We start from the raw sequence: 144,179 nt of genomic DNA, 5'->3' as shown, positions 1-144,179 counted from the left end.
TTACTCACAAATCACATAGTAACGGTCAACTCTTTCTACTGATTGGTGAGCACCCATTCCATCTGTTTTTGTATACTGGTTTGACATGCTGTGGATAGTCCCTCCCCCAGGACCAGCCTCCCCTCCTATGCTCACAATGCTCAGCTGCACTGTAGTGAGTAGACAGGCTTTTGTCCACATAGTGGTCACTCCCATTCCCAGGACTGGGCACGCCCACTATACTATACCCAGCTGCCTCCCTCCTGAAACTTCCCCATTACTGGGGATGGGCAGAACGATTCACTACACATGGCTCAACTCAGTGAAGTGACACGACTCTTTAGGTAGTGCAGTGCTGTAGCCAGCAGGGGAGCCAGCGACTCAGAGTGAGTCACTGACAGCTCAGCCCACTACACTGCTGATCTGACACAGTGCAGAAGTATAATCAGGTCGGATCAGTAGTGTAGGGGGCGGAGCTGTCTTTCACTCTGACAGAGAGGCCATAGAGGTGGGTGTCTCGACACACCAAACACTGAGTGACTCCAATAATTCACTCATCTGAATGATTGGAGTCAGTGTGTTGAGACACTCATGATGACACTATGTTGCAATATGATGACACTATGTTGTAATAGGGGAGGGTTAGTGTAGTAATAAAGTTATGTACTGTGAAAGGCAGTATAGTGATGATGTGGGGTGATAGTAGTATAGTGATGTAGTATACTGATGCAGTGTAGGGAAGTAGTAAAGTGATGTTGTATGGGGAGTGGTAGTGTGGGGAGGCAGGGTAGTAGTGTAGTGATGTAGTGGGGGAGGTAGTAAGTGTATGATGTAGTGTGATGCTGTGTGGGAAGATTGTATAGTGATGTAGTGTGGTGAGGTAATAAGTGTATGATGTAGTGTGGGAAGATAGTATAGTGATGTAGTGTGGGGAGGTAGTAAGTGTATGATGTAGTGTGGGGACATAGTATAGTGATGTAGTGTGGGGAGGTAGTGTATGATGTAGTGTGATAGTATAGTGATGTAGTGTGGGGAGGCAGTGAGTGTAGTAATGTGATGCAGTGTATGATGCGTGTATGATGTAGTAAGTGTATGATGCAGTGTGGGAAGATAGTATGGTGATGTAGTATGGGGAGTAGTAGTGCAGTTATGTACAGTATGGTGATGATGTAGTGGTGGGAGGCAGTGTAGTGATGTAGTGTGGGAAGGTAAATTATTAAGTGATAGTGTAGTGATGCAGTGTGTGGAGGTAGTGTAGTCATGTAGTACAGTGATTTAGTGTAGTGTAGCGATGATGTAGTGTAAGGAAGTGGTAGTGCAGTTATGTAGCATGGGGAGGTAGTGTAGTCATGTAGTACAGTGATGTAGTGTAAGGCAGATGTAGTGTAGTTATGTAGCATGAAGAGCTAGTGTAGTCATGTGGTATAGTGTAGCGACGTAGTGTAAGGCAGAGGTAGTGTAGTCATGTAGTATAGTATAGTGATGTAGTGTAAGGCAGAGGTAGTGCAGTTATGTAGCATGAGGAGGTAGTGTAGTCATGCAGTATAGTGGTATAGTGTAGCGACATAGTGTAAGGCAGAGGTAGTGCAGTTATGTAGCATGAGGAGGTAGTGTAGTCATGTAGTATAGTGTAGCGATGTAGTGTAAGGCAGGGGTAGTGCAGTTATGTAGCATGACGAGGTAGTGTAGTCATGTAGTATAGTATAGTGATGTAGTGTAAGGCAGAGGTAGTGCAGTTATGTAGCATGAGGAGGTAGTGTAGTCACGTAGTATAGTATAGTGACATAGTGTAAGGCCGAGGTAGTGCAGTTATGTAGCATGAGGAGGTAGTGTAGTCATGCAGTATAGTGGTATAGTGTAGCGACATAGTGTAAGGCAGAGGTAGTGCAGTTATGTAGCATGAGGAGGTAGTGTAGTCATGTAGTATAGTGTAGCGATGTAGTGTAAGGCAGGGGTAGTGCAGTTATGTAGCATGAGGAGGTAGTGTAGTCATGTAGTATAGTGTAGCGATGTAGTGTAAGGCAGGGGTAGTGCAGTTATGTAGCATGAGGAGGTAGTGTAGTCATGTAGTATAGTGTAGCGATGTAGTGTAAGCAGAGGTAGTGCAGTTATGTAGCATGAGGAGGTAGTGTAGTCATGTAGTATAGTGTAGCGATGTAGTGTAAGGCAGGGGTAGTGCAGTTATGTAGCATGAGGAGGTAGTGTAGTCATGTAGTATAGTGTAGCGATGTAGTGTAAGGCAGAGGTAGTGCAGTTATGTAGCATGAGGAGGTAGTGTAGTCATGTAGTATAGTGTAGCGATGTAGTGTAAGGCAGGGGTAGTGCAGTTATGTAGCATGAGGAGGTAGTGTAGTCATGTAGTATAGTGTAGCGATGTAGTGTAAGGCAGGGGTAGTGCAGTTATGTAGCATGAGGAGGTAGTGTAGTCATGTAGTATAGTGTAGCGATGTAGTGTAAGGCAGGGGTAGTGCAGTTATGTAGCATGAGGAGGTAGTATAGTCATGTAGTATAGTGTAGCGATGTAGTGTAAGGCAGAGGTAGAGCAGTTATGTAGAGTCAAGTTGTAGTGTGGTGATGTAATGTGTGGCGGTAAAAACCCCTGGCATATAACCTGGTGCAGCTACTACAGGCAGGGCATTAATGTGTATTCTGTAATAATATCCACGGAAACGTTGGTGAGAGACAGGTCACTACCATAGTGAATGCCATCTGTATAAGCGGTGTCAGGATGCGTCCGCTACTCACCTCTGCGCCGGCGTCCTTGAGCTTAGGTGTTCAGTCGCTGGGAGTGGAGGTGAGTGGTGTCTGAGTATTCTCCCCGGGGTCTGCTAGGGCCTCCATGCATGCATCCAGGTTTCCGGGGGTGCCGGGCATGGGCGCAGCCATGTTGGTCCATATCACCTGACTATTGTCTCCAAATGGTAGTCCTGTGATCACTGAGCTGATCCTCTGATCCAATGACCTGCTACCCAGGAGTATTTAAGTTTGACTCCAGGAACAGGAAACTGCTGTTCAACTTCGCTGTTCCAGTGATTGTTATGCTCTCCAGTGGTTTCCACGAAGTATCCAGTGTGTGTTGTTTCAGCCATCACACTGACCACCAGTGTTACTTGTATTAGCTCCCATGCTAATTCCCAGCATGTTACTTCAACGCTCACAGAACTCCAATATTTCTTGTAAATCCCTCTGTTGTCTTTTAGTGTGCTGCTCAGCTCTGCCTCCTTGTGTTCCTGTGGTGTCAGCTTTCATGCTAATTACTAGTTAGCTCTCAGCTGGATGTCAAGTATTTCCCAGTACATGCCTGTATCCACATTTCTCTGTGTTTCTCTGTGCAAGTCAGCACTTGGATCTCCTGTGCTCAAGTATTTAGTTCATACCCTGATCTCCTGTGTTCAAGCATTCAATTAATTTGCTGATCTCCTGTATTCAAGTATTCAGTTCATACCCTGATCTCTTGTGTTCAAGCATTCAGTTCATTTGCTGATCTCCTGTGTTCAAGTATTCAGTGCATACCCTGATCTCCTGTGTTCAAGCATTCAGTTCATTTGCTGATCTCCTGTGTTCAAGTATTCAGTGCATACCCTGATCTCCTGTGCTCAAGTATTCAGTTCACGCTGATCTCCTGTGTTCAAGTATTCATTTTAATATAGTTCTGGTCTTCCTGCCACTCCCAGGACCTGTCCAGAGGGCCACGACCTGCTCACTTTGTGTAGCGAAACCCATATCCCAACTGGAGGGGTCACTGGTGAAGACCACCAAGTGAGTTAGACTCCGCGCCTCAGGGCAGGTCTAGCCAAACCTGGGTTTGGCCGCAATAGGGAGACCTAGCACCAACACTCACCTGCTTGTTCCCTAGCCACCCTAACCCCTGGCTTTTCCCATATGGTTCGTGATAAGCGGTAAGGCTTGAAGTGGTTTCAGAACCCTCCCCTTTTTCTGTGCAGCACTTACTGCCTCCCTTGCTGCTGAGACTAGATTGCTGGCCCCTAATTTTGGGGTAGCTCCCACGACATGTAGAATTCATTAAATTTAAAAATAAATAACTAAAAAGTTAAATGAAAACAATAAATACTTACCTTTTGCAGAAGATCACCAACATCCAGAGACCTGGTCACGGAGCTCAAGATTGCCTGTTCCTTCATGAGAGCATGTGGAGTGTGAGAAGAACAAGGGGAAGTCTTTTGCATTTTCCCCAGACTAGCTGAAAAGCCGTTCACAGCACAGGTACTAATTCTCCAGGACAGCCACTGTCCTGGCACTGACATAATAATACATTGCCATGGTTTTTCAGTACATCACATTGCAAATTGTGGTGGAATTTTCACTTCAAGACCACAATAAAATCACAATTATTAATAACTATGCCCGAATGTGTGGGGAGGTAGTGCAGTAATGTAGTGTGGAGAGGTAGTGTAGTGTGGGAAGGGAATGCAGTAATGTAGTGGGTAGGTAGTTCAGTGATGTTCTGTGTGAAGGTATTGTAGTTATATTATACAGTAGTATGGGAATGCAGAACAGTGATATAGTGTGCTAGTGTTGTGATGTAGTGCAGTGATGTAATGCAGGAATGTAGTGATGTAGTTCAGTGACAGTGCGGGTTGTAGTGTGGGTAGGTAGCATAATGATGTAGTGTTGGAAAGTAGTTTGTAGAGGTGTAGGGAGGTTGCATAGTGATATAGTGCATGGATGTAATGTAGTGTTATAATGTGGGGAGGTTGTGTAATGATGTAGTATATGGAAGGTAGTGCAGTGATATAGTGTGGAGATGTGTGGTATTGATAGTGTGGAAATGTAGTGCAGTGATATGAAGGAATGTAGTGTGGGGAGGTTGTGTAGTGATATAGCGCAGAGATTTAGTGCAGTGATATAGTGTGGGAAGGTAGCGTAGTGAAGTAGTATATGAAAGGTAGTGCAGTGATATAGTGTGGAGATGTGTGGTATTGATAGTGTGGAAATGTAGTGCAGTGATATGAAGGAATGTAGTGTGGGGAGGTTGTGCAGTGATATAGCGCAGAGATTTAGTGCAGTGATAAAGTGTGGGAAGGTAGCGTAGTGAAGTAGTATATGAAAGGTAGTGCAGTGATAGTGTGGAGATATAGGGCCTGATTCAGACCCACTCGCGAGCGGCTGTCCGCTCGCAAGTGGGTCGAAGTTATGGACTGAGCATGCGCACGACGGAGGGAGCTCCGTCGTGCGCATGCGCCAGACGCGACGAGCGAAGGAAAGTCCTTCGCTCGTTGTGTCCGATCAAAGGGGGCGTGCTGTCAATGTTGATTGACAGCACGCCCCCTTTGGTGGGCGTGCCGGGGGCGTGCCTCCCCGACGGGGGCGTTCCCACGGGAACGCCTCCCGTCAGAAGCCGGCCCACTGACATCACTAGTGATGTCAGTGGGAGTGATTTTGGCTCTGATAGAGCCAAAATCACTCCGGAGCTTGCGGTTGAAAACCTCAACCGCAGGCTCCGGCTCGCAAATTCGATGGTCGCGATGGTCTCGACCATCGCGACCATCACAATGCACGCTCGTATAGCCTGTGGGTGGTGACCCACAGCTATACGAGCGTCCAGGAGGACGCTCCATGAAAATGGAGCCCGGCCCTCATTCAGAGCGTGCGCTCTGCTCAGAGCGTACGGCTCTGAATGAGGGCCATAGTGCAGTAGGTAGTCAGTGATATAATGATGGGAGTTAGTTAGCGCTGATTATATCTCCTGTGGCGACACACAATACGCTCTTCATAAATTTCAGCTCCAGGCCCCCTAAAAGTGAGCTATGTAGTCTAAAGCTTGAGGGAAGAATTAGCCCGGGGCCATTAGCAATGGAATCGGTATGTAATACCGTCGGCCGCATGGCCGACAGTGGAACAGATCCCGGCAGCCCGACAGCGCTGGAAATTCCGATCGTCCCTAGGTAAGTATTAACTAACCTAACCTGCCCCCCTAACCCTCCCTTAGGGGTGCCTAACCTTAACCCCCCTTCCCCGCTGCCTAAACCTAAGTCCACCGGGGGGGTGCCTAACCCTACCCTGGCGATTGTAGTGCAAGGGAGAGTCAGCATTAAGGAGCAAATTATATAGTGCTGAGTTGAGCGTTACTGCATCTGAGGAACACCCCCCCATCCGAGCAGAGGAGTGGGAGATAAAGCACCTCCTAAGCTCCGCCCCAGCCCCTTTTCTTTTTTTTTAGAAAGCAGCTTCTAAATACATGCCTGACCTGTCGTGTATATACTCAGGGCCGCAACTAGGGGGGGGCTGGAGGTGCACGTGCACCGGGTGAGCCGCTGTACCTGGTGCCAGTGACCTCCAGCCCGGCGCTGCAGAGAGGCTCCAAGCCGGACGTCCGCTGGTAATATTTATTACCAGCGGGCGCCCGGCTCCTTCTCTGCAGCGACGCGGTGTAGCCGGAGCCGGAGGCTGGAGTTCTCTCCCGAACTCCAGCTTCCGGCTCTCCCCACGGGCACTATGGGGGAGACGTCATGACATCTCCCCCATAGTTCCAAGGAGCAGCCGGCGGACCGGACGCGACGCTGGATGCAGGAGCGGGGTTCAAGGTAAGTATTTTTTTTTTAATAAGCTGCACTACAGGGGCATTATTATGGGGGCAGGGGCATTACTATGGGGGCATAGGCAATAAGGGGCATTACTAATGGGGCATGAGCACTACAGGGGCATTACTATTGGGGCATGGGCACTAGAGGGGCATTACCACAGGGGCATTACTGTGGGGGCATGAGCACTACAGGGGGCATTACTGTAAGGGCACTACAGGGATATTACTATGGGGGCATGGGCAATACAGGGGCATTACTATGAGAGCATGGGCACTACAGGGGCATTACTATGAAAGCATGGGCACTACAGGGGCATTAATATGGGAGCATGGGCACTACAGGGGCATTACTGTATGGTGGGCACTACAGGGGCATTACTATGGGGGTATTAACATATGGGCATTACTATGGGGGCATTACAATATGGGCACTACTGCAGGGGGAATTACATGGGGGGCACCAAATTACTGTCTTGCCCCTGGTGACAAAAATCCTAGTTTCGGCCCTGATATACTGTACAGCCGACGGCAACACCGATGCTTTTACTATCTCATGTATAAGAAGATTTCATTAGTTGTAGCCGCTGGGCTGGGGGTCCACCCTCCCCCTCTATTCTAAGTACAGGCCTTGTCAGCATGAATAGGGAGCTCTCCCGAGCAGGATATCTAAATGCCCTCCTTACTCCTCAAGCACCGGCGCGGCAGACAGACAGCCGCGTCCAAGCGGCTGTTCTCACAGGATGTATTAAGCTCTGAAAAGTGATAAAGTGGAGTGTGATAAACGACCAGCCAATCAGCTCCCAACTGTCATGTTACAGGCTGTGTTTGAAAAATGACAGTTGGGAGCTGATTGGCTGGTGGTTTATCACTCTCCAGTTTATCACTTTTCAGAGCTTAGTACATCTGGTCCAGAAGCCGGCGCTGGTGCTTCTATACAAGCACCCGCGTGGCAACAGACATACGCGCTTAAGTGGCTGTATCAAAGGAAACCTGCGCCGATGCTTCTCAGATGGAAGCACCGAAGCGGCAGGTGCTGCCGCTCACCAGTTAGCGCTGCGACCCGGGCCCCTGTATATTGGCGATGCTGCGGAGAGATCAGAAAAATGTGGGGCTTGCTGCTGCAACAAAACCAGCAGAAACAGCCATTAGGTCTCCTCTCCTTCAGCCACTTCATGTGGAAGGAGGGAGTATCTAACTGTGACAGCCACGTGGAGCACGCTGTAACTGAGCCCAGTCTTTCTCCACTGCTCCTGCTACTCAGGTATACTCACATTTTGTTGCTGCGGCCGGAATGCTGGGCTCAGGGGGCAGATGAGGAACCCGGACACAAGCAGTTTCCAGCTGTAGGGGTCCTCACAGAGACAGGTGTCTCCAAGTAGGGTCTCCCCCCTCAGGGCACCGGACACAGGCTGCAATAGCCGTGGTGATCCCTTCCTGGCTGCTCCCATGTAGCAGGCAGACTGCCACAGCAAACAGCCTGCCTGTCCTCACAGGAAAATGGATTATAAAATAAAATTGAAATCAAATAAAATACTAATGGACTGGAAAAAGCCCACTGTGCACCAACTTCCTCGGGCACAATTTCTAAACTGGGGCATAGAGGGGGTGGAGCCAGTCACACTTCTAAATAACACAGTCTATACCCCATTGTCTATGCTCCAGTGTCCCCTAGTGGATGAAGGAGAAATATCTATAGATACCACCGAACTCTTCACATGCTTTCAGACCTCACACATGACACTGATTTTCTGCATCACTAACAGCCTAGCATACACCCCCACATGCCCATGACATGCCTATAACACCTCTCAACATACCCCTTACATACCCATCAGTCTTCCTCACAAGCCCCAACATGCCAATAATGCGCCCCACATGTCAAACATACCCGAGATTATAGCTGCCCATCAGATGCTTTCACATTCTGTCAGATCTTCTCACTTTCCACTTACATGTCCATCAGATCTCCCAATACCCCTTACTTGGCCATCTGACCTCCCCATATGCCCCATCTTTGCTTATCAGATCCCCTACATGCCCTTAGACCAGGGGCGGGGAACCTTTTTTATGCAGAGGGCCATTTTGTTATATATCACATTATTCGCGAGCCCAGTGCAGGCCACGCACCCCTGTGTGATGTCACACAGGGGCGGGGCCACAATTGGTGATTACAGCAATGCCTGGAGCATCCTCAGGATGCTCCGGGGAGCTGTAAGGGCAGCGGTGTGACAGTCTGAAGCATCCTAACGATGCTCCAGGCGGCACTGCTGCATAGATTCTGGCTGTAGGGTGCCATTCTAGGCACTCTGCTAGCCAGATGAGGCTAGCAGAAAAAAGCTCAGAGGGCCAGACCAAATGATTCCGTGGGCCTTATACAGCCCCGGGCCTGAGGTTCCCCATCCCTGCCTTAGACCTTCCTGTAAATCCCCAGATGTTCCTTGCATGCCTATTAGTATTCTCACACCTCCCTCACTTACCTTTACAGCTGGAGCCTTCAGGCTCTGCAGCAGAAATGAAGGCGGAAGAGCATACTGCACTCCTTTCTACTACCTCTGCATTGCGCAGAGGAATTCACATTTCACAGACATTAGCTGCTCCTGATCTCTCTATTCTCTGCTTTATACCAAATAAGACAATAAATCGGTAAGGATCAGCAACCTTGTGAGCAATATGTCCCTGCCAGCCCCTATAATACCTGTAGTCAGGACACCCCTTATTTCTGTGGAATCCCTAACTTGGGAAACATTTGTTAATGGAAATCCAATTACTGTACCATTACTACAGGAGAGATGGACATTCAGCAACAATGAACCAAAATTGTCAATGCTTGTGGTCTAACAGCTGATATTTTGTTTAATATTGCCAGCCCAATATATCATCCACATCTATAATTTTGCCCCGATATTGACATTCACCTGATTTCCCAATGGTACCCACTCTGATCGGCTGTCCGTATGTGAATGTCAGAGCACCCCAGAGAGATTATGGTGCTGCCCTCTGTCCTCCTATTCACACTCACAGTCCCCAACCATTCACATCCTGAACTTCCTCAATGAAGGAATCTCTTCATTCTGAGAGTGGAGCCTGCTCAGTGGGATGTCTCCTGGCATCATCTGCTACATTCTCTGAAGGAAAGAATGGGTCTTCTACACACAAGTCCGGAACATAAGAATTACAAATATTGATGCTTCTTCAACAACGACCTGCTGTCATAAAATGAGCTTTGGCTGGTGGGAGGGGTCAGATGTTATAAAACATTTGTTGTCAGTGTGATCACTAGTACTACAAATCTGTGTGTATCTAGCATATAAACATGGGGATTGTGTTCATATTTTCATCAAACATTTAAGATTGCAGCTGGTCTTCAATGGACCCACATATGACTCTTCAGACCCCTGTACATTGATACATAGTACTTGGTAGAACCACCTTCTGCTGTAATAACATCTTTAAATCTGTTGGAGTATGTTTCCATCGGGTTTGTTCACTGTTTGGCAGTGCTTCTTGCAGATTTGCTTCAGATTGTGCAGGTTTGTTGGACGACACTATGGACTGCAATTTTCAAATGATGCCACAAATTCACAATTGGATTGAGATCAGAACTTTGACTTGGTCATTGTAGAACATTGTTCTTTTTGTTGTTCAACTAAGGCCAGTGTTGCTATGGCATTATGCTTGAGATCATTTTCCAGCTGAAAGGTCAACTTTCTCACAAGCTTTACTTTTTTAGGAGACTGAAGCAGGTCGTCTTGCAGTACCTCCCTGTATATTACATCATCAATTTCAGTAATGGCTTATTTCTAGCCACCTCCTATACAAGCCAGTTGTATGCAGTTGAAATAGTGGGCTGGTGCCCCTTCACACCATTCTCAGCCACTGAATTCTGTAGCTCCTTCAAAGTGATAGTTGGCCTCTCTGTGGCTTCCCTCACAAGTCGTCTTCTTGGTCTGGTGCTGAATTTTGAGGAATGGCCTTGTCTAGGTGGTATGATGCAGCTACCACGAAAGTATGAGTCAGCCCATTACTGGTAATCCTAAATTTAGCCAGATTCATCAAATTAAAATGCATGTATTTAGGAAACAAATGTTTACAAAAGGAGAGTACAGTATTTCAGTACCTTTTGGGAAACCTGGGGGTAAATTTACTAAAGTTCGATTAGAGATTCATTTTTATGAATCTCTGAAATCTCCTGAGAACAGCAAAATCCCTTTGCAAAGAATGGGTTTTGCTTTCGATTTTCAACTCTAATTCAATCTTGTTTCAGTTTAAGAAGGGATTTGTTGTTCGATTTTGTATGTTCATGTCCAAATCAAACAGCAAATCCCACTCCAATACAAACTTTTAAGTCCCAAATGAATAGAACTGCTTCATGATTTAGTTTTCAGCATGAGCAGTTCGTTTTGACACAGATGCATGCATGTATCTTACTGTAAAAAGCTTGTAAAGAGTTAATGTTTTTTTTTTTTTTTTAAATGATGTGGGGTTCCCCCGTAAAACAGAACCAGCCCCGTACTTTTCATAGCCAGTCCTGGTTGTGTAAGTACAGGGAAAACATTGTGAAGGGTTCCCCTGTACTTAGCACAACCAGCACCAGGCTCTGAACCAGTACTGGTTCTGGAATTACAGGGGCAAAAAAGTGTAGGGTTCCCCTGTAATTTCCACAACCAGGCCGGCGCTGGACGTCAATGTTTAAAAAAAAAAAAAAAAAACTCTTTACAAGCTATTTACAGTAAGATACACGCATGCATCTCACTGATGTATGCATGTATCTGTGTGAAAGCAAACTGCTCATGCTGAAACCAAATGCATTTGGGGATTTTCAGTTAGTGTTTAAGTTAGTTTTTCATTCGATTTACAAATAGAATGTTAGTAAATGAAGGGATCCTATTGTCCTCTATGTGAAAACATCGATTAATTTCAAATTCCTTTTTCAGTTTGATTTGGGCCTTTAGTAAATCCCTTCATAAAAAAGTCGAACCAAAATCGAAAGCAAAATCTAACAGAAAACAATCGAACCATAGTAAATATACCCCTGGACAGAAAAAACTTGAAAAAGCAACATCCTGTAGCCTTGAACGCTCACCGGCAGGCTTGCATAAGTGATTTTTTTTTGTCATGAAAGTTGAACAGTTTGGCAATAACAGGCATTGCCCTCTCTCAGAGCCCAAATAATGAGTATTGCAGTACTAGAGGGATATAAGCTAGCTACACACTGTCATATTTTTTCGATCAGGACGAGAAACGGCGCGATTTTTCAGCAAATTGCCTGCCCCAATATCTGTACCGACACATAATACAATTTTTCCATAAAAGCTAGCGATTTTTCACCACACCACACTGATTTTGCATATGTCCACCCACAAGGATGATGATATAGTGATAGGAGGATATAGGAAACATGGACAGATTATTGAAAATGCGCACACACTGCTCGAAATTGGGAATTTGAGGCAGAGATTTTCGTTCTCTACCTACAGATCAGATAATCGAAAGAATGTGTTTGTCTATATTTTCTTACCGATCGTTCATATACACTATACAATAAATCAGGCCAATCACACGATTATTCGGCCCAATAATTGTATAGTGTGTAGGTAGCTATACACCCAGGGTAGCCAGCAGGAAGGTGAGGTGGTCAGGGCTCTTAAAAGATTCTGGGATTCTGATAAAGCAGAGATTATGGGGCCTGTTCATCAAACGATAAATGGCCTGGCAACCATGCGGAAATTTGCTAGTTTCCGCATATTTAAGTAACCGGGGCATTCATCATGAGGGGTCCGACAGGACCTCCTTGCTATTCATCAAACTCCGAAAACAAAAAGTTTTCGGAGTTTGCTGCCGAGAACAAGCGCCATTTCCAGATGGCGCTTGTTATCGGAACCACGCTACTCCCTATGGGAAGGCGTTCCGGAGATGAAAACAGGGATCCGAGCGGATCCCTCCACCACCTCCTTATTACCTCCCAGGCGGCTTTGCGCATGCGTGACCCAAAGTCACGCATGCGTAGCCTGGACGATGGGGAGCAGGTAACGCAGAAGTAGCTGCGATACTAACCACGGGGACAACTGCTTTTCGGAGCAGTTGTCCCCGCACCGGAGCAATGATGAATTGCTCCGGTGTCAATTTTCCCCCGCTGCCATGTGGATACTTAAGTATCCCTCGCAGCGAGTTCAAAACTATCTCTTACGAAATTCTAGGTCATCTAGTTTTTCAACCAATGTGTCAATCATTTTTGATAGGGAAAGAATAGTATTTTGGGCAGTGACCAGTCCTCTGCGTCACAGTCTGTACTCAAGATGAGTGACCTGTTTTTTAGTACTATCTAAGCGAGACACTATAGAAGCAATAATTGGCTGCTGCTCAGTAAATTCTTGTTCAAGTACAGGCATTATAATAAATGTTATTTCTGTAGCCGCATCTACAGCCAACAAAGCGAACATAGCCACAGAAGGCAGGGAGGCAGGAGACAGGGAGGGCAAGGCAGGGGAGAGGGGTTAGATCTCATACATTGGGTCTGCTGATTTTTACCCACTGTACCAGTGAGGGAGGTTTTCCAGTTACTTTATCATCCCAATGGAGAAACACCGTGCAAAAAAAAAAAAAAAGAGAAACATAGAAGCACCAAGGCAATAACTGTAAAAAAAAAATAAACATAATATTGAAAATAATAGCAATGATTAGTCGTCAGTTATTTATCCTCTGTGGTTGCAAGGTAAAAGATAATATCAAATACAATACGGCACTGCAGAGAGATAAACCTGGCTCCCGGTTAGGACATCTCACGTATCAGAACACTGCGAGGACGACAGGTTTCCGGAAAAGAGGTCATCACGAGGAGACAAAGTTTGGAGAGGAGAGGCAACAGTCCCCAGGAATAACGAAGATGGCAGCAAGATGTGTACTAGCAATCGAGCCTGGAGGTAAAGTGGACACCAATCCGGAAATTATGGAGCTGGATAGTGTACATGCAACGCAGAAAGTGGTACTTTGGATCCGACATGGAGCGATATAGTGGCTGAACCGACGGATTGCAACGATATCACAGCTATACTATATCGTTGTGTGTGTGGGCATATCATCATCCACTGCGTACTCCCCGTGGGGTCATCCATCACTCCCCCAGATCTTTCTGTAAGAGACCTGGAGCAGCGATGAACGAACCCATGCAGGTCTATTGGGGGGGGCATATTGGGTGGTCGAGCACCGGATCGCTCCGTGTGTGGCGTCCGCGTGTATGTCGGCCGTCAGATCATGAATCGCATTGCGAGGAAAGTCATACAGTGCTTGAAGGTAGATATCATCACATAACAACTGGAGAGTATATCCAAAGGGGGCCCAGGGGGCAAAATGGGCTGATGAAATGGAAGCAGCACTGAGGTGGGTGGAGGAGACATAAATGTTGCCAGGCAAGTCACTGGAGAAGGGACAAAGAGCCTGATTCAGCAAGGAACGCACGGATGCAGACGCACGCACCCTTCTGCTGCAAGAATATGCTAATCAATGCACATGCACGGAGACCTCAGCACAAGATGCAGATGCCCAGCCCCATACTAAGCCACCCATCTCCCTTTACTCACAGCCTGATCAGCACACAAGATAGCGTAAACATCAGAACCATTGGACCCATTAGCAGAATAGCTATTGACCTGACCTGCCGCAGGATTTTGCCGGTTTCTTGTGTACAGCTTACGGTATGGCTGCGTATGCCACTGCACTGCCTTAATTATGCACGCCCCTATAATGCCTGCATTCGCCTGATAATCCCCCATCACCACCCACAAACGGCACTTGCTGTCAATCAATTTCGGGATGGTCTGCATATCATAAACCAATCGTACTGGCTAGTTCACTCACGTACAATGCGATGCATGCGCAGTGCAAAAACATCGGCCGCTGCGTGCGTTCTCTCCTTTACGTTCCTTGATGAATCAGGCCCAAAGTCCAAGGCTGCTATGTGCAGTCGGAGCCCCGCACATGCATATTGTGTGCCGGCAGTCACCATCGGCGGCCAGTCACTTATGTTTTACCATATGCAGCCTAGTGTTGATGAAAACACTCACCATCACACCATCGATGGCCATCCCTATTCCTGTCTCCAACACCCCAAACCCTAGGGCAATCTAGGGTAGCAACATTGAGTTTAGAAAGTGATACTGTAGGATCGGCAAGCGATGTGAAGCATCGAGAGGATAGGACCCCTGGATGGCACTCCAGTGCCGAACAACCATCGCACTAAAGTAAAGCGGGGAGGATGCCGGCAGAACAGCAACAAATTTGGGAGCGGCAGGCAGGAAAGGTCCTTCACAGGACACGCAGGGAAACCACTGGCCAGGCAGAGGGCCTGATTCTGATGTGGACAGATTTAGCATCATTGCTGCGTCTTTGCACACAGGAGTGATGCTAATAAATGCAAAAGTAGCAGGAGGCGTCCGTAGTAGAAAGACGCCCCATGCATACTTCAGTGATCTGCAGCTCTCAGGTTACACAGGAAGGCCCGTGGTTTCACACTGCCAGGGACAGAAAGACTGCATCAGAAGACAGATCCTGGCCTCTCACCTCCATTTTGTAAAATGGACCCGGTCGCCGCTCATCCCCGCGTCCGAACAGCCGCTGCCTGTCCATCATTTTATCTTTAAAAGGATATCAGCGAAACTTGGCACAAAGGTCACATTGATGTCCTGCACTGTTGAACAAAATAGGAATCCTGGAACTTAAAATAATTTTTAACAAGTGCATAATGAATACATTCTAAAAAATAAAGGTTCATTTAACTTCTGTTAACTCTAAATACATTTTAAATATTATTCTACAGCTCTTATACCTTTTCATAGGATCCACTATATACCATTTATAGTCCCTGTCCCATTTAAAATTGCCAAAAATCCTTAGCACCACTACCGAATCCTTAAGATTTTAGAGAAGGTACATTTTTATTTTATTTTTTTAACTCAATTCATTTTGATTGAAATATTAGTATAGATTGAACAAATAAAATTGCATATAAAGCTTACACTTTATAATAAAATTGGGGAGAGGGGGAAACAAACAAAACAGGAGGCAAATAAGGGACCGAAGCAGGGGAACAAAAGAAAACTTACACATGCCTTCCAGCCGTCATCCTAACTTACTGTTACATCTTCTTTCCTCCCCCATCTGTATCACTCCTGTTTGTCTGCCCCTCCATTTTAGAATGTAAGCTCTTTTGAACAGGGCCCTCTACCCTCTTGTGCGTCTCCCTACTGTATTTTCATATATCTCTTACTCCCCACTAGGGCAACTAACACTTGGCTGCTTATGTGGGTGTAAAAGTAATATAGCAATGTTTATTATCCTTGTCCATGTCCTGCTTTGTATTGTAAGTCGCTGGTTACTTATTTGTTTATGTACTTTGTAAGGCGCTGCGAAACACTTGTGGCGCCATATATATATATATATATATATATATATAAATATAATAATAATAATAAAAAAAAAACACACATTACAGGGAGAATAGATGTGTCCAAAATACCAATGCAAAAAAATCTGCTAGTTAACAAAATGCACTAGGTACTCGTTGAAGCAACATGACTAGCTTAGAAGTCAGACCAAAGACTATTTAATCAACGGAGAAGACACTGACATGGAGTACTTGAAACCAAGGGGTATATTTACTAAAATGCGACTTTTCAGAACTGGAGATGTTGCCCATAGCAACCAATCAGCTTCTACTTAACATTTATCTAGCACCTTATAGAAGATAATGGCAAGAATCGGATTGGTTGCTATGAGCAACCTCTCCACTTCTAAAAGCCCGCACTTTAGTACTTATACCCCCAAGAGTTTCCACTTCAAATTTACACTGCGCATTACAAATTATTTTAGACAAAAGAGAAAGGTCAGATCATTTCCAATATTGAGCTAGTGCAGCTCTCGTAGTGGGATGTAGCCACAATCCCGGCAAATGGGATGCCGGTGCCTAGAATACCGGCGCCGGAATCTAGACACTTGTCAGAATCCTGGCGCCATCATCCCGAAGGTAAGTAGTGGGGGGACAGGAAGTGTTACGGTAAGGAGTTAGGGTTAGGCACTGGGGGTGGGAGGGTTAGGGACTAGGTTCAGGGAGCGGGAAAGTGTTAGGAAAAGGTTAAGGATACCTACCGACGGGTGTCGTTATCCTAACCCTGTCGGGATGCTGGCATCTGGATTTTGACCACCAGGATCCCGAGCGCCGGCATCCCGTACCCATCCCCTTGTAGCTATAAGAATATGGCAAATTACATATTTATTGTAGGCTTGGACTGAGGGAGGAATATTATGTATAAGAGCTATTTCAGGGAGATGAGGAAGAGACACTAAAGTAACCTGAGAGATTAAATCAAATACAAGGATTGGATTATCAGGCATGACCATAAAATATATATCTGAGAACCCACCATTCCTCCAGCAACATTTAGAGGACTCTGGCCACATTTTGTGTAACCTATCTGGTGTATGGTATAATCCATGTATAAGCTACATTTAGGGGCCTATTCATCATTACATAATTATCACTAGTGATAATTATGTTTTAAACTCGCTGTGAGTTTAAAAAACGTTTGTAGACATTCATCATGCCTCGTTATCAAAAGTATCACTTCCAAAAAGCTGCTGCTCTTTTTGTGGAGTCAGTGCATACTTTTCTCCCTTATCTTGTCTTAATACATTACAGTGATATTGCCGTAATAAAACAATTATAATTATCTGGTCAAAACTTAAAGAATTTGCCCCATATGTAGTTTATTTCAGAATCCGTAAAATTGTACTGAAGAGCTTCTGAGACTGAAAGGGTCAAATCAACCAAACCTTTATTTGCTTTTTTTTAATTGATACATTTATTTTCACTGTCAGCTGTATGTTAACATATATTATATTTGTAGTGTAGTTAATGGCATATTTAATGGAAGTAGAAAACAAGAGATATGGTAAGAACTTACCTTTGTTATCTCTGTTTCTAAGAAGTCCATAGGGTCCACAGGGTTGACCTTGGGGTATAGCTGGATCTGGATCCACGGGCACCACGCAGTTAAAGCTTTGCTGCTCCCAGGATGCACTTGGGTACGTCCTCCCCTATACTCCGCCCCTGAGCCACAGCACCTAAGCTGGTAAGCAGCCAAGGCCGGAGGAGGAGACTAAACAGAGAGAAGGAAGACTGGAACACACAAGAAACCATACTCACAGAAATGGGAGACGGAAAACCGGTGACCAGCCACACAGCCCATATGAAGCCAGGTGCATCAGGGCGGGCGCCCTGTGGACCCTATGGACTTCGTAGAAACAGAGATAACAAAGGTAAGTTCTTACCATATCTCTTGTTTTCTACTTCAGGGTCCATAGGGGGTCCACAGTGTTGACCTTGGGGATGTCCCAAAGCAGTTCAACTATGGGCGGGTACGCTCCTGTGCTGAAAGGAGTACCCGGCGCCCGAAGGATGCATCCTGAGAGGCGAAGGTGTCAAACGCATAGAACCTCAAAAACGTTTGAATGGAAGACCAAGTGGCCGCCTTACACAGCTGAACAGCGGAGGCGCCACGTCTAGCAGCCCAAGAGGGACCCACAGAACGAGTGGAATGAGCCTTAACAGAGGCTGGCACAGGTAATCCCTCCTGTGCATAAGCCTCACAAATAACTGAACGAAGCCAATGGGCTAACGTCTGCTTGTTGGCAGGCCAACGCCTCTTCTGAAAACCGAAGAGGACAAACAAAGAATCCGACTTCCTAACCGAAGCAGTCCGGTCCACGTAGATTCTAAGTGCCCGGACTACATCTAAGGAAGCCTCACCATCGGAAAGATCAGGTGACTGAAAAGCTGGCACGACAAGCTCCTAATTAATGTGGAACTTGGAAACCACTTTGGGCAAAAACTCAGGATGAGTGCGGAGCACCGCTCTGTCCTGGTGAAAAATCAGAAAAGGGGGGCGACAGGAAAGCGCCCCCAACTCTGACACCCTCCTGGCAGAAGCAATTGCCAGGAGAAAAACGGTCTTGAACGTCAGCCACTTGAGCTCCACCGACTCAAGAGGCTCAAAAGGAGGACCCTGCAAGACCCGTAGCACCACCGCCAAGTGCCAAGGAGCCACAAAGGGAGGCTGGATCCTGAGAACACTCTGGAAAAAGGTGTGAACATCCGGTAGTGTAGCAATCCGTCGCTGAAACCACATGGACAAAGCAGACACATGAACCTTCAGAGAGGCCAGGCGTAAGCCGAGGTCCAAACCTGATTGAAGGAACTCCAAGATTCTGGAAACCCGGAACACCTGAGGATTATAGTTTCTGGATTCACACCACAAAGTAAGTGCGCCACACCCTGTGGTAAATCCGTGCGGAGGCAGGCTTGCGTGCCCTAAGCATGGTACCAATGACCGAACTGGAGAAACCCCTAGACCTCAAGACGGCTGTCTCAAGAGCCACGCCGTCAAAGACAGCCGACCCAGATCCGGGTAAAGGCAGGGCCCTTGAGACAACAGGTCCCGACGCTGAGGAAGAGGGTACGGAGCGTCGATGGAGAGACACCTCAGATCGGAGTACCAAGGACGTCTGGGCCACGCCGGAGCCACCAGCACGAGCGTGCCACCGTCCTGCTTGAATTTCCGCAGAACCCGAGGAAGTAAGGATATCGGAGGAAACAGATACGCCAGGTGAAACGTCCATTTCACCGACAGCGCGTCTACCAGACTGGCGCCTGCGTCTCTTGTCCTTGACCCGTAAACTGGCAACTTGTGATTGTGACGGGAGGCCATCAAGTCCAGCTCCGGCAGCCCCCACCTGTCCACGAGTAGCTGAAACACCTCTGGGTGAAGCGACCATTCCCCGGGATGCACGTCGTGACGGCTGAGGAAGTCCGCCTCCCAATTGAGGACTCCGGGAATGAAGACTGCCGAGATCGCTGGAATGTGACACTCCGCCCAAGCAAGGATGCGAGACACCTCCGACATCGCTGCCCGACTGCGAGTTCCTCCTTGGTGGTTGATGTACGCCACTGTGGTGGCGTTGTCGGACTGCACCTGAACTGCCCTTCCGTGAAGAGCGGGACCGGATGACTGCAGGGCCCGGTATACTGCCCGCAGTTCCAGAATGTTGATGGGAAGAGGAGCTTCTTCCGCAGACCAACGACCCTGAAGTGACAATGAGCCGGTCACTGCCCCCCAACCCCGAAGACTGGCATCCGTCGTGAGCAGGACCCAGTCCGGGATCCAAAAGGGGCACCCCTCGACCAGATGAGCTGTTTGAAGCCACCAAGCCAAAGACTGCCGAACCTCCGGGGACAACACCAGCAACTGAGAGCGGATCCGGTGAGGTAACCCATTCCATTCCGATAGAATCAGCCCCTGCAGGGGCTGGGAATGGAACTGGGCAAATTCCACCATGTCGAATGTTGACACCATGGAGCCCAGAACTCTCATAGCCGAACGGATCGACAGGCGGCAACTGCTCAGGCAACTGTGTATCCTCAGCTGCAGGGAGGAGACCTTCTCCGGGGTCAGGAAGATCCTTTGCTGACGAGAATCCAGCAGGGCTCCCAAATGAACCATCCGCTGAGATGGAATCAGGGAGGACTTTTTCCAATTTATCAGCCACCCGTGCGCTTGCAGGCAAGCGATTGTCAGGTGGAGATGTTGAAGCAGTACCTCCGGGGAGCTCGCCAGCAACAGGAGGTCGTCCAGATACGGCAGCAGCCGTACATTCTGGTTCCGAAGATGTGCGGCCATGACCGCCATAATCTTCGTGAACACCCTCGGTGCCGTGGAGAGACCAAAGGGTAGCGCCCAGAACTGATAATGGTGTTAAAGGATAGCGAACCTCAGATACCGCTGGTGCGAAGGTAGTATCGGAACATGGAGGTAGGTGTCCTGGATATCTAGGGACACCATGTAATCCCCCGGTTCCATCGCCAGAATGATGGAACGGAACGTTTCCATCCTGAACTTGGGAACTCTGATGAATTTGTTCAGAGACTTCAAGTTGAGGATAGGGCGATGAGAACCATTGGGTTTCCGCACCAGAAACAGAGAATAGTACCCCGTCCCTCGTTGTAATTGAGGAACGGGAACAATGACCCCTGCTGTCAGCAAGGACTCTATAGCTTCCTGAATCTGTAAGGACTTGGTCGTATCCTGAGAAGGACTTGTGCAGAAAAACTGGTGGGGAGGTCTGTGCCGAAAAGACAGGGCGTACCACTGGGAGACCACTTCTCGAACCCAGGCATCCGTGGTGGTATTGTGCCAGCACTGGGCAAATAGAAGGTCGGCCTCCCACTCTGGGGTCCCCCAGAGGGAGGCCCGTCCCATCAGGCAGAAGGTTTATCTTCCTGCTTGGAAGAAGGGCGCCTGGCACTCCAGGCCTGTTTCTTGGGCTTAGAAGCGGCCTTGGTCGTCGACTGCCTCGGGAAGGACTGACCTTTGGCCTTGCCCTGAACCCAAAAGGACGAAAAGCAGAGCTCCGAACCTTGGTAGGTGCAGAAGCCGAAGGGAGGAAGGCTGATTTAGATTTAGCCAGAGTGTCCACAATTTTGTCCAAGTCTGGACCAAAAAGCAACTCCCCATTAAAAGGTAAGGCCTCCTGCCCCTTTTTGGAGTCATCGTCAGCTCTATAAGACCTCAGCCACAAGGACCGACGCGCCGACACAGCTGCAGCCGACACCCAAGAGGTCAGCAGGCTTGCATCTAACGATGCATCCCCAATGTAGGAAGCCGCATCCTTCATTTGACCTATCAACGCTCTCTGGATCTCCGGAGCATCTTCCGGAAAGGTATCCTCCAAAGCATTGGCCCAGCTCTCGATGGCCTTAGCCACCCAAGAGATGGCCATGGACGGACGGGCCACCGCCCCCGAGAGAGAGTAGATAGACTTCAAACAAGTCTCCACCTTCCTGTCAGTGGGATCTTTCAGGGAGGAGATTGACGGCAAAGGCAGCGTAGCGCTTTTAATTAAGCGGGTAACGTGGGAATCCACTGCAATGAGCCTCCGGAAACGGATAGTTCGAAGCCAACCGCTTCTGCGGTTGGAACCTCTTTCTGGGCAACTGCCAGGCCCCTGCCATATGATCCGTCAACTGATCGGACAGGGGAAAAATGAAACTACTTTGGCCTTTTTAAAATTTGGGTACTTTGACCTGGGGGCCGGCACATCCTCCTCAATGTGAAGGATGGCCCGCACCGCCCTAACCAATGCCGGCACATTAATGGAAGACTTAGCCTCCACCTCCTGGGCCCCGGCATCCGAGTCAGAGTCTTCATTGATCTCCCCGTCATCCGAAGACACGTCCGTGTCCGTGAACTGAGCCGCCAGTGAAGCCGGAACGGAACGCTTGGACGCCCGAGGGAGCAAATCACTGTGCAACAGTTTGAAAAGCCGACGACGAAGCCGCCAGGCTCTGAACAGAGCTTCAGAGGACGTCCACCCAAGGCGGGGGTACTGCCTGAGGATAGCCCTGAAAAGGTACCATCGACTGCTGCGGCACCGTGGGGGATTGCACGTATACCGGCAAACCCGCATAAGGACCCACAGTCTGAGACCCGGGAGGAGACTGCACCAGACGCGTCACACCCGGGGAACGGGGGATGGTAAGCTGGGGCAACGCCCTAGAAGGGGCCGCAGTCGGGACCGCAAGTCTGTCAGCGATCGACGCCAGCACTTGCGTAAACGCCCACGGAGGATCCTGCGCCACCGGGGGTTTAGAAGGTCCAGGTACCAACTGGCACCGCCCACACAGACCGTCCTAAGACAAATCCGCCCTGTCAACTCCTGCCGAACAGCGTCGGCAGGAAAACAACACAGGAGCCACAGAGTGCTCATTCTCCTCATCAGAGATGACACAAACTTTTTTGTAATAAAAGTGTCTCACCGAAACGAGGTAAGGCGTATAACACCCACGCACTCCCAAGTATGCAACCCGAACAGCCCACAAACTGGTACTGAGGAGCAAACCGCAGTATGTGACGGACCTCACAAATACGTAGATTTATATAAGTGAGGTTACACAGAAAGAACACCCCTCCCCCACGCACCTGCGGGCCGTAGGAGAAGGAAAGGGATAGGTAAAAAGCTGACAGTAAGTAGAGAAAAAGCACAGACAGCAGCACTAGCAAAAGTCACATACCATGCAGAGAAGTTATACTCACTGCACCTTCCGCTACAATCAACCTCCCAGATTCAGTGTCTGGGAGGGCTATAGCGCTGCGAACACTGTCCTGATCAGGGGAGAGGTACGCAGGGGGACTGGTCCACTGGAATCCTGCCTGGGAGCTCTGCGATGCTGCCTGAAGATGGCCGCCGGAGAGCACTGAGGAGGAGTGGCCAGGAGATAACAGCCCAGCGACGCCAGCACGCTTGAGAGAAGGCGCGCTGGGCTGAGGGGAGGAGCACTGAAGCAGGGAAGGCTGCCTCCCCTGCTAGTATGAAAACCCCCAGGGAAGCCGGTTCCCCGCCGGTCTTACACCCTGGAGGTCAGCAGACACGCGGGGTATGCCACATAGTGGGGGAGCCCGCCGCCGCTACTAGCGCCGCCGGTCTGTCCCCAGAGACCGGCGGCATGAAGAATGCATTATCCCCGCGCGCAGCGCTGCACACGGCTTACCTGGCCCCTTGAGTCCGGCAGCAGTCAGTGGGAGCTCCCGGAGCCACGCTAGCACTGACTCCGGGGTCCCGCAGGGATCCCCGGATCAGTACCTGCGTCGCAGCGCCAGCGGGGCTGTTGGAGCGGCAGCGTGGACGTCCAGATGGACAGTCTGATGCTGCCGCTCTGAAGACAGTAAAAATAAAATAAAATCTTTTTAAAAAAAAAAAAAAAAAAAAAAAAAAGCTTAGGGGCTGCGCAGGGTGATCCGACTCCGGCCGGGCACCAACTAAAACTGAGGTGCTGTGGCTCGGGGGCGGGGTATAGAGGACGGACCCAAGTGCATCCTGGGAGCAGCAAAGCTTTAACTGCGTGGTGCCCGTGGATCCAGATCCAGCTATACCCCAAGGTCAACCCTGTGGACCCCCTATGGACCCTGAAGTAGAAAATATGTTTGACACGGTACATGGTTTATTAGTTTCATTAGCGTTATGGGGGTTTTGCTGTGACCTTTTTATGTTTACTAAGGGCAGTCATAAGGAAGACAGAGAAGAGATAATGAGGATATGTATGAATGGGTAGGCACAAGATATGCAGACAATACGGGATGCAGTCAGGAAGCAGACGGTCGAAATGCAGACCACCGGCTTCCCGACTGTGCAATCCCAATGGGGCCAAATGATAGGCGTCGAAATCCCGACACCTATCATTATCCCTACGCCGGGAGCCCGACGCCCAGCATACCGAACGAAGGTGAGACAGGCGCAAACAGCCGCGGGGAGGAAGGTTAGGGGCTCCCGTGTGGGACTTAGGGTTAGGCACCGCCCTGGGAGGGTTAGGCTAGGGGTAGGGGGGGTTAGGCACTTGGTGGGGAGGTTAGGGTTAGGCGCCCCTAAGGGAAGGTTAGGGTGGCGTGGGGTGGGGGACACTAATAGTATAAAAACTTACCTGTCAGGATCTTTTGTTGCCGGTCTTCCAGCATCAGAATTTGAACCACCGGACGTGCGTCCGGCGGTGTTTCATACAGATTCCAGACAATACAGGTGCAGACAATAGCACTTGCTTTCTCTTGCAAGATAGCCATTTCAGTTTGGTAAGCAAGTTCCGAGTATTTTTCTAAAGTCGGGTACACACTAGAAGATATGACGACATATCGTCCACATCGGCCAGTGTGTACCGGCTATGTCGCTGACGATGCAGCGACATCATGCATCCGACCTGTATAAAGGTCCAACGGGTGATATAGTCAGCAGGGGCCATGCTGCTAAATGATGTGCGATTGAATATTGTGTTAAACTTGGACAATGTGGAAATGAAACTCATGAACTGTTGAGGCAAGCATACGGTGGAGGAAGCACTTCAAAGAGGGTAATACGCGAGTGACTGAAAGCACGTTCTGGGAGACCATCCACCGCGGTTACAGATGTCAACAGTCCCGAAGTTACGAAGATGTTGCAAAATGACAGGTGGTTAACTTTTCAAACTTTCTGCTTCACTTGGCATCTCATTTGAAAGGGTTCAGCATATTGAGACAAAAGAACTGAAACTGCACCGCGTGTGTGCCAGGTGGGTACCCAGAAATCTCACAGGAGAGCAGATGTGACAAGTTGAATCATGCAAGAACACAATTCGAAAGTTGGAGAGGATACCCGATATTCTGACATAGATTGTGATGTGTGACGAGTGGATTCGTCGTTATGATCTGGAATCCAAACAGTCCAGTGTATGGAAACACGCAAATTCGCCTCCGCCCAAAAAATTCTGTGCAATTCTTTTGACGCGTAAAGTCATGCTTCTGCAGTTCTTTGATGTGCATGGTATGATCCTACAGCACTTGGTTCCCCATGGACAATTATTGGTGACTACTATGAAAACGTCCTGAAAGCCCATTTGCATGGAGCCATGAATATATACACAGCAGAGGAACGGAAAGCTGGGCTTTTGATTCTTTTATGAATCCCACTCACCAATGAGAGCTGAGAGCGAACAGTGAATCAGCTCCTGTCAGTGTACAGACTGTTTGAAAAATGACAGTTAGGAGCAAATTGGTTAGTACTTTATCACTCTCCACTTTATCACGCGTCTGGGCTGACAAGGTTGAAGTTGGTTGCCACTATGGCAGGGGGACCTAATGCTATGTGTCCCCCAACTATAGCATCAGCCCCCTGAATGGTTCAGCCTGGTGCTGGTTATTGAAAATAGGGGGGGGGAACTCATTTTTCAAACACCAGCCTAGGATCAGAAGTCAGGGGCTGGATTGACAAGGCGAGCATTTATTTTTCTATTTTTAACTCCTTGGGTACCAAATTACAAAAAAGTTGCCTCCATTAATTTTGACTTTAGCTTAAATTGAACATTATTGGCCTAAAGCTGGCCACACACTAGACCAACTTACGTCCAACCAGCCAACTTGTTGATTGGTTGGAATGAAAATCTGGTAACATATGGGAGTAACTGATGATCAGCAATTTGCTCCTAAATGCCAGAATACAGATGAAAATGGTCGTTCAGACAAGTTTGTTAAATGTTTGATCTAAACTATTGTTCAACCAACAGTTTTGGTCCATTTTCCAGCGTTTGGGAGCAAACTGCTGATTGTATTCCTTACCAGATTTTCACTCCAACCAATCAACTAGTTGGCTGGTTGGACAGATAATCTTTAGATGTGTGGCCAGCTTTAGTCTTTAGTTTTCCCTGGATGAATATTGGATAAATGACACATGAAATGCCTTATGTAGCCATTTTTTTATATATATATGTATATATAAACATACACACACAAAATAGGCCCACCCCACCTCCCTACAACCACCACCTCCTGTCACTGTACAAAAATTGTGCCAGCCCCACTTACCTCTTGCACTACCTCCATCTAGCTGAGAACATATACTTTCCACTTAGCGGCAGCTTCTATACTGCAATGCATGCAGCTCTGGCAGTGACAGCATCGGCACAACACCCCGAACAGTCAAGCTTCTGTGCATCACAGGAATCCCAACCACACAGAGCTATGGAAGACTGGTTCAGTTTAGTGTTAGCAAAGCAAGTGGCAGGTAGCACAGATGTGTAGATTTATTGACACTGTGTGTACAGGCAGAAGGCTGGAGACATGGGTCTGATTGTACCGCTGTTGTATGATAACGACAGACGTTGGGTGGATACAAGATCCTGACGGTCAGGATGCAGACGGTCAGAATACAGACAGCGGTATCCCGACAGGTTTCTTTAAGTATTATAAGCCTTACCCTAACCGAATACCGACTAAAGACACTGCCTGACCAGAGAGGTTCCCTGTTACTGGGAAACCACCATATAGGGTAAGGTGTATTTTTATTTAATACACGAACCCCCCCCCCCCCCCAAAAAAAAAAACAACAACACACAGTATAGACCAGTGGTTCCCAATCGTAGTCCTCAAGGCTCCTCAACAGTTCAGGTTTAGAGATATCCATGGTTGAGCAGAGGTGATTAAATCAAATTGACTGAGTTACTAATTAATTCACCTGTGCTCAACCATGGAGATCTCTAAAACCTGAACTGTTGGGGAGCCTTGAGGACTGAGTTTGGGAACCTCTGGTATAGATTATTTACCCAGGGATGGGCTTGTTGGAGGTGCCCTGCGTCAGTGGCTACATGTTATTGTATATTCACATATAACATGATACTTTGTGTTTTTTTTTTTCCCATTTCAATGTTATGCTTGTAAAGGCTTAGCTCTCTATTCAGTATTGTACCTAATTCAAGTTGTATTCTTTTCATTTTGTTGACTATGCAATTTGTGTTTCTGTACTTGTTTATTTACAAACTCCAATAAAACTGTTCTTAAAAAAAAAAGTTTTAGATTCGATATTGTGAAACTGATGGGTTACTGTAGTATAGCAAAACAAAACTGCACAAATATTTGAAGAATAAAATTTATTTAGATTAAGATTTAAATGATATATAAAATGTATACAGTATATTTATTTTTTCCCAGCAACATAAAACAATTTTAACAGCTAATTTGTTCGTGCCTTGATAAGTATTGTATCTATAAGATACACTACAGAGTAAAAATGTATAGAACTTTATATTCGTTCTGTAGTTAAAACCTGCATTTAGTACCTCTAATAGTTTTTAGACAAACGCTCAACATTGGAAATATTATTATGTTACAATTCATTTGCCAAGTTGCATTGCAGTGTCCCATAATTTACAACCACTTAGTAATTCATTAAAACAGGTAACACATACCAATAAAAGATCTTTGTACACAAAGTTTAAATACATTGAAAAATGAATAAGATTTAGTACATTCTCATTTGATATACAGGTTGTACAGTTTGAGGTCTTTGGAAGATGTAACTTCTGAAGCAGACATAATATACAAGAAAGCACTTATCTTTACAAGGCAACTTGAAGGGACAGTTTTCCCCTTTTCCTCTATAATACAATAATGATCTGCCGATCACAGCTTTACTAATCAAATAATATAATTGAAATGTATAAAACATAGCCACTATATACAGTTAAAACAAGTTACCATTTCATTATGTTTCATATAGGCGATAAGAGGTCCTTTGAAAATGTTGTACCCAAAGCAGATTTCACTATGGGTCGCCAAGCCAAGAGGAAAGCATCCTGGATCTCTGCTATTGTTGAAGAACAAGGCATTATGGGGCTGTAGTAGACCAAAACTGGAGACGCAGACAGCAAACATTAAAAAGATAGTCATGACTTCTAGCAGCAAGCACCCATGTGCAATACCCCACTCATTTTTCTAGAGTCAGGGTTTGAGAATGGTCTGGTTTCCAAGTTACAGCATCAAACGAATAGAATTGGAATCTTTGGTGGAATTATCAGGATCGGTTGATGATTCTGTATTTTCATCCTGAGGAAATATCACTTTGTCAGGGGTGTAATCGTTCCTCTTCAAGTCTTTGAAGAATAAAAAGGGGGAGGAAGGAAAAAATAAAAAAAAGAGTAATTTTTCGTGTGTCAAAGTGCAGGTTTGTATATGGAGATTCTCCATACTATTATTTTTTTAGTAAGAGCAGCTTCACATGGTACAGTATTGTATGAACACAGCACATTTCTGAAGCTACTCCTTGGGTCACTATAGGAGCGGATACAGCACTTATTAATACTCCACTTTAATTTAATAATTTTTCACATTGTGCCACTATTACCTTGTTGAAGAGCAGAGATCTAAAAGGTCACTAGTCAGAAGTATTTTAACAGTGGTTTGTTCTCATGCCATCCAAATCGCTGCAAGTGTGGTGGTCTGCCGGCTCCAAACGTTGGTTGGGGGCTAGCAGCAGTCTGTGAGAAGGGATGGCGGGACCTCCCTCCTCCAGCTATGTTATGTACAGATGAAAGCAAGACAAACGCCTTGCAGCTTAACATGTTACATGGGTCTCCTTACAGGCTGGTAAACTAGAATACAAGTTTTCTTCAACGGTTCTCTTCACACCTGACTAATACACAGCCTAGATATGTAAATTGGCTTGGATAGAAGAATGCTGTTTTTCTTTTTTTTTTTTGGGGGGGGGGGTCTTTTTAAAGTTAGTATATTATATAGGTAATCAGCGTAATCCGAACACAGATTGACTACACTCACTTTTTAAACCACAACACACACTGAGGAACAAAAATGTAATGCAAGACAGGTATCTTACCTGGGAGCTTAAGCTTTCTGCAGCATGAATTACAGTGGTGCTTAGCCCGGAAATTTTTAATAGCATCATCTCCCAGGTTCGCTGGTCCAAACACCATATCAGATGATCTACAGAGATATATACACAAGGCTACAATTAGCATTGTATGCTCATAAAGCAGACTGGTATATGAGCCACAGCTTGTAATATTTAAAATATTCCAAGATATGTGATATGTTTGAGAACTGTTGTGAATGAATACATTGTTAAAACCAATTTAACTTACCTTTTTTGCCCAGACTTGATAACTGATGGATCCGTTAAATTTTCTCCAACACCTATAAACAGAAGGAAAAAAAAAATAACTAAATCAATTTACCCACCTGAAAAAAGCAGCTGTATAGTTAATCCAAAATGGTCACCATACACTGCGCATGGGCCGTTTTTTAGTGCAATTTGTGCTAATCACCTCCCACTATCTAGAGAAAAATAGAAGGCACTCCTGAGACCCAATACTACTCCTGAAGAAGTCCTTACCGGATTAAACGCATTGAGGCCACCTAACCCAGGCTCTCTAGACATTGGACACTTATACCTAAGAGGACTGGGTACCTTTTTAAAAGATAAGCATTTTTCATTCCTTTTATTATTTGAATGTTTTCCTACAATTGTCTCCCTTTGTTAATGTCTCCAAAAAAAAAAACCTGTCTTAATATATACTAACGGGGGGATCATTTCTGTATCTATTCCAAAGCCTGTGCGCACTGCATACTCCTCCAAGGAAAACTGGGGAGAAAGGGATATTATGAGATATTTTGGATATACATACTAAACGCTTGATATACAACAATATATGGTACGCAGCTAATTGTAGTCCTGTCTTGCTACTCCTATAAAAACAAACTACACTATATCATCTTTTCTTTCCAGGGCGTGAACGAGCCCCTCCTAAGGTATTCCAGTAGATGACATCTTATACATCCCATCCTGTACGAACTCCATTCCATTGGAAATCAGATAATCTTTAAAGATCTTTTTTTGGTACGCACACTAAGTTCTGAGCACCAATCTTCACTATAACCTACTTACTACACTATCAGGTGCATGTCTCTTTAACCCCATAAATAGAATGAATATATAGAGAGAGATAGAGAATATATATATATATATATCTATATATATATATATATATAGAATATATATATAGAATATATATATATATATATATAGAATATGAGAGAGAGAGAGAGAGAGAGAGAGAGAGAGAGAGAGAGAGAGAGAGAGAGAGAGAGAGAGAGAGAGAGAGAGAGACAGAGACATTATATAATGGAGTTGGGAAATTAAGCTGCTTGCTGAATATGAATTTCCAAAGCTGCATACCACAAATGTTAACGCCTAACTAAAATAGTGTCACATACAGCAAGTCATACTAACGATAGGTGTTAACCCGGAACCAGTTCTAGAATTCCGATCTGAACTAATCTGGTGAAAATGGAGAAACAATGAAGCTTCTGTGTGACAGAAAGGTTTAAGAGATAGCTGTTTAGGAGTATAGCTGTAGATCCCTTAAAGAGAGTAGAATAATTAAATCATTTTTGGATTATATGAATGAAGGACTCATCTGGTGCTGCAACTTCCATTTTATGTTTTAGAAAGCCCAGTTATTGGTAACCTCTCTCTTTAAGGGCTAAACAGATTGGACATCTGTACCTTTCAACCAGTTATCTGTTAAATGGCAGCAGTGTCTTAAGCTGGGCATCCACTATACAATTTTCTGTCAGATACCTGTCCAATCTGGTTGGTTGGAATGAAAACTTGTAAAAGATTTCTGGACTGCACAACCTGACTATATATATGATGGGAGGTGCTACCTGATGAGACTAATTGCAGGCACAGAAACAGACAAATCTCAGGTGCACAACTCCAAATTATTAATAATATATATAAATGCAATAAAATTTTGCAATCAATAGAGGTTTTTAACATAATCATGGCCAAGGTTATGGGCCTACCCACCATATCCAGGTAACCTCTTTCGGGTAGGTCCCTAACATACTAAAGTTCAAATCCAGAGCGCAGGACCCCCCAAAACCGGCCCAGCTAAGCCGCCCCAGGGCACCAGCATAGTAAGAAAAGTGCAGTGTAAAGAGATAGTTAGGAGCAGCTGCATATAAAGAATGAATTATAACACATTTTAACCCTTCACTGTGTGTCTATTATATATGTACTTCACTTTTTTAGTTCCATTCTTTATATGCAGCTGCAGCTGCTCCTAACTATCTCTTTACACTGCACTTTTCTTACTATGCTGGTGCCCTGGGGCGGCTTAGCTGGGCCGGTTTTGGGGGGTCCTGCGCTCTGGATTTGAACTTTAGCATGTTAGGGACCTACCCGAAAGAGGTTACCTGGATATGGTGGGTAGGCCCATAACCTTGGCCATGATTATGTTAAAAACCTCTATTGATTGCAAAATTTTATTGTATTTATATATATTATTAATAATTTGGAGTTGTGCACCTGCAAATTTGTCTGTTTCTGTGCCTGGAATGAAAACCTGGTAATGTATGGGAGCAAATGACAATCGTCCATTTGCTTATAAACACTGGAAAATAGACAAAAATGGTTGTTCAGACAAATTGGTTTAAACACACAAATTTAACCAATTTGAACAATTTTTTTTGTCCTTTGTTCAGTGTTTAAAACCATATGATCGAAGGTCAATTGCTCCCATACATCACCAGGTTTTCATTCCAACCAGCCAGATTGGACAGATATCTGACAGAAAATTGTATAGTGGATGCCCAGCATTACAGTGAGCTTACATTAGTGTTCATGCTAGCGTTCCACATCCTGGCCTTTTTTTTTTCTTTTAAACTGAGAAATTTGCAGTGCCATGCCAAACACCGGAGAGACAAGGTAGCATTGGAGGATTTTTTTTTCCCCTAGCAACACCTTCTGTATTGTTGGCAGACACAGGGGGGCAGAACTTGAATGCCACTTCCTGCATTCCCGCCGTTTGATCTGCGTCCACGTTGGCGTGGCCTTTGCTCTATGGATGCTGCACAGCCTGGACCGCGCCCTAGAGGAGTAGATGTGCTCCAGCATTCTGAACCTGAGCGGCCGTAAACTGAGGGACTTTCCTGGCAGTGGCTAAGATCTGTCGGACGCCACACAAGCAGGTGGGGCCATGGTCAGCAATCTGCTCTGCAGGAAGGTGCTCAGTACCGGGCATGTTATTGTCATACACCACCATCATTCCAGGGAATGCCACTATCATACACTGTCATTACCATTCCGGAGCATGCCACTATATATCATACACCATCATCACCATTCCAGGGGATGTCATTGTGATACACTGACATCACCATCCCAGGGCATGCCACTGTCCCATAGATCTATGAATTCTCTAACACCACATCCCAGGGCATGCAGCTCTATGCATCATACTCCACCCATTATTCCACGGCATGCTACTGGCCCATAAGCTTTATGTATCCTCCATCCCCACCATCCCAGGGCATGCCACTGTTATCCAATCACCATCACCATCCCAGGCAGTGTGGCCAGTCTCATCCGTTTTACCAACTCCCACTGTGCATAAGGTACATTTATTTATTCCTATTACCATCGGAGCAGAATGGGCATATTTTGAATTGGCGGCACTATTTTGTGTGACATTATGAATTTGGGGCACTGCTTTTAAGAAGCATACAGTGCCTTGCAAAAGTATTCACCCCTTGGTTTTTACCTTTTTTGTTACATTAAAACCTGTAAATTTATTTTTTTAATCTGAATTTTATGTGATGGATCTGCACAAAATAGTCTAATTTGGTGAAGTGAAATGAGAAAAATATATATAAAAAAAAAATCTTTATAAATAAAATTCTGAAAATTGGCATGTGCATATGTAATCACCCCCTTTGCTATGAAGCCCCTCAAAAGTTCTGGTGCAACCAATTATTTTCAGAAGTCACAATTAGTGAAATGAAGTCCACCTGTGTGAAATCTAAGTGTCACATGATCTGTCAGTATAAACACACCTTTTCTGAAAGGCCCCAGAGGCTGCAACATCACTACGCTAGAAGCATCACACCATGAAGACCAAGGAGCTCTCCAAACAAGTCAGGGACAAAGTTGTTGAGAAGTACAATTCTGGGTTGGGTTATAAAAAAATATCCAATCTTTGATGATCCCCTGGAGCACCATCAAATCCATCATCATCAAATGGAAAGAACATGGTACCACAACAAACCTGCCAAGAGAGGGCTGCCCACCAAAACTCACAGACCGGGCAAGGAGGGCATTAATCAGAGAGGCAGCACAGAGACCAAAGGTGACCCTGAAGGAGCTGCAGAGTTTCACAGCAGAGATTGGCGTATCTGTGCATGTGACCACAATAAGCCGTACACTTCATAGAGCTGGGTTTTATGGAAGAGTGGCCAGAAAAAAAGCCATTACTTGGTGATAAAAAAAAGCCAACACGATTTGAGTTTGCCAAAAGGCATGTGGGCGACTCCCCAAATGTATGGAGGAAGGTGGTCTGGTCAGATGAGACTATAAAATTTTACTTTTCGGCCACCAAGGAAAACACTGTCTGGCGCAAGCCCAACACATCCCATCACCCCAAGAACACCATCCCCACAGTGAAACATGGTGGTGGCAGCATCATGCTGTGGGGATGTTTTTCAGCAGCAGGGACTGGGAAACTGATTCGAGTCGAGGGAAAGATGGATGGTACTAAATACAGGGATATTCTTGAGCAAAACCTGTTTCAGTCTGCCTGTGATTTGAGACTGGGACGGAGGTTTACCTTCCAGCAGGACAATGACCCGAAGCATACTGCTAAAGCAACACTCCAGTGGTTTAAGGGGAAACATTTAAATGTGTTGGAATGGCCTAGTCAAAGCCCAGATCTCAATCCAATTGAGAATCTGTGGTCAGACTTGAAGATTGCTGTTCACAAGCAGAAACCATCCAACATGAAGGAGCTGGAGCAGTTTTGCCTTGAGGAATGGGCAAAAATCCCAGGGGCAAGATGTGGCAAGCTCAGAGACTTATCCAAAGCAACTTGCAGCTGTAATTGCTGCAACAGGTGGCTCGACAAAGTATTGACTTTAGGGGGGGGGGGGGTGAATAGTTATGCACGCTGAAGTTTTCTGTTATGTTGTCCTAAATGTTGTTTGATTCACAACATAAAAAAAAAACACATCTTCACAGTTGTAGGCATGTTCTGTGAATTAAATGATGCACACCTTCAAACAATCCATTTTGATTCCAGGTTGTGAGGCAACAAAACATGAAAAATGCAAAGGGGGTGAATACTTTTTCAAGGCACTGTACAGTATAAATACATTTCAATAACAGTTTCAGCTTTAGCAACGCATCATGCCCTTCAAAATGTAAAATGTGCCCTCCTCAGTTGTCAACACCCTGCTCAATAAAATCCTAGTGTGATCACTACAACATGTGATTAAACATTTGCAGGACAGGGCTTTTACCTTGTAAATCCAGAACAAGAAGTTCCCCTCTTGTATATTCAAAGGTCCAGTGACTAAAAGCCAACATGGTTTCTTCTAAAATATTGGTTGGGATGCTCTCATCTCCATTGTTGTTGTTGTATTTGCGGAACTCTCCATTCATACATTCTTCAATAGCAAACCACTGCCCAGCCGAATGACAGTATAGAAGAAACACTTCCAAGAACCTGCAACACACAAGTATATACTTCCTGTATAAAGACAGACTTCAAATCAAATCCCACCGTGTTCAAAAATATGTTAATCATAAATGAAACAGATTTTCAAAAGGATTCAGACTCCAGTGGTGATAAGAACAACAATTTTTAATTTGACTGGATTTAAAAACATCTTCATAGAACATTTGCTATACGTTCCAGAAAAGTTAATTTTTTTTTTATGCACAATACACTAACTGCCTGATGCCACTGTCTATACCACTGGCCAACAACGTAACACATTCAGTGGGCCTAGTAATGTAAAAGGAAAAGAGGTCTTGGACCAGTGGCTCTCACCAGCTATGGGTAGGAACTAGGGATGTGCAGGCTCGGATAGGTTCGAGTTTGCACGTTGAGTTCGGATTTTTCTCTCCAAAAAATCGGAACTCAGTAAGAGGCAAAACGTCATCTTACATGGACGAACATCATCATTCCTGGAAAAAAGTCCAGGAATGATGATGTTCGTCCATGTAAGATGACGTTTTGCCTCTGTCTGAGTTCCGTTTTTTTGGAGGGAAAAATCCGAACTCAACGTGCAAACTCGAACCTATCCGAGCCTGCACATCCCTAGTAGGAACTGCAAGGAAGTATTAAATACTTGACCTCAAAATATAATTTGTCAATAACAATAGTTGCCAAAATATAAATGAAAAAGGACATCACATAAATGAAAGACTAAAGGTTTGGACTACAATGTGTGTCCATTATTCCCATTTCACTGGTATATCATGTTTCAGCAGCAGAAATATTCCCTGCGGTGCTCTACGTCATGTCATACACAGTTCTAAGAAAATGATAATTGTTTATGTCATGCCTGGGGGACTGCCCAGCAGAGGAGTCGACAAGTGTGTCCAGTCTATACACACTGTCCTTCCTCCCATCAGCATTCCTCTCTCTCATGAGTAGACTACTATGCATCACAAGTTTAATTCTTACAGTATTACAGATTGGAATATGTTTTGCATTCAATGGCCCCCATGGATGGAAGGGAAAGTAATTACAGCTCACTTGGTTCAACTATGTTAGCCCTAGGTACAAAACATGCAATATATTTAATTTGAAAAATAAATGTATACATTTATCCTGCACATTTTATGAAATACATGTGACGGAGCACAATACTGTGTGAATAGAAAATGCCCCAAACACACTAGATTTTATGGATATTATGTTAACACATTTAGGAGGCTATTCAATTAGGTACGAAAAAAGTCTGTTTCTGCGGAAAAGTTTCGCCGGTGAAGTAATTTAGCCAGGCGAAAACTTTTCCCCGTATTCAATTCCCAAGACTTTTCGCAGGTGCAGAAAGTCAATGCATTGGAATAGGCGAAAAAGATTAGCCTATGAAACCCGTCGAAAAAAAAAGTGCAGAATTGGAGTTTTGTGGTGCAAACTTGAGGGAACCACCCAACCGCCTTGGGACAGTCCCCCAAAAGGTAAATGGTGTCAAAAAAAAGTTTTCAAAAAACCTTAACCACCCAAAAAATTACTTTGAAAAAGGGTGCAAAAAGTACAAAGTTGGGGGACAAACTTAAAAACTAGCGAAATAGGCACCAGGGGGGTCCCCAAGTATGCCCCAGGTATTTTTAAGTTTGCAGGTGTTTGCGGAGGGTGGATTTTTAAAAATTCACTTTGGCAACTTGAAAATATACTTGCACCCATTTTCGTGTACGCCAAATTTGCTGGGACTACTTAGTTTCAGCAAAAAGAACTGCTAAATTCGATTCTTCACCACTTCTGCAAAAAACGCTAATTAGCAGCTATTGAGATAATTTAAGTACCCCAAAAACATTCAGCAGGCCTATTCGGGGGTATCTATAGTGATCCCCGATGTCAGTGCATCTTTTGGGGGGTGTCAGGCTAATTTCCCCAAATCTGACAGGACTTTGACAGTTCCAAATTCGCTGGGTTCCGTTTTCGCTGATTTCGAATTGAATATTTTCCGCATGCAAAACCAGCGATGATGGCGGAAACTCCGGCATGCGAAAAGTACGTGACTTTTCACACCTAATTGAAAATGCCCCTCAGGTGGAAATTGTATTTCAACTGATACAAATACAACATACACATTCAAAATTAAACATTTTCCATTAATATTTACACTTACACACCAATTATCAGCTTCCCATAAACAAGATTCGTAATATACTAAACAGTATAAAGCTGTACCTTGGGGAGTATGGGATGGATTTTGGCTTCATTGCATTGAAAGCAAATGTCATTTTCTGTGCTGCCCTCTGCTGCTGTATTTCCTAAGAGCAAAGACAAATATACACAGTGAGATCTGACACCAGGGAGAAGTCTAATGTAAGTAGACTTTGTTCTGCCTAATAAAGGAATTAACCAAATAATTAAAGAGCACAAAGTCAGCTTTGCAAATGTCCTACTCCAGTGTTTCCCAACTCCAGTCCTCAGTGCATGTTTTACAGATCTCCTCAGCATCACAAGAGAAACAATTAGCTTCACTTGAACAAGTCATCCAGTAATGAATACGAGCAGCCAATAGGTGATCTAGAGAATATGCACTGTTAGCGGTCCACGAGGGCTGGTGTGGGGAGATACTGTACTAAACCAATATAATATATTCTACATAAGCAGCAACAGTTTGCCATAATGGGAGATGACTGTATGCTGGTGCCCATGCCATCCTCGCCCCCTACCCAGTGACCAGGTGATCCAGCACCATAACATTTTCTGACACAGAGTGATGTCACAGGCAGAGAGAAACGTTACCCACCTAACCCACAAGCCCCTCTCCATGGTACTAAAACACACCCAGAGTTAGTGTGGGACAAGTAATATAGCCTAAGGTCCCCCACAAGCACTAATTTAGGAATCTTGTATTATACAATTACATACAAAAAGAAGGTGATGGGTTGTAGACATAGGGGAGGCAAGGAACATGCAGCAGAGCTGTGCTCCATCAGAAAACAAGAGAAGTGAAACAGAAAACCTAGGAGGGAATTTCCAAGTCCTTCTCATTGTGACACAGCATGCTGCATCAGCTTGGACAAGTTAGGAAAAACAAAGCACACACACTGCCACTGTCAACTATAAAAGCTGAACCACACATAGGATAAATAAAAAACAATATGGTGGCTATTGCAAGTTGCTGATTATCAGCAGGTTTGACCCCAAAATAGCAATAATATTCAATGCAAAAGTTGCCACTTAGTAAAGCTAGCCCGTTACGGCTGTTCCATGTGAGCACTGCCCACTTAGCTGCCAGACCAAGCTGCTTCTGTGCCAGCTGTTTCTGCTCTGACATTTATTTTACACAGCAGGTTGTGCCACCGGTTTGGGGCGTGAATGTTGATAAGGGTGGCACAACATCATTCCAAAATCACCCATTTTGCCTCGCACTCTCGCAACATGACCACGCTGGGCTATCATAATTAGGGGTGGGAATCACACGAAGTAACATCATTTGGAACTGAATTGACCACTGGAGTGTATTTAACAAACTAGTCAGTGAAGTCTGAAGAAAACAGATGGCTTTTATTTTATAGCAAAAAAGGTAATCTGCTATAATAGTTATAAAAGGTTGAGTTTTGCATTACACAATTATGTAAGGCTATTCATATTCCTATGAAAATAATTCACTGATTGAGGGGTTAAATATTTTTTTTTTTTTATTTAACAAGACTGAAATATCAATCAAAAAGTTTTGAGACCTATAATGTTTGGTACAGAAATTCATAGTAATGCATAGTATTACATGGCTGGAGATAAAGGTCAGATTGTGCTTAGATATTTAGAATGGTTACCGGAGCAACAACTGCAACCTGCCAAAGGTGTTTGGGTTATATGGGGGATTTAAAGTTCAAGAATAGAACCTTCATCTCGTAACAGTCTGCAAGAGGATAATCGTATATCAAAATAATAATGCCATTACATGTTAAAGTTGCTTTTTTTTCTAGCTAGTTAAATAGTAAGAATTAGGGATGTGCAGGCTCGGATAGGTTCGAGTTTGCACGTGGAGTTCGGATTTTTCCCTCCAAAAAAACGGAACTCAGAACGAGGCAAAACGTCATCTTACATGGACGAACATCATCATTCCTGGTCTTTTGTCCAGGAATGATGATGTTCGTCCATGTAAGATGACGTTTTGCCTCGTTCTGAGTTCCGTTTTTTTGGAGGGAAAAATCCGAACTCCACGTGCAAACTCGAACCTATCCGAGCCTGCACATCCCTAGTAAGAATACATATGTCTAATTATTTCCCAATTTACCAGGTACAGCACAAGAAACCCACACATATCTACAGTAACTAGACAAAACACTTACCTTTAGACAGAGATGAAGAACAGTATCTTCCTTGTAGATCCCCGACCAGGTATTTACCACGTCTGGAAGGAATGACTTGATGATATAGAGGTGCCCAGCCTTCAGGATTTCATTTTCAGACCAGGTACATGCCACTTTCACAGCTCGTCTCAACCCACCACCCATCTCTTCCTTACTCAGAAACTCAATTTTGGCGCACAGTCCCTTCTGTGACCAGGATGACATGCTGTTATTTAGGATGCTGGGGGAGCTCTCTTCCAGCTGATATACAGTGACCAGCTCTCCTGTAACAAACGCACAAAGACCATTCAGAGGCAGTTCATATTCAGATATTATACATGTAAGCTATAACAGGCAGGGCCCTTCTTCCTGACGCATAACCCCTAACACTACCCATACCACAGGTGCACCTGTCTCTTATCTCCTAGTCCCATCAAGTGTCTCTGACACTGTGGCTCACCCTTACCTTGGGCACAGGCTCACCGTCCCTTGGCTATGACTCAGCTCTGCTTACCCATGAAGATAATGAATTACTCGACCTACAGCCCTTGTCCGCATTCTATCTAGTTTATTGCTCTGTGTTGTTCCGAAGATATCTCAAGTTACAATTACTGTAGTTTTGATATTTCAAGTTCCACTATAATAATATTAATAATGCAAATATTACCTTGAACACAAAACACAGCTAAAAACAGATCCCTGACTGGATGGTGATCATTTCAGTCACAGAAGCGAATACTCGCTCACTCTATAGCACAGATCCCCAGGAAGAAAACATTGAATTTTATCTCCCTAAACTCAAACACCATAACTCCCCATGGTCCCAAATCCAAGTACATACCATCTATCTGTGTAATATAAAATTAAATCTTCTACCCCCTTATTGAACACATGTAGTCCACAAAATACTTATCTATATACAATATTTGTATGTATGTTAACAATAAACTAGAGAACTACTAAACAGATTTTGATCGGGTTTTCATTGAAAGGTTTCTCCTCTGAGTAACATAGGCCACACACTCAAACACTCACACTTTCTCCTCATCAGGAAGCCATTACAGAGATAACTTACTGGGCTTCGTCCAGCAGCAGCTCTTTGTGTAATGGAGGGGAGGGGCGGACGGACGGGGGGGGGGGGGGAACTTGTGACTGACAAGCTCCAGAGGACCCTAGTGCAGGAGAGGAAAGGGGGTGGCCACCACACGGCTCTAAGCAGGTAGACTGACTGACAACCAGGTGAGAGTCCCCTTCAACATAATACTTTAATCGGCAATTCAGGCATCATTAAAGAAATTAATGGTCACTCAGCATCATTGAATAGAATTACTAAACACTCGGCAATGATGGGCAGGCACTGCTAGTGTTACTATAAAAAATAAAAATTATTTGGTGCAGTGAGCACAGTGCCACCTGTGGGCCTTCAGTCTGTCCACAAATGGTGGCCAGAACCACTACTGGGTACAGAAACAAGCAACACAACAATACAGCTATAGTCTGGGGTACACCTGGGTTTCATGTTCCTGCAAAACTATACAATATGGAATATAAAAGGTTCAAGCTCTAGGCATGGTCAACAGTATTATTTACTTTTCTTGGGCTACACATTCAAGCCAATACATTTGTGTTTCCTTCTATTTGGAGTTAATAAAAGGTGCAGTAATGGCAGTGAGACACAAGATGGCTATGTAGCAGAACATCTAGTTACACTGCACAGAGTGCTTATATCCAACAGGTGCAGTAATGGCAGTGAGGTACAAGATGGCTATGTAGCAGCACATCTAGCTACACTGCACAGAGTGCTTATATCCAACAGGTGCAGTAATGGCGTCGAGACATAAGATTGCACGGAATGCTTATATCCAGGTGCAGTAATGGCGGTGAGACACAAGATGGCTATGTAGCAGCACATCTAGTTACACTGCAGAGTGCTTATATCCAGGTGCAGTAATGGCGGTGAGACACAAGATGGCTATGTAGCAGCACATCTAGTTACACTGCACAGAGTGCTTATATCCAACAGGTGCAGTAATGGCGGTGAGACACAAGATGGCTATGTAGCAGCACATCTAGTTACACTGCACAGAGTGCTTATATCCAGGTGCAGTAATGGCAGTGAGGTACAAGATGGCTATGTAGCAGCACATCTAGTTACACTGCACAGAGTGCTTATATCCAGGTGCAGTAATGGCAGTGAGGTACAAGATGGCTATGTAGCAGCACATCTAGTTACACTGCACAGAGTGCTTATATCCAACAGGTGCAGTAATGGCAGTGAGGTACAAGATGGCTATGTAGCAGCACATCTAGTTACACTGCACAGAGTGCTTATATCCAACAGGTGCAGAAATGGCGGTGAGACACAAGATGGCTATGTAGCAGCACATCTAGTTACACTGCACAGAGTGCTTATATCCAACAGGTGCAGTAATGGCGGTGAGACACAAGATGGCTATGTAGCAGCACATCTAGTTACACTGCACAGAGTGCTTATATCCAACAGGTGCAGTAATGGCGGTGAGACACAAGATGGCTATGTAGCAGCACATCTAGTTACATTGCACAGAGTGCTTATATCCAGGTGCAGTAATGGCAGTGAGACACAAGATGGCTATGTAGCAGCACATCTAGTTACACTGCACAGAGTGCTTATATCCAGGTGCAGTAATGGCGGTGAGACACAAGATAGCTATGTAGCAGCACATCTAGTTACACTGCACAGAGTGCTTATATCCAACAGGTGCAGTAATGGCGGTGAGACACAAGATGGCTATGTAGCAGCACATCTAGTTACACTGCACAGAGTGCTTATATCCAACAGGTGCAGTAATGGCGTCGAGACATAAGATTGCACGGAATGCTTATATCCAGGTGCAGTAATGGCAGTGAGACACAAGATGGCTATGTAGCAGCACATCTAGTTACACTGCACAGAGTGCTTATATCCAGGTGCAGTAATGGCGGTGAGACACAAGATGGCTATGTAGCAGCACATCTAGTTACACTGCACAGAGTGCTTATATCCAACAGGTGCAGTAATGGCAGTGAGGTACAAGATGGCTATGTAGCAGCACATCTAGTTACATTGCACAGAGTGCTTATATCCAACAGGTGCAGTAATGGCGTCGAGACATAAGATTGCACGGAATGCTTATATCCAGGTGCAGTAATGGCAGTGAGACACAAGATGGCTTTGTAGCAGCATATCTAGTTACACTGCAAGGAGTGCTTATATCCAACAAAATTTCATTACAAGACAAAAAAAAACATTTCTTGTGATGCTTTTAAGATTTTGTTTTTTTGAAAGGCAGATACCAGAATATGATTTAACAGCGAGAAAGATCTGATGAAACTCACCTTTTGGAGGCACCGGTGTGAAAGGAATAGTCTGGGACAATCGCATCAGATTGTTTCTTTCAACAGCTGAACAGAAAGAATTAGTAACAGTTAAAACGGAAACTAAATCAGTATAAAGCTCATGCACACCATCTAAGAACTAACCTGAATAACAATAATTTATGTCCACTATTGGCTTGAAAGGTGATCCAATACCTAATAGCGAAAAATAAATAAATCATTAAGGTCCATATATATTGTGTCACTTGGTATTAAATTGATAGGATTCATTTATCTTATTTGAAGCAATACACACCATTCAAGGCATCCTCCTCTGCCATAGACCTGTAAACAAAAGAGCCATTTAAAGATTAATTAAATAAGTGGGCCCCAAAATTAAAATGTGTATTGAATTCTGTAACATGTATGCCAAGGAAGAAACTTCAGATCCCCGAAAACACTTCAGATCCCTGAATACACTTCAGATCCCTGAATGCTTTATAATTTCTCATACGCACACTTAATCTAGAACAGACTACTGTGAGAGGACATAGTCTAAGAGGAAGGAGCTCATTAGTGAACCAAGAAGAGTATATAAAAACAATTTATATAGGGCTTTTCCTTCCATATTCCAGTGACCCCTTGCCACACAAAGAGAAAAAGAAAAGGTGACCAACTTTAATTCATTTGTTGCAATCCTCATGTTATATAAAATCAATTAGCTGTGTAAACTGAGAAAACTTGCGAAAGTTAAAATTGTGTGTGGAGTTAATCAGTTGCTGGTGCTAAATTGATTCAGCAAGTTTTATGCATAAAAGAGCAGTAGGCAAACTATTTGTATGGCATTCTTCCTAAAGTGTTGTAAATTATACCTCCGCAATCCTGCTCCATGCATGTTTTTGGGGAAACACAAAGTTACAAGAAGTCTGGAAGCATAGAACAATGTAATGTGCTTTTTTAAATAGGAAAATAAAAGCGATATGCTTCATTCATAATGTTTGCTGTAATACCATTGTCAATGCTTCATACAGTCCGGTGCATAAATATTGGGACATTGACAGAATTTTCATATTTTGGCCTCTATTCACCACCACAATGGCTTTGAAATTAAACTAAGAAGATGTGCTTTAACTGCAGACTTTCAGATTTAATTTGAGGGTAATTACATCCAAATCAGGTGAACGGTGTAGGAATTACAACGGTTTCTATATGTGCCTCCCACTTTTTAAGGGGCCAAAAGTAATGGGACAAACTAAACAATCCTAAACCTAACTTTCACTTTTTAATACTTTGTTGCAAATCCTTTGCAGGCAATTACAGCCTGAAGTCTGGAACGCATAGACATCACCAGACGCTGGGTTTCATCCCTGGTGATGCTCTGCCAGGCCTCTACTGCAAATGTCTTCAGTTCCTGCTTGTTCTTGGGGCATTTTCCCTTCAGTTTTGTCTTCATCAAGTGAAATGCATGCTCAATCGGATTCAGGTCAGGGGATTGACTTGGCCATTGCATAACATTCCACTTTTTAGCCTTAAAAAACTCTTAGGTTGCTTTTGCAGTATGCTTCGGGTCATTGTCCATCTGCACTGTGAAGCGCTGTCCAATGAGTTCTGAAGCATTTGACTGAATATGAGCATATAATATTGCCCGAAACACTTCAGAATTCATTCTGCTGCTTTTGTCAGCAGTCACATCATCAATAAATACAAGGGAACCAGTTCCATTGGCAGCCATACATGCCCACGCCATGACACTACCACCACCATGCTTCACTGATGAGGTGGTATGTTTTGGACCATGAGCAGTTCCTTTCCTACTCCATACTCTTCTCTTCCCATCACTCTGGTACAAGTTGATCTTTGTCTCATCTGTCCATAGGATGTTGTTCCAGAACTGTAATGGCTTTTTTAGATGATGTTTGGCAAACTCTAACCTGGTCTTCCTGTTTTTGTGGCTCACCAATGGTTTACATCTTGTGGTGAACCCTCTATATTCACTCTTGTGAAGTCTTCTCTTGATTGTTGACTTTGACACATATACACCTACCTCCTGGAGAGTGTTCTTGATTTGGCCAACTGTTGTGAAGGGGTTATCTTCACCAGGGAAATAATTCTTCTGTCATCCACCACAGTTGTTTTGCGTGGTCTTCCGGGTCTTTTGGTGTTGCTGAGCTCTCAGGTGCGTTCTTTCTTTTTAAGAATGTTCCAAACAGTTGATTTGGCCATACCTAATGCTTTTGCTATCTCTCTGATGGGTTTGAATCTCATACTGAGAGTCGACAGCAACTGATTCCAAATGCAAATGTCACACCTAAAATCAACTCCAGACCTTTTACCTGCTTAATTGATAATGAAATAATGAGGGAATAGCCCACACCTGTCCATTAAATAGCTTTTGAGGTGATAGTCCCATTACTTTTGGCCCCTTAAAAAGTGGGAGGCACATATAGAAACCATTGTAATTCCTACACCGTTCACCTGATTTGGATGTAATTACCCTCAAATTAAATCTGAAAGTCTGCAGTTAAAGCACATCCTGTGTTTCATTTCAAAGCCATTGTGGTGGTGAATAGAGGCCAAAATATGAAAATTCTGTCAATGTCCCAATATTTATGCACCTGACTGTATATACCCTTGTTACTGTCCTATTTCCTAGTAGTGTGCAGTAGATCAGTGTTCTGTGCATATTCAGAAAAATGAAGAGGATTCCACAGTGTAGTATAGGTTGAAGACTTGGAGACAGCAGCTTCTAAATCATAATGCCCTTAGTCTATAATATAGCATACTTGCCAACAATCTAGCTGCCCCTTCTGGGAGGAGGTAGACAGGTTGGAACAGCGGGGTCGTGACAAGTTTTGCGGGGTTGGAGCAGGGGCGTGACTCCGCAATTGCTGCCCCATCCCACAATGCCAAGATTACCGGCAATGTGCAGCAAGACCATGACGAGGCGATTCAGTATGAATCGAGTCATTCGCTCCCGCCGGACTGCCCACTTGTATTCTAGTGGGAGGCTACGGGAAGGTGTGGATGGTGCCGGGTGGAAAGTGGACAGCGACTGTGGGGTGCGGGGAACATGTCTACTCTTCCGGGGGAGCCACATTATTTCGGGAGCCTCCCGTCCATTCTGGGAGAGTAGACATATACGGTCAATAGCACGAGCAAAAGTAATCTTTTCCTCCACATTTGTCACGTTGGGATGCAGTCACCATGTTGACATTCAAAATATCATGTGAAATGTCAACATTCTGCAGAATGCCAACATTAGGACTAGGCTCCGGGGTGAAGGTTAGGATTAGGTTGGGGGAGAGGGTTAGTGTACTTCACAGCCGATACAGATGACAACGCTGGAACTCTGCATCATCTGACATTGCCGGACCCAAAAGACACTGTTGTACTGCCAGAGCTGAACAGAGGTAAGTAACTGCCTCACCGTCAGGACCCACTGTTCTGTCGACAAACTGAGCATGTCGACATAGTGAGAAGATGACATGCTGCAATGCTGAATGTCAACAAACTATACTGAACCCATCATGTGTAGGGCTCCAACAGATATGAAACACATCCCTGTGGCATGACGACTGCTCAGCTCATGGGGGGAAAAAAAAAAAATTCAGATCATGCAACCAAATTGAAGCATGAACTGAATAAAATAAAAGTTGTAAGAAGAGAGTGTACACAGATTCCCAGAGACAAAACCTGAACTGCTGAAGAAAAGTAAAGCAAACAGAATAGAAAGTATGATAATACGTAGGTTTCAAGTAAATTTGTGTAACAAGCCTTACTTTGGTTTGCCTGACGAGGAATGAGCCTGTAGCAAATCCTGTGGGAGACACATGCAGATTATACAGTGAATATATCTCAAATTAGGCACAAAGTCAGCAGATTCAAAGACTATGCGATAACATTTAAGATGCATTGGTATGTGCGATCACATGTAGGTGCATGTGTTCTCACACTATAGATGCAGTACATTACTGTAAAAACAGCACTTGAATGTGCCATATGTAACTGGTACATCTATGCATTGTAGAAAAAAAACAGGATTTTGGTACTTACCGTTAAATCCATTTCTCCGATTCCACAGGGGACACTGGAGCTTCATGACATTGGGGTATAGACGGTGGGTTGAGTTGAGCCTGGCACTTTAAAAATCTACAAGTGTGACTGGCTCCTCCCCCTCTATGCCCCATCAACCCCAGTTTTAAAGAACTGAGCCCGAGAGGAGACGGAGAACAGACTGAAGAACAGAGAAGGAGAACAGGAAAAGAAACATCCAACATACTGACACACTGCAAGAACACAGCAGGCTGCAGTGATAAACAGTCACACAATAAAACAGACAAAACTGCAACAGAACTGAAGCAGAACAAACAACTGAGAACAGGCAAGAAGCACTGGGTGGGCGTCCAGTGTCCCCTGTGGAATCGGAGAAATGGATTTAACGGTAAGTACCAAAATCCTGTTTTCTCCTTCATCCACTAGGGGACACTGGAGCTTCATGACATTGGGGACGTCCCAAAGCTACCCTCCTGGGGGGGAGAGTGCTGAACGCCCTGCAAGACACTACGACCAAAATTTGAAGCAGAAGCCGCAAAAGTGTCAAATCTGTAGAAACGTACAAAAGTATGAACCGAAGACCACGTCGCTGCCCTACAAAGCTGTGAAGCCGAGACACCTCTACGTGCCGCCCAAGAAGTACCCACAGAGCGCGTAGAATGCGCAGAAATGGATACCGGCGGTGGTCGAGCAGAAGCAACATATGCCTGACGAATAGTCAGACGAATCCACCTGGCCAAAGTTTGTTTAGACGCCGGCCAGCCACGCCGATTAGCATCATAAAGGACGAATAGAGCCTCTGATTTACGTAGCCCCTCAGTACGGGACACATAAATGCGAAGTGCCCGAACCACATCCAAGGAGTGAGAATCCCCAGAAGAGTCCGACAACGCTGGCACTACAATCGGCTGATTCAGATGAAAACCCGAGACCACCTTGGGCAAAAAGGAAGGCCGGGTACGAAGTTCCGCCCGATCTTCGTGAAAAATCAAGTAAGGGGAACGGCAGGACAAGGCTCCAAGTTCCGACATACGTCTGGCCGAAGCCAGGGCCAATAAAAGGATCATCTTCCAAGTCAAATACTTCAATTCCACCTCCTGCAAAGGCTCAAAGGTGGATGACTGAAGAAAAGATAAAACAAGATTCAGGTCCCAAGGAGCCGTGGGTGGCACAAAGGGGGGCTGAATTCTAAGAACCCCTTGAAAAAAGGTCTGAACCTCCGGAATCAGAGCTAGGCGACGCTGGAAAAAAATAGAAAGAGCAGAAATCTGCACTTTAAGCGATCCCAAGCGTAACCCCGCATCGAGGCCTTTTTGAAGAAAAAGAAGAAGACGTGGTAAATGAAAAGAGGAAGTGGAGGATCCACGACCTTCACACCAGGAGATATAAGCCCTCCAAATGCGATGATAATGCGCTGATGTTACCGGTTTTCTAGCCCTAAGCATGGTAGGAATGACCGACCTAGGAACTCCATGGCTTCTTAGGATGGCGGTCTCAATAGCCACGCCGTTAAACGAAGCCGCCGTAAATCCGGGTACACACATGGACCCTGTTGTAGAAGGTCCGATCGTAGCGGAAGATGCCAAGGTTCGTCTGCCAGAAGGAATAAAAGATCGGAGTACCAAACCCGACGAGGCCAATCCGGAGCCACTAGGATGACGGTGGACGACTCTCGTTTGATCCGCTTGAGAATCCGAGGGAGGAGCGGAAACGGTGGGAACAGGTACACAAGGCTGTACGGCCAAGGGATCAGTAAAGCATCCGCTCCCACCGCTGCCGGATCCATGGTCCTGGAGCAGTAAAGGGGTAGTTGATGATTTATCCGAGATGCCATCAGGTCTATCTGTGGCTTCCCCCATCTGCAAACCAGTTGATGAAAGACCTCGGGATGAAGGGACCACTCCCCGGGATGAAGATCCTGACGACTGAGGTAGTCCGCTTCCCAGTTGTCGACCCCCGGAATAAACACTGCTGAAATGACCTCTACGTGTCTTTCTGCCCACAGAAGGATGCGACTGGCTTCTCTCATTGCCATCCGACTGCGGGTTCCCCCTTGGCGATTTATGTATGCCACTGCCGTGGCGTTGTCTGATTGTATCCGAACCGGAAGTCCTCGTAACAGAGGAGCAGCCTGTATCAAAGCTCTGTAGACTGCCCGCAGTTCGAGAACATTGATTGGTAAGAGGGACTCCTGCTGCGACCAAAGCCCCTGGAAGTGATTGTCCAGAACCACCGCTCCCCATCCGCGGAGGCTGGCGTCCGTGGTGACCAAGGTCCAATTCCAAATTCCGAAGCGGCGACCCGCTAACAGATGCTCCGTCCGAAGCCACCAGAGCAAGGATATGCGGGTCCGGGGAGACAGACGCACCAGCCGATGCATCTGTAGGTGGGACCCGGACCACTGAGACAGAAGATCCAGTTGCAATATTCTGGAGTGAAATCTGCCGAATTGGATGGCCTCGAAGGAAGCCACCATTTTCCCCAGGAGACGGATGCAAAGATGCACAGATACTTTCCTGGGTCTGAGCACTAGACGAACCAGCTCCTGTATGGCTATGGCCTTGTCCCTTGGCAAGAATATACGAAGCAGAACAGTGTCTAGAATCATTCCTAGGAACTGAAGTCTCTGGGACGGCATCAACTGAGACTTCTGGAAGTTCACAATCCATCCATGTTGAATGAGAATCTGATGTGTAAGGGACACTTGGTGTAAAAGGACTTCTGCCGTCGGAGCCTTGATGAGTAAATCGTCTAGGTACGGAACTATCGTCACCCCCCGAGAGCGCAAGTGAGACACCATGACGGCCATCACTTTGGTGAATACCCTGGGAGCTGACGAGAGACCGAATGGCAGGGCCTGAAACTGGAAATGAGCTTCCCTGATGGCAAATCTGAGGAAAGCCTGGTGAGGAACCCAAATTGGGACATGCAGATAGGCGTCCTTGATATCTATCGACACCAGAAACTCTTCTGCCTCTAGTCCCGCAATGACAGAATGGAGAGATTCCATCTTGAACCTGTGAAATGAAAGATACTGGTTCAATGATTTCAGATTCAGAATGGGTCTGACTGACCCATCTGGTTTCGGAACCACAAAAAGGTTTGAGTAAAACCCTTGTTGCCTTTGTGCAGTGGGAACCGCCACAAGGACCTCGGCCAGCAAAAGTTTCTCGATCGCTTGACGCAAAATTAGTTGCTTCAAGGGATCGACGGGCAAACCTGTTGTAAAATAACGCCGAGGAGGAGTGAAAGCGAACTCGATCTTGTACCCCTGAGATACCAGATTTCGAACCCAAGTGTCTGGAGAAGTCCGTCTCCAAACCTCCGAGAAACGCTGGAGGCGTGCCCCCACCTTCGGATTTCCGAGATGGGATGGGAGCCAGTCATGCCACAGGCTTGTCTGCTGGCTTGGGATCTGGACGGCGGCCAATATTTGCTTGACGTCCTCTAGTACGGCCTCCTCGCCCCGCTGAAGACGAACCTCGCGATCGTCCCTGAAATCTTGCCGATGCTCGAAAGGAACGAAAGGAAGGTCCCCTAAACGAGCGACGCGGAGGAGATGCTGATGAAGGTAGAAAAGTACTCTTACCTCCAGTGGCCAGCGAAATCCATTTGTCCAGCTCTGGACCAAATAAAATATCGCCTGTGAAAGGAAGAGCTTCCACTGCTCTTTTTGACTCCGCATCCGCTTGCCAGGCACGAAGCCAAAGTGCCCGGCGAGCAGAGACCGCCGAAGCAGAAATCCTAGCGCCTACCTGGCCGATATCTCTGGAGGCGTCTCCTAAGTATACAGCAGACTCCTGAATATGTTCTGCCAAGGTAATCAGATCTGCTCGCGGAGTGCTGGATCTAAGACCCTCAGTCAATTGTTCCGCCCACTTTTCCACAGCCTTGTTGACCCAAGATCCTACCAAGGCCGGGCGGAGAAGTGCACCTGCGGCCGTATAAATGGATTTCAAAGTGGTTTCTAATCTCCGCTCTGAGGTTTCCTTCAATGTAGTAGCTCCTGGAACAGGTAACGTGGTCTTCTTTGACAACCGAGAAACCGAAGAATCCACAGGTGGCGGGGTCTCCCACCTCTTCCTATTTTCCGCAGGAAATGGGTAAAGAGAGAAGAAACGCTTAGGAATCTGGAATTTACGGTCCGGATTCTGCCAGGCTGCCGTCATCTGTTCATCCAACTGGAGAGAAACAGGGAATGTGACGGCCATCTTCTGTGACCTGGCAAATAAGGAGTCTTCTAACGATTCTGGAGCTTCCTGGCCAGAAATCTTAAGAACTTCCCTTACCGCTAGAATGAGTGCGTCAATACCTTGCAATGCCTCAGGTTCTTGTGAGCAAGTCTCTACGTCTGATTCGTCCAGCATCTCCCCTTCCTCCTGAGACGAGTGATCCGCTGCCGAATCCTCATCCGACTGGAGAACCGCCGGAAGAGCCCTCTTTTTAGATGAGCGACTTACCGTAGCTTCAGGAGCTTTAGACGCAGAACCCATCACTTGAGCAAGGCTATTCACCGAGCGGACTAAATTCTGAGCCCACGCTGGTTCTGCTAGAACAGAAGGGTGAGATGTGCCAGGTAGATCTCTGGCAGACTCCCGTTCCCTACGGGAAGCGGCTAATTCAGAAGAAAGGTCCGCCATGACCCCGGCCAAACTATTTATGAAGGAGGGAGTGACAGACTGCGTGTTAGCACTGTCTGCTTCACATGTCTCGCACAGGGAAGACCCTTCGGAGCGAGCATGGGTAAACTTCTTCCTGCACTTAGTGCAGGCAAACAGCTTTTGTGATGCAGTTTTTTCTGTCCTGGATGTCATCATGTACTCACAGACAAGCACCACATACAATTCAGGAATGCAGAAGAAGTATAGGGAGAAGCAGAATTACAATAATAATGCTACTCAAGTATGGGAGCAGACAGAGCAATAAGGGAGGAGCAGAATTTCAATAATAATGCTACTCAAATTGCATGCAGAGCAGTATAAGAGGAGCAGAATTTCAAGAAAATGCAACTCAGTAACAGGGGCAGACAGGCATATAAGGGAGGAGCAATCAATAGGACCAGAAAGTAGTTAAAACCACCCTCTGTATTTACAGGCCCCCTGTAGATGCTCTCATCTGCTCCTCTCCCCCTCCGCTCAGTGCCTGCAGTCTGAGGCGCCACTCCCGTTCAGAGCGCGCCAAACTAGCCCAGGCAGTGAAGGAGGAAGAGGAGGAGGGACCCATAAGCTCCTCCCCTAATGGCCGCCGCTTTGTATGCGCGCGGCATACACTTATACAGTGGGACGTTCTGTCCCCGCACTAACAGCGGGGGCAAGCGGCACGACCGCCGCCAGTGATAACCGTGCCGGTGCCTTTTACACAAGCACCGGCACGCAGAGGCAGGACCGCTGTGAGCGCGCCTACCTAACAGCCAGCGCCGGTGTTCTATCACAACACCAGCGTGGCAACTGACAGCGGGGGCTGACAGCCGCGCGCTGTTTTCAGACCCAGCAGTTATTTTCACCTCTCCTGCTAGTCAGGAGAGGTGTGTTACTCACCGGGCTGCTGCGGCCAGAGCGCTGGGCAGTGAGGGGAGAGCGGGGACCCGGACACAAGCCCGTGGTAGCTGTGGCGGGCCCCGCTGAGTCTGATGACTCCTAACTGCCTAAAGCAGCCTCCCCTCCATAGGGTGACCGGACACAGGCTGCAGTAGCCGTGTGGTCCCCTCTCTGGCGGCTCCCACGATGCAGGCAGACTGTCACAGCTAACAGTCTGCCTGTCCTCTTGTGATTTTGATTCTTTCTATATAAAATTAATATAAGGGCTGGAGACAGCCCCTGTGCACCGGCTCTACTCGGGCACATTCTAAAAACTGGGGTTGATGGGGCATAGAGGGGGAGGAGCCAGTCACACTTGTAGATTTTTAAAGTGCCAGGCTCAACTCAACCCACCGTCTATACCCCAATGTCATGAAGCTCCAGTGTCCCCTAGTGGATGAAGGAGAAAGTGGCAGCACCTAATGACCACACAGTCATGTGATGCAGGGAGTAAGGCAATGACAGGTTTAGCAAACCTGGGGCATTCTATGACGCAGGCTGTTATCTCGACTGCTTCCCACTGCTCCCCATGCAGCAAGTGTTTGATTATAAAATTTCAAGGATATTCCTTTATTAGTAATTAACACCCCAAGGCCATCAGGAAGATATCAGAGAATACTCCAGGACATCAGCCTATTTCATTACTGCAGCAAAGGTAAACGTTTGTACAAACCACTAGAAAGGCTTCTTTGGAGTCATCCACATTGGTCTCTTCAGTCAGAGAGGCTCTCCGGCTACTGCTATGCACTAAAAGGAAAAGAAATGGTGTTAATAGGTGGTACCCACAGAAATGTAGGTGGACAGGGTCTGCATTACAGATACTTTAGCAAGGCATTTTATCAGCATGCTGCCTATGAAGCCAGCCATGAATAATCAAAGGCACCCTCTACATGGCACTGACAGACCTGTGTAAAATAATGGCTAAGACCCCCTACATAAGACTTACACTGGTCTGAGCGCAGGGACAGGGAGATTTTAGTCAGCTCCATAAATCCAGCACAGGATCTCACTTGTTTCAGGCTGGCAGTGGGACAGGTGTCAATCTACGGAAAAGTTAAAACAATTTCATCAAGACTTTCAATTAAACAATGAATGATGTGGATTTTAAATCACAAATGACATCAGAAATGTAATGGGCTTACCACATTCGCTGGATTTATTTCTCCCTTATTTTGGCTTTCATGTTTCTTAATTTGTAGCATTACATTGTCTCGGTGACCTGAAAGATACACAAACTCAGAGCATCGCCCTCAGAACTGCAGCAATACATAGATGGAGACTCAATGCTGACTCACCACAACTTCTGAGGCTACTGAAACTCATCTACTTATTGATTTAAAATTAAAAAAATAAGATCAAGACACAAATAAAACGTTCACACATAATTCATACTATATTTAGCTATATATATTTACATTACGACACACACTATAATATACATGTAAAAATAAAAAAAAATGCCTAATGCTCCCTTAGGTTTTTAAAAAAAGGTCATCTCCATTCTGTCCATCTCCTACAGACCTTACAGTTCATTGCTTATTTGTATCCAAAAAGAAACATGAACAGGACCTCAGCACCTCTATGTACTCTATGTACTCTATGTACTCTATGTACTCTATGTACTCTATGTACTCTATGTACTCTATGTACTCTATGTACTCTATGTACTAAACTTGCTTGCACAATTAATTAAAAGCAGTACAGTCTCAGTAATCAGTGAAGTGCTTATGGATGATACAAGGAAAAAGCTTCAAGATGTGGAAAAAAATGCTATTTAGGAGTAAAGGGGCCTATACATTAGGCGACCTGAAAAACTGAACAACTAGCGTTCAGTCCTTCAGGTTGCCTAGGTGCGGTGCCCGCACTGAACGGCGTTCACTGAACGTCATTCAGTGCAGGGGACCAACCTCCTATCTGAGAACATGCCGGAACCTGACGATCGTTGACGGGCATGTTCCACAGATAGTCGGCGTGCACGCTTCGCCGGTCCTTGCCGGCTATCCATTAGACGACTTTCTGAACGTTCCAACCAAAACCTCCTGGTTTTGGTCGCATCATTCAGAAAGTCGTTAAATTGATAGGCACCTTTAGACAACAAACCTAGGAGACAGGGCAGGGGATGCAGCCATATACACTAAACCAAAGTTATCAACTCTGACATGTCTACAAAAAGCAGCACTTGGTAATATATGTCCTACCTGAATATTCTAAAAATGATATGAAACAAATTTGACAGAACAGAGAAGGGGGAGCAGCAGTCTAACAGTATTATACCCCTTTCACACCGCTATCCCGGGTCACACCCAGGATTTTGTACACTGGCCCATCCCAAGGCGACCCGGCTGAGACCATTTTCAGACTGACAGCCAGACCGGCTTATTGCTGGGTCGATGAGGTCACCACCATCACTTTCCGAGCTGGCATTTGGAGATAATCTCATCTCCAAGTGCCAACCATTCCTATCCTTCCTATGTGGTGAACGGGACCCGGGTTACCCGTTCACACTCCACCGTGAGCCGGACTCAACAAGTGTTCAACCCTGCTCGTTACCTGGGTTGAAATGCAGGGTCGCTCGACCTGGGTTATTTCAACCTGGCCCTTTCACACTGAGCAATAACCCGGGGTGCTGTGCGTTCATGTGACATTACCCGGGTTATTGCTGACAGTGTGATAGGGGCATTAAATATGCAGAAGAGAGGGTTTACTAATGGGGATAAAGCACTTTATAAATATACTGGTAATAATAAACCTAGTGTTTGGGGAAGTGTAAGGATTAAGAGGACTGTATGGTTTTCGTGACTAATTAAGAGAACCAAACCATTTTTATGCCCTCAATGCTAAAGTCACTATGTAGCTTCAAAATCAACAGTTATGGCAATGTAATGTAAAAATGAAAATACACTTGGTTAATCAAGAAAACAAACAATCTCTCTCTCTATCTATATCTATCTCTATATATAAGTAGCTAGTTGACCGGCAGATGATATGCCACCGGTCTATATCCCGACATCAAAAGCCCAACAGGGGACTTAAGATAGGTGTCTAAATACCGATGGGGGAGGGGAATGTATGGAGAGGTTAGCTTTCGGAACTTCCGGGGGGACTTATGCACCCCACAGGGAGGGTTAGGCTAGGAGGAAGGGGGGGGGGGGTAGGGTTTGCAGCAGCTAACACATACACGTGTTACACTATACATATATATTTATCCATCCTACACTAACCTGCTCCACAACAGTAAAACAAAAACTACACATACCAACAAAGGCTCCAAATTCTACAGTATTTTCTGCTTCTTTTGAGGATCTTTGATGGAGAGACATTCCCAACCTAGATGTCGCTTCCATTTGAGTTTTCGAGCTTGGCTGTGTTGGCGTGCTTACAAAAAATGTAGCTGTAGGTGACGTGCTACTGGTGGTGTTGTCAGAGTTCTGGGTATCGATGAGAGCCTGGATTCGCTCTGCACTGTTGGGCGATTCTGTAGGACAGTCAGCAGTAGAAACTAAGGCACATCCAGATGGACCAGCCTCTGGAATATTAAGGTTTTCTCTCAGAGGTGGAAAAAAGTCTTCACCCACCTTTTTGCCTATGGCATTTCTTTCATCCCTCAGAGAAATGTTGAAAAGAAAGTTGCTGTTACCCTCAGGACTACCTTGTGGAAATGAAGAGCCAAAGAAGTTGCTAACACTCTGCTTTTTCCTCATGGAGGTGCGGAGGGGGCCATCATCAACCAAGGTTTGCCCCAAATGCTTTGAAATGCTCAGTTCTCGGGTGATTTCATTGTGAACCTTGCTAGCCTCAGATGCTTTTTGTGCAGTCAGGGTTTTCAGGGTGTCCACAGTAAGTGCTGACAGGTCTTGAAGGTGTCCAATCTGTGAATCCAAAGAGTGTAACGAACGTTTTATATAGTTAACACGATCTCCAACCTCTTTAATTTGTATACACATCTGCTCGACCCTAGAAATTCCAAGATAGATTAAAATGTTACATACAGAATTGCAATACTGAATATTCATAAGGCTTGATTACACCTACAATGTAAACATTTGTGCATAACACGAAATGCATGTGAATACTACAAATTTTAAATAAAAATGTAAGTAGCAACGTTAATGAAGTCTATGTAAGCACACAACTATTGGTGTATCATATTAATTGTAGATTGTAACCACATTTGGGTAGAAGCCAAGCACAATGCTCAATTGTAGAATAAGCGTGCATCCAGCAGAGTTTTGATTCCAATCCAATTCCCCTAGGTAACGATGGGAGTACTATACAGGCCCTTCCCTCATCTCTGGTGGTGCACCACCACTATTCTGTCCTCGCCACAGAACAGTGGCACTGAAGTGGATTCTGATGCCATCTCCTAGAGTAAAATTATCTAGGAAACATAAAATTACACTAGAGCCCAGACGTCATCAGTAGCTTCCAATACTCTGAAAAGAATTGGACTTGGATTGAGTATGGAGCAGATTTCCTAAAAGATACTTTGGCTTGGAGATTTAAATGTTAATCTTCCAACTCATACACTGGGGTAAAAGATGTGACAGTGTGTTTGGACAGAGGGGAAAAACAAACACCCTTGCTACAAGTGAGCCAGTGCCAGGCTGATTCACTTTTAAAAAGTTCATCAACCTGGTCTGGTTAAGGGGACAGGGGATGTGATAACACAGTTCCAGCCTTTGTGTAGATACTGTATAAAAATGGCAGCAAATTCCCTAATAAAATGTAATCCATCTATCTGTACGTCATGTGTATATTCATCACTAGATTTTAGTGGTATGTAACCACTCTTTAGAGCGAATATCGAGCAACAAACTCTAGTCTTCATAAAGATCCTACTCTATTCCTACAAGACACCTAGGGGTATATTTACTAAAGTGCAGGTTTTTTAGAAGTGGAAATGTTGCCCATAGCAACCAATCAGATCCTTCTTAACATTTATCTAGCACCTTACAGAAGAGAATAGCTAGAATCTGATTGGCTGCTATGGGCAGCAATTCCACTTTCGAAAAACACGCACTTTAGTAAATATACCCCCTATGATCAAGCTACAGATTTCCCAGTCTAATTTGTCCCTTGGCTGACCTGTCTGCGCTCAATCCTAATCCACAGAAAATTATTTTTTAAAAAAACTTCAAAGTGGTTCTGAAGAAACTTCACACATTACCCGGAAGTAAATTTTAATGATGCAGCTTAAAGTCTGGTAACGGAACAAATTAATTTACTGCAAATGGGGCACTGCAGTAATGCTCAATTGACACCTGCCAAGTAGAACCAGGAGGATTGGTCAGTATCAACAGGATACTTGATGGTAAAGCACTAGATAATGTCGGGCGGTCCGTACACACTGCACGATCTGGTGTATGACCGCCCAGTATATAACTCCCCTGCCACATCCAGAAGCATGGTGTCGGCCACCGGATCTTGAGATCTACCAGGAGACTGCAATAGTGCGTACACACTGGACGATTCGTTGTCCCGATTTGCCACAAAACGACAAATCGTCCAATATATCGTCTAATGTGGACCCAGCTAAAGAGGAAGCCCAACAAATTTTAAAACTTCACAACACCAACAGACAGGGAGCGGCAAAATAAGCTCATTCTGTCACAGGGAGCTAGTCATATTAATGAACAAATATGGTAAAGGAACTTTGAAAATGTCCAAATATATATATAAAAAAAAAAAAAAAGTTTCCAAGTAAACAAAAACAGAACAAAAAAAAAAAACGTGTACAAACACTTTGAAAATTTAAAAATTCAGTGTTACCGCTCAGTTGTAACACGTATTCTCTCTTCACTTCCCAAATGAAATTTATCATCCTTTTCATTAAAATAGATCTCAACACATTGTTCTTCAAAATCATGTAGTTTCTTTTGGTCTTCCTCTGTTAGGAATAATTCTAAAATAAAAAAATAAAAAAGTGCATGTGAATAGCACAGATAATTCTGCATTTCAATTTGGTTTAGTACAGAGCTCTTCATGGCCAAATAGAAAATGTTCCTGAGATTTTAAACTACATCCAAAAGGATATTTTCCATTTTTATAAGTTGCTTACATGTAATGATGCCGACATTTTCAATGCCAAGACATGAGCACACACATAAATGTGCAAACTTCTTTTGAACATTTTTAGTTAGTTCATGCAATATTTTTTGTTTGCAAACATCCTGCAGAACCACATTAATATGTAAACAAGTAGCAACCAGTTCACAACAAGGGATTGCCTCACCCACCAATCTGACAAAACAGATAAACATCAGCAACACATATCCAACGAAGGACAGTTTCAGAATCACTGAACTTTAGCAACATGACCCCTCCTCTCCTTTAGCTAAAAGATCTATTCTCAAGTACTATCCCATTTCTATCTACCCCTAGTCCTCAAGCTTTTTGAGCAGGTGGACAGCCTCACCTCCTTCCTCTCCATCCACTGCCTCCTCTTAGACCCTCCTTCCTCGCCATCCACTACCTCCTCTTAGACCCTCCTTCCTCGCCATCCACTCCCTCCTCTTAGACCCTCCTTCCTCTCCATCCACCCCCTCTTAGACCCTCCTTCCTCTCCATCCACTGCTTTTTAGACCAACTCCAAATTTGGCCTTGGGTTCTTCATTCTACAAAAACATTTCTGGCAAGATCGCTGATTATCTCATCACAGTCCAATCGAAAGACCAATTCTCCATTCTTGTGCTTCTTAACTTCGCAATGATATTGGGCAATACTGACCACCCCATGCTCCTCCAAGTCATTCCCTTCATTGAGCTCTTTGACTCTGCTATCTCCTGGTTCATCTCCTAGTTATACAACCACTCCTTCTACTGACCTAAATCCACCTCGATCTACTTCCTGTCAGGGCACCATAGTCCCTATAAGAATTTGACTACAGCCATGGCCAAAAGTTTTGAGAATGAAACAAGTATTGGTTTTCACAAAGTTTGCTGCTTCAATGTTTTTAGAACTTTTTGTCAGATGTTACTATGGTATACTGAAGTAAAATTGCAAGCATTTCATAAGTGTCAAAGGCTTTTATTGACAATTACATTAAGTTTATGCAGAGAGTCAATATTTGCAGTATTGACCCTTCTTTTTCAAGACCTCTGCAATTCACCCTGGCATACTGTCAATCAACTTCTGGGCCACATACTGACTGATGGCCGCCCATTCTTGCCTAATCAATGGTTGGCGTTTGTCAGAATTTGTGGGTTTTTGTTTGTCTACCCGCCTCTTGCGGATTGACCACAAGTTCTCAATGGGATTAAGGTCTGGGGAGTTTTTGGTCATGGACTCAAAATTTCGATGTTTTGTTCCCTGAGCCACTTAGTTATCACTTTTGCTTTATGGCAAGGTGCTCCATCATGCTGCAAAAGGCATTTGTTAGTCACCAAACTGTTCTTGGATGGTTGGGAGAAATTGCTCTTGGAGGATGTTTTGGTACCATTCTTTATTCATGGCTGTGTTCTTAGGCAAAATTGTGAGTGATCCCACTCCCTTGGCTGAGAAGCAACCCCACACATGAACGGTCTCTGGATGCTTTACACAGTCATGAATAAAAAATGGTACCAAAACATCCTCCAAGAGCAATTTCTCCCAACCATCCAAGAACAGTTTGGTGACGAACAAGGTCTTTTCCAGCATGATGGGGCACATTGTCATAAGGCAAAAGTGATAACTAAGTGGCTCGGGGAACAAAACATCTAAATTTTGGGTCCATGGCCAGGAAACACCCCAGACCTTAATCCCATTGAGAACTTGTGGTCAATTCTCAAGAGGCGAATGGACAAACAAACCCCCCCCCCCCCCCGCCCACAAATTCTGACAAACTCCAAACATTGATTAGGCAAGAATGGGCGGCCATCAGTCAGTATGTGGCCCAGAAGTTGATTGACAGCAAGCCAGGGCGAAATGCAGAGGTCTTGAAAAAGAAGGGTCAATACTGCAAATATTGACTCTCTGCATAAACTTAATGTAATTGTGAATAAAAGCCTTTGACATTTATGAATGCTTGCAATTTTACTTCAGTATACCAAAGTAACATCTGATAAAAAGGTCTAAAAACACTGAAGCAGCAAACTTTGTGAAAACCAATACTTGTGTCATTCTCAAAACTTTTGGCCATGGCTGTACTTAATCATAATGTAGAGATATTTGACAACAAGTATAAGTAATCAGACTATAATGAATTTTGCCTGTTTTACACTTATTAATTACTGGTTTAGACAATTTGTCTACGGTAGTTTATTTTTGTACAGTGATATCTGAAACAGGACCTGTGGCAGATATTAAAGTACAGGTTTAATAATCCTACTTAGGAAAATAACACTTACTTGGTCCATGTGAAAATTTGTCTTTCTTTCGTCGTCTACATACGAAACAGAACAGGGAAGACAAGTGACTGAAAATGATCAGAGGTGGCGGCAAAAATGGCTTCTCGTGATAAGCCATGATGAAGTGATAGCGTTGGTACTTCCACACAATGTTTGAAATGGCCTTTACTTGGAAATACACATTGCTAAAATGAAAAGGAAAAAACAAACATTTAAATAATGTCAAATGTATTACTAGCATAGAAGTGGCTAGCTGTGACTGGCTCTATGGCCAGGCTTGCAGCTGGGGGAGAGAGGATATAGATATGGTGTATCATGGGATCTCAGAGATGTGACCAGCTATGGGAAGCAGCAACACAGCTGGTGATGTGAGGGAGGGAGTAAGCAGTGATCACTGGCAGGAGGCGGCTAAGGTGATGGAAGGCTCAAGGGAGTATCTATTTGAATAAAGGTAGTACAAGACAGTGGCACCATGTCATGGGTGGGCTTCTTTCATACAGAGTTTATGGCTATCTGCAATAGAGAGAGTTAGGGTAAAACTTGCCTTCGTTAACTCTCTTTCTTCAAAGTCCATAGGGTCCACAGGGAGATATTAAGGTGTAGGTGGGACCTGGAGACCGGACACCAACAGCAAAGCTTTTCAATCCCAGGATGCTCTGGTCCTTCCCTCTATACCCCGTCCACAGCCTGAGGGCATTTCAGTTTTGTTAACAAGCCCAAGGCAGGTGCAGGACAGGAGAGAAGAAAGACTGGTACACTGAGGAATCACACTCTCACGCAGAGAAGGAAACAAGTAACCAAGAGGAGAAGCCCATAGAAGCCAGGTGCGTCAGGGCGGGTGCCCTGTGGACCCTATGGACTTCGAAGAAAGAGTTAACGAAGGTAAGTTTTACCATAACTCTCCTTTTCTTCTTCAGGTTTCATAGGGCTCCACAGGGAGACATTGGGGATGTCCCAAAGCAGTTGTTCAAGGATGGGAATGCTCCTGAACTGATAGGATGCTTCCTTCGGGCGTAGGGTTCTGAGAGGCAAATGTATCAAAGGCATAAAACCTAAGAAAGGTGTGGACAGAAGACCAGGTGGCCACCTTGCATAGCTGTTCAGCTGAAGCGCCACACCGGGCTGCTCACGAGGGAGCCACATAGCAAGTAGAATGAGTAGAGACTGTAGTGCACAGGAAAACCAGTCTGCGTGTAAACCTGTGAGATAGTCATGCAAATCCATCTGGTCAGTCTGTTAGCTGGCCATCTCTTCTTATGGAATCCATCTAGGTCAAAGAGGGAGTCATATTTCCTGATGGAAGTAGTATGGTCCACGTAGATTTTTAGAAGACGGACCACATCCAAAAGGCCTCACCTGCCGGGAGGTATGGTGAATTAAAGGCCAGAACCACAATTTCCTCATTCAGATGGAAGCAAGAAACCACCTTGGGAAGGAAGACTGGGCGTGTTCGAAGAACAGCCCTGACCTTATGAAATATTAAAAGGGGGCAGCGACAGGAAAGCGCCCCATAATCCGATACCCAACAGGCAGACGCTATAGCCAGAAGAACCAGTCTTCGCAGTGAGCCATTTGACATCCACTGATTCCAGGGATTCGAATTGAGGTTCCTGAAGTGCTTTGAGCACCACTGACAAATCCCATGGAGCCATAGGAGGGACAAAGGGAGGTTGTATACGTAGAACACCTTGCATGAAGATGTGAACATCCAGTATAGGAGCAATTCTGCGCTGAAACCAGATAGACAAAGCAGAGACCTCACTTTGAGAGATGCTAGGCGGAGGCCTAGGTCTAGTCTAGCCTGAAGAAAGGCAAGAATACGAGAAACTTTAAAGACTTGAGGGTCAAAGTTTCTTGGAGCACACCTTTGGAAATATGTATGCCATATTCTGTGGTAAATCCTACCTGAGGCCAGGTCTGGACCACAGAGCTGGAGAAACCTTTAGCCATTAGGAGGGATGTCTCAAGAGCCGCGCCGTTAAAAACAAGACAGGTTAGGTCCAGATATAGACATGAACAGGTCTATTCATAGAGGAAGTTGAAGAGGAACATCTATGGAGCACCAATGACGTCTGGGCCAAGCCAGAGCTATTAACAGGACTGTGCCCCCTCCTGTCTGAACTTCCGACTTGAGGAAGCAGGGATATTGGAGGCAAGAAATATGCCAACTGGAAGTTCCATTTTACCAACAACGCGCCTATGAAGGCCACGTCAGGGTCCTTTGTTCTGGCTCTATAAACTGGAAGTTTGTGGTCGTGTCTTGAGGCCGTGAGATCCACTTCTGGAAGACCCCATTTGTCCACCAGAAGCTGAAAAACTTCTGGATGTAGAGACCATTCTCCTGCGTGCACGTCGTGACGCTGAGGAAATCTGCTTGAGAATCCCTGGGATGAACACTGTGGAGATGGCTGGGAGATTGTGTTTGGCCCATGTGAGAATGCGGGACACTTCTGTCATTGCTGACTTCGAGTGCCCCCTTGGTGATTGAGGTAGGCCACAGCTGTGGCGTTGTTAGACTGTACTTGTACTGGCCGGTTTTCAGAATGTTCTGAGCCAGAGTGAGAGCTATGTAGATGGCTCAAAGTTCTAGGATATTGATTGGTAGCACTGCCTCGAGTGGGGACCATCGGCCCTGGAAGGAGTGCTGGCTGGTTACTGCGCCCCACCCTCGAAGGCTTGAGTCCATGGTGAGGAGAGCCCAGTCCGGGATCCAAAAAGGGACAACCCTTGTTCAAATGGGGAGTTTGTAGCCACCAGGCTAAAGACAGGCGAACCCCTGGGGGGGAGGGGGGGGGGGGGGAGGCTGAGCATCTGGGATCTGAGCAGATGGGGTAGCCTGTTCCACCTGGAAAGGATCAGGTGTTGTAGTGGCCTGGAGTGAAACTGGGCGATTTCCACCATGTTGAAGGTGGACACCATCGGTCCCAAGGCCTGCATTGCAGAGTGAATTGACACGCTGCGATTGTGGAGCAGTCTGCGTAGCCTGTGCTGCAGTGCTGAAATCTTGTCCGATGACAGGAATATTCTCTGAACTCGAGAGTCCAGGACGGCTCCCAAATGTACCATCCTTTGAGAGGGTGTCAGGGAAGACTTTTTCCAGTTGATCAGGCAACCGTGCATTTGTAGAAAGGCAATAGTTACCTGCAGATGGCGGTGAAGAGTCTTTGGGGAGCTGGCCAACAGCAAGAGATTGTCCAGGTATGAGAGCAATCTGATCCCTTGACGACGAAGAGAGGCCACCATAACAGCCATGATCTTGGTAAAGACCCGAGGGGCCGTTGAAAGGCCAAACAGCAGAGCCTGAAATTGGCAATGTTGCTGCAGTGTAGCAAACCGGAGATATTGTTGATGAGAAGGCGCTATAGGTACATGAAGGTAAGCGTCCAGAATGTCTAGGGATACCATACATTCTCCAGGCTCCATAGCTAGGATAATAGAATGGAGGGTTTCCATACGAAACCTGGGCACCCTGATAAACTTGTTCAGCGACTTTAGGTTAGGCCGCTGAGACCCATTGGGTTTCTGAACTAAGAAAAGGGTAGCATAATAGCCCTTGCCCCGTTGTGAGGAGGGGACCCGAATTATTACTCCTGAATTCAGTAAGGATTGAATGGCTTTTTGGAGCAGCAGGGCCCTGGTTGAGTCCGATGGATGTCCTGTGCAAAAGAACTGTTGGGGGGGGGGGGGGGGGTCGCCTCAGGAAGGAGAGGGCGTATCCATGGGAGACCACTTCTCTTACTCAGGCATCTGCGGTGGTTTGATGTCAGGCTGCAGACTTGTCCTCAGACATGGCAGGTGGACGTCTAGTAGCTTAGGCTTGTTTGGCCCTAGACTTGGAGGCCTTGGCTGAGGTTTGTTGCCATGGAAAGGACTGTCTCTTGGCTTTGCCTTGAGGGTGAAAGGACCGATATGATGACAGCCGCGGCTTTGTATTATATGCAGAGGACAGGAACGCAGTCTTGTTAGCCGCCCTAGTCACAATTTTATCTAATTCTGGAACAAATAGGCTGTCCCCTGCATAAGGCAGAGACTCTAGAGCCTGTTTTGATTCTGAATCTGCTTTCTAGGAACGTAGCAAAAGGATACGTCGGGCCACTACCGAAGTAGCAGATATCCTGGAGGCCATGAAAGCTGTATCCATAGCTGCTTCACCTTAGTAGGAGGCTGCATCTCTAATGTGAGATATGTAGGACAGCTGTTCCCTTGCAGCATCAGGGGGAAAAAAAAAGTCTCTTCTAGGGCCTCTGCCCAACTCTCAATGGCTTTTTCCACCTAGGCCGCAGCCCTAGCAGGACGAATAATAGCTCCTGCAAGAGAGTATATAGATTTATGACAATTTTCTATAAGTCTATCTGTAGTCTCCTTCAAAGAGGTTGCATGATGAATGGGTACGGTGGCATTTTTAACCAGATGTGTTACATGAGAAACCACTGTTGGGGGAACATCTCATTTAGTACAATCAGTAGCTGGAAGCGGGTAAAAGGAACTGAACAGTTTTGGAATTTGAAACCTTTTACCGGGCATATTCCAAGCTTCACTCATGTGATCTGATAGCTGGTCAGAGTGAGGAAACTCTGGTAAAACCACCTTTTGTCGCTTAAACAGTACATGTTTTTTATTAGGAGCGAGTTCTCACAAGAGCAGGTATATTTAGTTCAGAGGGTGGCTCCTCTTCTCCTGAGACAGAGTCAGAGTGAGAGATCTGAGTATTCTGTCTCCCCAGATGATAGCTCAGAATTAGACAACCGTGTGGATTGGGAAGATATAGTACATTTAGTAGGCCTGGTAGGTAAAGGTTGACCTTTTTGCAGCATTTGCTGAAAAACCGTAGAGGTATTAGCCAAGCTCTGTACTGAGGTAGACAGTACTTCTATCCATGGGGATGCAAAGGATTTGCAAGTACCTGCTGTTGCCATCTCATAGGGAAAGCCAAAAACGGAGACCGCTACTTGGTCCGCAAGTTTTGCCAGCATTTGTGAGGAAGCCCAGGGTGGGTCCTGAGGGTACAGCGGGGCTGATGGACCTGGGGCTGGCTAACAATACATCCTGAATGAGGTCCTCTGTGGCTAAGCCTGCAGAAGAGGACTTACAAGACACCAGAGTAGGAGGAGCAGTATAAAGCTGCTTGTTATTCTTTCCTCTGCCAGCCATAGCCACAAGAATAATACACAGTATGATACAGTGCAATGAACATCTTGCAGTATGTGTAATATGGCACAATGTAGTGTGCACCCACACTATATATGGCACAGTGTAGTGTGCAACCACTGTATATAGTATGTGATAGTCCTCACAGTTATATAGCAGATGAGAGATACAAGGAACCCCCAAATACCTTAGTATGTCAGGGTACAGTAGAAAAATAAGGGAGAGGTATAACTGACAGTATAGAAAGTAGAGATTAGCGCTAGCACAAGTCACATACAAACGCAGAAAAAAACATTACATGTCTGCAACGGGTACTAAAATCGACAACACAAACCATAGTGGCTGGTAGGATATAGCGCCGTATAACCTGGTCCTTGGGGGAGGGGTGATGGGGCGGCAGCACAGACGTCCAGAGTACAGTCTGGAGCTGCTCGCCCGTTTGTAAAAAAATAAATAAGTAAATAAAAGCATAAACTTAAAGCTTGGGCTGCTTAATACAGCCCAATGTTAGACTGTTGGTCCAGCTCCTGCCGGGCACAAACGAAACTGAAGTGCCCTCAGGCTGTGGGTGGGGTATAGGGGAAAGGACCAGAGCATCCTGGGATTGAAAGGCTTTGATGTTGGTGTCCGGTCCTCCAGGTCCCACCTACACCCCAATGTCTCCCTGTGGAACCCTATGGACCATGAAGATGACATTTTCATTCAAATCCAGCATTTTATTTGACTTACTTAAAGAATGCAATGAGGAGATTCACCATAATGATGTATTGCACAAAGAGGTAGACCGCTTGAAGAAACGGAGTCAGCCATGTTCCAATACCACACAGTTCCCTCACCTCAGAGTTATTGGCACACACTTTAAAAGACAGAAATTCGATTTTGTAAAAGAAGAGACGTAAATATTAACACATTTATAAATAACAGAACTTGGACAGAAGTGAATAAATCATTTAGAAAAAACACATTAGCTTTCTGTACCAAATATCGGCCTTCGCTTTAGGTATGTTGGTACTTTTTTGTATCTGTACAAATAGCACAAACAGTGTTACGCAGCACTGTACAGATTTGATTAATTACACTATAGGTAATGTAAGAAGTGCAAAATGCAAAATGCACGAAAGCGGCACTGTACCTGCCAGAGGTGCATTTACAAACAAAATAAAAATTAGATAATGGAGATCATATCTTGCCCTATACATCTAATGGACCAGTTTTGCACTTTATGCTGGGTACTCGCTGGCCGATATATTGGCCGTTCAATTGAAAAACAACATGGGAAACCATCACTGAGTTAAAATAGGATTTTGGTACTTACCGATAAATCCCTTTCTTCGATTCCACAGGTGACACTGGAGCATAGACAATGAGGTATAGACTGTGGGTAGAGTAGAGCCTGGTACTTTAAATAATTTAGAAGTGTGACTGGCTTCTCCCCCTCTATGCCCCATCAGCCCCAGTTAATAAATTGAGCCCGAGAGGAGACAGAGGGACAACAGGAAGGACAAGGAGAAATCCAACGGAAAAAAAAAAAACGACTTAAGGAGAACAGAGTGACCCACTGCAGGAAACACATGCAGTCACACAAAAATATAATGCAGAGGATCCGCAGTTCAACTAGAAAATTAACCAAAACAAATAGGCAGGGGTGGGCATCCAGTGTCCTCTGTGGAATCGGAGAAAGGGATTTAACAGTAAGTACCAAAATTTTCTCCTTCATCCACAGGGGACACTGGAACATAGACAATGGGGACGTCCCAAAGCGAGCCTCCCCGGTGGAAAGCACTGAGAAACTTGCCAACTTAGCGGCCAACCTGAACAGGGATCACCGCACACTGACGGTAGGATAACAAATATTGTAAAAACAAGAGCCGAGGAGCAAACGGCGCAAAACACAGGAATCAGAACTCCGCTTAGGACAGCCGCAGATAATTACACAAACTCCAAGCCTAAGCCGAAGGGACTACTAAACACTCGGCCAGGAATATTCTTGCGGTCCATATAAGTAGGGGGTTCCAACCAGCGGAAGGGTTAGATCATAGGAAGTCCCCAACTAGATTAGATTCCACAGGGCAGAAGCGGAGGCTTCACCAAGAGAGATCAGAGACTGCAACATCTGGGCTCTGATGATAGGATAACGCATTCTGGAAGCAGATAGATAAAACAGCAACCTGAACCCTTCAAGCGAGCCCAGGCAAAACCAGTGTCCACCTCACCTGGAAGAAACAACCAAACCCCCTGGATCAACCAAACAACAGACAACTTCCAAGAGTGATTGAAGCGTGCAGTTGGTACCAGCTTCCTGGCAAGAAACCTAGTAGGAAAAACAACAGGGATAACCTAACGCCTGAAAATCATGGAAGCAACAGCCACGCTGAAAGTGCAAGAATCCTAAGGATCTCTTCAGAAGAAGAGGTAGCCTACAGGCAAGCGACACTGCCATTTCCAATATAGGGAAGCACCCAACTGAGAGAAACTAGAACACTAGGAGGGCTTTCGTGAAGGTGCCTTAGATAGGACGGAAGTCCGTTTCTAGAAGGCAGTGGACTGACAGGAACACACTAGCTAGGATACCCGAAGATAAGGGGATTAACGGTACCTGCTCATGAGGAAACCCGCATCGTGGTAAACAGCAGCACCGAACTTTAAAACATAACGAGGCCTCCTGTGTGGCCGTCCCGACTGTAGCAGAAATCAACAGATTATAGCATCGCTATCCTCTAGTCCAGCCTAAGAGATGAATCAGGAAAAGCCCCCAAAACAAGCATCAGCTCGTTCCCTTAGGGAGATATATATATATCCTACAACAGTTTGTATGAACATACTATGTGCATAAGAAGAGAGACAAATCTTTACAATACCTCCTGAACCATCTCCCGCCCGTGAGACGTATGGTAAGCCTCGTTACACTAACACTTTATTGTCAAGTGCTCATTAGCTAAGGAGGCAGAGTCACAGGAAGCCTAGCGTAAAACATTATCCAAGACCCTGCAGCGTCCATGTTATACATAGAAATAGTACATATATGACACTGGATCTCTAAACCAGTGACTTCTGACATTAAAATAGTGGTTACAAAAGAAAATATAATTGAACAGCAGGAACCTGCCTCGCCAATATTATGTAAGCCAAGCCTCAGCCTGCCAAACTTCTTGGAGGGTGGCCCCCCGGGCCTGCAGAGTAGCAATTGTAACTGCAGTCTATGAAGAAAAAACTATGGTGATGTCACACTGACAATATTATTTTGTATTAAATTTTCATCCTTATCAGAGATTTATTTATTAATCCCTATTTATTCACTATGATGCTCCTCTATATTTTCAAAACCCCCAGAGGGTATTTTATTACATGTATACATATGAGTGGAGGTGCCACCAGATCATCTTATTTAAATGTCACAATATATAATTTCCAAAGGAAAGAGTTAAGATACAGGGTCCAGTGCACATTCATAGGTTTATCATTATGATGTTGTAATCTCTGAAAAAATTAATAAAATATAACCTTTATTGGTCTCTTTAAAATATGGTGTACAGTAGTTCTAGAGAAACGTTAAAACAGATTTTATAGAAAAAATAGATGTGAAAGAAATATCAGAAATAAAGTGGTTTAAAGCAATTCCTGTGGCTGCCGGTCAGAGGGATTAATAATATAGAAACAATTGGTCCGGTTGCTTGCAGTGCATATGTTAATATATGGGTGCCTCCGATATCTGAGTTACCCTCTCTTTAATATGTTTGTAATGAATGGAACAGAGTCTCTGTGATGGATAATCCCGTCTTTCAAGTTGCTACACTTTCAATATTTATCCAAAACAACTGCGTGTATCATATGTTAATGGTTATTATGTTGTCTGCAAGATGTGATTCCGTTCAAAACCAGTAGTTATTATAGCCTGTAAGCATTCATAATACATATACACATATTATATATATATATATATATATATATATATATATATATTTATTTTCTCTTAAACAGACATGTTCGGGTGCTGTACTGGTTTCCTGCCATTGTGGTGGTGAATTGAGGCCAAAATATGAAAATTCTGTCAATGTCCCAATATTTATGCACCTGACTGTATATAAAATTTGCGGGGTGCAGTGTAGGCCACGCCCCCTCAGTATGACGTCACTCCGGGCCAGAGCCACAATCATCAGTGATTACAGCAATGCCCGGAGCATCCTGAGGATGCTCTGGGGAGCTGAAAGGGAAGCGGTGTGACCGTCTGAAGCATCTTAAGGACACTCCAGGCAGAACTGCTGCAAAGATTCTGGCTGCAGGGTGCCATTCTAAGCACCCTGCTAGCCAGATGAGACTAGCAGAAAAAAGCTCAGAGGGCCAGACCAAATGATTCTGCGGGCCTGAGGTTCCCCCATCCCTGATATATGGTAATCGTCATGATCCACAACTTGCTGCTATAATGCTGTGTTTAACTTGCAACTAGGAATACAAATTTACAAGCCTTCTATTCTGACCGTGTGTATGCACCATAACATAAGCATCATGAGAGTAACTGGCTTTTCTAGTTGCTGTGTGAAGAATTACTGGGTTCCTTACCATCTATTTCATATGCATACACTTCACCAAATATCATCCAGTACGGCTGGAAAACAATGTTCCTAGCAAGAGTCCAACTTGGTGATACAGATGGATAGAGAATGGCTTGTCGGGGAACACCGAAACTCAGAAGTACAACAGCCATAATAACAACGATGTAAAACATATTTGCAACCTTTAGATAAAAAAAATAAATAGGTACACAATGTTACTAAACAATACTATTACTTATAAAAAAATAAATTAAATAAACCAATGTAAAAAATGTGTCAATGATGTAACAACTTACCATTTTGCCAATCATCATTACATATGGTCCTGCCTGTTGATTGACAGCCAAAAAATCCAATAATCGGACATACCAAAAAATTATATTGAGACAGTATGTTAATCTTCCAGCAACGAAAACATAATCCCCATAGTCCAGACTACTGTCATCATCACCTTCCTGTGAGGTGTAGTTATACGCTCCAAGTCTTAGACCACATCCAATGAAGAAAGTAATTATGCCAATTGTGTCAGTGATATTAAAATAATCACCAAACCAGACCTTTACTTTCTGGTTAATTTTCCCAGCTTCTGACATGAAGATCTGTAATAAAAAAATACTGCTCATTTGATAATTTGCCTAATATGACTAGAAAATATCTGTTTATGCTGTTAAGAAGTCCAAGCAAGAAATGTTAGCAAGTCGAGGAAAGGATGAAAAAAAACCCTATATGGGAGTAAAGCTAGGTTACACACTTTCCAGGGTTTTTTCTGATTGGCCGACAAACGGGGCGATTTTTCTGCAAATCTAAAGCCTCAATATCTATGCAATATCTATTTTTTTATTAGAAAACATTTATTTTCCATCACACCACACTGATTTTGTGTATGTCCAACCACAAGGAGGAAGACTTGGTTATGGGAAAACGCAGCAAATATGGGCAGAGTATCGAGAATGTGCACACACTGCTCAATATCGGGGGGATTGAGGCCGAGATTTTCTGTCTTGGCTAGCCAATCGGATGAATGCGTTTGTGGACGTTTAACCATTAACATCGATGAAATGCTTATGCCTACACACTATACGATAAAATCAAGCTGTCCCCTGATTATTGGCAAATCGGCCAAATAATTGCATAGTGTACCAAGCTTTGGGATTTAACGCATCGCCTATTACCATCATATAGCATGCAGCTGTTACACCTCTCTAGTCAAGTATCAGATTCTTACAATCACACTATATAAATATCCTGATACATATACAATTTATGGGATTACCTAGAACTTTAAAGAGTACATGTGGTTGCGAGCTGCCCAGTTATTGCCAGATATACACAGGGTCTCGTGCAGAGAGGTTCATGCACAAGAGTTTGATTTTCACTCTGTAGTCACAATCAAATAACAAGCAGGCATAATATTTGAAATTATTAGCAGAATTATTTAATGAAACATTACATAGAGCCACTGTTTTAAGTTCCTTCCAGTCAAACGCAGATCAAAGAATGCCGCATAATGCAAACATTTAAAAAAATAAAATGAAATAAATGAGACAACGAACCTCTCTAATTTTCTCAATTGCAGAGGTAAATATGTATGCAATGACAATCCATTCCTGAGCAGAAGGCAATGGCTCCATCTTCACCAGAACCACAAAGGTGAAAAGCATGAGAAATGCCAAATAGAACAGCTGAAAGACACAGAACATCCAGTATAGCAGAAATATTCTATCTGCATCTCTAAATGGTGAAAAAGTAATAGGAAACTAAACACAAGCGGCTTTAAGGACATGAGTCAGTAGACAAATCATGTTGGACAGAGATGTGTGCTAAATGTCAACTACAAGTTCATTACATTTGTTTTGTAAAAACAACAGCATTGACCATGCCAAACAGGTCTGTAGAGATAAATGCTGTACTGTAAACTCTTTAACAGCTGTATGCCTACAATACAGTATATATAAGCTATATTACTGCGATAAGCTAATCAATTTAAGTAACTTGATTATTTCCCAAAATGCAAATGTTATGCAGAACAATCTAGAGTTCATCAAAATCCTTCCCATTTACTAGGTTAACACAAACAGAAGATTAAAAAGATATGAAAACAAAAAAACTCAAAAATAACGCACTACTTCCTGAGGGTACAAAACTTGGAAATTCAAACTAGTAAAAATACCATAAAAAGATTAAAAAAATGAGGCAAAGATAGCAGATCAAGCAGACTTCTACCAACTGAGGAAACCAAGCTAAAACTAGTTCTGTATGTGCATTTCCTGTGGCATGGTCGTGGAGGAGGAGCTAACCTTCTATTTGCATATAATCCAATCTCCTTGATGTACTCATTAATATGGAAGCAAATTTGTCTAATTTCCAAATCTTAATGAGTAAAATAAGGGTTTGAGACAATATTGTATGTAATGTTTAAATACCTATTTGCTTGATACGGAATGTTTTTTCTGCAGGAAACAAATACTGTGCTATACATGGGGTTCACAAAATTGTTTGCCTTGAAAATACACCAATACTTACTGTGTTAAACCAAAATTTCACAATTGGGGCATGGTAGAACGCATACAGCTTCTGAGTAATCGGCAGCTTCCGAGTTTTTGTCTGAGTCTCAATTTCACTCTTCACTTCCGTGCTATCAAAAACCTGAACTTCTTTAAATACATTCTGAAAACAAAAAAGTTAAATAAATTTGAGGCTTCATCACCACTGTATTAGAACATCATACCCCAAATTGCTCTCCCTCTGTGATGTAAAGTACAGCATTATAGGCAAGTCTGGATAGTCTTATACTAAGGCGCGTGCAATTTCTTGTTGACCGGACACACTCCAGTATTAAACATGGTTATCTAAAGCTTGTCTTATTCCAAGACGATATGATCACCACATGTGATCATATCGCATAAAACATGGTCTGCCGCCATACCATTGCAATGTTTTCCGGTAGATTCTGAAAGTTGGTCTCACTATCATCCATGGTCATTTGATGGGCATCCTGAGACTGGGGTAAGTGGGCCATCTCTGCCTTCGTTTTATATTCAAGCATTAGTATAGCAGGAGGGATCAAAATGCTTAGAATCACCTGAAAATACAAAAGGTTTATTAAGACCTACAAAATAAGTAACATGTAAAAATCAAGACTGCAGCAATTACCTTAATTGTTGTCAAAAATAAAATAATATCTTAAGCTGCACACACACACAACGATTTTGTTACCAACGATTTTCTGTCAGATTTTTTTAAAGTGTAATGAACGATTTTTTTGAACTACAAACGATTTTTGCATATTCCCTTAATGAAAATCGTTCAGTTGGTCAGTCTGACTGAACTACAAAGGCGAACGCGCATGAACGATAATCGTTCGTTTTAACTCAGAAAGTGAACAATTTTTTTCAATGATTGAACGATAAACGATATCGTTAAAAAAATCGTTGCGTGTATGCACCTTTAGTGTTAGGGAGCAAGAGGAGTGGGTAGGGGAAGGGTTTCAATACTTTAGGTATAGATTTAGGTTCAATACTCTTATCAGTACCTAAAACTATCGGAAGTTTAACCGCCAGGATGCCCCGGTCAGTATTCTAACCATCAGCATCCTGACAGTCGATATCACATACCCAACCCACATAAACCACATTGCAAGCCATATACTTGATACTGCATTGCTTCATCAACACCCCGATTGATGTGCCGGTTCAAAACTACACTCTGAAATAGGCATTATTGTGTGCATTTTCCAGATCAAAATTTGAAGGAAAGACACCATGGCTACACTCAATGGTGGATTTTCAATTATTATAGATGTGCTGCTACGTACATCACTGATAATTACAGTCTAACAATATTGCCTCTATAGCATGTAAAGAAATATGCATGTTGGTGGTTACTAGGTGCTGGAGCAAAGGTTGCAAAGCATCTAACAAAACTATGTGTACTGGGATAAAGCAGTACTCTACTGCCCCTTATATTACTGGATACACACTGGTGCAAGTACTGCAAAACTAGAAAGGAAACAGAAAAGCAAACAAGATGTTAACATCTATTATGCACTGACCTACAGAGAATATTTAATCAGTTTAAAAAAAAACACTCTGAAAATCTGCTCTGTTTTACCCATTTGCCAAGTTCATACGTGTCAGTCAGTATATTATATTCATAATGGCATGTAAAGCCAATCCATTACCACGCGCTGTGTTGAGACTGCAGCAGCAGTAATGTTCACTCAGACCAACAAGTAGGTAATCAATAGCTACAGATGTGTCCACATACATCTATCCTCCATGCGCTACAAGTCGCGTTACACAACGTGAGGCTCTTTTCATGTGACTTTTTACCTTCAAATGAGTCTTATTCACACAGCAAATAGAATGCACAAGCAGCTTATGTTGATTAAAGTGATATGCAGCATGCTTATGCTCTATGTGCGACAGCGGGTGTATCTGCATGCGAAATGCTACATTACAGTATCAGCAACTGTGACACTAAAGTAGCGTGTCGCATGCAGATACACGTGTAGTTGCACACAATACATAGGTATGCTGTATATCATTTTAATCAACAAAAGCTGCTTGTGCATTCTATTCACATTTGAAGGTAAAAAGTCACACAAAAACCACTCAGTGCTACAGAGTCATGCCATGGCATGACTAGAAGGGTAGTTTAATGCGCAAGGAGTCTAGATGTATGTGGACACATCTGTAGGTACAAGTTTCCATACATTGTTCTATAACCATCTGTTGAAGTTCAGCCAATCGACATTAGAATATAGAGTCTAAAAAAGTGTGGGTGTGTCACAAGGACACTGCCCTTCTCCCGATCGACCACACCCCTTTTCAGGAACGGACAAGTTCATGCCCACGGTCTAGTGGGAACACTAGTCAGTTATATCCTGTCATCTAGTGAGCACCATCCTAGTTGGCCAAATAACCAAAAAGGATAGTTTTAGTTTAAAACGTTCAAAAAGGAACTGCTCAAAATGTAATTTCCGAGCACAGGGCTACAATCTACAAGCATGAAAAGAACTACGATCAGGATTTAGTAATGTAAGCTCTCAAAGAAATAAGACAGATAGATCTACACTACTCAAATAGGAGAACGCAGTAGCTTACAACAGGGGAGAAGAGATCTACTTTATCACGCAACACATGAAACAAGCCAAACAAGTCTGACACATCAACAAGTAACACTGGCTAATACTGCTGGAAAATTAAATGATGGCAGAACATCTCCTGAAATAACCCAAAGTAGTTTACTGCAAAGCCCCAAATTTGAAAGACAAATTAGTAGATAATCACAATAAACCAATGAGAACCATTCAAACCACAATCAATACCAATATAGAGACACAGAGGGTTCTACCACTGCAGCTCCTGCAACTTTTGCACGGGTCTCAAAATAATTTAGTGCTTCAATAAAGGAATACATATCAACAAATATGGGTGTCACCTACAAGATAAAAAGCAGACTGACATGCAACTGCAATGGAGTCATACCTCCTAGAATGTCCATGCCCCAAATAATATGTAGGAAGAATAAAACCTCTATAAACAAGAATTAATGACCACCTAAGAAACATGGCAAAAAAGCACTGAAGAACACAAAACACTTCAAAGAATGTAATCAAAGTAACCCACACTACTCAAATATATAGTCATACAGGGGGTTGTACCAAATTGGAGCGGATATTTCATAAACAATCAACAAAGAGCAGCTAAAATGGATGCTGTCACTACAAACACTCGCCCAATGTGATTTAAATATAGATAATTAGATTAAATCCATTATATGTAAGAAGTGACTGCAGAAATGCACTTACATTGCAGCCTTCCAAACACGATATCTACACAAACACGTCTATCTTCCTTATTCAAAGCATTCGTCAGATTATTAACAGAATTTGACATCGCAACCACACCATAGTAATTTGCCACCTTTACCAAATTAAGTATGTTGGTAACATACTTATATGAACATATATTCCTTGGCATGCATAACCAGTTTTACAAATAGGGATAACATCATCATAGATTTCGGTCAGACTTTTGAAAAGCAGCAGGCTAATCTAGTGTTCACTCTAGGCCCGGTGGCAGGCAGGACGCCTGACCTAGAGCAAGGCCACTTCTGCGCACGACGGTAACCGCTACTCTGCCGGTTTCCCCACCCGTGGGACACTGCGGCCTGCGGGTGGAGGACATGACCCACAGATGTTTCAGCGGGGCGCCGCGCTGGAGGGCAGGATGCTTTCTGCCCTTCAGAAATAGGGCAGGGTGCGGCGTCCCGCTGAAGCAGCCTAGCGGTAACACTAGTCAATCTATTCTCATGTTAGAAGTTGTATGTGTACATTTCAAAAACATTTTGTAGGGAATGTAATGTTGAATAGCGCCAGGAATGAGTGCCCGAGTTATTAAATTGTTCGCATCGTGCCTGGAACTTGAGTCAGGCAATGCATTTTACTGTGTCTAATGCCAGGGGTTTAGTCTCGGTTAAAGGCATTCCCTGATTTAAGTGCTGTCAGCCCACGTGGTAAGCTCGCAACTAACATTGCGGCACTAGTTTAGTGGACATCCGCTCGCACCTTAGGAGGGTGCAAACAGAAATCCTCTAGGCACTCATTCCTGGCGCCATTCAAATTCAATTGAATTCCCCCCCTTTATATCACCATGATTTGTACTGCATTTGACATATAGCCGAAAATAAACAAAAAACAGGATTTTGGTACTTACCGATAAATCCCTTTCTCCGATTCCACAGGGGACACTGGAGTTCAAGACAGTGGGGTATAGAGGGTATAGACGGTGGTAGAGCAGAGCCTGGCACTTTAAATAATTCTGAAGTGTGACTGGCTCCTCCCCCTCTATGCCCCATCAGCCCCAGTTTTAAGAACTGAGCCCGAGAGGAGACGGTAAGGAGAAGACCACAGAACGGAACAATACCGACTGAAGGAGAACAGAGGAACCCACTGCAGGGAACACATGCAGTCACACAACTAGATAAGGACCCAACAAAACGGCAGGAACGCAGCGCTGGGCGGGCGGGCGTCCAGTGTCCCCTGTGGAATCGGAGAAAGGGATTTATCGGTAAGTACCAAAATCCTGTTTTCTCCTTCATCCACTAGGGGACACTGGAGTTCAAGACAGTGGGGACGTCCCAAAGCCAACCTCCCGGGTGGGAAGCGCGGAGAACTTGCCGACCTTTCGGCCAACCGAAACAGAGACAGCCCAAGACTGGAGGCATGTCGTAGAGCCAGGAGACAATCAGAGCTCCTTGCTGAACAGTCACAGACATTCCACAACTTACAGCGTAAATTCAATGGAATACGGCTAGAGAGTAGCCGCAGATGAGAAGCATCAGAACACCGTAAGCTCAGCCAAAAACAGACCAAGCAAGACCGCTGGGAGCAGAAAAACCCCAACTAGAATCCATAGAATGGCCGTAACATGAGAACAAAACTCGAGAAAACCGTACCAGCGACAACTACAGGAAGCTGCAACAGTCTCAGACAGCAGAATCCCAGCACTGCGGGACATCAATCATATAGATAAAAGTATAATGATACCAATATACAGAGACGGAGCTGAACCCGTCCACAGACTCCTAACCAAGCAAACAAGGAGGCAAGAGTCACGACCTAACAGTCGCCCTGAACCATTCTCGAGGTCCAACTACTAAAGGGTTGGTAACCAGTGTAAGGTTTAGACCATAGAAGTTGTCAACGAGTGGCGATCCCACTGGGCATGAGGCGGATACGAGAGGATTGAGACTACACTTCCTTCCAGTGGGTCAGACGGCAGTACCACCCCTCCTGTCAAACAGCAGACAACTTCCTACATGATGGTAGAGTGTAATCAGTACCAACTACTGGCCTGAACATAGTATGAAAACACCCAGGATACCCTTAGCAGAAAAAGAGCACGGATGCCACCTCCACCCAGGGAGAGTTACCAATATAGGGAAGTATCCCATCCGCAAGGCTAAAGCACTAGGACAACTATGAAGGTACCATTCAGGTACCTGTCAGTGTGCTGAATTTATCAACAGATACTGAACAGGAAACAAACCAGGCCCCCTGTATGGAACATAGAGACTGTCACACTTTATAGTAAAAATGTGCATTAGCCCATAGATGCGCTTCAGTCCATAAACCCAACAGATTCCAGTAGAATAGGGTCACAAATCTCAATGTTACAACTATGCACCTACATACCAGGAAAGCTCTAAAGTGTACAGCCAACTGATTTAAAAGAACTGAAGGCTGCTAGGACAGCAGCTAGGGTGCGTAAGATAGAATAACAGCTATGTCAGGATGCATGAAAAGGAAGCATCTTCCGAGGCATTAGTGGGGTAAGCCCGCTTACCTGTGAGCGACCAGAAACCCTCTGGACGCTATGTAGAATGTCACTGACCTTATTCATCTCACAGCAACCCACCACGACAGGTACAGAGAGTAGCCTCAGTGGGCAAAGATCAATGCTCTACAGCACGGACTTCAGTCTGGAGATGCTGCAGAAGAAAATACTGTAGAAACTAGCAAATTGTTAGTGGAGACAAGAAGGCCGTACAACAGGACGCTATACCTGAGCCTGTTCCATTAGGGATATGTATCCATATAGAGATTACACATACCCCAAAAACGGTCTGCTAGTGTATCCTTACATTAACACTTATAATGGTGAAGTGTGTATTACGCCCACAATCTGATACAACTCAGGCCAGACCCTGCCTATATCGGCGGGTGGCCCTAGGCCTCATGTAAATTAACTAATAAGCCATGAGGATGGAATAGATCCTGGATTCTCTATGTACTGATAGGAAATGTACCCAAGGGACCATCAGATACCCATTTTATTGAGATATGCGACAAGACAATAATATAAAGTACCAGAATCGATACTGGGAAAGGTACCTGTACATAGACATAGAATGCGTTAATTATCCCAAGTAAGAAGAGATATATATATGTAGTGATAACGCCAGACAGGGCCAAAAACAGATTTCTCCAATTATTAGGAAAATTCATACAAGGAACGGGAATATATCAGTATATATACACATACACACACATAAACATAGCTGCATGAAAAGGCAAACTCTTTGAAAGGAAGAGTTAGTACCGACATAGTAAGTCAGTTGTCAAACTCCTGCACCAGGAGATCAGCACGCTACATACATATACACACATATATATATCCCGCAATAGGAGATCAGCATGCTATATCTATATATACACACACTGCATTCCTAGTGTCTTACAAGTTGGTTACTAAGTGCGCCCTAGAGTGTAGTTGTAATTAATAGGTCCCCCGAAGTGGACGCCGTAGATATAGACTGATGGAAACAGGACTATAACCCGAGGCGGGTGTAAGTACATATACATGTGTGGACATACAGGAAGGCCCCAGGACATGTATAGAGTCCATACTAGAAGCGATGCCGTAGGAGCCTGTGACTATCCTATGTAAGCTGCAGAACATGACTCTAGTCTATAGAGCCACCATATAATATGTATAACAGACAGCTTCTGGTAAACCCTGGCAGCTTTCCAGACGTGGAATAATATGTACCTTAATGATTGTGGAAGTATAGGCATACCTACACATATCCATAATTATATACATATACACACACACCACCCAATCCCTAGGGAGAGATGGTGTTAAGCGGAGTTATAGAACAAACTACCGGATCAGGAGAGTCCAGCCTCTCGTCGCAGCATCCTCTTTAAATATGCTAGGTATCAGACATAAAACTGAGAAGAACATATCCTACCCCTGCTTTAATGGTAAGGATAAGAAGCAAAACACATATACATATATATATATATATATATATATATATACATATATATATATATATATATATATATATATATATACACACATACACACATATATATATTACACACACAAATCCCCACATGCCTACGCGTACCTACATACAAGATTAGTAGGTGACGATATAATTTGAAAAATATAACATGGGCAATAGTTAGAGCCATGGAAGGAACTGAGCCCCAGGTCTTAACGCCGGGTTTAGTTTAAAATACAAGTATATACATACATGTGGCTTACCTCCACGCAGGGAGACTGCTCATGTGCCGTGCGTGGCTGTCATTCTGCTACGGCGTTGGGGCAGGAAATGTTAGCAACGTACTATCCCAGACTGATTGCCATCCTGGGACCCTTCCGTTACCGGTGTACTCGCCTTATCAGGTGTGCCCTTCTGGCTCCAGATGATGGAAATCAAAAGATGACCTCAGTGATGCGAGACAGCAATGCCAACCACCACAACGGCCATATGTTACTACTTCGTGTTGTGTGTGCTGCCGAAGGGAATAAATAAGATATAAATCCATATAGATGCACAGATGCATACCTTCTAAGGTAAGCACCGAAGGCTGTTGAGATTTAACATATGTGCAGCCACATATGTGCCCTTCTTATGCATGAGAAGAGTACGGCTCATTGTTAAGGCGAGCCAATGTGAGGCATAAGCCTGAGGATGGGACGCACCCTTTTTGTAACCTTGAGTTAAAGATATGCAATAACCGTAATTTCTGGCAGCAGCCAGAACAGTGGCCCGACTATGCATACTATACACATTTAGGCAGAGTGATCTCTGGCAGCTATAGATGGAAGAAACACACTGCATTATTCTGTTACACATCAAGCATATTTGCCCCAGATGTTCAATGTAATAAGCCTGCCGCACCTGGTATACCCAGGCGGTCTCCCATCCAAGTACTACCCAGGCCTGGCGCTGCTTAGCGTCCAAGATCAGACGAGATCGGGCGTGTGGCCGTAGGCGCTGATAGATATGTGGTGGGCAAAGTGGCGTGGACACAACCTCTATATTAGCCTGTGACATGTTCCTCCCTGTGCTTCATTTTTTTTTTTTTTTTTAAATATAATATTAAACCAGTACACTACCCAGTTCCGTAGGGGAACTACCGACGTGCAATATAACAGAGATGAGGCAGAGCCAGAATCTATATAAAGACTGCAGGTTAAATTACAAACTCCACAGTTGTGCCGTTAAACCTAATAAGACCAGGTGCTGTAGGTTTAAGTAAAGAAAAAAAACGTAAGAGGCCATATGCAAGCACAGGGAGAACATACAAACTCCAAACAGTTAGGGACGTACTGGGAATAAAACCCACAACCCTGTTAAGGGTTGCACCCCCCACAGAACTCCAGAGTGAGGATGCAGGAGATGCTGGCAATAAGCCCCGGCTCCTTTTAAGGCAGGTGCATATGCTGTTTAAGAATACTCGCTGGAGGTAATGGCGGCATCTGTGCACGCCAGCATGGACTAGACTCCGCCCCTTATCAATAAGCTGGCGGGGTGCAAACAATGGCTGGTATAGCAGGCATAATGCGAGTGGGGGAGCGGGAACGTAATAGCCAGCGCCGGTGCATCTTCATACAAGCACCGGCGCCGCAACCAGCAGCCGAGAGCGCTGTGAATAACAGCCTTGCTCTCCGGCGGCTGTGTGCAGAAGCCAGCGCTTCTACAAGCACCAGCGCGGCAGGGAACAGCCGCGCTGAGCAGCTCCCTCCTAAGCCCCGCCATGCGGCCAATTGTAGCCAGCGCCGGTGCAATCTCCGGCGCCGCAACCAGCAGCCGAGGGCGCTGTGAATAACAGCATCGCTCTCCGGCGGCTGTGCTCCTCCCCCTGCAGAAGCCCAGTGCTTCTTCAAGCACCAGCGCGGCAGGGAACAGCCGCGCTGCTGCGCAATGTAGACTCCCTTATGGGAGTAGCGGGTCGCGGCAGGCTCCCTCCCCGTGGGGATATAGCAGAGGGAGGATTCGGCTCTCGTGAGAGCAGCAAACAGAGCGCTGTCAGGCTCTATAAAGTAAGACAGCGCTCATCGTGCAGGGATCAGGCATGCTGCTAGGCAGCAACATTACAGACTGTCTGAACAGTCTCCCTGTACATGTATCTGCGCTCTATGCGCGGTACCTCCGCCCCTTGTAACAACGCTAGCGGCGTTATAACAGGATTCCAGGAGGGGTTATACTACAGTATATACCACCTGAGCCTGGGAGGGGGCAGAGGGGCCGCAGATTAAACTCCGTTCCCCATAAGGGGAACAGAGCTATACTTACCACTGCTGGCATCAGGGCTGCGGCTAGGCATTCGGAAGCACGGACACAGCCTCTATATTAAGCTGTGGGGTGTCCTCCCTGAGCTACTGCCAGGGTGCCTGGGACTCCGACACACACTCTTTTTAGTGGAGGCGGGTCTCCTGATGCCTCCATGTAGCAGGCTGACAGACGCAGTACTCTGTCAGCCTGTCCTCAATGCTTTGTGAAAGCTAGAAATTAAAATAAAGTTGAAATAAAAGAAAAAATACTAAGTGTGGGCTGGAGCTCAGCCCTATGTGACCGGCTCTCTCGGGCACATTCTAAAAACTGGGGCTGATGGGGCATAGAGGGGGAGGAGCCAGTCACACTTCAGAATTATTTAAAGTGCCAGGCTCTGCTCTACCACCGTCTATACCCTCTATACCCCACTGTCTTGAAATCCAGTGTCCCCTAGTGGATGAAGGAGAAAGGGACAGACTACATTTACACACCCCACTGCATGATTGACAGACGTATGACTCAGTAACAGAAGCCAGACCATAACCTATTAACTGTGAGATTGGTGCCATACCATAACTAATCAACTGAGTTTGGCATAATAAAAAAGGGCGACTCCCAGAGGAAGGCTAGAAATAAGGCTGAAATGCGTTGGGGACTCATTAACGCACACGACATACCAGTAGCTGATAGCTGCCACACTCTGCGCACTCTCCCCCCATACCATACACCAGCACCTGGCAAGTCATGCGGTAACCACGATGCTCCCTGTCCTACGCTGCAGTCGTAACAAATCCTGCATCAGACTACAGCTGGTAAGACTAGCTGGGTAATACCAATAGGCCCACAACAAGTATCATTCCCAGGAAGAGTTCAGAACTAGTCTACTGCACCTTCATCGGACACAGCTTATAGAGGGACCACGAAATTTACATCAGACACCACTATAGTACAATTTTCCTAGACATCACTAGAGAAGATCACTACTCCTCCATCGGGACAATAACAGGAACACTAAACTCCATCCAAAAATCTCCAGCTTCGAAACTAATGTGGGTAAGAAGGTGTTACTAGCAGGACGATGCACTCTGAACACACCTGTCCTCTTCTCATTACATTTATTTTGGATGAACAATTCTAAGACACCTACTACCCAACTATCCCTTGGGTATCTTGTAACCTCATTAATAGTTAGTTTACTCCTTTTATTACCATTATTCTACTACAGTGGTACTTTCAAGCTATTGATATACATCAGATGATGTGTTTATATTCGCATGTACATTCACTTTGAGGTTATAAACCCACTGTACTGTACATACAATATAAAACCAGGTAATTACAGCTTAATTTCTTTATAGTACCGTATATACTCTAGTATAAATCGACCCGAATATAAGCCGAGGTACCTACTTTTACCACAAAAAACTGGGAAAACGTATTGACTCGAGTATAAGCCTAGGGTGGGAAATGGCAGCAGCTGGTAGTGCCCCCAGTAGTAATTCCCCCTGGTAGTGCCCCCAGTGGTAATCCCCCCTTTCAGTGCCTCCAGTGGTAATCCCCCCCCCTGGTAGTGCCCCCAGTGGTAATCCCTCCCTTTTAGTACCCCCAGTAGTAATCCCCCCCTGGTAGTACCCCCAGTGGTAATCCCCCCTTTTAGTGCCCCCTGTAGTAATCCCCCCCTGGTAGTACCCCAAGTGGTAATCCCCCCCCCCTGGTAGTGCCCCCTGTAGTAATCGCCCCCTGGTAGTGCCACCTGTAGTAATCGCCCCCTGGTAGTGCCCCCAGTAGTCGTCCCCCCCCCCCCCCCACAGTCGAGAGAGACGTAATAAGAATAAAAAAATAAATCACTTACCTGAAACCCCCGCTCCTGGTCCCGCCGCTAACAGCTCCTCCGGCCGCTTTGCATGGGAGAGACGTCATTACTCATGACGTCTCTCCCATTACCCACTGCGGGAGCCGGAAGATGGCTCCCGCAGTGGGAGCGGCAGCAGCCGCTGAGAGTCTCCCAGACTCTCAGCAGCTGCTGATTACAGCAAACACACAGCTGCCGGCTCCGGCGGCTGTGTGTTTGTGCTGTGTAGCGCTGACCGAACTCCGTCCGGTCAGCGCTACACTTCGCTCGAGTATAAGCCCTTGGGGGGTACTTTTTTAGTACAAAAAATGTGCTGAAAAACTCGGCTTATACTCGAGTATATACGGTAGTTTTATTTTGTTTAAAAACATTCAAAAATATTTAATACACAAAGTGTCAAAAACTTATTTTTATTATCTCACTCCATGGATTCATCTCTAAGGTTACTTCATCCTTTACTCTCCCTGCATCTCATCCTTCAATACATATTGCTGCCTCATTAATCTACTCACCTCTTACAAACACACATGAGCTTTTAACTTATCTATACACACTGACATTAACATCCACAACCTGTCGTCATAAAAATCTGTCATACAAATCCCACAATTATACATATCTCTCTCCTGCTGCTTCTATTAGCTGGTGAAATATCACCTAATCCAGGCCCGACCCACATGCCACACCCACACAATATATAAAGCCAGCTAACCTCAAACATTGCGTGTCTCCCTTAGCCCTCCAAATCACTAAAATGTGCCTTATGGAATGCACGCTCTGTCTGCAATAAGCTAACATCCATACATGACCATTTTATTTCAGCTAACCTCAACCTTCTGGTAATAACAGAAACATGGCTCACACAATCAGACACTGTCTCCCCTGCTGCACTTTCACATGGTGACCCACACTTCTCACACACCTCCAGGCCTAGTAATTGTAAAGGAGGTGGAGTAGGAATATTACTCACCCAATCTTTCACATTCACGGTTCTCCCACAGGTACCTTCACTCACATTTACATCATTTGAAGTACATTCTATCAGGACTTTCACCCCTTTCTCTCTGCGAGTTGCTGTTATCTATCGCCCACCTGGGCCACCTCAACAATTTCTGGAACATTTTTCTGCCTGGCTCCCTCACTTCCTATCCTCAGACATCTCCACCATCATTATGGGTGATTTCAATCTCCCCATTGATAGTCCACAAACTCCTCATGCCTCCAAACTACTCTCTTTAACCACCTCTCTTGGCCTCTCCCAATGGACTGACTCATCAGGGGGGCCACTGCCTTGATCTTGTATTCACCAGACTATGCTCAGTTTCTGATTTCACTAATGCTCCTTTCCCTCTCTCAGATCACAACCTTATCACCTGCACGCTCTCCTCCATTACATCAACCTCAGTGTCATTGAAAGCAACCAAACCTCCTAAAACCCGCAGAAATAGTAATGCTATTAATTTTCAACAACTACCTACCTCTCTACAACAACGACTCTCACCAATTTCTACATTCACTTCTCCTGAGACTGCTGCATCACACCTAAACCAGATTCTAGAAAAAGCCCTATATGAAGTTTCTCCAGCTACCCATCGCACACCACGTAGACTTAGAAGTCAACCGTGGAATTCTAACTTTACAAGGCATCTACAAAAACTCTCACGTAAAAGTAGAACGTCAGTGGCGAAAGTCTCGTATGCCATGTGACTTCCTCACATATAAGACCATCTACAACGCTTATCGTACTGGTCTGGACACTGCCAAACATATTTGCAATTTCTAATCTCTGCTCAAGACTAACCCCAAGCAACTTTTTAATACATTTAAACTGCTTCTTTCCCCCCCCCTCACCCAAGCCACCTGCTACTATCTGTGCACAAGATTTTGCTTCCTATTTCAAGGACAAGATTGATAAGATCCAAAATGAAATGGTATACTCTTCCTCAGCTAATGACCTGCTCAATTCCCTACCTGAACCCTCTGGCACATTCTCTTCGTTTGACCCCACAAAAAATCCCATACCCTCACAAATCAGTAAAGCTCTGTCTCCAGTGCTCATCCCAACCCTAACTAAAATCTGTAATCTCGCTCTCTCTACTGGCATCTTTCCATCACTGTTCAAACATGCAATGATTACTCCCATTCTGAAAAAACAAAATTCTGACCCGAACACTCTCACAAATTACCGTCCTATCTCCCAGCTCCCATGCCTCTCCAAGCTACTTGAGACTTGTCTACACCCGCCTCACACACTCTTAACTCACACAACTTATTGGACCCGCTTCAGTCTGGCTTTCGTTCCCAACACACCACAGAGACAGCACTGACTAAGGTAGTAAATGATCTGGTCAATGCCAAGGCTAAAGGCCATTACTCACTTCTTATTCTTCTAGATCTCTCTGCTGCTTTTGACACTGTTGACCACTCTCTTCTCATACAAACACTACAATCCCTAGGCCTTAAGGACAAAGCTCTTTCTTGGTTCTCTTCCTACCTATCTGATCGCTTTTTTACTGTTTGTTTTTCTGATTCTGCCTAATCTTTGCTGCCTCTATCAGTTAGAGAACCGCAAGGCTCTCTTAGGTCCTCCTCTCTTGGCAAACTAATTCGCTCTTTTGGATTTCAGTACCATCTGTATGCGAATGATACTCAAATCTACCTATCCTCCCCAGATTTATCACCATCTGTATTGGTCCGTGTCACTGAATGTCTTTCTGCCATTTCATCTTGGATGTCATCTCGCCACCTCAAACTTAATATTTCTAAAACAGAATTTATTATATTTCCACCAGCCAATAACAGTTACCAACCTGATCTCTCAATCTCTGTTGACAACTCGACAATCCACCCTGCCCCAAAAGCTCGCTGCCTAGGTGTCATACTTGATTCTGAACTGTCCTTTGTTTCCCACATTCAATCTGTCTCAAAATCATGTTACATACATCTAAAAAACATATCCAAAATTCAACCATATCTCACACAAAAGATACTGCTAAAACTCTAATCCATGCACTCATTATTTCTCGCATCGACTATTGCAATAGTCTCCTTACTGGCCTTCCCAAAAGCAGGTTATCGCCATTACAATCCATTATGAATGCAGCTGCGTGGCTTATCTTCCTTGCCAAACGTTCATCTGCCGGTTTTGTACCGTATTCATTCTAAAATAGTTTTACTTACACATAAGGCTATTAACCAAACCACACCAACATACATCTCTTCACTCATTTCAAAATATCTCCCAACCCGACCTCTCTGCTCAACACAAGATCTGCGTCTCTCATCCCTACGCATTACTTGCTCCCACTCACGATTACAGGACTTTCTTCGGGTTGCACCCACTCTATGGAATGCCTTACCACGCACAATAAGACTTTCCCCTAGTCTCCAATCCTTCAAGCGTTCCCTGAAAACTCACCTCTTCAGGCAAGCTTATCAGATTTCAGAACCGCCCACATAACCTTCATAGCTTCCGTATCTAATTACATCCCCTTTCACAGTCCACACATAACCTCACACATTGTCTCTCTCTCACATCCTCCTGACATTCCTGTGTGACTGAATCATACAGCCCACCAAGAAACTCTGCAGTCTGGCTAGACCAAAATGCAATATATAGCACCTATCCTTGTGTATCAATGTCTATTTCCTTATAGATTGTAAGCTTGCGAGCAGGGCCTTCCTACCTATATATCTGTCTGTTATTACCCAGTTTTGTTCTATTAATGTTCCAATTGTAAAGCGCAACGGAATATGCTGCTCTATATAAGAATCTGGTAATAATAAATAATACAAATTGTTTTTTTGTGATAAGTAAATGTTACAACCAGTCATTCGTTCTTTCAGTTATACATGGTTGAGCGCTATATTCTGTGTTATACAAGAGCTAACCTCCCTCCAACTCCCTCTGAAGAACCCTGTACTAAGACTATATTATGTGTGTTCATCCCTCTCCTTGCAAAAATAACTAGTACCTTGTAAACATTGTTTATCATACTGTAAATGAGGATTGTGTGGGGCCTTTCAAAATAAAAAGTAGAAAAAAAAAATATTGGCATACTTCAACGATAGATCAAATGGTATAGGAAGTGGCTAACTAAAAACATGCACTTCGTACCTTATACCAGGAATTCTTCCTCATGTTTAATGTTCCCATCCACATGTCAGAGAGCAGCATTTGAGTACAAGTGTGAGCCACAAAATTGCGAAGACGTGAAGATACAGCAAGCTTTAGGCAGGTAGAATTGCTCCAGTTTTTCAGCTCATATGTGAGAAGCTTCATTGCCATCATTTCATCTTGTTTGAAAGATTGATCGAGCAAATCTACTGCCAATTGGCCAAATTCACTAGAGTAACAAACAGGAGATCAGACATACAGTTGGCATGAAATTATAGCATGACATTTCCCAATAATTGTACAGCACCAACAGTCAACTAATCCCGTCATTGCAGTAGCTTGCATTAGTCATTATCGCCAGAGTGAAAAAACATAGAAGTGTAACCAATAACAGACCACAGACTGAAAGAAAAGGAAGGAAAGATATATAGATATTATCTATATGCATTTCCCTTTAATACATTTCTAGCAAAGATGAATTGCCTGTTTTGTCTGAATGTCTTGCAAAACAAATACTGTAGAGGGGCCACTGAAGTCTGCTTCACTAATTAATGGGCTGGTAAGAGATGCTTTACCTTATGTTTGCACAGGCAGTACGCCACAGTGCGTGCACTGTCATTCAGTAAACAGTACAAAGTCTTCAGAATACACAGTCTCCAGGCTTAGGAGAGTCATAAAAATTATAGACTGTAGACAGGATTGTGGATGTTCAAGAGAGGATTTTTTTTTACTCACTGTAAAATCAAATAATTTGAGTCTATCTGGGGTCACTGCAGACTAAGTTTAGAGGGGAAGGCTGAAGCGAAGAGTAGTCACAAAATATTTATCTATTAGAGCTGAAACTCCCCCCATCCCGCCTAAGCCCTCCTATCTAGCTCCAGCTAGCCAGTTATTTAACAAAGACTAAAAGGAGAACATAATAAGCCACAAACACAACCAAAACACCACACAGCCAAGGAGGAAATGCAGCACCAAAAAAAAAATATTTTTTTAAATCCTCTTTCCTCTGTCATCTCATCTGGGGAACAATGCAGACTGGGTCACACACTAGTCTAACCTTACGCATAACTTTACAGACAAAACTAGCATCCTTGGCCACAAAAGTGTGCAAGCGATAAAATTTAGTGATGATGCGAGGACCAAGCAGTAGCTCTGCACTGCTGTTCAATGGAGACACCTGCCACACTGCTGAAGAAGCACTTACAGCACGAGTAGAACACGCCCAACATCCAAGAAGCTGAGAGAACTATCCGAAACAGAGGGACAAAATGCAGGTAAGACAATCGCCTGATTTAGATGGAATAGAGAAACCACCTTAGGTTGTAAAAACAGCAAAGTACAAAGAACTGTCCGAGATCATAGTGTAAAAAGGAGAACTAACCGACAATGCTGCCAATTCCGAAACCCAGCTAGCAAATGCATTGGGCAATAGAAAAGCCACTTTCCAAGAAAGTCATCGCAGAACAAAGACTCTAAAGGCTCAAAAAGGAGTCCGTTGTAGCGTCTCCAAGACCAAAATTAGGTCTCCAGACGTTCCGTGTCAAGTCTATGTGCAGCACCTTTGCATAAACATCGGATGAGAGGCCAGGCAAGGCAGAAACTTGACCCCGTTACTAGGAAAGGCGGAGGCACTGAAACAACCCAGCCTTTAAAAAAGAACGGAAGAGCTGCAAGCAGAACTGAGAGGCCTGGACCCCCCGGCACTCACTTCACCCAAAATATATGTCATACACTGTGTTAAGCTTTTGCAGTGGCCAGCTTATGAGCCTGAAGCATAGCCCCGGTGACAGCCACAGAAAATCATTCAGACATCAAAATGATGGTCTCAAGCTTCACACAGACAAAACCAGCCGAGGCAAATCGGGGTGCAGGAACCGGTCCTTGGGTGAGTGGATCATCCTGCAGCAGCCACCGCGACCAAGAGACAGATCTGTTTACCATGCACTCCATGGCCAATCTGGTGTAACATAACGTGGTGCTTCTACAGCCTGATGCAGCGGATCACATGGGGCAGCATGGAGAAGGGCGAGAACATATAACCAAGAAAGATCGATCACTGGGGGTTAGAGCGACTCACAAAGACCGCCTTAGGATCCCTGGACCACACACCATGACATGGCAGCTTCTTGTTCAATTTGGACACCATGTTGTTGAGATCAGGAAGACCCCAGCGCTCCACAAATTAGGTGGAATGTGTCCTAGTGTAAACACCATTCTCCTGAGTGAACCCTGTACTGACAGAGGAAGTCAGCCTCCCCACCACCCCCGTACTGAAGGTGGCAGAGATGGCCGGAGCAAACTTCTCCGCCCACCACGTGATCGGAGTTGTTGTCGCCATCATGGCCTGTAGATTTTAAGTCCTGCCCTGCGGTTGATATATGCCCTAGCCAAGGCATTGTCCAACAGGACATGAAGAGGACTGCATTGCTTCGCTTGCGACAGGACATTCCAGTCCACCCATACACATTGATGGAAAAAGGCGCCCTCCTCATTGGACCAGACAACCTGAAACTCAAACCTCTGGAACACTGCACCCAAGCCTTAGATGATGGTGTATGTCGTGACCAGTGTCCAATTCCAGATGGAAAACTGACAACCTCTTGACAGGTTGGGGGAGTGGCACCACAAAACCATGGTGCAGCATACTGGGAGAAACGAGGAGAACTGCTGATCCAGACTAGGATCAAATTTCCTCCAACACTGCAGGATATATTGAAAAACTTTGCAATGGAAGCGTGCGAAATGTAATGATTTGAAGGTGGTTAATATCGTCTCCAGCTTTTGCATAGACTACAGGATGGACACTCTGTGCAGGAGCAATAGAGAAAACGCCAAAGATTGCAGTGCTGAAAGAACATGCTGACAGGACGTGACCAACAGATGCCCCAGGAAAACCAACTTCTGAGCGGAGACCAGGTTGGACTTGGGATAAGTTGAGAATCCAACCGTATTTCTCCAAAGTCAACATTACCACCTGTAGATGATTGCCGAGCAGTGATCTTAAAGCTTTTCTCAACAAATTATCCAAGTAATAAATAACTGTGATCCCCTGGCGATGCAACAGGGAAAACATTGGGAATATGACTTTGGTGAAGACCCTGGATGTGTTATACAGTCCAATAAGCACAGCCAGAAATTGGAAGTTGTGCGACCTGATGGTAAACCTATCAGCTCGTCGTCCAGTTTGAAAAAAGGTACGTGTAAATAGGAATCACTGATGTCAAGTGATACAAGGAATTAACTCCTTTCCATGGAAGCATTGATTAGAATGGGACAAAAGGACCCATCGGTTTCTGCACCAGATGGAGATTGGAATAACACCCCAAACCCTGTTGGTGTGCAGGAACTGGTACCAACACATCAGAGGCCAGGAAAGAGTACCGCTAGCAGCAATGCAGCCCATCTGACATGGTTCTGTGGTAGAGTGGTTACAAGAAACCAGCACGGATGTGGACCTACTAGATCTAAATCTCCTCGAGAAAGGATACCCAAACCCAAAGTGTTGCGGGCAACCTGAACCAGATGTCCCGATGCGCCCACCACAGAGGTAATATATGTCTTTGAGCCATGACTCAGCTAACATCTCTGCAAAATGAGCAAAAGGAGGAAACTTATTAACTTGCTTCCTCTTTTTAAAAAAAAAAAGTCAGAAGGCGCCACAGAGGCAGGGCGCTCATCCTCAACTATCTATAAGTCAGGCGGATGGCCTGGATCAGGTTGTTGCCACCCAGACTATCATGAGTGCCACCTTCCCAGCTAGAATGGTTAACCCAGTCCTGGTCTAAAAGCTCCCTCCTTCTTCCCCAGGGGATCCCTCGGAATCCTCTTCACCTAGAAAATGCACACATACAGAGCCTGGTGTTTACGGGAACAGGGGGTGCGGCAATAATACCAATTAATTTTTTAAAATGGAACAGACCTGACATACTTTGGAAAGTATATCCATCGGCAAAAGCTGCAATGGATTGGACCATGACCTTCTCCGCCAGAGAGAACTTGGAAGTGAGCTGACAGTGCCTCGGTCACACAAGCTGCACAAAGAGGATCCTACTCCCTGCTACCTCGGAGGAGATTGGCAGAGCATTTTGAGTAAGCGTAATGCACAAGCAGTGCAACCCCTTGCTTAGATTTGGGATGTCTATCTCCCATTGCAGACTTACTGATTTAGTCTGACACACGAACAAACGAAAGATATATAAAATATCTGAGAGTACTTTTTACTGTAATAACTAAAATACTGGAAATGACAAAACCTAAAGGCCCCCATACACTGTGCGATATGCACCTTGCGGCGCGACGGCTGATCCGATGGCCGACATATCAGACGGTCCCCAGAAACTGAGCGATCCACTGCCCGACTTCACGGCCGTTTTGGTATTTTTAAAAGGCTGTGGGTTTGTGGACCAAGCAACCTGATCACTGTGTGACTGAACCACCCAAATGTGAACATCCTTTCTGTGTTATGTGGGGTGGACACTTGAACAACAAATTGTTAGTTCGGCCTTCCCGCCAACTGATCTAACAATTTGGCAAGGTGATGCACAAACGAACTTGTGCATGCACACTTACCAATCGCGCCACCCGATAAGTCTGGCCAGAATAACTAGCTGTGATGTCAATATCGCCGGTTCCTGTGGCCAGCATATGGGTCGGTTGTCTGATGCACAGCCAATGCAACATATCTGTGAAAAATGACGTTCACATATATATTGTGTGTACAAACGGCCAGATGGACTGAATGATGTATCGTTAGACGACTGCATTAACAATATATCACCTAGAGCAGGGGTCTTCAAACTTGGCCCTCCAGCTGCTGTGGAACTATACATCCCAGCATGCACTGCCACCTTTTTGATATAACAGCATGCTAAAACTATGTGCAGTGCATGCTGGGATGTGTAGTTCCACAGCATCTGGAGGGCCAAGTTTGAAGACCCCTGACCTAGAGTGTGCCCAGATTAAGAAAAAGTTCTAGATCTGATTGTTCATCTAATGAATGTTCAAGGACAAACCTTAACCTGTGATCATTGCTCAAGTAGCCCCTGGACTTTCTATCAGAAAAGACCTCCCCAAGCCTTAGTTATCACTAATGTAGTTCTACATATAGGGGCAGCAACAGTTCTAGGTGAAGGTCAGGTCTATCAGCAATACTTCTTACCAAGATATGCGTTTCTCTACTTGTTGTACACTAATTTATTGCAAATCCAAACTAAAGTGCAAAGAGTAATGTAGTTGTATTTAAAATTAAAATAGTATCAGACATAATTACATGAAGGGCACGAAAATGAGTTATATGCTGGTATGTAAAAACTGAGCAATACCTTGAATGTTCTTTCAGTTCTTCTGATGCATCATCCACAACATCACTCTGCTTTGCCTCATACGCCATGGAGCGGCACAGCTTGCACGCAACGAGAGCCTTTGCCATGGACTCCTCCCCATGCTGCCAGAAGAAGAGAGACATTTTCTGCCTCTTCATTAGCACAGACCAAACCAGTAGCTCATTAAATGGGTAAGTAAAGCGCTTCATTTCGGGATCATCAATGTCTACAAACTCATCTTTGGCCCTCTTCCTCTTCCCTTCATCGATGGAGGCATCTTGCTATTAAAATAAACACAGTATGGGTAAGAAATTTGTACTCATTAAAAAAAAAAAAAATTGCTTGTTATATAACATGACTACATTAAACAGGTGCACCTGAATTTACAGATATACAGTGCATCCGGCAAGTATTCACAGCGCTTCACTTTTTCCACATTGTTATGTTACAGCCTTATTCCAAAATAGAATAAATTAATTTTTGTCCTCAATTCTACACACAAGGGACCTCATTCAGAGTCGGTCGTTGCGGCCGCACGGTCATACGCCGATGTTGGCTAAACTGCGCATGCGTAAAGTTCGCAATGCGCGTGCGCAAACTAGCTGCTACGATCAGAAATTTCTCTCTCTTTGAACACAGCCAGGTCGGTAGTTTGAGTAACAGAATGAGGCGTTTGTGGGTGGTAACAGGGGAAGGTGCTAGAAAACGGGGGAGTGGAGATCCAAACGCAGGCGTGCCTATTTATGCGAACTGCGTTTTATGGGAGTGCATAATTAACAGAGTAGTGTCATCGCACACGTGACATGGGTGGTTTGTACACTGACCTGATCGTAGTGCTTAAGAGAGGGTATGATCAACCTTAAGCTCTACGACCAGTTCCGATGGTTACCGATGGTCTCGATTAATCCTTATATGGCCGGAGATGATGTGTAATGCGTACGAGAAGGGGGCGTATTTTTTGTCTTACGGCCGCATCCTCCCCTTGGTCGGCCAAGCTAACGATCCGATCTTAAGGACGCAACTTGCGAGTGCATCATTTGCATATCCAGCCCCTTTTCCCTTACGACCGTGCGGCCGCAACGACCGACTCTGAATGAGGTCCAATATCCCATAATGACAATGTGTAAAAAGTTTGAGATTTTTGCAAATTTTATTTAAAAAAAAAAAACCCTAAGAAATCACATGTACATAAGTATTCACAGCCTTTGCTCAATACTTTGTTGATGCACCTTTGGCAGCAATTACAGCCTCAAGTCTTTTTGAATATGATGCCACAAGCTTGGCACACCTATCTTTGGGCAGTTTCGCGCATTTCTCCATGCAGCACCTCTCAAGCTCCATCAGGTTGGATGGGAAGTGTCGGTGCGCAGCCATTTTCAAATCTCCCCAGAGCTGTTCAATTGGATTCAAGTCTGGGCTCTGGCTGGGCCACTTAAGGGCATTCACAGAGTGGTTCTGAAGCCACTCCTTTGATATTTTGGCTGTGTGCTTAGGTTCATTGTCCTGCTGAAAGATGAACAGTCGGCCCAGTCTGAGGTCAAGAGCGCTCTGGAGCAGGTTTTCATTCAGGATGTCTCTGTACATTGCTGCATTCATCTTCCCCTCTATCCTGACTACTCTCCCAGTTCCTACCGCTGAAAAAAATCCCCACAGCATGATGCAGCCACAACCATACTTCACTGTAGGGATGGTATTGGCCTGGTGATGAGCGGTGCTGGTTTCCTCCAAACAGAACACCTGGCATTCACGCCAAAGAGTTCAATCTTTGTCTCTCATGGTCTGAGAGTCCTTCAGGTGCATTTTGACAAACTCCAGGCAGGCTGCCATGTGCTTTTTACTAAGGAGTGGCTTCCGTTTGGTGGATTGCTGCAGAGATGGTTGTCTTTCTGGAAGGTTCTCCTCTCTCCACAGAGGAATTCTGTAGCTCTGACAGAGTGACCATCGGGTTCTTGGTCACCTCCCTGAGTAGGGCCCTTCTCCCACGATCGCTCAGTTTAGACGGCCGGCCAACTCTAGGAAGAGTCCTGGTGGTTCTGAACTTCTTCCATTTACGGATGATGGAGGCCACTGTGCTCATTGGGACCTTCAAAGCAGCAGATATTTTTCTGCAACCTTCCCCATATATGTGCCGAGACAATTCCTTGGACTTCATGCTTGGTTTGTGCTTTGACATGCACTGTCTAGTGTGGGACCTTATATAGACAGGTGTATGCCTTTCAAAATCATGTCCAAACAACTGCATTTACCACAGGTAGTCTCCAATTAAGCTGTAGGAACATCTCAAGGAAGATCAGTGGAAACAGGATGCACCCAAGCTCAATTTTGAGCTTCATGGCAAAGGCTGTGAATACTTATGTACATGTGATTTCTTCGTTTTTTGGGGGTTTTTTAATTAAATTTGCAAAAATCTGAAAAAAATTTTTTACACGTTGTCATTATGGAGTATTGTGTGTAGAATTTTGGGGACGAAAATTAATTTATTTATTCCATTTTGGAATAAGGCTTTAACATAACAAAAATGTGGAAAAAGTGGAGCGCTGTGAATACTTTCCGGATGCACGGTCTGTTGCATAATCAGCTTAAAATGGCAGTGCCAAAATATTGACAAGAATCTGCACATGCAAATGAGAAAAGGGAAATGGACCACGACGTGACGTGTACCAATGAGAGAAGAGCGGTGTACCGCAATGTTACATGTGCCAATGAGAGGAGAGGTGGACCCGCAATGTTATATTACATGTTTCAATGAGAGAAGAACGGTTTGTTCTAAAACAGAAGTAGGTTGAACTTTGTGGTGGCAATTACGGTTTATACTATGAACAACCAAAACTGCATATTTTTGCCCATTTTTAACTGACCCTTAATAAATCCATTTAGTTTCCCACGTTAATGCACATTGATTTGACCATAACATTTTTAAATACAATAAAATATTAGTATAGTGGAATATATCACAAGATACAGGGTTCATGTGATGTAATCGCATACCAATGCCAGACAAAATCTAGGAGCTAAGTGGACACACTGCTGATGGTGTCAGACATTTTGGAATACTTCCTACAGATGTGAGTGGGTGCATCCCTTTTTTGGCAACTTTAACTATGATAAGCACTCCTCTCACAAAGGACATTGTCATTACATAACCATAGTAATATCCCCATGAGAATCAATCACAAGCAACAAACACGAACAGAGATTAAACTGAACAACAGGTAAATGAAGACAACAAAGACTGATCACTACAACAAAAGGATGCTAAGAAACCATCCCTTGAAACCAAAGACTGCCATCAAGGACTAATCTTGCCAACAGCTGGAGAGGTGAAGAGGTAGTGAAGACGCCCAATAGATTTCTTGAAATTCCATCTGTAAGCAGTGGTTTTTAAAGGTGTCCCATAGACCCTGATTTTACAAAATCACAATATGTATAAACCAAAATTCAATGCTAACAATTGATTATAGAGGATGGATGTCAAATGCAGCCAGAGGATAGTCATATTAAAGCATGCAGGCAGTCATTATGCATCTTGCACATTTGGCCACAAACATGGAAGTACTCTAAAGGGTATTTTCTGAGGTACACCTAAGATGAGCAACTACCAGCTGTTGTGCTGTATAGTGTCGAACCTATTATGCCAAATGTAAGCAGTGAAGTCTATATTGAAATAAAGGGAGGGAAGACAGTGAAATTGGAGTGTGTCAATAATATCAGACTGACTTCAATAATAGCATAAACAGAAGTTCATACAACCCTTAGTAATATTGGAATGGGGCCAGTGAGGTTTCTGGAGGGAAACAGGTGGGGACACCTGCGCCCTGCCTCTCCTCACAACAGCCAGCCACCTCCTGTTTGCCATCTGCATGCTGCTCTGCATTAGATTTCCTTCCCTCAAAGCAGGATTTCATTTTAGAGTCTCGGCATGACCGTTTGCGTGTGTGGCATTGAGGCTACAAATCCCTTACAGTGCCAGTCACAGCAGGGGGCTCGTTAAGGCATGCCCTGTGAGCAGCATCAGCGGCAAGTAAATGGACCATGGCAGCAGACAGGGTTCAGTCTGGATGAATCAAGCTGCCTGGCACAGTATACATTGGCTACATATGCAGCCCATGTAGTAACGCTTATAGAGATCTGATATAACAACCTAGCAATTCACTTTAACATAGTACAGAACAGAATTAGAACAATGGTTCACTGCGAAGAAAGCAAGAACAGGCACCAAGCAGGACTGGAAAGGTGGAAATATATAGGCCGGGTGCTGCATGGTATTGGAAATTTGCTGATCCCTCTAGGTAACATTGCTCTACCTTCGGTTTATAAGGCTGGGCGGTTTTGATGAAGTGATTGTGCCTCATTTTCTCCTTTTTATCTGTCCTGCTTCCAAATGATTCGTGAGTTTTCCGCATCTGAGGTGTATTGTTTGAGGTGTTTCTCCCAGAACGCTGTAAAAAGTAAAAAAAATAAAATTTAAAGCCATCAAAACATGGCAAAGTCCTGCCTGAGTAAGAAAAGATTACCATTATGAATTGTTTTATACACTTTGTTAAAACATAAAACCGTAAATTTATGGCTGGCTATAACACGATAGAAAGGAGAACGCCTGTTCTCAATACGTCCTGGTTGTGCTGGCAGGTGAGAAGCCCTGCTGCGGAAACAATGCTCTTTCTATTGCTGGCTAGTGGAAGGTACATGAGCAACTATTGCAGACCCTATTTCACACATTTCTCCTTGCCTATAAAGCAGAGGAATCAGCCTTTGGTTTATTAGACTCCAACAGTGCACAGCTGCTCACATGGCCAGTTCCGCAAAACGATGATCACCAGATAAGCAATGGAAACAGTGTTTTCCCAGCAGGGCTGATTGTTTAATATCCATACATCAGGAAGAGCAGGCAAATGGGTCATTTTATATTCCACACTCAGTCATGGTGACAATTTCAACTAGTTGAAAGTAGGGTCACAATCGATTTTTACATAATGGAAACAAAACTGAGAATGGAGGGTGGGGGGGGGGGGGGGACCTCTTCAAAACACTTGGCGAAAGTTATTTTCATGAACTTCGTTCAATGATCTTGTATCCCAAACGTTTACTGTTTAGGTAGCTGTTTATCCTAGTGCATGGAAATAGATGAAGAGATTACAAGATTACGGCAGTAATAGGGTCAGAAACAATTTGTTTGTGACGTTTAAAGAATGGATCTACCCCCCCTAGGTCTTTCCCTTACTGCCAGCTCTAAGAATCCATGAAAATGTATAAAACCCTTACAGTTAGGCCAGCGGTTACATTCCATGTACAACCCTAATTCTCTGCAACAAATGAGGTTTTGCTGCACGTACCCGGTTTCCAGCATGAAGATTGTTGTAAATGATCCGAAACCTCTTTTTTGTATAAGTGCATCTATAGGTTCCTCCCATCAGGTACTCAATGACCAGACCCACATCAATCAATGTGATTTTATACCCAGGTGGAAGATTACCCTAAAATCCAAAAGCATTAAAATATCAGTCATCAGCATTTAAAAATACTAATATCAAAAGCACAACATTCTATGTAAATGGTTGCTACATAGGCGTTTACAAGGAAAGCCATACCCTACTCAAGCACACAAATATTACAATATTACAGCCGTGCATTGTGTACATCAATAGTAACTACTTGGTCCTCAAAGGGTCATTTTTTTTTTTTTATACAATTGAGCCCAATTCATTACAAAACCTCAGTGTTTGAAGCCTCCAGCAGCTTTTCTAGACCAGGTCTCATCCCACAATTTTACAAATGACCAACACAAAAACACACAATTCTATCATGTGCAATACCAATCATTTTGCAAATGTTCATTCTATAAAACAAATTTTAGCAAATTGGGAACAATAGTAAAATCAATATATATTCCATAATACATGAAAACATTTTCCTGCAGTTTAGTGGACAAATGTAAAAGTGCCATGTATTAAAACAAGGAGTAACACAAAGAACAGCAAAACTGAATGAACAGTAGGAAACATAAAACAATGATTGGATTTACCTGCTTCACATCTCGGACAAGATGAAACAGAGTTGGGTTAGTAGGGCCTTGCTTCTTTAATGGAAAAAAAGAAATACACGAGTGAGTAATATGACTTCAGTTAATATATGCCAGGGTTTCATATATTTACTGACGACATAAAGGAGCTCAAATGAAGATGAAAAGGCTTTTTTCAGAACGTTATTTACTTGCTAACAAATGATGTGTGTAAGTATAGTAAAAGGGAACTGATCATTTATATAAAGGAATGAAGACTATGTGGGGATAAAACAGTATCTTATTAGGTAAAACGTTTTATAATATATTATCCATATAATAAAATCATTCCATGGTAAATTGCCCAGATTGCTCTCCAACATCACTTTACAAAACACTGTACTACACAGTACAGAAAGCAGATTTATTCATTTATCAGTCGACTCAGTGTATAGTGATGCCAATTCAATTTTTTTCCTTCTTAAATGGCAAAAAGACACAAATAATGCAGAGTAAACTGAATTCAGGACATGTGTATGATCACTTCCCTTAAAATGTATGTCTCACATGGTTCAGCACAAATAGTGGTTATGAGAAACACGACTTCTACAGGAAGACAATTTATTGTAGCACAATTATAAGTCACCAAGTGCTCCAAAGTTACTCACAGTGTTATAGAGCTCCTCCAGCCTAGGGATGGTCAGAAATTTGTGCATGCTGACTCCATTTTCTATGAGAAGCTTGACAAAGGAAACTCTGTCCATTACAAGTGCATCCAACATGGCTTGTTCCAAAGAACCAACCTAAGGAAAAAACGCTTTCTGTAGGTGACCCCGATGTACGTTCTGCCATTAAAAAGTTAATTTCTAACCAATATAAAAAGTGTAAGGATTGCAAAAAAAATAGTTCTCGTCTTGTTTTGCATTTAAAAACCGATCTAGAAGCCTGTAAAACCCACATTTGACATATGGTTTATTCACAGTATTTTTTGCTAGATCTATGGATGGGCACTGGTGCCCAATATGTTCACTTACTCTAAATGCAAATGAGGTTAGCAAATGTCACTTAAGCTGGGTACACACCTATACAATCTTCAGGCCAAACAACCATATATAGGGTGATGGGGCCGACAAATATATACAGTAGGTGTGTATGCAGTACCATTGTAGGAGCAGATAAACGGCTTAAAATGCTCCTGCAATGGTTCTGGATCGGGAGGTTGCATCTTATGGGCTGTTTAATGTTTGTCAGTCTGACCTCGTGATCCCATAGAAGCCCATACACACTGAGCTATGACTAGCATATACAGGACTACAGGCAGCTGACAGGGGGTCAAGCGGGGGACACAGTACTCTGCTGATCAGCAGCGTGTACCCAATCAGCAGAGTGATCGAATAGGTGTGTACCCAGCTTTAGATGTGAGTGGCATTCTAAGTGGTTACTTGGTTATCGAAAACAATGCATTTTATTTTTAGACCCAGGCTTCTACTACTATTAGAAATACTAATTTCATGCAAAAACCATCAAGGAATACTGTATGATAACTTGAGAAAGTTCCCATCACCACTAAAATTTAAATACAAGAAATTCTGATTGTAGTGAAATGTATACCCCTTTCAAAATCGCACCCGGAATTTTGTACAAGGGTCCATCTCGGGTGCGACCCGGCTGAGACCCCTTTAAGCCTGGTGGCTCGACCCGGCTTATTGCTGGGTCGATGACGTCACCGCCATCACGTGTTGAGCCGATGCTTGGAGATGAGATCTCTAAGCACCAGCTCTTCTTATGCTGTGAACGGGACCCGGGTCGCATCGACCTGGGTTACCCGTTCACACTGCTTTGCGAGTCGGGTTGATCTCATGTTCGACCCTGCTCACTACCAGGGTTGAAATGCCAGGTCTATTTCAACTTGGCCCTTTCGCACTGCACAGTACCCTGGGTTGCTGCGTGTTCACGTGCAATAATCCAGGTTATTGCTGGCAGTGTGCAGGGGTATTATTTTGAGCAATCATAACTAGAGTTTTATCCTACAATACCTAAATATAAATGGTATGCTCATTGGGAATATTCTTCTGCACATCTTGCCATTTCTGGAACACAAAGGGATGTATATGAATATGAAAGCCCCACCCCAGAATCAGGGCCTGATTCTGGGGTGGGGGTAAAGGAAAAAAGAGCAAGTTAACTGTGCACCTGGAAAAACCATGTTGCAATGCAAGGGCTGTAATACACACCCCTTCCAAATCTAAATCTCTCTGCACATTTACATCTGCCCCACAGTGTAACATGGTTTTACCAAGGTGCAAAGTTATTTGCTTTACTCCCAGCTCAGAATAAAGCCCTCAGTGACCCACACACATGCTTTGCCTCTTCTTCACTTTCTACCACCAGCATATACACAATACCTGTGACACCAGCAATATGTATTAATCCATGCCTACCAGCCACTGTTGTCCATAGACAAATACATGATTTTTGGCAATATCCACTCTGTCCCATGCCAGAGTTAAAACCAGTTGGTCCAAAGCAGATGCATTTGTTCCTATACAAGAAAAAAAAAACACATTAATAAGGAAATCCAATATATTCTATTTAAACTCTAATCATCTGCATGTAATAATTGTTGTTAAAAACACAGTGCAGAGTTCGAAAAAGTAAAGTTCTGCACTGGAGTTCTCAGGGACAACAGGCAATTGCGTCCCCAATTTTGGCTTGGAGGTACAATTAGAGATTCTGGAAATAAGCTTGGGTGGGAGATTAAAAGATTTCAGCCAAATTTAGCAGTGCCATGGTAGAAAGGAAGCTGAGCAACACCTAGCTATAGTAGTATTTGGAAAGGGGTTATAATAAGTACCAGGTTGAATCCTCGAGATGTCTAAATAGGAATCAATATTGACAGGTTAAAAGGAATAGGCAGCTGGATAACCCAGACAGCATGTGTGTTGAAAAACGGTTTACGAAGTTAAAGCGAGGGTAACATCTACTATCTTTGAGCTCTTACAAGTGCTTGTAAGAACTATGTCAAAAATAAAATGACTAATAAAAGAACTTGCTCCTGTGAAAATAAGCGATCAGGATGATCCATTCAGGGAGACCTATAAAGAGGTGCAGTAACAGGTACACACACCAGCCAGAAGCAAACTCTTCATTGTGTCAGTAGCAATTATTCTCCTACAACAGTGGGTAACCTATCGGTAGGTAGATGAGTCGGAGTGTCTAGTCTGGAAGCATCAGTAGGGGAAGTCAGTAAAAGTAGACAAGCCTCCCTGAAATTACTGTTTGTTAGAATAGTGACCACCATGGTGAAAATATATTTTACATGACACATTCCCTTAAGTCGTAAGCATAAATGTTTACTTTACCTTTTAACAAAGCAGTTAGTATTGCAACATCAATGTCCTGATGCTCCTCTGAGCCAATATGAAAGACAGTTATCTGTAAAACGAGATGTTCATTTTTTTCACATTTTTAGTCAAGTATTGACTACTGAAAATAGGTAAATTAAATCAGATAAGAATGCAGGTTACATAAGAGTCCAGTAACGCAGGGTACAACTTAAGTAGGCAGATCAAACGCACTAGCAGAGAAGAATCTCAGCATACCATATAATAGTGTGCAAAGTTACCAAAGTGCCCATAACTCATTGAGTAGGATGGGGAAGGAGTAGGATGAAGGGGGGGGCGGGAGGTGGACAGAGTTAGAATAGCTAAAGAAAGCTCCCCACCAGCTTCAGACAAGAACTGGAATGCATGGTTGTCCAACCGCACCAAATTTAATATTTAGCCATAATATTTCTGCTCACGTCAATAAACATTGCATGACCAACCGCTCCCTAGTGCCATCCATTTCTGAAAACAAGGATTGGCAGAGACCATTCAGGCACTGGCTTATTATTTGCCTTATTAATTTGCCAAAGCCAGCAAATTAACCACATATTTTAATGCAGAAATATCCACGATGTGAGCAAGGGACAACCTAAAAAGCCAACTCCACCAACAAAGACCAAAACATGTGAGCCCCAGGACAATAGGATGTAAGTTCATTATAATAGTGCGTGGATATCATACAATGTCATAGGAAAGATATACATGATGGAATCTAAACGGGACTTACCATATTATGAAGTTAACTTAGAAAATAACAAATGTCATGCCATGTATACTAGACATAGATAAAGGTTTTTAGTTATAGATCAACAAAGTGTAGAATTCAGCAAATTATTTTATGTCAAGAGAGACTTCTTGGTACAAGCTGTAGTATGCACTCTACATAATGCAATAATGAATAGGCCCTTTGCAAACTGTTCTTAGGTGAACAAAAAAGTTTATCTATGAAAGTTAGAGAATTAGATCATTCATTTCAAATATGTGTATACATTTTCATGCAGAAAACAAAATATGCCCAAGTTTTAACTACTTAACATTTTCAAGAGGTCTCAGAAATGGTCATTTTTTATGATTGAATTATAGAACAACGTTTTAAAACTTATCCAACACAATTTTATTTTAAAAATATATATTTTATTAGAAACACAGTACAACACGTAAACTGGCTATTTCTTTAAATGAATGAATAAGAACTTTAAAATGATATAGAACGTATATATAACTTAACACTAATATAATAACAAAAACTCATTTTTTTTTTCAGTAGACAGTCTGTAGTTAAGATGAACAGCAGTGCCTCCACTGTATATTAGCACAGAACTTGTAGCTCTGTGAACTGAAGTTCCTCTGAATGACACAGTACGTATCTGATAAGTGTAATACTAGTGGACAAAATAACATTAAAAACACAAGTACTGTACCATTCTAAGGAACTTCAGTTCACAGAGCTACAAGTTCTGTGTGCTAATATCCACTGCAGGCAAATTTTCTGTGCATATAACTGGGGGAGAGATTAAGAATGAAGGGTAGGTGTAGCTGCAGTGTCCTATCCGCTCCTGCAACCAGGGAAGATGATTCACTGGTTACCCAGGCAAGCTCTTCGCAGGGGGAGAGATGGAAAGATAGCAAGGAAAGTACAAACGCAGTGATCCTTTGCCTGCAGCCGTGGGTGTTGATCATCACTATATGTAGACGGGAAGGAGGAGGCTGCAGTGTGCACTACCACCGTGTCTGCGTCTAGCCAGTGATCGATTGCTGCTCAACGCTGCGAGTTTAGGTAGGGCAGGAAAAGGAGCTTGGGGAAGAGCCTGGGCTGCAGGGAAGCATACTGAGTTTGGTAACCCCTTTGGTGTCAAAAGAATCTATTCAGGCAGCCGCGGGTGGACGTTTTTTACCGTCGCATATCAGAGAAACCCCAGCTTGGCGTGGTTGCATCTGATGCGACCACTCCAGGCAAGTGGCTAATGAGCATTTAAGGAACCCTTCTAACAAATCGTGTACTCCATGATCTGCAAGATGCAATTGTGCACACAAACATTCTGTACATATTTATATTTACACATCCCTAGAATGAGAAGGGTCACCCGGATTCTCACTTACAAGTTCCTTGCTTTTCATGCACTCCATCACAGTGTGGAAGAGATGGACGGCCTCAGGCTGGCTGAAGTTGAAAGTCTTTTTTATAGTGGAAATTATTTCTGGCTCTGCCCCTTCTGGTAGATTCCTAAGAGCAAACAGCAAGGTTACACCTTAAATTGTGGTTAAAATGGTTATGACGGAGTCTTTTAGGAAATCCGAATCACTCATACCCTCCTTCTTCTGTTTGCTTGTGCACATATGCCAATATGTCTGCAGCTCTGCCAGTTCCCTCGCATACGACTACTGGGACAGGAGGACTTTCCTGCAGATAATCCAATACTGTAAGGATGACATTTGGACCACCTTCAAATATCAGTGCCACTACTGGGACTCCCTGGCCAATACCTGGAAAATGGGTAAGAACAAATTAGAAAGGCAAAACATCAATAAGCTTTACTTTAATGGACTAGACTGTTTCTCATATACAATGTAAAAAAACAATTCAAATACCCATTAAAAAAAAAAAAAAAAACACAACAAAACTAAAGCGGTTTGTTACAGAAAAGACTACAATAAAAAGGAAAAACGTACGTGCATGAATGCGTTGTAAATTGATAGTTTTCTCTAACTCCCTCCTTAAACTCACTTCGGCTCCGTACTTTCCAACAGTACCATCATCCACCAAGATGAAATGTGAATGCAGATTGTTAAGAACATTGAGTTTACTCAGGGGGTTCAGCAAGGTTTGATATGGAGCAATAACCTACCCAGAAGAAAAGAAAATGTTATATTGTAACTGTTGATTTTATTCCATGCCCAGCAATGATAATGACCACACTTACATCTCTTCCAACCAGGTCATTCCGATTTTCAATAACACCCCATGGTGCAATGCCAATGGTGCAGATCTTTCGGGATGACCGGGAAGCATGTTCTTTGAGGGCATCACCAACATGTTTGGCGACACCTGTTTCCAGAAATAAACAAAGGGGAGAGACTTAAACGTGGACTATGTGCTATAAGGAACTATTGCTTGAGAATCATTATGCAGCAAACTTATGCTCGGCACACCAATGAACCTCCCTCCTGGTATATTCTACTAATCACAAAATTACATAGGAGTTCATTTCTTTGTGTACCAGTTACCACTGCACATACACACATCCCAATGCTTCAGTACAAAGAATCATTGCAAAAGAGAACACAGCAACAATTAAAAACACACACACAACAATAAAAACACACAACAATAAAAACACACAACAATAAAAACACACAACAATAAAAACACACGTTCTGCTTATATGGCTCTTGCTTTGGTAAACGCTGCATTCCAGAGTTTGAAACAGTATCCAGGAAAAGACAGCGAAACTGAAAACATTAAGAGGGGATTTAATACAAGAAGCCTAATAAAAAGGCACGTGTTGGAGTTTTTATGTTCGCCCCATGTTTGCATGGATTTTCTTTGGGCACTCCGGTTTCCACCCACAATCCAAAAACACACTGTTCAGTCAATTGGATTCTGACTAAAAATAACCCTTGTGATTGTGTACACATGTGGTAGGAAATGTATATTGTAAGCTCCACTGGCAAAGAGACTGATGTGCATGACTAAATATTCTCTGTATATCGCTGTAGACTGTGTGTGTGTTGCTAAACCTATAAGATGACTTTACCTGCATTTACTCCTCCGGTGACAATCCAGGCTCCTGTTGTTACAGCGGCTTTGATGAGGCCTTTGCCAATTAATTGTTTGACGCGAGGATGAAGCTCAAACTTCTGCATTCCTCCATGCACAGATATGACAAGTTTGGGCAATTCCATTTGCCATTCTTTCAGCATAAGCTGCAAAATGGTTTCCGGCTTGGTGTCATAGGACAACCTAACATACTGAAACATTAGGAAACATTTAATTACTTCAGTAGGATTGAATACATGTATTTAAATATATTATGCACATTTTAAAGTTACCATATACATTAATAGTGGTCAAAGTGGGCCAGTATATCACACTGGCACTCCTCCCGATTGCCCCTCTAACTCACCACTTGGTTATCAGTTATCACCAACACATTTGTCTGCAATGCAGAGGTTTGTGGGTGGGGCTGTGGGTGGAAACCAGCTTAAAGTGCTAACAGGTGCCTTCCTGCCTCGCACACTGCCCAAGCCCAGCAGTCTCTCACTTGACCCTCCTTTCCTCCCTCCCCATTGGTCTTTCATCTATCCCCTTCTCTTCATCGCTTCTGTTCCTCCTCCCCCCCCCCCCCACCCCCTCCCCCAATCTCATTCATCTCTGTCCTTCTCCTCCAGCCACTCTCTTTCATCTCTATCCCCACACCATCAAGAGTGGGTAGAAGGGGTACGTGGGAACAAGCTGAGGGGCAACTGTCCTGTGCACAAAACAGCACTGGCTTGAAACTGATTTGGGCAGGGGGTGACTCTGTGTCTAGCAGGCTGCTGCCAGTGAAAGCTGCGAGGGGGTGCCTCTCTACGGTGCAATAGTTCAGTTTGATACATGCCTTACAGCTTTATATAAAACAGACTAAAACACGTACACACCCGGATATAGATATAAACACATAATAGATGGGACATTCTGCTATAATGTACCTTTGCTCTGTAGGAATGTGAGCCACCTTGAAAATTTATAACCCCAAATGCATCTGTTGGACTCTCTTCTGTGTGTTTTTCCACGGACCATTGTTCGTGCTCTTCTGGGAAATTTTCACCTAGTTTCACATCGGAGTACTTCATAGCAAGACTGGCGGTGAAGCAGGCATGCTGCCTGACAAGACGGCCGCAGCAGCATCTACAGGGTGAGGGAAAAAAGCTGTATGGTCACACGTCTAATGATGGAGCAGCAGGAGATGGCGCTCTGTAATCACAATGGGGCTGATGCAGAGATAAATGATTTGCGGATGTATCTTGGGCATTTTTGCACTGCATATGCATCAGAACCAAGCGTAGGGAAGCATGTGCGACACACAGTTGTACGCACTTCAGCCACATATCCACTTGCGATTGCGTAGACAGAAAGGGTCTTTATCACGTAGGCGAAGTTGAGAGAGGACATGTCGATAGCAGTGCAGGTTATATAGTGATGAGGCAACTTATACATGCAAAAATATGCATGCAATCAAAGTAATTGTGGCCAACTTGCGTTCAACTATGCTTCAAGCCCACAGTCATAATAAATATAAATATATACATATATATGCGCACAGGCACTCACGCAGCTTTATATTGAAAAACGTATATTTTACACACGCAAATTACGTCGTGTATGGGCACATTAAGTGGCAGATGATGCATCAACACACAGGTGTTCCACAAAAATATATTTTATTTACGAGGAATAGGAGCAGCATAGTACGTTGTAGGAGCTTCCTTAGTACTTTTCTCTAATGAAAAACAGTTTATGGTTAATCAGAAGTCATTCGTCTATGGTTCCATTATTAGAGACAAGAGTACAAACCTCACAAGCTGCTGGCAAATCTGGCATCCTGGAAGGCATCTGTGGAACAAGAAGACTTGGATTTAATATTGCACTGTGTGCAGGTACATGTATCTCTGTACAGATCACTTACAGGATAGTGTCATCGAGCTCTGCTGCATAAGAAATGGCGGACTAGGAGAGCGTATACAGTATTCCCCTCTAAACACAATATACAGATTACATTTATAGTTATATCATGACCAAATCTCCTAAATGTTGCAGGTAGCCTTATCCATTTATAACCCGATTCCACAGATAACCAGTTATTCTATTTTCTAATTGGTGTTCCCTTACTCCAAAATAGCACCCAGAAGAGAAGACGTTTAAAGTTCTTTAAATATACCTGTAAAACTAGGTTTAAAAATAAATCAGGATTATATTTTAAGTGCTGTGGAAAGTTAACACCTTTCACAATTACTCATTTGCAAGTTTCCATTATACCTGCAATTACGCCTCTGGGATAGGCAATACTAGGTACGCAGAAAAGTAATTCTTTTAGGTCTGAAATTTAGATAAAAACTAAAACATCCAATAATACTTTCTAAGCAAGTCTCATGTTCCATCAGGTGCCTCTCAGCACAATCTCACACCACAGACAACCCTGAATGCTACACATAGGATTCACGTCTACTACCACTGTATGGAAGATAGTGGCACCTGCTTCTTCTGCTGAAGCTAATTTGGAAGGTAAGCAACCTCCCCGGACTTCTAGTAACAACAGTTTTTAATGCTTTATTAACACGGCCAATAGGACTTCAGAAGGCTGGAATATTGTTTAAAAATGCATGTAACTATACTATAAGCAACACCAAAACCTCAAATGCAAACATTCATAAATGACCACACAGCACATCATAATAATAAATATTATAAGATTTTACCTGTGTGGGTCCTTTGAACTTGGAATTATATAGATACATTCCCTCTTGGTGAAAGTGTTTTCGATCCAAGATTTCTGGGACTACAAGAAAGCAGGAACAAAGGGAAAAAATTAAAACTAATGAATGTCTTCTATGAATACTAATTGTTAGTTTACACATATAAAGGGGATATCCAACTGATTTAACCAATTTGACTGAATGATCGTTCTTGTCTGTTTTTCCAGCATTTGGGAGCAAAAGGTCTATTTTCATTTGCTCCCATACATTACCAGATTTTCTTTCCAAACAGCCAACTAGTTGGATGGATGGACAGATAATCTTATGGAGCATACACACGGTCAGATTTGTCAGATCTGTCAGATGAAAGATTTGAACGATTTTTGACTGCATTAAAATGAATGGAATCGTCCAAGTCGGACTGCAAACACATCAGATGTTATATCGTTATCTGACCATCGGGAACGCGCATCGTTCATCGTCCATCGTTCAGGCATGTCAGATTTTACTTCAGATATGAACGATTGAACGATTTTTTAAATCATTATCATTCAGATCTGAAGAAAAATCTGACCATGTGTATGCACCATTAATGTGTATGGCCAGCTTTACTGACTTTAAAATGAATGTCTAAAAAGGTACAGATGTGTCCTCATACACTATTACTGCAGTCACATCAAACAGCTCCATGTGGTGAGTCAGGTCCCGTACTACTGCTTGGTCTGAAAATGAGACTTGGTCACAATGTGATACAACTAAGACGCAACCGGAGACTGCATTGATTAATTTGATACGTAACACTTGTATATCTGTGTGTGACGGAGTCTGAATCTACGATGCAGCGTCTGCTGCTTTTATAAATGCCACGTTCCGTTGGTTGCACACAAATATACAAATTAATCAGTGCAATCTCCTGGTGCATCTTAGTTGCATTGCTACTAAGGTGCATTATCGGGCGAAATATGCCCAGCGCAATCGTAGACGCACGGGACCTGGCAGGTCACTCGTGCCCTGCATCTCGCGGCACATGGCATATTGAGGCTAGGTGTATGAGGGCACATCTGTACATTATCACAACTGCATGTTTATAGGATTTGGGTTTTTTGCAACTTAAAGTCTGAGAGTGAACCATATTATTCATTGTATACCAACATTTATATCAAATATAACCTGTAATAACAAAAACAAAATTGAGCTAAATAATCATTTAAAATGCACTGCAAAAACATAGAGTGCTCCACACAGGTATGTTATTTAAATGCCTAATAAGTACCCATCGGGGCTGAGGTATTATTATAGTACATCTATATCATTATAAAACTGATGTAATTTTACTTAAAATTACAATGTTGAAAAATTTAAAAGAAGCGCATAACCCACTTAACCGTACTAAATTGACACCATGGGGATATACTTTGTTTCAGTAAAAAAATTACATGTTACTATGAGCGATTAACTAAATAGCAAAGCACACATAAGAAATGCTGAATACAGAATTAAGAAAATTATATTCTATAACATTCTCAGTTATAGCTGCAAGCATGGAGAAATATCAGACGCTACCCTGCACATTACACACCAAAATGTCTAGTATTAAAAAAATACCATTTATCTTTCCTGAAGTCATCCACATTGAAATGCAGTTTATAAATTATACAGGGATGCACAATTTAACAAGCATAAAACTGAATAATGAATATTGTTTACATTTCTGAAACATTAATCAGAATTACACTGCAAATCGGTATTTGTGCATGATCTAATTGTAAAGTGAACCTAGATTACTAAACTGGAAAAATCCACCTGTTTGCAAGTTGGGCCAAATGACATGGGGGTCAGAAGAGAACAGATCACAAGTCTTCTACTGGCAGCAATTAAAGTAGTATTGCTAGAGAAGAGAATACAACTTTCCACATTACTTATTTTTCTGCAAAAGGTTTTATTTATTAGTGGATATGACATTTTAAGCAGATTCATCAAATCTACAAGCTCAACATTCTTGATTAAAAGCTGCCACAACCAGGTTTCAGTGCAAAAGCCTATCAGGTGTGGTGTAGCAGGTAAATTAGTTGGAAGACTTTGGGGGCGATTCAATTAAGCGCACTGTTGATAGCGCCGGGAAGGAATTCCCAGGGCTATTCAATCCAGTGCACTAAAACCATGAGAGATGCTGAATATGAGATGACGCTGGTACAGAAGAATTATTGGCGATCCGTTAGCGAAGTGGTTCTCAAACTCGGTCCTCAGGACCCCATACAGTTCACGTTTTCCAGGTCACCCAGCAGGAGCACAGGTGTATTTATTATTCACTGACACATTTTAAAAGATCCACAGGTGAAGCTAATTATTTCACTTGTGATTCTGTGAGGAGACATGGAAAACATGCACTGTTTGGGGTCCTGAGGACAGAGTTTGAGAACCTGTGCGTTAGCGGATCAGGGAAAAACCATGTTAAAAAACCGGATCGACGATCATTTTTTGTTCGGGATTGATGAATCTGGGATTTCCATCAAATTGCATTTCTTTGGATTCCCCGGCGTCAGCAGAACGGGGAATTGGGCCACACATTGCAGATGTATAGGACCCATTAGCATCTGGGGTAAGAAACAAATGAATAGTTCTTAAATGTAACTGTTCTGACATTAGAAGAATGGAGTGCACCCTCCAAGTCCTAATGATTAGCAAAGGAAAGACAAAGACAAGGTGACCACCTGAGCACACAACCAAACACAAATGCACTATAATGTGAGTCTTTACAGCAGATGACCCATTCCACAAATGTACTGCTAAACGTCAATAAGCCTATTTGCTGCAACCATTTATGGTATCCCATGGATCACACTTATAAAGGTGACAAAACCTGTGATCAACAAAATGTTGGGCTGCAGCCAAATCTCCCTTTACTGTATCCAATTTACATTAACAGTCATAGGAATTAAAGTATAAACATTGACCAGTATTTGACGAAAGGCTTTTAAAAACCTGAATAATGTAACACCTGCAGAGCGACACCATAACATTCTTACCTGCTCCACATATAGTGTAGCTCTGAGTCTAGTCCCCCTTATCTCCATGAGTGAACACTACTACTGAAGTTTATAAACAGCACTTAGTATTTTGGATGCAAAACATTTCATTTGAGGATTTCGGTTGTGCAAGTTAAGGCAGGAACGCATGGAGTTGCCTACGGATTATGTCAAACTCTTCTGTACACCTTGCTGACAATAGCCTGAACAGGACTTGCTTATCAGCAATAAATTGTACAGAAGAATGTGGCAGGCACTCAGTACTTGGATATCACCGTATACCAATTGGCAAAAATAAACCCACTTTCAAAATGTTTTTCTTATTATGCTAATTAAAATAAATACTACCTAAATTCTTTATTCACCGCATTATTAATTGAGCTCATTTGGAATAAAGGCCCTGAAAGAACAAGGTCTTGCTCACAGTGAAGCCACCACGCAAAGAAATAAATGTATCAGTGTGCTAACAATCAAGCAAAGCAACTTGCATCCAAGTAACTGGAATGCGGGAAATAACTATCAAATCTTTGTAAAATGTGGACCCCAGCTGTGATTAGAGAGAGTAGAGATGAGACCTTCGCCTCTGCAACACGTGCGCCAGTGGCAGCTGCCAATCTGGGAATTGAAAGGAGAGGGCACGTCGCACCATATGTATGTACTGCGATAAAAAACAAGTACACCTAGAACAAAACTAGTCCTACATCCACTGTGGGATTCCCCAAACTCACCGATGATATGGAGAAAATAGAACTTTCAAGTCTTGAAAAAAAGACTTTCTGTGAAATACAGGAATCACATCTCCATTATGCATCCACATTACACAACAATTCTACACAACATGCCCCGGATTTCTGTATTCTCTTTAAGGTCTGGCACATGTCAAGGTGAGGTGGCAGAGAATTGGCCAGCCTGGTGGGAGACATTTTGGGTGCGTAAATAACTTGGCATCTTCAGTTTAGGTGTTCGGCGCAAAGTCACTTGACCACAAGATTGGGTAATTAATCTGAACTCAAACTAGTTCAGTTTGGCATACATCAGGATGATGCTAATCCTTAAGGTGTTTATCTCTAGCCCCCTAGGATGCCTTGTGCTGCACGCACCCCTTTCCTTTTGCAACTTTCGGTTGTTGGGTTATATAGAAGAGTTGAGATTCTATCCCTATAAGCTTGCGTGCAGGGCCCTCTTACCTCTGTGTCCATCTTACTACCCAGTCTGGTTTTATTACTGTGTACCCAATTGTAAAGCACAACGGAATATGTTGGCACTATACTATTCTGTACTTTATCTCCTTCCTGGCATGAATTTATGGTTATTTCACTGAATTTTTGTCTATTTATAATTATATTGTACAGTTCTGTCTTTGCAACACTGCTTATTTGTACCTATATGTTTATTTTAATTATTTGTCTTTGTTGTTTTGTCTTATCTATATAAGCGACAAAGTGTGTTGGTTTGTCCTTTATGCATGGCCAGAGTTTTGTACCTAGCTCCACCAAATTCGGCATGGTGGTGCAGTTTGACAAGCATTAGATTTTTGGCTATGTTTGAGACGTGAGGAGACCTCAGACGAGGTACAAGCACGCTTGGCACCTCAACAAAAGAGACAAGCAGCCACTCGAGAACCAGACAATCACTGTAAAAAAAAGAAGGCTGCAGATGTACTTGAATGTGCATTCTTCAACCCAGGCAATGCCGGGTGTCCAGCTAGATACACGGAGGTAATAAAAACTGCTTGATTTAAAAAAAAAAAGGAAAAAAATACCCTAATTCAGTAGCCACAGAGGAACATTCCAGAGGAGAGGATTCACTGTAGTTGTAACCTGTAGATGTGCAAATGAGGTGGTAACAGATATTGAGTAGGTTTTAGTGGGGAGAGAGTAATACTGAGGATAGCATGAGCACTCTAATGCTGCATTCACACGGGACGATTTTCCTGAACGATAAATCGTTCAAGTTTATGCAATGAATTATCGACCAACGATGCGCGTTCCCGCATGTAAGATAACGAGATCTATGGTTAACCATACATGCAGGCCAACTTGGACGATTTGTAAAGACATGACTTCACTGAAATATCTATCAGATATCTACCCAAAATCGTTTGCCCCGCACTACAGAAAGTTGGATGGAAATCTATCAGCGATATCTTTGGTTGTGCAGGTTGTACCGTGTGTATGCACAATTAGAGGGAAGAAGGAGCAAATGCAAGAACTGGTAAAGTGCGTTGGATAGTGGACGTTGTGGAAGGACAGGCGAATAACTTTGGCAGAGCTGGTCATGTATGGCAGCAGAAAGAACAGCCTTTTGGGACAGGGGTAGGCAGTTACTAGAAAGGTAAAGTAATCAAGACAAGTGACAAAGTGCATGAAAGCCTTGGTAGCATGTGTCAAAAAAGGAGGTATTTTAGAGATCGTGGAAGAGGCATCAATTTGGAGATGGCTCTGATGCGAGCCTACAAGAAAAAAAAAAACAGGACAGTCAGTCAAAGATTGCTCCCAGCACTCCCCCAGGAAGTAAATGTTCCTGAAAGAGAAGGTATTTTCTGGAACATGAGACTGGTGAGACACTGGTCATAAAGGGAAGCAGATAGTCAGCAACAATACTCTGGTAGGTTTTAGTATTTATGCAATGCTCAAATGGGTATGAATGTGTGGCAAGAAAATATTTCCCATAACATTACATCACAATCCTAAATTTATGGCGGGGAAAATCAACTGTTTTGCGTGAAGAGGCTAACTCAAAGAACTGGGCGCTCTACTTTTTGGCGCCTAAAAGCCATACTTTTCTCAGGTTCATGCACACCACCTCTGGAGCTGGGAGCAGAAATAAGGGCACCCATCAGCAAACACAATTTAATTGCTCCCATCACTTTAGATGGGAGCTGTGGGAAGCTCAAGACAATTGAATCCCCCCCCCCCCCCCCCATGTTTAATCCAAATTCTGAGCCTACCATTTGCATGATGCAGCAGAAAGATATGCAAATCAGGTAGAGTTTATATAATCTTCATCTGACCAGTTTGGGTGAGCCTGAACCCACAGTAGCCTCAGGTAGCGGACAGGAATGTATCCCATTGTGGAGCTCAGCTGCTGAATCACTTTCCACTACAAGATTCAATGGGGGCGATTCAATTCTGTGTGATTTAAAGTAGAGTCAGGAAGGAGTTTTAGGAGCTATTTAATTTACAGTGCTGTGCCCTGCACTTAGTTGGGAGATGGCAGTTACAGCACTTTAAGCCGGGTACGATAACCACCATTCTCAGACTTAAGTGCCAGCCACAATGCTGTTAGCACATGCGCTAACTTGGAAAACAGCATTGCGGCCCTAGTTTAGTCAGATTTTTGCCCGCACCTCAGGAGGGTGCCGATCAGAAACCCTCTAGTCAAGAGTTTACAGCACGGTCAATTGAATAGCTCCGGGAAATCCTTCCCAGCGCTATTCAAATCCTGCTGAATTGAATCGCCCCCACCGTGCCTTGTGTTCAGAGAAGCCCTTCAGCATATTACTGTTTGAATGCGTTAATTACTGTCAGCTTCAAACAATCTGGCCAGTCACTGGATGTTATTTGCACAATTACCTGTACCTCTAAAAACTGTAGTGTGTGAAAATCCCAGAAGATCAGTAGTTCCTGAGAGATTCAAAACCCCCATATGACATCTACAATCATTCGCCGTCAGTAGCTTAGATCACATTTCTTACCCCATTATGCATGGTATGAACCACAACAGTGATCGCAAAATATGCGCTATAGCGCATTTTTACATGCTATAAACATTGAAGGACTTTTTAAAACGGACCGGGTCCTGCGGAATGCTATGCGAGTCATTGAGGCCCTGTGTGCGCTGCAAGAGCCAATAAAAATCATCAGCATCTACCCAACCAATCGCCTGCGGGCAGTGTCTCCTTATCCAAATCGCTGCCCAAGCTTGCCGACGCCCCCCACCTCTCGCCGGCCGCTTGTATATTACCATGATCCAGTGAGCAAGCTCTGTGAGGAGACCTCAGCCTGTGTGACCCGCGGCTGCTTCAAATTGTCCCTGCAGTCTGGCAACCCTTCTCGTGGCCTCCCTTAAGTTTCGCTGTAACCACAGGTTATTAATGTTGCAGTAAAGGGCAGTGTATCTAAGTAGGTGCATAATCTGCTCCCCTTTGCACTGCCATTTCTGGATATCCGTGTCACCGCCAGTTGGATGTGCACCCAGCAGCTCCCCCTGAAGGCTGCTCCTCAAAAATGCAGAGCTGCTGTAAATGAGGAGGATAACGCAGGGATATGGACTAATGGTAGTGTATAGCTCCACTTCCGTAGATGTACCTGGAAGTGATGTGAGGGCAGATGTGTGGTTCCATGCCCATAAAGTCCACCAAAAGAAGAAACATGTCCCCTCGTGGGCTCGCTTTGCTCTCCACAGGTTTATAGTCCACCTCTATGTCCGCGTGCTGCGTGCTCCTAACCCCCTCCTTGCGCCTCAGCACGGTCTTAATTGCTGTCTGCACTTACCCCCTTCCTACCCACAGCATTGCCTGCCCTTACCCGATCTACCCCAATTCTCCCTGCCTCTACCTCCAGCTCTACCCCAACTACCGTTGCCTTTAACTTACTCTACCCCAAATACTACCTGCCTCCAGCGCTACCCAAGCTACCACCTGACCCTAGCACTGTTCCAACTGCTGCCTGCCCTCATCCCCCATAATATGTGATGGGACCCAGAAACTGTGGCCTAGGACCGCAATTCTAGTTAAAGTGAAGGGTCCTTGGGACCCACAATTTTTCTTCATTCAGCGTGATCACTGGACCTCTAGACCACAGGTTCTCAAACGTGGTCCTCAGGTTTCCTCACAGAACAACAAGTGAAATAATTATCTCCACCTGTGTATCTTTTAAAATGTGTCAGTGAGTAATGACTACACCTGTGCATCTGCTGGGTGACCTGGAAAACGTGAACTGTGTTCGGTCCTGAGGACAACTGATCTAGACCATGTCTGCCTGCTTTTATTCATTGAGTCGCTGCCAGGATTTTCAGATTTGATTTTTGCATTAATGAGAATGTATTCCAATAAACTATGTATTCTAATAAAATATAGACGTTTGTGCTGTGTGTTTGCACAGTAGCAGTGAAGCATGCATTTAACACTGTACAACAGTGATTTCCAACCTCAGTCCTCAAGGTACGCTAACAGTCCTGGTATTAGTTATATCCATGATTGTGCACAGATGGTTAATCAAAATTACTGAGGTACTAATTAAGTCACTTGTGCTCAAGTATAGCTATCCCTAAAACCTGGACTGTTAGTGTGCCTTGAGGACCGTGGTTGGGAACCCCTGCTGTACAATGTAAGATGATGGTGTGCCTTCCATCCTTCCGTCCTGAAATCGAAGATACAAATCAGTAATTTGATAATGAGCGGATGAGTAGATGTACCACCACAATAGAAAAGATTTACTGCCAAAATATACTTCTATTTACACAACCAGAGAAAAATTATAACATTGCCATTGAGATATACGCACACACTACTAATGTTTTTGTGTAGTTCTAAAGAAGCACAATCTACCTGTATAAAGTTTGATAATTCAATGTCACATTCCAGTAAATAAAATAATCGATATGTGGCAAACAATGTGGTGAGCCTTTGAGGAGCACCAGCCATGTCACATCTCAAATTATTCCACATATCCTATGTATTAAATATATTCTCTTTTATTTATATGGCGCCACAAGGGGTCCGCAACGCCTTTAAAAGTACATAAACTAACAAAAGAAAATAAAAACGACTAAAGTTGGGTACACACTATAGTATATACTGCGTATAAGTGTATCGCAACAATAGATCGTACACAACATATAGTGTGCACACCGGATCCATCGCTGCGGTCTGTGTCCACCACCCACTTCCCAAGTGTAGTGGGCGGTCTGGACAACCGATGACGTGATTCATGCTGAATCGCATTATAGCAGACACACTTTACAACATTGGTAATCTCAGCATTGTATACAAGGGCAGGGCCACAATGACGCAATTGCACTGCCACGCCATGTCCCTTGCTGTTCTGACTAGGCTGCCCCCACTAAGGGCATCTAGAAAGTAGGCAAGTATGGTGCCAAGAGTTCTAACTGCTAAAATAAAAAATGTAAATCTGTTTCCTAAATTTTAAATTGCACAGATCAAGACCTTAAATCTAGGGGGGGTGATTCAATTCAGTGTGCTGTTAATAGCGCCAGGAAGGAGTTCCCGGAGCTATTCAACTCAGCGCGCTGTTAGTCTGACTAATGGATTTCTTCTCGCGCCCTCCTGAGGTGAGACTACAAATCCAACTTAAGCGCCAGCCGCGAAGCTGTTTGCTGGCTTAGCGTGGTGCTAACAGCCTCGCGGCCGACACTTTAGTCTGAGAATGCCAGTTCTTGCAACTAAACACCCAGGTAAAGTCGCGAGAACCGGCATTCTCAGACTTAAGTGGTTATAGTCTGACCAAACAGTGCAGTGAATTGAATAGCTACGGTACCCACTTACTGACAAGCTACTCACCTCGCACTTATTTGAATCGCCCCCATCTATCCTACATTATTAAACATTTAGCCCTTGTGACAAGTATACAATGACCCATGCAAGTTAATACTACTATTAACTAATTAAAAAGCAAGACTAATTCCACCTGCTGTGAAAATGTGTCCCTCCCAATCTGTTCCTGTTTATTTTCCACTTTAAACTCCAGGGTACACGTGACAAGTCACAGGTCTGCCTGTGCCCAGTATCGCACTTGCCCATAGCTCAAAGGCAAAAATTCCAAACCATCAAAGTGTCGTTATCTCACAATCTTCACTGTGGAAACTAAAACAGCTTATCAATCAACAACCAAACAGGAAGAAGTGTGCATTCCAGCCTCTTACTAGTACCAACAGTCACATAATAACAGGTCTTGAATGCCTTATGCTAAATACAACAAAAAATAAGTTGATAAAAAAAACTTCCGCCAACAAGCAGGCTTGTGGTATTTCCATTACTTGTCTGTCAAATGGTGTTTAAGGGGATTTCCACTGAAATTTCTTTAAAAAATAAAATAAAAAAATGATAGCCTTCTTTCAGCCATCTACAGCAGCTGCAATATATTATTAGCAGTACTTGCTGAGCATAAAACAGCAGACAAACCACAGTAAAAGAACCCTACAGATGATGTACCATAGGTGTTCTAATTAGCATTGGGTTTTGGGGCGCAACCTTGTACATAGCAACTCCCATATTTCCCAGGCAGGTCAAATGTGTTAGCAGCTGAAAGGTTGGTGATGACATCTATATGAAGGATGAGTATATTTGGATAAATGTATGTAACGAATAACAGATATAACAGGTCCTTCATCCAGTCTTTGCTTAGGAATTCTGCAGTATTATGCTGTGTACACACAACGAAGGATCGGTCAGCATACATAGTGACCGATTGGTAAGGGTGTATAGCTTACCAATCAGTCGCACGATATGTCTGGCTTGACATAACTGGGCGGGCTTTACATCTGCCTGCTCAGTTGAGCAGCGGTTCCTGCAGCCAGTGTACGGGCAGTCAGAAGGTCATCCGTACACACAGGCATCGGCTGTGCTGCAAGGTTGCACTTAATTTGTCTGTGAACGACGTCATCCACAGACATGTCTGGTGTATACACCCGCCGATGCATTTGAGATATATTGTTTGTTAATCAAAACATATATCGGCAAGTGTGTACCCAGCTTTAGGGGGGTATTGGGTGTTTAAATAAGGAGCATAATGCCAGGGGCAGTGATGAGAAATAACGGCATAACCTTTAAATGCAATTAGTACATTTTAGGCATAGAAAACAAAAAGAAGTTGTTCTCTGTCTGCAATAATACACTGTGTGTTGCCACCCAAGAGAATATTGGCTTTCCCAATAGCAAATTTAAAAAAAAAAAAAAAAATCAAATATATTGAGGGACAATATCAATGTTAAACCACAATGTTTGAGACTATATGACAACACAGCTTTTTCAACACAACGAAACTGGGAGCTTTTACAGATGCCATTCCTCCCGATTACAACCAATGAGAAGTACCTGATGTCCGCTTTGTAATAGGATGGCTTTCTACAGTTATATGCCCAGCTATATCCTTGCCGCTAGTGCGGCAAATTGCGCAACACATAGCGCAAGACTCGCACCTCCATTAGGAATGCATGGTGCGATCACAGACAAGGGGAATTGCGTGTTGTCATGGATTCATTTTCTTATGCTATTACTGTTGTGCTTGTCCTCTACCTTTTAGAGCCAGAAAAGTTGTGCAAAACTTTGAGGTGTGTGTGTGTGTGTGTGTGTGTGTGTGTGTGTGTGTGTGTGTGTGTGTGTGTGTGTGTGTGTGTGTGTGTGTGTGTGTGTGTGTGTGTGTGTGTGTAACCCTAGTACACCCCTCCTGATGATTAAATCGTGAACGTGGAGGGGTTTAAATAGCATAAATTGGTCAATGGAAACATGTTAAATGATATGGAACAGGTATCTGGAGGTGTAAATGATGTGGAGGAATAAATGTTAGACAGGTAAGTGGAGTTGTATTGACAGGAGAAGGGTTTTAGAACTTGCAGATGGGAGCTAAAATCCGTTGTATCCAACTTTTTACAAACTTGTGTAAAAACACTGAAAAATTAATATGCATACTTTTTCTGTATCCCAAAATGGTACTGAAAAACACTTGCTGTCTATCATTGTCCCACCTTAATAAAAAAAGTGCAACAATTAGCCATTTGACACCTTTTAAAAGTCTTCAGTACTTTCCTTATGACCACTAACAGCCTTCTATAAGGAGCTGCTATCTCAGTTGACTCATATTTGGGGTCAAGGATGGTTTCCCACCATTTCATACACTTATCCCAGGTCGGTTTTTGTAGAAAAGTCACGCAACCTCGCAGCAATTCTCACAAATCTGAAACAGTCCCGCATTTCTCGGATGTACGAAAGTTTCATGATACAGATTTGGTTTCTGAAATTTACTCCGCTATTTTAGAAAGGTGGAAACCATGGCGAAACAAGAACTACAAAGTATCTTTGCAGTGTTTATAAGATGGAAAAAAAAAGAAAACACAAAAATCACATTCGGTTTTGGTTCTCTTTCCTGAAATTTCAATTATAAAATTTTGTCCATTTGGTCTAAATTTGTTTTGACGTGTTAGAACGCATGAACAGACTTAAAATATATATATATATATATATATATATATATATATATATATATATATATATATTTTGCCTTCTGAGAAAAATAGAAGTGTAATCTGGGTGAGTACCACATAAAAAATCATTGATATTGATGCTGGAATGTGACGAGTGCAGCAGTGAAAAAAAATGACCTCAGCACAAGGGTGAGAAAACCCTCAGCAGCGAAGGGATGGATGTATTAAGCATGTTGGTGCGCTGGAATGGTTATTGTCCAGCACGTACAGGGATTTGGTTCCAGCACAATGCATACTTGCAGACATTTATTTTAGTGCATTTGATTTATAAGGCTATACAATTATAGAATCTAGCTTGTTTGACTGCGGTATCTTATCGACATTCATACTGTTAACAGGAGAACGTGAATGTGATCATTCACCAGGATGAAGGATTAAATGTCAACATGAGTGTAGAGTGTCGACAAAATGTCCCTGGTGGCCTAGCGGTAACGCAGCTCCAGAGACTTCTGGGTCCGGGGATCATCTCCCGCGGCAGAGTACGACTAACCCTACCTAATCCCCCCTCCCGCAGCCTAACCCTTCCACTGCCAGTCCATGGAGAAGGTCTCAGTTTCAAATGTCGACATTTTGACTACATCCCACTTGTTTGTGACATACTGAGTAAGGCAATGATCTGTTAAGTAAGCATTTAGTTTAAGATTTTGTCTAAGAAACAGAGAAGGCATAAATATCTTGTTTAAAACCACAGCAGGTGGTCAGGATAGAAGAGTCTGGAAGCTGGGTTACCCCCTGCCAACAAGTCACGCAACTGGATAAAAAGGGCCGATGTGGCTCTGAAATGTGTATAAACCATCTTGAACATTATGCTGAGAACATCTGTATGCTGTGATATTACTAATACTTTTTAACTTGGAATAGACTCTTTAAACCAGGGGTGGGCAATAAGCGCCCTAACAGCTGTTGTGGAACTACAAATCCCAGCATGCCTTGCAACAGTTTTAGCAAAATAGCAGAACTGACAGGGCATGCTGGAATGTGTAGTTCTATAACAGCTGTGGGGCCGCTTATTGCCCACCCCTACTTTATTGGAGATAACTTCTGCTTATATCCTGTGAACACAAGAGAAGTGTTAAAAGCTTATCTGTTACCAGACTGTCCTGGGGTTGAGCCCAGGGTCTCCAATCTCAACCCGCTACCAAGTACAGCCCTGCTCCTTAGTTAAGCGACCAGAGAGAAATTAGTTGTCACCAACCAGGTGTTGCAACAGCATGAACAGAAGTAAGCGATGCCAGTGTAGAAGCCAAGTAGAACAAGTGGATCCAGGTGCTGGAACAAGAACCTGGTAGTGGAAGAGAATTAACCACCCACAATGCAGTGAGAGGAGTCAGTAACAGGCGGGCACATGGCGAGAGTAAGTACCTATTTCCCAGGAGTGGTGAAGTAAGTCCACTCAGGGTGCTCAGGAATAGAGTAATCTCTCCACCATCTGTACCAGCCAACAGAGTAACCATCCATATCCTTCTAAGCAAATTATACATCAATTACTACTGATTTATAGCAGACAAGTCAGATATGTCGAGAGACAAATCCAATTTGGATACAGCCATTATGACTTAATAATTTTACTGGATTTCATTTAATTTCTTTGAGAGACAAATTCACAGGAAGAAGTAGTGGCAATCAGGAGACAATGGGAGAGACTAAAAAGGATTGCTGCCAACTGCTACTTCTTGTATACACAGGATAAACATAGGTTCAGTTAATACATGGTGGGAACAAGAAATGGTTGTCAGCTGCATTCACAAGCAGCAAATATAAAAACTATTTTGCTGGCAGAGATCTACATTACAAGATGACTGATGCCAGGAAGAACATACCAGTATAAAGTTCTGGAGACATAAGCTGATATGTTATGTCAGTACTGTACACAAGAAACATTTGTCAAACATCAGTGAAGAGTTTAAAGCCTGTTCAGCAAACGGTCCCAGCTCATCGTGTAGCATGCTGGCAGCTAATGTCTGATATGTGTTTGGCTTATCGATTTCACAAAAGGCTCAAAGTGGATTGCAAGTCTCATGACAGGACACATTGTCTTAAAATAAACCAACTTAACCGCTAACCTCTCTCCAACTCCTAAATACACTTTCTTTGTTTACACAATACCATTACATTTTACTGTATCTTACCTTCTGACTGTATGTGTGCTCATATGTTCTCTTCCTTAACCCCTTCCACCAAGGAAAATTAGTCATCTGCATATCAAAACGTAGCAAAAAAAAAAAGTTCACTTGTCCTATGATATGGGCTACTGGTGGGAGCCAGGATGAAGGGTGCACAACATTTTGGGTGTGCTTTGCTTTTATTTCAAAGTAAATGCTCCCATAGAAGTTAATGTTTGGTTAGAAGTGTGATTACCCGACAAAAACTCCTACACTCACCCTTGTTTCAATTCAGTCCCCTCTTTCAAATGATGGCCTGTTAGTACGTATTGTTGGTGATCACCATACACTATGGAAAACATAACTTTTCCATAGATGTGAGGAGGGCACTAAACATGCCCTATCACCCCCAATAATGGCACAAGCACATGAGAGGGCACGTGTATATGACAGAGCAATGAATAAAGAAAGGTACCAAAACATCCTCCAAGAGCAACTTCTCCCAACCATCCAAGAACAGTTTGGTGATGAACAATGCCTTTTCCAGCATGATGGAGCACCTTGCCATAAGGCAAAAGGTGATACATAATGGCTCGGGGAACAAAACATCGAAATGTTGAGTCCATGGCCAGGAAACTCCCCAGTCCTTAATCCCATTGAGAACTTGTGGTCAATCCTCAAGAGGCGGGTGGACAAACAAAAACTCACAAATTCTGACAAACTCTAAGCATTGATTAGGCGAAAATGGGCGGCCATCAGTCAGTATGTGGCCCAGAAGTTGATTGACAACATGCCAGAGCGAATTGCAGAGGTCTTGAAAAAGAAGGGTCAACACTGCAAATATTGACTCTTTGCATAAACTTAATGTAATTGTCAATAAAAGCCTTTAACACTTATGAAATGCTTGTAATGTTACATCAGTATATCATAGTAACATCTGATAAAAAGGTCTAAAAACACTGAAGCAGCAAACTTTGTGAAAACCAATACTTGTGTCATTCTCAAAACTTTTGGCCATGGCTGTACTATGTCAAATTTTAATTTCATTATAAGTGGCAAATCATTGCTCAACCATACTTATGGTGCCACTAGGTCCATGCCAGATCTCTAAGATTTGACTATAAAGTGCATATACAAGTATAGCCATGGACACACCTGACAACAGTTTTTGGTTAAAATTGAAATGTGATATATGCACCTGCTTTTTATATTGCCTGTATATTTTACATTTAGGCAGACAATTGGATATATTTTCTTGCCTCATCGATTTGTAGGTGTATCAAAAAGGTATTAAAATAAATGTGTCCAAAACAGAATAGCTCATCATGCCATGCCAGCAATCTCCATCAAAACACTTTCCTGTTACAGTCAGTAATACAATAATTCACCCTATTCTGCATGCATGGTGTCAACTAGCTGTGACAAGATCCCACTTTCATTTTCAGATACAGAAATAGAATATAGAAATACAACTTTATTTCCTTTTCCCAGCAAAGAAGAGCCATTCACAAGGAATGTATAATACTTAAAACGTACAGCTTGAAAAAGTCCAGAGAAGTGTTGCCGTGTGCCTATCTGGAGTTTGATCTGACCAATATCGTGGCTGGAATATACATCAACTCTCCATTTGCAAAGACTGGTGATTATATTTGCACTACATACCTGCTCGTCTGCAACAAGCCCCTGTAATTCTGCCAAACAGGTGGGGCTGTATAGGAGCGCTTGTTCAAAATTAAAAGAACAGGGAACCGGACAATTATAACCACTATCTACCCAGGATCCTAAATAGCGCCGCTCCCAGCAGCCGGCAGTCAGTGTCTAATCAGCGGACTGCCGGCCCGGCCAAGAGAAAGGGACGGAGTATAAGGGCTATTTCACATTTGACGTTTTTCACCGGCCAGCAAAAATCCGGGCATTTTTTTGCCGTAGATCAATTTTAATAAAGCATGAAAGCAGATGGGTTTACGATGGGTGTACGTGCCCTCAATATTGTCTGTATTACCGACTCAGAAAACCCCTTTTTCCTTAGGACGGAGGCCTCAAGAGCCATGCTGTCAAAGACAGACGAGGCAGATTGGATACAAGCAGGGACCCTGTATTAACAGATCTTGCCTTAGCGGAAGAGGCCACAGAGTGTCTATGGAGAGACACTGTAGATTGGTGAACAAATGGCGTCTGGGCCACGCCGGAGCTATCAGTATTACCGTACTGCCTTCCTGCTTGACCTTCCTGTTGACCCTGGGAAGAGAAAATGGCGGAAACAGATACGCTAGCCTGTAATGTCACCTTACTGCTAGTGCGTCTACAAACTCGGCCATCGGATCCCTGGTCCTGGATACGTATCTGGGCACTCTGTGGTTTCCCCTTGAGGCCATGAGGTCTATTTCTGGAAGACCCCATCTGTCCACCAGGCTCTGAAATACCTGTGGATGCAGAGCCCACTCTCCGACTCAGGAAGTCCGCTTACCTATTACAATTCCTGGTATGAACACGGACGATATTGTCGGAAGGTGATGCTCCGCCCAAACCTGAATCTTTGATACTTCTGCCATGGTCCCTGATGATGGAGGTAGGCTACCGTGGTGAGATTATCGGATTGTACTCGAACAGGTCTACCCTTTAGTAGCCTGTACCAGAGCTCTGAATACTACCCGTCACTGCCCCCCTGCTGTGAAGACTGGCATCGGTCGTGAGAAGTACCCAATCTGACATCCAAAATGGGAGACCCTTGGTGAGACTGCTCATCTGCTACCACCATGACAGGGATAACCAAACCTCTGGTGAGAGATCAATCATCTGATTATTTTATTGAGCGGTACTCCCTGTTCCAGAGCAAGAGAATCAACTGTTGCAATGGTCTGGAGTGAAAATGGGCATATTCCACCATGCTGAAGGTGGACACCATCGACCCCAGCACCCGCATTGCCAACTGCACAGACACCCGCCTGTTGTGAAGCAATCTGCGTATCCGCAACTGTAGGGCCGCAATCTTGTCCTCCGACAGATATAACATCTGATCCAAGGAGGCCAAGCGTGCCCCCAGATGTAGTATCTGCTGTACTGGAAGAAGCGACGACTTCTTCCAGTTTATGACCCAGCCGTAACTGTGCAGACAGGAAACCATCAGTCCCAGATGATACCGTAACTCCTGTGGAGACTGCCCCAGCAACAGGAGATTGGCCAGGTATGCCAAAATCCTGACGCCACATTCGAGACCGCCGATGCTTTGAAAGATAGTATACTAGCATCCAATACTCCTTCCCCCAGATAAGACCCTGCTTCCTTGACATAGGAAATAATCTCCAGCTGTTCCTTGGACGCTTCTGGCAGAGATTCTGCCAGTGTCTTCATCCATTCTTCACTGGCTTTGGAAACCCAAGTCATAGCCATAGCTGGGCGAGTGGCCTTTCCTGAGAGCGAGAAGACTGCCTTAAGACAAGCTTCAAGTCTCCTATCTCAGGAATTTTTAAGAGGATGCAGACGGTATGGCAATGTGGCACTCTTTACCAGATGTGCCACATGTGTGTCTACAGATAGTGGAATTTCCCATTTGGCGCACTCCTCTGACGGAAATGGGTATAAGGTTGCCACCTTATTAGAAAGATGGAATTTCCTATCCGGAGAATTCCATGCTTTCCCCATAAGCTCCGACAGGTGCTCTGATTTGAGGAACTCAGCCTTGACCACTCTCTGGCACTTAAATATTGGCGCCTTTCTTTGCAGTGGCTCCCCCTCATCTATGTTCAGCACAACTTTGACTGCCCCAATTAAAAAAGGGACATCTGCTGCAGAAAAATGATCCTCATCTTCTCCGGAGAGAGACTCATGAGAAGAATCATGTACCTCCTCCTCCTCAGAGGATGTACCAGAGTCTGTGGCGTGGCCTGGCCTGCGTGAGGGGCCGAACATCTTCTGGTCTTTGGCTGCATTGTTCTAGCTGCTTGTAGCGGTTGCTAAAAAGCTGCTGAAGATGATGCCATGCCACGACTTGAGTGAGCATAAATGTCCATCCAAGATGGAAACAGAGGGCATAAACATAGGCGGCTGCAACTGCTGAGTGTACGCCAAAACTTGGGCCACTGGGGCTGCCAAACGTTCCGCCACTTGTGCCATAATCTGGGAAAAAGAAGCCCAAGGGGGTTCTGGTCCAGATGCTGGTAAATTTGACTGATGTGGTGACTCTTTGAAACAGTGACCAAATAATCCATTTTGTATGAAATCCTGTGGGGATAACCCCGCTTTGCTGGCCATACAAGACACCAGCACAGGGGCTTCAGCCACCTGTCTTTCAGATTCTTTAGACACTACGAACAGCCTCAGGCCTAGTAGGATAGAGAGCTCTGTAATAACCTGTCACCGTGGGAGAGGTATACAGTGAGACTGATCCAGCCTCCAGAGTGTACAGCCACTGAGAGCACCTGAGAGTGATCTCCGGCTGACTCATATAGAGGAAGGCTGGGAGGAGCAACCCAGACGCAGGAACCTTAGACTGAGCCGGCGTGAGGGTTGGGGGAGGGGCCGCCGGGGAAAAGCGAACCTCCCCTATTATGCTGCATGGATCCACCCGGCACACTGACATGGCCGCCGCCAACTAGTCCCCGGCTGTCAGGATCCCTCACGTCCCAGTGGTCTAGTGTGGGAGACAGCCTACCTGGCTCCTCACTGCAGCGTTCCCCCGGCCAGTCTCCACCACCGGAGGACAGACCGCCATCAGCTGCCGCCGACACCACCTTACCTGCATCCCCAGTACCCGGTTGCAGTCCCGGGCCCTGTGCCCCTGCCAAAATCACTGGCTTCACACCAGTGTTGCGGCGCCGGTGGGGGTAAATGGAGCCGCGACAAGGGCGTCCGACGGACACTTAGCTGCTTCTGGTCCCCCCTTCAGTCAGCACGTGCCGCTTGCTCAGGCGGAGAGTGGAACTCTCCTGTACTCTTCTCTGGGACTGCTCCTGCAGTCCCACTGTCTATGTGGTGCTTCATCGCACCAAACAGAAGAACTGACTGCCTATAGCCCGGGGTGGGGTATATGTGGGGAGGATAGTGCCTGGATCACTCCACCCACATACCTCAACGTATTTGCTGTGGACCCCATAAAAGAAAAAAAACACACACGGCAAAAGCAGCACTGACGGCACAATACTGATGTGTGAAAGGAAAATATCCATTGGAAAAAAAAAAAAAAAAGCACAGATTTTTGCCGGCCGGTGAAAACCAGCAGGTGTGAAATAACCTTTAGGCTTCTATTGCAGTTAACCCAGGATTGTTAATCGTGCCATATATAGCAGCCAACGACAGCATTTACTAACGGGCTGCTTGTTAGCCAGAAAAGAAAGACCGATTATAAAGATAGTGCGCCTTATTACAACAATCGGGACTTTCTTGCTCCATATTGGGATTTAACTCAAACACAATTTACAAAGACATAACAATCAGTGGAGATAAACTAATCTTTTTCTCATAAGAACGGTTTATTTTCTATAGCAGGATGGACACTATTAAACTTAAGAGCTCATTCAGACCCGCTCGCTAGATGCGTTCGCTCGCAGCCTGCGTATGCAAATCCTGCGCATGCCCAGCAAGGCAGGTGGTCGCACGGCAAGGCATTAGCAAGCCCACTACGTCTTGGCGTGCGATCACTTAGTGTATGCATTAGGGATGTTAGGGACCTACCCGATGAGGTTCACCTTGATGTGGTAGGTGGGCAAACATCTTTGGCCAAATATGCACTAAGAACCTCAATTTAATACCATGTTTGACAGTATTATATATTGTGATACTTAATGTTCTTAGTACTTAGAGGGTGCATCTGCTTTCCCCTCCATCCTTTTCTGCTGTAGAACTACAGATCTCAGCAAGGTAGCACCTCATATGTTTAAATATGTGCAGCCGAACCCCCCTTTCCTTTCTTTCTGTATGCAGACGCCCTCAAGCCATTCATAAGATGCCCACCTGCGCACGTCATCTCCTCGAAGTACATGAAAATATTGGTACATCGAGCACTATCGGATGCGATCGCAGTACTTGAGGTTGAATATACCCTGCTGCAAGCACTGCGATCACTTTAGTGTGAAATCCCACCAAGTGGTGTGTACTATGACGCTGCCTTTTAATTATGCACGCTTCTGAAACGGCGTTGCAACACTCAGCACGCCTGCTTTCGCACCTCTACTACCCAGTTTCTAGTGGTCTGCCCCTGTCACTCACTCTGCTGGGCTGTCTATGCGCAACGAGTGAACGCATTCTGATCTTTCGCAGCAGTTTGTGCACGCGCATTGCATACCCATGCACAGATCGCAACTATCGGTCAGCTACGAGCGTTTGCATCCTAGCAAGCGGGTCTGAAACAGCTCCACAACTCCATTCATTTGATACGGTGTTGATATTGAAACTAAATGCAACATTTGAAATACATATATCTGTTGAGGTTATATTGTATACATATGTCAATTGTATCCAGTATTGCTTGAATGAGCAAGTTCAACTGATTTGTATAATCAGAGTATCATGCTCTTATTTTATGTGTTGATATTTTTTATTTGTATGCCTATTTTATTATCATTTTGTATGTTAAAGTACCAATACATTTTATATGTGGAGTATCAACAGTGGTCTAGGCTATTGGTTTACCAGCACAATTCCTTTTTTTCTTTAGTACAATTCATAAGGGATTTGCAAATTTTCCCTTTTTATGAATTGCAGAAGGTAAAGTTAATTACATTGACTAATTGGTTCACGAGCGCCTGGGTAATTTGGATTTCTGTGCAGTATTTAACAGTGTGCAGCTAGTCCAAATAGCCCAGGTGATGCCCTCCTACAAACTCATGCACCACTTTACAGACAGTCCAGCACTCAACTATCACAAATAAACTCATCACATTACAGCCTCCTACTCATCCCAAACTCTCAGATGGTATATGGTTATCAAATTCAAAATACTTTTTTTTTTTTTTTCATAAACCCATTCTTGGAGCAAAGATTTCTCTCTTATTTTTTCTAAGCCCAAAGATGTATGTTTGTTTTACAACTTCAACTTCCTAATTTTGGCTGTAACCTCAAATGTGTAAAATGACGTGAAAACTAGTCTGTATAATGAAATAAACTGCTGATTAAAAAAAAAAGTTGTAATCGCGTTGGCAAATAACGACAATTGAAATGACCTCTGACCCCTCCCAGTGGCAGTGATGTTACTTCCAAAGAGTTGTGCTATAACACACATCTACAGTCTTCAAATTTGTGTAACAGTGTGAAGAAAGACACAGATGTACAAAACATATATAAAGAAAAAGTGAAAACATCCAAAAACAGTACAATAGTAAAAATTAAAAAGATGATGCTAAGGATAATCTATATAATAGAATCAAAGTGCTGATAAAAAAATATGTCATCAAGTTGGAATATAAGGACAGTTGGTATGAACTCTGACCCTATCCACAAATGTCCAAGATGCACTAGAGAGAATGAGGGGGCAGTAATACTAAGAAAGTGGGAAGAAAGTGTGTGGGTAATGAAGAAAGAAAAGGGCAGATAGTGAGGAAGAGTGAGAGTGGGGGTGAGAAGGAGAGAAATTAAGTAATAATACCTTCCACACCAAACAGACCCCCATCTGACAAATCCCAAATGTCAACTGAATATCCACCTAGAACCTTATTTCAATTAATAAAATTGTTGAGTAAGTCTATGACCCAAGATACATTCTTATTGCTGGTGCATAAAATTGGGGTTATACACAAAAGAAACCCCACAAAACCCATCTATTATATTCAGGAAACACATTAACACATTAACAAAACTAATAGCATAGCAGCAACACAACTGAATTTTTCTGAACAGTAAAATGTAATTGCCATTTTCAGTGCAGTGATGAAAAGAAACAAGATTCCAAGAGAGCTGCTGTAGAACAATGTGCAGATAATCTTTATCCTCAGGAATTTACAGACTTAACATTCTGAATTCTGTAATCTAGATACAGTGGGGGCTTTGCCAGAGCATAAGGTTTCATGTGCGGCACAAGAAATATGGATAAAAATACAACTTCCTAAAAAAAATGATGACGCACAAGTTTCCAAATTAGTAATGTGATGTCTAGGTTCTAGTCTTTCACATACAGGAGTGACCCATAATCAATCCTCCAACAAAAAAATACTGATGTAAATCTTTGGGAATAACTGTGTGCAAGCTACACTTGGTGAGATTTTCAATCAGCTAGGCTGCAACTCTACTAGACAGAGGCAGCAATACAACAGTAACAAAGATAAATGGATGGATACATTTATTTTCACAGAGAGAAAAACCTTTCCCTTTTTTTAAAGCTATAAGATGCAGAAGCAGGTGCTGCCAGGAAAGGTGACCTCTGAAATGGAAGTGGCCTGGGGAGACCTCTCTGTCATTCTCCTAGGTCGGCGGGGCAGTTTAGGTCCAAAGATAACATTAGCGCTCACCTTAATAGCAAATAATGGTGGTGTTATGTATAACAAATTTCTGCTGACTCAAGTAGTAGTAGAAAATAGGCAAATGATGATCAGACAGAGCAGGGTCAGTTATCTTACACTAGCATTTTTGTTTCACTCCTAATAAAAACATCTGGACAATACAGATTGGATCCAATGACATCAACACCTACTCCTACTTGGTTAAAGAAGCAACAGCAGCAGGATGGCATCTATTAGAGCAGGGCTGGACAATAAGCAGGCCTGCGGTTTTTGTTGAACTACAGATTCCAGCATGCCTTGCAGCAGTTTTAGCATAGCCAAAAAGCAAAACCGACAGGGCATGCTGGGATGTATAGTTCTACAACAGCTGGGGGGCCGCTTATTGCCCACCTATACTTTAGATGCTACCAGCTCTAGTCACTAACATTGGGTACACACAGTCTCATGTGACATGCAGTGTCACAGATGTTTTCCACCTGGGATCAGGAGGAAAGATCCTCATGCTTATCACACTAAATAATTTGCATGCAGGTAGAAGACAGGGCTGAAAAGTGCAGCACAATGATGCAACATTCTACCAGGCATTTGTATGCATGTGATGTGTGTAAATGTCAAAGTTAGAAGTTGCATAATAAAGTGGGTCACAGTTGTGACATTTCTGTGTAGCAATATCACAGATGAAAAGCCTGAAACTGCCAATAGAGAGAAAATAGCATATGGAAAAAGGACATAAAATAAGGTAAGAATGTTCAAGTTATTTCATGAAAAAGCCAAAAAGGTAATTCTACTCTCCTCATAAAATCTGGCCACTACTGGTACAGTGGTAATGTAATGTATAACACCTAACCTGAATAACCAAGAACTATTTCCTCAAATATACAGAAACAGAAGATCAGTGCTCAAAAAGCATGTATCTGCTTTTTCTTTTAAATAAAACAAAAAGGTAAATGAACCTCTGATAAACATGGTGGCACAATGATTAGCATTGCTGCCTCACAGAACTGGGGTCATAGGTTCAATTCTGACCATGGTCCTAAGCAGGTGGGGTTTATATGTTCTTCCTCTATTTCATACATAATTCCTCTTATGACTGCTTGGCACCAGCACACCACAGGTAGAAACAATGTATTGGACATGCAGTGTCACTGATGTTCTCTTGATAGGTAGCCAAGTATGAATGGATTATGTTTTCCTGTAAAAATCTGAGGGACAAGTTTTTCAGAGTTATCCACGATAGACCTTAATACACCAGCAAATCATGCCGCTTGACCGGTGATTTCAGCAACAGGCGTCCATTATTTGATGGTCGCACACAAGTAAACAGCAGTCGTCATCCAAAACACATTTTGCACCATTGCCAGTCCTACTGATTTCACTATTAGTTGGTAAAGTGGTCGTGGCACCACAAGGTGCGATATCAGGCTAACTGCCCAATATCGGCTTTCATATTGCTGTGTGTGGCATGAAGATCTGCGTTTGTGAAACATTACTAAAACATACTAAATTACTTTAAAAGACTACACCCATCTTCCCTCTTACTGCTTCTGGCGTTTTCCTCCTTAGTTTGGTAGCAGAGACCATTACAGTGGAATACAAATGGCAAGACAGGAAATAAATGTGGAGACTTGAGAAAAGCTGGCCTGAAAGTAATTGCTAATAGCCCCCTATAACAATTGGCAAGACAGGAAATAAATGTGGAGACTTAAGAAAAGCTGGCCTGAAAGTAATTGCTAATAGCCCCCTATAACAAATGGCAAGACAGGAAATAAATGTGGAGACTTCAGAAAAGCTGGCCTGAAAGTAATTGCTAATAGCCCCCTATAAGGCTTTCTGTTATGACACTACCTTTTTGGCATGCTTGTACTCAAACATGAAGGATTTTATTTTCTATTTACCGATCATAATGAGTCACAGCTCTTTCAATGACTCATGAATGTAACAACCTAATGCTACTACAAACCACCTACTAGAACATGGAACAGTATTAAGCACTTACACAAATAAACAACATTCATATTGGAATTTGTTAGGAACTTTTAACTATTAGTTGACAAACTTCTTATTCCCAAAATGACAATCTCAGAATACCAAGTATTAGCTATCCATTTTTCCAACCAACTGGTGTCTTGATCAGGGAAATACTTATTGGCTGCACACACTGCTGTATTATAATGGAAGCCAAGATACACATTGACAAGTGAAGTAAAAATAAAAATATGACTTGTATATTTAACAAATAATATTTTGACTAGCATCTGATATTCTGCTCATCCAGCTCTGATAGAGCTACAGGTGTCAGATGAAGATCCTGCTACTGTTGCAGTAATGTTTATATACCATGTGCCTGTCTTGAACAAGAAAACCGTTACATACAGTACAACTGTATGTACTGTTTCTATAATTTGTTTATGTACTATATAAAGGTGCTGCAGATCTAAATAAATAATAATATACTCCAACAACTCAGAATACAGAAATTTGGCGGAGGAATCCAACACTTCTAGATAAATTCTATAATGAAAACTGACCTACCTGAAAATACCATGGGTATGAATTTTGAGGCGTGGAGTATTAATCTATTAAATCCATGTACCATAGAACTATTTGTTTGACGTATAGCCTGGATCAACAAACAATACAGTAGACCTAGTGGGATGCTTTTAAGGTCTCATTCACTTATTTTGCTGCATTTTTTATGCATTACTACCATTGTTTGGATATACTTTTTGAACCATCTTGGACATCTTTTTGTACCAATAAATTACTTTTGGATGTACTTCCTGGACTGGAGTGATATTGATCGTGAATATATACAAGATTTGGTGCATTTGAAGTAACAGCTAAAGTTACCTTGATGTGCAAAACTCACAATATTGAAACCGTAAAGGGGGGTATCCACTAGACGATAAAGTTGAACGATTGAACGATAATGATAAAATCGTTCGATAATCGTTCGATAATCGTTCAAACATCATTTGAACATCGTTTGAACATCGTGCAGTAATTGTTTCTAACGATGTATGATGCGCGCTCCCGCTGGTCGTTTGATCGTCTCCTCCATCGACTGAACATGCAGGTCAATTTCACTTGATTGCTTACAAATCGTTTACACATCGTTTACACATCGTTCACGCTGAACGATCAAACGATGAACCACTGTCTGCCCACTATAGCTGAAAGCTCTCAATCACAGATTAAAACAACATAAGGTGCATACACACTAGACGATATGCTCCCTGAGCGATATCGTCTAGTATGTCCCTGGCAGGCTGTGCTCAATGTCGTTCATGACATTGAGCACAGCCGCTGAACGATATCATTAGCGATATCGTTCAGCGCCGGGCTCTCTCACCCATTCACTGACATGCAGCAACCTGACGAGGTCGTCAGGTTGGCCTGCATGTCAGCGCGATGAACGATGATGACGAACGACCCGCGGGAACGCGCGTCATCATCGTTCATCTTTTTTGTGTTTAAAATGGACGATAAAGTGGACGACTGAACGATAACGATATCGTTATCGTTCAGTCGTCCACTTTAATCGCCCAGTGTGTACGCACCAATAGTTTATTGTTAGATCTTTTGCAAATCGTTTGCAAATTGTTCAGAGTGGAAGATCATATTTCAAGGGAAACTTCAAGGGAAAATCGTTAAGAGGTTGGACAGGGATAAAATCGTCTAGTGGATGCCCCCCATAAGTTCGGTACGCATATTGATACATCTATAGAATCAAAGATACCTTGATGTTATTTCAACTATTTGCTTCTGAGTGAATGGTACGCAGTACCTGGCATTGCAGTACCTGGAAATGCAGTACCTGGCATTTCCTGAACACGTGTGGTGAGGGATGGTCTATGTATAGATACCTTTATGAGATTATCAGCGTTTTTTCCTGAGAGTAGGGTACGCTCTACTGCAAGCAAATCACTCATAACTTGGGGCCATTTCTGTCGTGTTTTAAATCAAAGGGCAGAATTCAATTGTTTACGCGGTCCGGATCTCCCAACTAAAGTGATAGGAGATCGAGGGCCGCTATTCAATTGCTGCCATTTTTCGCGCTAATCACGCCCAAAGTGGTCGGGTTCAGCCGCGTAAAGCAGCTACCCCTGACCAAAGTGCTGGGCGCGACCGCGAAAAGTGATGTTTGGGTGCCCAAACAGGTCACTTTTTGCACATTTCAGCTCTCACCTCCCTGGGGCTGCGAGCTGAAATGGAGTGCTGACAGCTGATCGCGCCCGATAGGAGCAACAATTCAATAGCTCCGTCAGGTGCGATGGAGGGTAGAAACAATTGAATTCCGCCCAAAGAGTGATTGCATGACAGTGACGCAATGTATGTCTCTCTCTTTTCACTGCACACATCACGCTGAGCGAAACTACTAAGAATCTGATCCAGAAGTACATGACGACGTATTCCCGACCCAAGGGACGTTATTGATTACATAAGTATTTTTCTGTTAGTTAGCGCCTGTTTGTGTATCTCCTGTTCCAATTTTTGTATGACTATTTATGTGTATGGATGTGGTGACATCCTTCTAGAATTTGGAGATCCTTTTGTGTGCTGCTTTTTGTGCAGTTCAGTTTGAAACCCAACAAATTCCTGTTTGTATATAGTACCAAGTAACGTACCTTAAATGTGATTTTACTTATAGGGGTACTTCAGGACATAGTTGAGTCGGGCACAGCCAAACCTAAGGGCCCCAGTACCTTTGTAGGCTCCAGTTCTGCTTCCAAAAGATCAACATACAGTAGCCAGGTCCCATCACAAATTCTGCCTGCTTATACTTTGAAGAACACAGACCAACACTGTATTAATGGAATTAAACACACAGGGGGTCCCATTACCAGACCAATCATCACACAGGAGAAACGCAACCCTTCTGGCAGCATCTGCAGGTCATTGATGCTCCAACCTGGAGAGTAAGTTACAGTAACTCCTGCTGACACCACCTGTCTACAACGCTGATTGACAGCATTTGGACGAATTAACATTTAAACTTAGACCTGTGAAAGCAGGACCCTGCAACTCGAGTAAAAGATACCCAGTTGGGAGAAAAAGTAGGATTAAAGAAAGTTTGCTATGCTGTACAGGTGGGCCAACAGTACGAAGTGTCATCCCACACTGATTGCCAGATACTGAAACTCCATTCTGCATCAATGTCCTGAATGAATAAACTGCCCTGATCTGCAGCAATAATACACATGATCACTACACACTTACTGTAGGGCTGCTCCACGTGTCACCTACAAAATATTGCATACGGGCTTCAACAAAAATGACTGATGAAGATACTGAAGTACAGTCACAGAAATATCCAATTTAACTACGCCTTTTGGCCAAATGGGGCAACTCAGTCATCTGGTGAGCAGAACACTAACGAGACAACAGTAACTTATTGGCTGATTACCATATGCAGAAGCTGATGCATTGACTGACCCCTCTCATATCAGCAGGATTTGGTTCTCTTTTGTGTCCTCAGTCACCTATGGAATGCTAATTTTTTGTTATTGATGATCAAATTGGTAGCCACCTGCATGGGTGGACAGCTTACATTTTCAGACTTCTTATTTTCTAGAATTACCTCTTGATCTATTTTAATGTGGTTACCAAGGCACAATGAAATTCACTATTTGCACCCTCAAGGTACAAACAAGACTAAGCATATCCCTTTAAATAAAACCTTTGAGGCAAGAAAATGATCTCTTAAACTGCCCTACCTACAGTGTCTGCCTAAATGGAGCTTCTGAACACACTATCCTGACAGAATTAGAAATTAGCGATAAGAAGTTAAAATTAACTGTAGCAAAACAAGAGCGCAGAACAGTTCAACCAGCGTAAACATTACTACTTTATAAATATCTATACTGTTCAACTAACGGCTCCACACTAAGCACAGCTATAATCTCTCATCAACACATATGCACAAAGAATGAGATACAACAGAAAAGCATTGTGCTCTAAAAAGATAAAAACACATTTTAAGTGAAAAAAAAAACAAAAAAGTCTCAGTGCATTCCTCACAAGAATGCCTCAAATGCATGCACCTCTTCCATCAAATAAAGAATAAACTAGCAGGATTTGTCATGTGTAGTTATGAAAAAAAGATTGAAGGTTTGAACTTATGGATTGTGTAACAGTTGGCCCTGACAAATATTAATTTCAGGAGCACTTTAGTACAACATTTTTAACTTTCATGACCACTTAAGACAGCAATATATAGCATTCACTAGAATGTAACAGAAGACAGAAAATTTGTCTACAGAGAATATTCCACTGATGATAGGATAGAATGATAATGGACTACACACACAGTTCCAAAACATAAAGCTGCATATAAACTGTACTATAAAGTGACATATACTAAACCATTAAATAGAGGGCATGGGTTATATTAGCAAAGTATATCTGTCTCCAGTCCCATCAAAAAATAAATAAAATAAAAAAACAGTTAAAGTGAATTCATCTGTTAGTCAATAGGAAAGTTTAAATGAACCCCACTTACATACGGTGCCTAAGGTATTCACATAATTAGCAGTTAAAATGATTTAGAGATATATTAATCTTTTGAAGTATTCTATTTCAGTGCTAACTATGGAAAGCAGTGACATATGGGCTTCCCAGCAACTAAGCACTGCTCTCCCCAGGCTTTATTTATTGGGCGGTCCCATCTGGCAAAATATCTTGCTGCCTGGCACTTATTTTGCGATTGGTCCAGGCTTGAGTTACCCACTGCCCCAGTCACCCAGAACCTGCACGGTACCACTGCGGGAATAGCCAGGCTCATTGTGGGAAGACAGGAGCAGGGATTAGAGGAGAGGTAAGACGTGGCTGACAGATCTGAGCAGCTAATATCTGCGCATGGAGTCTGTAGGCTCCAATCAGGTGATAGATGGGGGGAGAACATAGCGCTGGTGTCAGAGAGCAGGCAGCGTGTGGAGAGCGTGTACTGAGGCCTCACAGAGATTCTGACTCAAGTGGAGCCCAGGGAGCTGGCCGGCCTGAGGTGGGATCCGGGAGCCGGCTGTCTGTCTGTGCACCAGATCCGGGGGGGCTGTCTGTCTGTATCACCAGTATGCTCACATCCAGACTCTGCCTAACAGGGAGGCTGAGACAAGCATACACTGCCGGTTCTGTACTACATCACCAGGCTTATGCAAGCGATATGTGTACACAAAATTGCTGTTAGCCTTCCATTCACACACTGTGTGGGGCATGTAAATGCTGCAAAATGCAACAAGAGGCCATACTGTGTGGGCATAGTGTGCAGTAAGGGGCTATACTATGCAGGTATAATGTGCAATAAGGGGCATACTGTGTACATAAAGGGCAATAAAGAGGCCATACTGTGTGGGCATAATGTGAATTGGTACGATTGTGTAGCCACGCCCCCTCCATTTGAGGCTACATCCCTTTTTGCTAGTTGATGCTACCCAGCTGGCAAAATTTCTGGGGAGAACACTGGTCAAGTCACTTAACATACCATGTACCAAAAGTCTGCACCAGAGGACTTTGTCTGACAAGAATTCCACTACAACTGTATGGAAGACTTGGGTCTTTTATTCCTGTGCATCAGAGGCATTCCCGTAATTTGGAGCACCATGTATAAATGCATGCAAGGTCACCTTGTGTGTACCGCTGCCATACCACTCATTCATTTAGTGTTCACTCTAGCTCCAGCGGCAGGCAGGGCGCCGGAGCTAGAGAGGGCACTTCCGCGCACCCGAAAAAAGGGGTGTGTCCATTGAAAAGGGAGCGTGTCTATAAGACGTTTCACCTTTTCGTCACTCATGGGGGCGCGCCCGCCACTTACGGACACGCCGGGCAGCCCTCAAGCGCTGCTGACAGGTAGAATAGATGACGGGCGCATGCGCCCAGCGTCTATTCACCGGCGATGACCGGGTCACTGCACATTTCCCCACCCACGGGACACTGCGACCAAGCGGGTGAAGACTGCACCCACAGGCTATCTTAGCGGTGCGTGTTGAGGGCAGGGCACTTTTTGCCCTGCAGAAGGAGGGTAGGGTGCAGCGCCCTACTAAAACAGCCTAACGGGAACGCTATTAATTTAGTAGTTTTCCTCAAAGATCCCATAGGAAGATATGCTCTTTTTTTGTATTATATTAGCAGAAGGCAGCATAAATAGCATACTTTCTCTTCTTTCTGGGTTGAGACATGGATAATAGGCTTTCAAATAACAGATGATATGCCAGAACATTCACTCCAACAATTAAAGTCAGTGTATTTATACAGCACCAATCATATTAAGCAGTACTGTAGGGAGAATATGTAATCACTCGCATCAGTCCCTGCCCCCTTGGAGTTTATAGTTTAAAATGGAGTTGTCAAACCGTATGAAGAGGACAAATGAAGAAGTTAAACATAGCAACCAGCTTCAATTATCAAGTATATTTTATAAAACGATAGCTAGTAGCCGATAGATTGCTATGGACAGCTACACCTGTCCTGTCCACATCATCAGGGTCTATTTTGTCAGATGCCAATTACCCTTCCAGTGTGTTTTTGGAGTATGGGAGGAAACTGGATCATGGGAAGAAACCCACAAAAACATGAGGAGAACATACAAACTATACATGACGGGGCCCTAGTAGGAATTGAATCCATGAACCAAGTACTGACTGTTAAGACAGCATAGTTTTCTTTTGATTTGTGTTTCTGCAAATAATTTCTCTTTTTTAAAACTCAAGAATCAGGTTAACAAGATGAAACAAAGTACAAAATTTCCCTTTGCATGACACCTACTAACATAGAAACCCTAATAACAATAGAAACATGAATATGTAACAGATCTAGGCGTTTGTCAGACCTGAAGAGGTTGAAGATAAAGTTGTGATCATGATGTGTTATTTTCCAGACAGTACATTCAGACACTTTTAGGCCTCAAAATACAGAGATTGTTTTGAAGCATTTTATGCTTGTCCTTAAGCCTATTAAACACTCTTTGGTGCCAACAGTCCAAAAATAATAAAAATTAACGGATCATACATAGAGTAGACTTTCTGACTAGTGTAGGCTTAGAGCAATTTCAATGTAGCCTGCAGGGAAAATTTTTTTTAGTGCTAGTTAAAATACAACTGAGCTGTATGGGAATACTTACTATGCTGCAGGATATCTTTGACAAGCATTATTGAATATACTTCTAAAGGCTACCATACAGCTACCGATGTATTGTCCGAACCTGCAATTGGATTGGAAACACCAATCCATTGCAGGTTCCGACAGATACTGACAGACGACCATCGATGCTCCCTGATCTGTCGGAGGATCAGTGAAATTATAAATGTTAAAAGTTTACCGATTTGCAAATCATGATCATATTTTGATATCCAACATGTTGGATTTCACTGATCCTCCGACCTGGCATCTGTGGTTCGTAGCATTGCAACACTCAGTCGCTGCTGTATGGGGGTCATTAAGCCCCATACATCAGAAATCAAATAATCACAATTGATCAATTTGACAATTTGTTGCCTGATTTAAACAATTTCACAATCTCGCAATCTGCATCCATACATTTACAGACCTTTCCAGTGATTTGCAGATTTTTTTTCGATTTTTTTTTTTAGGAAAGACAGAGCTGCCCATCTTGAAAGGCTCATTGTTTTACTAGTAACGGTTGGCAAATCGACTGATTGCTAGTGTATGGTAACAATCTACACTCCCAATTGATCTGTGAAGTACAGCATGCTGGACAACCTGATTTGGCGATTGTGATCAGTTTTTGATCGCAATCATCAATTGGGGAAGCACATACATCAGCGATTTATTTTTGACAATTATCACCAAATCACCCCAATCTATCACCGGTGTATGGGGGCCTTTACCCTCTGTTAAATCAAAGGAAAAGCACAAGGCTTCACCTAAGAGTTTTCAATGTACAAATATTAGGTACTTCATGGAGAAAAATGCTATAAACAGAATAGCTTGTAGTTTGTCTCCATAGCAAACAAAGAATGCAAACATTTAAAGTAGGGTCAAGTTCTCAAAACTATTACATATATTATATATTTGTGATGATAATGTATAGTTCTGTTATAAGGCAAGTTGCTGTATTGGTCCTTTAAGAAGAATAGCAAAGAAGAGACAAAACAGGCTGCTACTGACAAATAAACTCAAAGACAAAAAATAAATGAACAAAAGTCTGTAATGCAACAAAGACCAACCGCCAGTAAGAAAACAATAAAATAGTGCATTGGCCACTAACATAGAATCTTTTTGTGCTCCCCATAATTATCTGCACTGACACAGGCAGTCAATGGTAGGCCCAATATCCACTGAACTTAAACATTAACACAGGTCACGTCATTCAGCTCTTAAACATGCCGCACTGGCCACAGTAATAACTCAACAACATCTACTATTATTAATATTACACAGCTTACTCTTTTTGGAAACTCTGGTGAAGTCACAAGACAACAGTGGGTAAGACTTTATGCCCAAGTAAATGTTGCAACACCACTTGCAGGATGCAATAAATATTGAAAGCTTGAGGACATCAGGTTCCGCCATGCTTTGCATTCTGCACATGCCATCATTAACCATTTTAAATCCAAGAGGTCCGGAAACTATCACACCATGTGTAAAGATCCAAGGGAGCCACCACCTTCTGAAGGGTATCTCGAAAATGACCCACCAGAAAAAGACATGCTTCCTTATGCACTGGATAGTCTGCAGTGAGCTAACCCCCTCCCTGTAAAGACCAACATAACTTCTATATATAACCGCTGCTTTCAAAGCAGCTAGGCCACTGAATATCTGACAAGCTGTGGCATGACCCAAAAATTCTCAATACAATGGGATAACTCACAATGTGCTACAGAAAACTGGGGTCTACAGGTAACAAGTCACGGATATGGCAACATACATACTCACTTAAAAGTTACCTATTGCATAGATCTACGAAGTAATCTCAGGTTTACATCAACTTCTGTAACATCTTCCTTTATCAATGTTACTGTTATGTGTAATGAAGGACATTCACTTCAACTACAAATGTAAATATACATATAACATCCTAAAATCATAAGGCTATGAGAAATGTCACTTTATAGACCATATATAAAATAGGTTTCTTTCTTTCAGACATCATTGAAACTCACCAGCAATGACCTCAACGCTAATGTACGTACGACTATACAACATGGCAATAACTGCAATGACACAGGGGAGATAGAACCTCATGGCAATCAGCAGCCGGTAAGGTATGGGTGAGACGAGCTGTGTCCCCGGAGCATCAGCATGTGTCACCGCAGCACCTGGAGACAGACACGTGTCAGCCAGCACCGGGCGCTCCCGCTATGGAGCTGTCACACAGATTACCCGGTTAGACCGGGGGCCTTCTCACTGCTTCCTACCATTCTCTTCACCGTGCAGACTCAGGCGGCTCTCCTCCGGGGCTCTCAGCCATCTATCGGGGATGTCCTGTGTGGGGGAGGGTCCCTCGGCCGGTTGAGCAGCGCACCCAGCAGCCGTCTCCGCTCCGGACACAGCGGAGGATGAGTCTTTCATAATGGAGCTACCACTCCGGACTGACGGCGGCGGAGGAGGAGGACTGCTGCGGGCGCTCTGCTGTCAGTCACGTGTCCCCGTGACGTCAGGCGTGTAAGGGCCGGCGCGCGGCGTAGCGCTGGGAAGGAGGACGGGGAGGGGTGGCGCGAGCGCTCTGGAATGCCGGCTTCCCTCCCTCCCGGGGCGTGGCCATGCGACTGTGGGCGGGGCTTGGACTGCTCTCTCTCTATGCGGATCACTTCTAGCTACAGATCGGGAGGAGAAACGGCGCGATATTTCAGCAAATTGCCTGCCCCAATATCTGTGCTACACATTATGCAATTTTTCCATAGAAGTTAGCGATTTTTCACCACACCACACTGATTTTACATACGTCCACCCACAAGGATGATGACCAGGGGCTGGCTGACGAATTTTAGCATGGGGGGTAAGCACACAGCACCAGCCCATGAGCAGTGACTCAACCTTTAGACTGAGGGTGTGGGTAAAAGCCGGCAACATAGTAGATGCATTGAAAAAGCCGGAAACCATGAAAAGTGTATTGGAAATGCTGGAAACCATGAAAAGTGTATTGAAAAAGCCGAAAAAAATCTTATTAAATGCATTGATAAAGCCGGAAACCATAGTAAATGTGTTGAAAAAGCCGGAAACCATAGTAAATGTATTGAAAAAGCCGTAAACCATAGTAAATGTATTGGAAAAGCCGGAAATCTCATTAAATGCATTGAAAAAGCCGGAAACCATGTAAAGTGTATTGAAAAATCTGCAAATCATATTAAGGGCCATATCCAATTAGCTGTGAAAAGCTGCAGTTTGTCGAAAAGTTTACACTTGTGCAAATTTTTCACCGAAAATGTGTATCATGCTATCCTATTAGCCGCAGCTTTTCGTACAGAAAAATATGTAGTAAAGTGAAGTAAATTG

At 43.8% G+C, this 144,179-nt stretch overlaps 1 protein-coding gene across 2 annotated transcripts; it reads right to left on the bottom strand.

Annotated features, from left to right (window-relative positions):
* Nucleotides 1-27,041: 27,041 nt before the first annotated feature.
* Nucleotides 27,042-143,316, bottom strand: TRPM7 (transient receptor potential cation channel subfamily M member 7). Of its 2 annotated transcripts, XM_088472822.1 has the most exons (39): nt 143,102-143,314; nt 108,954-109,033; nt 108,052-108,090; nt 107,187-107,385; nt 106,253-106,466; nt 105,419-105,543; nt 105,168-105,339; nt 104,807-104,981; nt 104,598-104,721; nt 102,474-102,546; nt 101,553-101,653; nt 99,780-99,914; nt 99,136-99,189; nt 98,447-98,587; nt 97,418-97,552; nt 93,114-93,394; nt 87,793-88,021; nt 72,669-72,824; nt 72,266-72,409; nt 71,296-71,424; nt 70,039-70,341; nt 69,750-69,924; nt 65,922-66,048; nt 60,045-60,229; nt 57,490-57,622; nt 54,977-55,674; nt 52,863-52,939; nt 52,667-52,763; nt 52,394-52,467; nt 45,871-45,908; nt 42,408-42,436; nt 42,257-42,307; nt 42,113-42,178; nt 38,756-39,039; nt 36,639-36,721; nt 34,234-34,439; nt 29,019-29,070; nt 28,754-28,860; nt 27,042-28,013 (listed from the first exon to the last, which is right to left on the bottom strand). In XM_088472822.1, exons 1-39 carry the CDS (start codon nt 143,102-143,104, stop codon nt 27,892-27,894), a joined length of 5,616 nt encoding a protein of 1,871 aa, XP_088328948.1. In that variant the 5' UTR covers nt 143,105-143,314; the 3' UTR covers nt 27,042-27,891. The 2 variants fall into 2 exon arrangements, with proteins under 2 accessions (XP_088328948.1, XP_088328949.1); XM_088472823.1 differs by lacking the exon at nt 27,042-28,013 and having other exon boundaries at nt 28,777-28,862; nt 29,020-29,070; nt 143,102-143,316.
* Nucleotides 143,317-144,179: the final 863 nt, after the last annotated feature.

Source organism: Taudactylus pleione, unplaced genomic scaffold (assembly GCF_031769625.1).
Source record: "Taudactylus pleione unplaced genomic scaffold, aTauple2 ptg000129l, whole genome shotgun sequence".
NCBI classification, from domain to species: Eukaryota; Metazoa; Chordata; class Amphibia; order Anura; family Myobatrachidae; genus Taudactylus; species Taudactylus pleione.
The sequence above is the reverse complement of the archived record's forward strand: the minus strand, read 5'-3'. Positions and strand labels throughout refer to the sequence as shown.

What these genes read in the sequence shown, in the direction of transcription:
- TRPM7 (XM_088472822.1), bottom strand. An exon ending in CATAAATTATTGTTATTCAG is followed by an intron (nt 42,179 to 42,256) that starts GTTAGTTCTTAG and finishes CTTTCTGTTCAG; the next exon opens with CTGTTGAAAGAAACAATCTG. An exon ending in TCTTGTTCTGGATTTACAAG is followed by an intron (nt 29,071 to 34,233) that starts GTAAAAGCCCTG and finishes TTCTGTTTATAG; the next exon opens with GTGTTGGAGAAAATTTAACG.